This window comes from Onychomys torridus, chromosome 6 (assembly GCF_903995425.1).
Source record: "Onychomys torridus chromosome 6, mOncTor1.1, whole genome shotgun sequence".
NCBI lineage: Eukaryota > Metazoa > Chordata > Mammalia > Rodentia > Cricetidae > Onychomys > Onychomys torridus.
Genome location: NC_050448.1, coordinates 66,964,527 through 67,086,052, shown reverse-complemented (window position 1 = coordinate 67,086,052; position 121,526 = coordinate 66,964,527). Strand labels below are relative to the sequence as shown.

The 121,526-nt window shown below is 43.5% G+C and overlaps 5 protein-coding genes across 64 annotated transcripts; 2 read left to right on the top strand and 3 right to left on the bottom strand.

Annotated features, from left to right (window-relative positions):
- Nucleotides 1–2,936: 2,936 nt before the first annotated feature.
- Nucleotides 2,937–31,276, bottom strand: Tpm3 (tropomyosin 3). Of its 15 annotated transcripts, none has more exons than XM_036189807.1 (10): nt 31,078–31,191; nt 30,024–30,149; nt 17,221–17,354; nt 16,208–16,325; nt 16,039–16,109; nt 14,680–14,755; nt 13,946–14,008; nt 13,742–13,811; nt 12,702–12,780; nt 5,407–5,486 (listed from the first exon to the last, which is right to left on the bottom strand). In XM_036189807.1, the coding sequence occupies exons 1-10, from the start codon at nt 31,189–31,191 to the stop codon at nt 5,465–5,467; spliced, it is 873 nt and encodes a 290-aa protein (XP_036045700.1). In that variant the 3' UTR covers nt 5,407–5,464. The 15 variants fall into 15 exon arrangements, with proteins under 15 accessions (XP_036045703.1, XP_036045701.1, XP_036045711.1 ...); XM_036189809.1 differs by lacking the exon at nt 5,407–5,486 and adding an exon at nt 9,809–11,732 and having other exon boundaries at nt 31,078–31,276; XM_036189810.1 differs by lacking the exons at nt 5,407–5,486; nt 12,702–12,780; nt 14,680–14,755 and adding exons at nt 2,937–4,310; nt 15,330–15,405 and having other exon boundaries at nt 31,078–31,194.
- Nucleotides 31,277–37,636: 6,360 nt separating this feature from the next.
- C6H1orf189 (chromosome 6 C1orf189 homolog) lies at nt 37,637–41,275 on the bottom strand. Its single transcript, XM_036191266.1, has 4 exons — nt 41,205–41,275; nt 40,779–40,819; nt 38,867–38,996; nt 37,637–37,996 (listed from the first exon to the last, which is right to left on the bottom strand). Exons 1-4 carry the CDS (start codon nt 41,247–41,249, stop codon nt 37,895–37,897), a joined length of 318 nt encoding a protein of 105 aa, XP_036047159.1. The 5' UTR covers nt 41,250–41,275; the 3' UTR covers nt 37,637–37,894.
- A 504-nt stretch (nt 41,276–41,779) lies between these two features.
- On the bottom strand, nt 41,780–53,940 carry C6H1orf43 (chromosome 6 C1orf43 homolog). Of its 4 annotated transcripts, none has more exons than XM_036191413.1 (7): nt 53,610–53,940; nt 53,147–53,248; nt 49,200–49,317; nt 48,933–48,989; nt 46,720–46,814; nt 46,577–46,635; nt 41,780–42,624 (listed from the first exon to the last, which is right to left on the bottom strand). In XM_036191413.1, the coding sequence occupies exons 1-7, from the start codon at nt 53,673–53,675 to the stop codon at nt 42,429–42,431; spliced, it is 693 nt and encodes a 230-aa protein (XP_036047306.1). In that variant the 5' UTR covers nt 53,676–53,940; the 3' UTR covers nt 41,780–42,428. The 4 variants fall into 4 exon arrangements, with proteins under 4 accessions (XP_036047306.1, XP_036047307.1, XP_036047304.1 ...); XM_036191414.1 differs by having other exon boundaries at nt 48,933–48,986; XM_036191411.1 differs by having other exon boundaries at nt 46,720–46,886; nt 53,610–53,939.
- A 219-nt stretch (nt 53,941–54,159) lies between these two features.
- On the top strand, nt 54,160–108,149 carry Ubap2l (ubiquitin associated protein 2 like). 42 transcript variants are annotated; one of them, XM_036189537.1, is made up of 29 exons: nt 54,224–54,287; nt 58,826–58,955; nt 60,955–61,032; nt 62,044–62,154; nt 65,298–65,499; nt 65,862–65,957; nt 68,065–68,110; nt 68,576–68,688; nt 70,944–71,003; nt 73,654–73,706; nt 75,395–75,480; nt 78,817–78,988; nt 84,112–84,322; nt 85,761–86,038; nt 86,203–86,375; nt 87,833–88,022; nt 88,671–88,725; nt 90,387–90,561; nt 90,873–90,948; nt 92,280–92,475; nt 92,559–92,647; nt 95,579–95,632; nt 97,892–97,973; nt 98,403–98,620; nt 99,373–99,478; nt 104,448–104,515; nt 105,671–105,868; nt 106,281–106,331; nt 107,140–107,781. In XM_036189537.1, exons 2-29 carry the CDS (start codon nt 58,866–58,868, stop codon nt 107,233–107,235), a joined length of 3,423 nt encoding a protein of 1,140 aa, XP_036045430.1. In that variant the 5' UTR covers nt 54,224–54,287; nt 58,826–58,865; the 3' UTR covers nt 107,236–107,781. The 42 variants fall into 42 exon arrangements, with proteins under 42 accessions (XP_036045463.1, XP_036045462.1, XP_036045430.1 ...); XM_036189546.1 differs by lacking the exon at nt 107,140–107,781 and adding an exon at nt 107,827–107,955 and having other exon boundaries at nt 54,260–54,355; XM_036189552.1 differs by lacking the exon at nt 107,140–107,781 and adding an exon at nt 107,827–107,952 and having other exon boundaries at nt 54,260–54,355; nt 65,298–65,466; nt 84,112–84,310.
- Nucleotides 108,150–109,322: 1,173 nt separating this feature from the next.
- On the top strand, nt 109,323–112,855 carry Hax1 (HCLS1 associated protein X-1). 2 transcript variants are annotated; one of them, XM_036190395.1, is made up of 8 exons: nt 109,323–109,521; nt 109,666–109,779; nt 110,045–110,301; nt 110,461–110,648; nt 111,996–112,047; nt 112,166–112,272; nt 112,392–112,482; nt 112,589–112,855. In XM_036190395.1, exons 1-8 carry the CDS (start codon nt 109,469–109,471, stop codon nt 112,672–112,674), a joined length of 948 nt encoding a protein of 315 aa, XP_036046288.1. In that variant the 5' UTR covers nt 109,323–109,468; the 3' UTR covers nt 112,675–112,855. The 2 variants fall into 2 exon arrangements, with proteins under 2 accessions (XP_036046288.1, XP_036046289.1); XM_036190396.1 differs by lacking the exon at nt 109,666–109,779 and having other exon boundaries at nt 109,326–109,521.
- Nucleotides 112,856–121,526: the final 8,671 nt, after the last annotated feature.

The window sequence follows — 121,526 nt, the reverse complement described above, 5'->3', positions numbered from 1 at the left end:
GACAGAAAGGTCCAAAAATCCAAGCAGTGCCTCCCATGTCAACTCTTCATGTTGTATTGTTAGGCTCGATTGTAATATTTTATTTATTTACTTATTTATTTGTCCTATTGTTAGGCTCGATTTTAATATTTTATTTACTTATTTGTTTATTTATTTATTTATTATGTATACAGAAGAGGGTGCCAGATCTCTTTACAGATGGTTGTGAGCTACCATGTGGTTGCTGGGAATTGAACTCAGGACCTCTGGAAGAACAGTCAGTACTCTTAACCTCTAAGCCATTTCTCCAGCCCCGATTTTAATATTTATTGAAAAATTAGGGCAGAAAGACTGAGGTGAAACTCCTGACTCACATATACAAGGGCCTGGGCTCACCCACCAATACAAAATACAAGAAACAAGTTACTTTAAAAAATTCAAGTAATTTCCAGTCAGCATTAGTCTAGGGCTATAAATGGAAAAAATTCGTGTCTTAGTCAAGGTTTATGTTATTTTTACTAGGGATGGGGTTTATGCCCTGCTTCAAGACCACGAAGCAGGAAATAACAGACACTGGCCTCAGAAGTAACCCGGAAAGCCATTATCTCACACAACCTGATTCAGCAAAACACTCCCTGGGTGCACTTCCTTTCACTGGGGTGTAGTGGCACACATGCATGATCTCAGTAATCAGTAGGTAGGAGGTTCAAGAAGCCTCGTCTAAGTGGGGGTGGTGGCGCACGCCTTTAATCCCAGCACTTGGGAGGCAGAGCCAGGTGGATCTCTGTGAGTTCGAGGCCAGCCTGGGCTACAGAGCGAGTTCCAGGAAAGGCGCAAAGCTATACAGAGAACCCCTGTCTCGAAAAACCCTCTCAAATCGGGACACATCGGGGTGGGGTGGGGGTGTAGAGACAGAGGGGCTTGAGTGCCAGCCAGTCTAGCTGGATCTGTGAACACGAGTTTCAGTGACTCTGCCTCAAATAATAGTGACTAGTGATTGGGGAAGACATCTAGTGTCAGCCCCACCCCCATGAAACCCCCTCACACACAGATCGAAAAGAAAACAAATCTGGCTGGGTGGTGGCGGCGGTGGCCCAGGCCTTTAGTCCCAGCACTTTAGGGAGGCAGAGACAGGTGGATCTCTTGAATTCGAGGCCAGCCTGGTCTACAGAGTTCCTAGACAGCCAGGAAGACACAGAGGAGAGAAACCCTGTCTTGAAAAACAAACAAACAAACAAGAATTAAAAAAGAAAAGGGGAATGGGGAGAATACTTGGCCCTCCCAGAGGACCAGATCTGATTTCCAGCACCCACATGGCAGCTCACAACTGTCTGTGACTCAGTTCCAGGGGATCCAACACCCTCACACAGACATGCATGAAGGCAAAACACCAATACTCATAATTTAAAAAGATTAATCTATTTGCATGTGTCCCTGCAGGCCAGAAGAGGGCGCCAGATCTCATTACAGATGGTTGTGAGCCACCATGTGGTTGCTGGGAATTGAACTCAGGACCTCTTGACCACTGAGCCATCTCTCCAGCACTATCCCCCGCCCTTTTTTTTTTCATAACTTAAAAAAAAAAAAGAAAGTAGAAAAGAGCTGGGCATGGTTTAGTTCCCGCATTTGGGAGGCAGACTGGTGGATTTCTGAGTGGGAGGCCAGCCTGGTTTACATATTAAGTATCAAGGCAGCCAGGGCTAGATAGTGAGACCACCTCACAAAACAAAAGCTAATATATATATTGGTTTTTCTGAGACAGGGTTTCTCTGTGTAGCTTTGCGCCTTTCCTGGAACTCACTCTGTAGCCCAGGCTGGCCTCGAACTCACAGAGATCCACCTGCCTCTGCCTCCCGAGTGCTGGGATTAAAGGCGTGTGCCACCACTGCCTGGCAAAGACTAAAATATTAATGTGTGTGAATGTATAGAAGTCAAAGGCCAACCTTGGTGGTCTTCCTGAAATACTACCTTAATGTTAAATTTTAAAAAAATTTTTAATCTACTTTTAATCTTAGCACTGGGGAATCAGCAGACCTTTAAGTCTGTGGCCAGAGTGAGTTTCAGGATAACTGGGCCTATGTATAAACTCTGTTTCATGAAACAGAAGAAAAAAAAATTTTTTTTTTTTTTTGTTTTTTTTACAGGGTTTCTCTGTGTAGCCCTGACTATCCTGAAACTTGCTCTGTAGACGAGGCTGGCCTCGAACTCAGACATTCGCCTGCCTCTGCCTCCTGAGTGCTAGGATTAAAGGTGTGCACCACCATTGCCCAGCCTGTTTTAATTTTTCTTTTTTAAATGTGTCTGTGTGTGAGCTTTCAAGGTTTAAGTGGAACACACGTGCAGAAGCCCTCAGATACCCTGGAACTGGAGTGAGGGTTGAGTGGCCACTTGTGCTAGGAAACCCCGCCCCCACCCCCCACCCCCGCTCCTCTACAGAAGCAAACCACCTCTCCCACATTGTATTTCTGGAGACAAGTCTTTTTGTTTTTCAAGACAGGGTCTCTCTGTATAGTGCTGGCTGTCCAGGAACTCGCTCTGTAGCCCAGGCTGGCCTCAAACTCGGAGATCTGCCTGCCTCTGGAGTGCTGGGGTTAAAGGCACATGACACCATGTCCCACCATTTGAGACAGTGTCTAAACTGAACTTGAAGCTTAGTGATTTGGCTAACTGGTTGGCCAGTAAGTCCCAGGGATGTTCCTGGCTGCCTGGCTGACGGGCCAGGGCTCAGCTTCTTACATGGGTGCTGGAGGCCAAACTCAAGTCACCATGCTGGGTAAGTGCTCTACCATAAGTGCCACCTCCCAAACCCCCCAGTCACATTTGGAACCCATCTTTATTTTATGTCTGCTTCCAATGTGTTAAAGCCTGCAGCTTTCAACCACAAAGACCTGATTTTCGACCCAGTCTGTATAGCCCTGTGGAGAAAGCGCATTCGATGTAATAAAGTCAAGTCGGTCTGAGGGTGGAGGGACTGGTTCTTTATTTCAAAATGTCACTTGTTGATATTCAGTATCAAAACAGTTGCACTATGGGGTTCTTTCTCCCGACAGAGGAGAGTACAGATAAGCCAGTAAGCTGCAGGGTGTCCACCGCAGGGGCCTCGAAGAGACCACCTGAACATGGCAACCGGGTAGGACACTCGAGATCAGCATACCACCAGCCCACAGACTGCAAACAATTCTCACGGCCAATGGGTTGACCAAGACAACCCAACCCCCAAAAGCAAAATTTCAAAATAATATAAAATTTAAAAAGTTTTTACAGAAGCTATTCAAGATTTCTCCAGCACGGACTCATACAAAGCACAATGAGATGGCACTTTAGAGAGCAGCCTCAGGAAAGGACACCGAGATGACGGAGTTCGTGCAGCTTAACTCAGTGGCACAGGCATCGTTTCCTTTGCTTTCTCCCGGGGGGCAGGTGAACACTAGGTGGTCACCTCAACACTAAGGGGCAACATGATCCATTTTGTGAGCAGTCAGGAAAGGGGTGGCAGCGAGAGACAAGTTTGGTCTCAGGGCGGGGTCTGCACAAGAGCACGCTTGCCTAACCTGCACAAGGCCCTGGGAGGTGGGGGTGCCTCAGACATCTCACCGTCTTATTTGGTCACATCTGATGGAAAAAGTAAAAAATAAAAACAAGACTAAAGTTGTTCAAAGACATCAAAGCTGAAAACCTTCACAGCCCGGAAGAAGTTTTTGTTTTTTGGCTAACTTCCTAGAATCCCCTGTCGTTTGGCTAGAACTGGGTACAGAGAACTGAGGTTTTTCCCCACAGTGGAGCCTGCCTGGGCTCTGCGGGCTGTCAGCAAGGCAGGCCCAGTCCTGTGTTCCTCCTCAATGGAGAGAGCAGGATCCATTAGGCTGAAATGTCACCTTCCAACAGTGAAAAGGAACTGGTCGCTGCTCCAAGCTGTGGAATGTTACAAATGGTTGCCAAGACAAAGAGTAATCACAATGTGCATATCACAAGTGCACTGAAGACACTTTGCATTGTGCTCACATTCCCTTAAATATGGTTTCCAAAGGTGCTCAGCCCCTCCAGCTGGAACTCTGGGAAGAGGCTGACACAGTTTTATGAAAAAGACATTGGGGGGTGGCTGGGGGGGTTGGTGGCAGGAGGGAAAAGCAGCCTTCAGTTAAAAAGATCAGCCCTCAGTTTCAAGGTCAGCTTCAGGCAGGCTGGCCTCGGGCGGAGTCAGGGTCAGAGGGAGGAGCGGCCGCAGGACAGGGCAGGACTGGGGGTGCTCTACATCTCATTCAGGTCCAGCAGGGTCTGGTCCAGCATCCTTTGTGTACAGAGGTGTTCCTCTTTGGTGCACTTCAGCTTATCTAGGGGGGGACAGAGAGGAATTACAGAAAGTCAGTTCCAAGTTCTCCCCATTCTGAGACTTGCTCCAGTCACAAGGAAGCTATAGAAGTCAGCTATTGCATCCCTGGGTTCTGCGGGGAATCGAAGGTCGTCTACTGCCTGGGGGAGGGAACTGGGGCTGACCAGCCATTTCCTCTCCCTCCCACAGGTAACTGAGAGGTACTAAGCTTTCAGTCCTAAAAGGATCAGGTTGAAAGCACCAGACTCTCTCCTCTGCCCACAGGTCAGTATCTACTGGAAATGTCACACTGGAGTGTGACCACAGCAGATAAGGACAAACATCAATACCTCAAGGAAGGAGCTACAGGAAGAGCCTCCTGCAGCAGGTACTTTCTCCACAGTGTGTGCATGAGTGTGGGGTGGGGGTGGAGGCAGGAGTCCTCAGGTTTAAGTCAAGAAGGATACTACCCAGACAGAGTCTTGGAAGCAAAGCCCCAGTGAGATTTCAGCAGAGGTATCAACAGAGCTGGCCCCGACAGTGACTTTCAACTAAATACAAACGAAGCAAGGAGGAAAAGGATCAGGAAGGAAGGAAGCCAGTGGTAGGACCCCAAGCACTTAAGTCTGCTTAGCAAGTAACCGTGGAGCTTCAGGGGCGGGAGGGAAATTCTACACCAGCGATGGCAAAGCAGGCCCGTTTTCACACCCCACCCACCTCTTTCCCATCCCTCGTAACCCAGTCAAAGGAGCCCATCTCTGGGCCTGAAGATGAAGCAGCTACGGACGACATCTTATCAAGTCAGTCTTTTTATTAGAAAATATCCATGCAAAAGTGCAAACCCTACAGTTGGTGCCCAGGTGAGAAGGCTGCAGCTAACATTCCCCAAGCCCCCCATTCAATCTCCCAGACCCTTTCTTCATTACCCACAATCTCTCCTACAACAGAAATAGCCACTGCCACTTCATGGGGGCTGTCGGGAAACCAACAGTCCTCTAACTGCCCTCATGGAAAAGCAACTTGCTTAGGGCAAAACAGTAACATCTGAAAAGATAATCAGCTTTTTGCTGGGGTCCAGGTCAGTGGTGTGGGTTACTGGGCTCAGGGAGCCCTGCCCATCAGTCACACAGATCATGCAGCGTTAGCTTCAGCTCATTAGAAAGCAGGCGGTTTCGCTCAAGTTGGCTGTAGAGACGCTCTGCAGCAGCAACAGAGAAGAGGGGAAGAGGAAAGGAGAAACAGGAGGAGAGAGAGAAAAGGGGAGGTTAGTAGAAGGCAGAGGCACGCGTGTCTTTCAACTAGCCGGTCTATGTAACATGCACCGTGCTGCAGGAGAGTACCAGGACCCAGGGCAGGAAGTCAGCCGGTTGGTGGAAAGACCAGCAGAGGGATACTGTGAGAGCATCGTTGCAGGGCTGTTCTGAAGGTGGAAAACACTTCCTTCACAGTGGTTGTACCCTGGGCTAAGACCATCACAAGGTAGATTCAGTGGGCTTAAAAGAGCCATTCAGCCATGAGGAAAAACCAAAGAGAGCAGCTCAACTCCACCCCCTTCACCTCCATTAAAGGACTCAATAGGACGCCATGCATAACTGTTTCACTCAATCTCTTACTTGCAAATGCTTCTTTCTGTGGTGTTATCTAACAGACACACCCCAAAGTTCTCCCCAACTCACATTCAGGTTTTACAGAAGACAATCCACCTATCAGGGTCAGCAGTATATCCAGCAGTCAAAAGGATGTAAGCCAATTATATAATTATTATGGGGGGTAGAAAGATGGCTCAGAGGTTTAGAGCACTGGTTGCTCTTCCAAAGGACCTGGGTTCAATTCCTGGCACCCACATGGCAGCTCATAATCCAACGCCCTCTTCTGGCCTCTGCAGGCACCAGGCAAACGTGTGGTGCACACATATACAGGGAGGCAAGACACCCACACAAAATAATCACACAATTAATTTAAAGAATAATTATATGGGGCTGGAGAGATGCCTCAGAGGTTAAGAGCACCGACTGTTCTTCCAGAGGTCCTGAGTTCAATTCCCAGCAACCACATGGTGGCCCACAACCATCTATAATGTGATCTGGCGCCCTCTTCTATATACATAATAAACAAATAAATCTTTTAAGAATAATTATTTTATTTCCTTGCCAAGGGTGGTCACAGATTCTAATTCAGGCCAGTGAGAAGAAGGGGAAGTGTAGGCTCGGAAGAAAATCTTAGCTTTTTCTCTGGCTTTGAATAGGAACGGGATGTCCTGTGCTAGACATTTCAATCTTAAGACAATCAAAGAAACTCTAGTTTTCACAGGCTACACTATTCGTCAGTGGCAAGACTCCTTAGGCATAAAAAGAATCTCATGTTGATTTTTTATCTTATAACCTAAAACACTACTTAGGTCACAAAGACCTGCCTGCCTCTGCCTCCTGAGTGTTGGGACTAAAGGTGTGCACCACCGTGCCCGGCTCAGAAGTTCAACTTCCTGTTTCAATATGAGACAAGGTCTTATTTTAGATGCAGGCCTTGCTGTCTTGCTGGGACTGGTTAGAGGGACCAACTACCCAGCTAAGGCAGTGATTCTTAGAAAGCTGCACTGTCCCCCCTCTCCCAGGAAACGTGGGAGTCTGCACAGGTGTGTTGGGGGGGGGGGGTCTGTTTTTCTAAGACTATACATCTTAGGCTGGCTTCAAACTGGTGCAACCCTCCTCCCTCTGCCTTCCAAGTGCTCTAATTATAGACGTGTGCCTCTATGCCTAGCTACAGATAGGTTTTGACTGTCACAGTGATCAGACAAGTATTAGCCAGAGGGCAGCAACATGCTAACTAACGTGCAGAAACATTGTGTGTACAATTACCCTTACATGAAGTGGTGAGTAAGCTCCAAGAGGCTTCGTGTTGGGCCTGTCTTATGCAGGAGACATGCCTGACAAATAGCAGGCCCTCCAATTCGTCAGCTCTCACCTCTCAAGCTGTTTTTCTAGGGATATTTCCCATCCATAGCCAACTTAATCTGATACCCACACCAGTTTTGGGAAAGAAAGGTAGTCCTACAAGTTGCCCTCTGACCTCCATATGCACATAGGTCATGTCAGGCATGTCACACTCACACAACAGATATAATTCACCGCCTAAGGGGCCAAGTTCTTGCTTGGCCACGTACAGTGAGTACACACAAGAACGAGGCTGGCTGCCATAGGAAGCAACCGACCCAGCACCACACAGTGTTTCACACCGCACGAGGACACCCTCACCCTACCGATGGGGGAAAGCAGAAGGCCCCAGAAGATGAAAAAGAGAAGTTATTGTCTCAATCTTCCACTCTTCTTAGTTCATTCTCTATTTTCAAATGATGTTAGGGGTTGATTCTAGGACCCTGCACATACACTAGGCAAACAATATACCATTCAGCTATACATAGCCCCAGCCTGTGTTTAACTTATTTTGAGGCAGGGTCTCACTAAATTCTCAGCCTAGTCTTCCAACTCCTACCCAATACTAAATGTCTATAACTGTCCTGAGCAGCAGTCTTGTGGGATTACTTAAATTTAAATGAATTTTATTGTTAAAAATAAATAAAACCACCAAATGTTACTGGTGCACGCCTTTAATCCCAGCACTAGGGAGGCAGAGGCAGGTGGATCTCTGTGAGTTCAAGGTCCCCCCCACACCCCCTCTACAGAGCTTCAGGACAGGCACCAAAGAAAGCTACACAGGGAAACTTCGTCTCAAAAAAACAAACAACCAAAACTGGAATTCTAGCCTCACCACAAGACATGTTTAATAGTCACAGAAGCAAGTGACTATTATACTGGAGATCAGTGTCCAGATTCTACTGGGTACAACCACTTTAAAGTGTATTTACTACTTTTCTTCTTTACTGATGCGCTCTCCTGTCTTAAATGTTACCTCCCTCCCCTTGACCGTAATGCTCAAAACATACCCTCAAATTACTAAAGCAGTGAATGCCCGTGTAGTTCCTGTCCTTCTCAGTCTATCTGCTGAAGCTGACAGCCACCAGCCCTAAGCCACCGCTCCCCTTGCGCCTAGCCTCCAAAGAAGTCCATTTAGCTTCCTACCCAACTAAGCTTCTCTCTCCCTCTCCACCCCCTCCTTCTGTGTGTGTGGGGGTGTGGGGGAGGGTGTTGAGACAGGGTTTCTTTGTGTAGCCCTGACTGTCCTGGAACTTGCTCTATAGACTGGCCAAGACTTTTCCTTTATTTAACCCTTTTCACATATGGAGCTGTTGATTTTGTTGTTTTCTGTTTTTGTGAAACAGGGTCTCTCCATGTAGCCTTGGCTGACCTTGAACTCACAGAGATTGGCCTGCCTCTGCACCAGCGCTGGCACTAAAGGTGTGCGTGCGCCACCATGACTGGTACCTGTAGATGTTCTTTATGGTTCTGAGGTGTTTGTGTTCAACTGCTTGCAATCCCTGATTCCAGAATCTCTTCTATCAACTCCTCCCCTTCCAGCCTCTTGTTCTTACCGGCACACCCGTTTCTCAGACACACGCTTCTCTCGCTCCCCAAATCCCTCTCTACAGCTTTAACACTATCTCTTTTTCTATGTCAAACCCAGTAACTGAACTTGACTTCCACACACTTAGTTGTCAGGCCCTTGTGTCCTCCAGGCACAGCTGTGCGCGCCTGTAACCCAGCACTCTGGAGGCTGAGGTGAGAGGACTGTAGAATCTTGGGTTAGCCTGGGCTACAAAGTGAGACTCTAGCTCAGAAAACTAACTCAAACAGTTGAATAAAAGGTCCGCTTTCAGTGCGGCCTTCCCACTACTCCCCTAGCACAAGCCCCAGTCACTCTCCAGAAGTCTGCAACCTAACCCAGTATTTCCCAAAGCATGGCATATTCATGGCCAGTGGTGTGTGCACTTATAGGACACCTTTGTGAACTTTAAAGCATTTGGGAAGTGGAGTGAATTTGGAAAACAAAGGTAACAACAGGACAACATGACAGCTAGCATAGAAAATGGTATGCATATGTCTGTAACTTGGGGTCAGCATATTCTGCTAAGTGTTCTTATTTCAATATACACGCACACAAACATACTATTTTTTAATTGGAAAAAAGTTATTGTTTTTAAAGACAGAATCTCATTATACTGGCTAACCCAGAACTCGATATGTCGACTGGCCTGGCCTTAAGAGATCCATCTGCTGGGATTAAAGGTATATACCACCACACCCCACCTTGCTTATTTTTGATTGGGGTCTTGTTATATGTGGCCTTGAAGTTTTTCTTTTTTTAATTAAAATTTATTTTATTTTATTTTATGTGCGCTGGTGTTTTGCCTGTATCCATGTCTGTGTGAGAATGTCAGATCTTGGAGTTGCAGACAGTTGTGAGCTGCCATGCAGGTCCTCTGGAAGAGCAGTCAGATGACTCAGCCATGTCTCTAGCCCCTCTAATAGATTTGGTCTTTTTTGTTTTTCAGAGGTATGGTTTCTAGGGGTTCTCTGTATAGCCTTGGTTGTCCTGGAACTCATTCTGTAGACCAGGTTGGCCTTGAATTCACAGTGACCTGCCTCCTAGGTGCTGGGATTACAGGCTTGCCCATCATGCCCAGATGCAACAATCTTTTCTTAGCTGTCAGATGAACTTGTCTTAGGAGGGAGGTGCTCACATTATAGCGCACACTTAGATACGACAGTGGCATTTCCATCACTAATCATCAAACACACAATGAAGCTTCCCAGCAGGACGTTTAGCAACTGTCTGTCTCCCAAATTTACCTTTAGCTGTGGGTTTTTTAACCCTGTTTTTGCTCATTAGAAGTCAATCCTGACTGAGGCTGGTGATGTATTTCAGTGGTAAAGGCTCTGTGTTCAGAATTCTCTCTCACCAAAAGAAAATGAACAAAATCTCACCTAAACCCGGTACAGTGGTGGTACATGTCTTGGGATGGCAGAGGCAGGACTGGCATGATCTCAGAACAGCTTGGGTACATACTGAGTTCTAGGACAGCCTGGGCTAGTACAAAACTCTCAAAACAACAAAGAGCTCAAAAATGCCAATTCATGGAACCAGTGCCCTCCACTTAGCTCCCCAAAGTTTACTATCTGGAGCTTACCCAGTAGCTTTTGACTTTGGGCTTGTCCTTTCTTCTTACAAGATTCAGAGCAACCTGAGCATGTAGGCGGTTCCTCACCTCTATCTATCCATCCATCCATCCATCCATCCATCCATCCATCCATCCATCAGAACAGGATATCTATCTAGACATCATCTGCTAAATAAGCCCACCTCTACCTCAGTCTCAAAGGCTATGTGGCAGGAAGAGATAGTCCAGGAAAAGGAGTCTGACCTACATTAGGGAACACTTCTCTACCTAGCTATAGCCTCTCTCTCTCTCCCTTCCCTTCTTTCTTTCTCTGTGGTTCTGGGGTTTAAACAGAGTCTTGCGCACATTAGGTGAGTGTTCTCCAACTGTGCCACATCCATAGCCCTAGACACCGAGAAGAAAAAGCAAGTTTCAAATACACACTCGGATAAGAAACTGAAATACTATGCAGCATTTAGCTGTAATATCAAATTCATCTGCTGTATAAACTGGAGCACTTCTGAAATGCTGGTATTCAATTCTGTAATATATACACAGAAGACTTTCACTAGGAGAAAGTTAATAGTAAGTCATCACCCTCATGTGCACATGACTGGTTGTTTTCATTTGTTCCAATCATCTACCATGTGTCTCAATGACATCCCATTAGAAAACAAAGTTGAACAAACGGTGGCAGCCTCCACTAAGTGAGAAAGGTTTAAAGACGAAAGCACATCTCCTGAGAAGTCAAGCCATTCTGTTACATGTTCTTCTGTCACTTAGGATGATGGTTATTTAACTGTAAGGATGTGCCCTGAGGATGTAATGTCTGACTCTCCGGCAAAAGGGTAGCATATTAGGAAATGATCTGATGTCTGTTGACCTTACTATGTGGGAAAGGGCCAAATGGAACGAAAATGCTCCAGGTAGACTATTTAAGAACTTGGCAGTAAAAGACTTGGGAGGGTCTTAAGGAGTAACACCAGACTTCCGACCACAAGGAGCCTTAACTTGTTCACCACTCTGACAAGACTCCAATCAGCAAGTTTAAATGTCAAGAAAACACACACACACACAAGTAGCTTTGATTACACATAAATCAGAAGGGGACAGCCTTACACGGCTGTCCCTACTTCACACCGGCAAGGCTCCTTCTTAACAGCTTTGTCAATAACAAATGCGGGAGGACATGAGGCTTCTGGCAGCTTAACATTTTAATCTGGGACGAGGGTGAAAGCAAATATGTAAATTGCTTTGTGTCCCCCAAGCCCCAGCCCTAAGGCTTTGGGAACTAGCCAGGCTGACCCAAATGGAATCCAGAGCGAGTGGGGTGTTGGGTTCCCCAAGGAAAGGGGGTGGATCCAGAACAGAGCAGAAACGGTGACAGTTTATCTGTATGGAAAAGGACACTCCAGGTGAGAAGGGCTGGCTCAACTGAGGCAGCAGCTTGGGAGAAGGGAAAGGGCAGGAGAGCCAGACACTTCAGGTACAATACTCAGCCATCTCTGGGTTAGTGGGCAGAAGACACAGATTAGCATTAGGAATCAATTAAGTCCCCAAAACTTTTGGTGCTGTTCACTGGTTGGCTTGCTTAGGGACTCAACTCAGTTCTTTTTTGTGGAGCTGAGGAACAAACCCCTGGGCCTTGCCCTTGCTAGGCAAACGCTCTACCACTGAGCTAAATCCCCAACCCCTCAGCTCAGTTCTTAAACTGGCTGCTTCTCATCATGGAAATGTCCTATTAGCTTTCATTTCAGGGCACAAATAGGGATTTGTGTTCACGTGTCCTTGTTTTTTGAGATAGGGTCTCTCTATGTAACCTTGGCTGTCTTGGAACTCACTATGTAGACCAGGTTGTCCTGGAACTCAAGAGATCCACCTATGCCAGGATTAAGGTGCACACCACCACGTCCATTTTGTGTTTTGCTTTTGAGACCCTGTCTTGCCATGTAGCATTAGCTGCTGGCCTTGAACCTGCATCAATCCTTCTGCCTTAGCATCTAGATTGCAGGGATTACAGCTGTGTGTCACCACAACTCGTGAAAACTCGGTGTAAAGGAGAGCTGGGCACAATGGTGCAGGGCTGTAATCTTAGTGGTTGATGGTAAGTCAGAAGGATTTTAAGTTTGAGGTCAACATGGCTTACAGAATTAGACCCTGATAGAACTAGATGGGAGAATAAGAGAAAACACAAAATTATATCCAAGATTTACCATCTCCCCAGGTTCTGCCAAACAAATAACCAGCACCAACGTTGGGTGAAGGCTGCGAGTCAAGGACAAAACCCAAGCGCACTCCACGCAGGCTGCACCCTCACCCACAAGCCAGGAACCCAACCCCACACTGCTGCCTGATAGTTACATAGAGGTCATGTCATTGAGGGCGTGGTCCAGCTCGTCGCTAATGGCCTTGTACTTCAGTTTCTGGGCATAGAGCTCGTCTGGACAGGCACAGGAACCACAGGGATGATGGAGGGGATAAAGTGAAAGGTATCAGAAGCCGATGAAGAGAGGGAATCATTAGAAAATAGGAAAAATGTGATTGTGGGTCTAAAACCAGGAAGGAAAAGACAAAACAAAACTGTTCTGGCAGTGGTGACTGGCTCTTTTCAATCGACTTTCCCCCAATGGCCAACAGACCTTCCTGATGTCTCTAAGCCAATGCAGCAAGAACCGAGAACCTGAGCATCTGCCAGCTACCTCAGGCACCCAAGGACACTGCTCCCACCCAATTCCGAACCAGTGGTAACGCTTAAGGAAGACAGAAAAGGGAGAATGCTCATATGCATAGGGACACTTCTCTGCTTACTCAATATGATCATTAACTCATGGAACCTTTGCTCTCCAGGCTGCCTCCCCAAGGCCTTCCAAAGAACAGCCAGTTACCAAGAACATATCCAAGGAGTTCTCAAAGACTTGTCTCCTTGTTAAAGTGGATGGACACAGCTGCCGAGCACCCCAAGAAGCAGCAGCCCTGACCTGTGCAGCTCTGAGATTGTTTATCAGCTTCTGGAGAAGTCTCATACATCTTGAGTGATAAAAAGAACTACCTAGAGTGGCCACAGGGTCACACACAAGACTTCACTATCTTCTAAAAAAAAAAAAAAAAATCACAACTTCCATTTCAACTCAGACTCAAGATTTAAGATTACTAAACTGGAGATAAATAGAGTCCTTACATCTTTTCAAAGGAAAGATGGCAGATTTCAGAATTAAGTAGAGGAAAAGATTAAAAATCCAACTCTAGGGTATGACATACCTAGAGCCAAGGCCTAGCCACTATAGCATAGGACAGGACACATCATATATTTCAAGTCACTACTGAATCCCTCGATGAACAGAGAAAAGGCTCAAGATTAACGGGCTAGGCCTTCCTCTCTCAATGCCCCCCATGCTCCATACCTTCCAAGTCATCGATGGTCTTTTCCAGTTTGGCTACCGATCTTTCAGCAAACTCGGCACGGGTCTCTGCCTGAGGAAACAGAAATCCAATCAGAATGAAACATGGTCATTTCTTCCCTCATAACTTGCAGGCCATTGGGAACCAAGGCCAGCAAGGCTAATTATTATTAAAATATTAACGGTTTCTGTCTTTCCTCAGCTCACCTCCTTAAGTTTATCAGTAAGAATCTTTATTTCCTCTTCATACTTGTCTTCTTTTTGAGAGTACTGTGAAGAGAAGCAGATACAAATGTCAGAGCAGAAAGGGTCGCACAGCAAACAGCCACGTTAGTCTTACATGGTTCATAGACATTCTCCTAGATTTGATATACTAAATGGTCCAGGACTAAAATCAAGGACCAGTTTTGACAATGGGTCTCAAGACCCAACCATTTCCACACATAAAACATGCAGAGTAATCTCTGCCAGGACCTTTTTTGTTTTTGTTAACAGACCTAAACTTTGATCTTATTCCTATCTATCATCCCAAAGTGTTTTGCCTTTCTCCAGCTTACCCAGCAGGAATCCAGTTAAAACTTTTCCTCTTGGTGGTACATGGTAATCATCTGTCTTGACTGCTACTAGGTAGGTCCTGAGAGCTGGTGCTCTGCTGACCCCATCTGACTGCTTGGAAGTCCACACAGCACTATCTAGCCAACTGCCCTCTGGCACAGCACTATCAGCTGGAGGAGCACATGACCCCAGGCACTGGAGAGCACCGAGTTATCTGAACCTAAGCACTGGAGGTAGATAGGAATTAGCACTAACCCTACAATCTGGATGGACAGAGGCGGGGAGAAGAGGACGCTTCACTGGGTTATAAGGAATGGGTGTGTCTAGTCTTTCATTAAGAGCAGGGCTGGGCCCGGGGCCTGCCATCTTCACAAACCAGCCCCTACCTTCTCCGCCTGAGCCTCAAGAGACTTGAGGTTGTTGGTGACATTCTTCAGCTCCTCCTCCAGCTCAGAACACTTACTGTGAATATGTTAAATACCGCAGAAAGGAAAGGAGAAGAAGAAGAAACATAAAAAAAAAAAAAAAAAAAAAAAAGGAGAGAGACACACAGATGTGAATTGAACCTATGTGTAGAGAGAGTCGGACTGCACATCAGGGAAGAAAAGTTTCTGGGTAACCTGAGCAAGCATCAACCCTCCTCCCTCTACCGTGAAGATGGATGCCAGGAGCTGGACCTCCTGTGCTCAGGATGTTTGGCTCTAATAAAGAAAGAACACTTGAGAGAAATCACTCACTACCAGGAACAAGTTACAACTGCTACTTGGGTGTGGCAGTGGGGACGGGATGCCCAACCCAAACGACCCCCCCCCCGCAAATCACCCAAGGGAGGCAGAGACCCTTCGGGAGAGGCAGTGAAGCAACTAGGAAAGAAGAGATGAGAGATGCCAAGTGGAAAGGAATGGAGCATTCCATGGAGAGATGAGAGCACTCAACACATCAACTGGTGGAGGGAGGCAGCTGCAAAACAAAACCGAACTCAAAAACCAGGGCACACGCACGCACGGAACCTCTCCGCGGGCTTAATGGTTAGTACCTTTTCTTCAGCAGCACTCAGACACTTCAGATTCTGGTCCATCAGTCTGATCTGCTCATCCATCTCTCGGCAACGGCTGTTAGTGACAGTCACGGGAATGGCACAAGCCAGGTTGTGGGGAAAAGGTTAAAAAAGGAACAGCAAGAAAACAAGCCGCAAAATGGGGTGGGGGGGGGGGAGGTAAAAATAACCAAACAAATGGGAAGAACACATCACCATGGTCATGATATGTCATGTCTGGAGCGCGGGGATGCAAGGCAAGCACAAACAGACTCATCCATGCTGACTTTGTTACACAAGGCCAAGCCAGTACCAATGGGCAGCAGGTGATTTCTCTAAAGCCTTTGCTCTCAAGTTCCCAGGCAGATTGGCAACGTGGGAATAACAGAGACCAGGTCTGAAGTCAGTACGGCCCAAGGAGGAAGAGATTCCAGGCGGAAGGACCCAATAGGATCTTCCGACTAGCTGGATTATGCCATATTAGTCTCGCCCTTCCCTTAATCTGAGAATCTTCCCAAGAATAAGCAAGCCTTGTTACCTGTTACTAGTCAAGATAAGAGAAAGCCCAAAGCCATTCTTGGAGGCTAAAAGCACTAGCTGACTACCACCTCCCAGGCCTGTTTAACAAGGTCGAAGGAATGCTAGTGTACTCGAATTAGTGCCCAAGCAGGCAGGACGGTCTGGCAAGATCTGGAGACAAAATACTCACGACTCTGCCAGCTCTGCTCGTTCCTCGGTGCGTTCCAAGTCTCCCTCGATAATCACCAGCTTACGAGCCACCTGCAAGACAAGGCCCCGGTACAGCTCAAGCAACCAAGGGCAAGCCGCTTCCAGGACTGTCTTTGCAGGGCCTGCAGGTCACTGCAGACATGACCTACCTCTTCATACTTCCTGTCTGCCTCTTCTGCAATGTGCTTCGCCTCCTTGAGCTGGATTTCCTGGAGTTCCATCTTTTCTTCATCTTTTAGAGCTCGGTTTTCAATCACCTTCATACCTCTGCCAGAAACAAGATGAGCATAGCAATCACTCTGAGATGTGCAGCCAGCTCCACTTCAAGGACTCAGAATCACATCCTTTAGGGCCCACCCTGTCTGCCACCCCAACGGAAATTCAATAGCACTTGAGCACCTGTGCCATTTAATTTAAAACATTTTCTTTTTCAGTTTCTCTGTGTAGCCCTGGCTATCCTTGAACTCAGAGACCCGCCTGCCTCTGCCTCCTGAGTACTGAGATAAAAGGCGTGTGTCGTCACCGCCGCCACCACCCGGCTAAAACTTTTTCTTATAGAATGAACACTTTGGGGACCATTTAAAAAGGAGATCTGAGGCTGGAGAGGTGGCTCAGAGGTTAAGAACACTGGCTGTTCTTCCAGAGGTCCTGAGTTCAATTCCCAGCAACCACATGATGGCTCACAACCATCTGTAATAAGATCTGGCGCCCTCTTCTGGCTTACAGGGACACATGCAAACAGAACACTGTATACATGATAAATAAATAAATCCTTAAAAAAAAAAAAAAAGGTAGACCTGGGGGCTGGGAATGTAATTTGGTGGTAGAGGATGTGCACAGCATATAATGTAGATGCTGGGTTCAATCCGCAAAAGCAAAAACAAGTCTAGAACAGGGTGTGGTGGCACAGGTCTGTAATCCCAGCACTTGGAAAGAGGTGTTGAGAGTTCAAAGCCAGCGTGGGCTACCTGAGACCATGTCTCCAACAACACAAAGAACAGGTCTAGAGGGAACTCTAGGTCAGAAGCACTATCAACTATTTGGCTTGGACCCAGGACCCCTGAGGCGCAGTAGGTGGGTGCTCTACCATTCCTCTACCCCCTCCACTGGCAGATGCTTGTAGGACTCACACCCACACACACACCCCCGTTCCCCCACACACCTCTCGCTCTCGTCAGCAGCTTTTTCTGCTTCCTCTAGCTTCTGCAGGGCGGTAGCAAGGCGCTCCTGAGCACGGTCCAGCTCCTCCTCAACCAGCTGGATCCTACGGTTCAAGGAGGCCACCTCAGCTTCGGCCTTAAGTCAATGGGAAACGGAAACAGGTTTGGTGAAAAGAACCAACATGACAGAAGGCTAGAATTCACCACTGTGAAGAAGCCGGAGTCAAGTAAGATGGAACCTGTTCGGGTTCACGTGCTTAAAAGATCTAACATATAGGAGTATAAGTCAATTTCTTCCTTTTCATCTAAGAACTCCCATTTGTTCTACGTAAAACGTTTTGTTTGTGTGATCCAATCTAACGTGTCCAAAGCTGGCCTTGAACCTGCCATATAGTACCTCCCAAGTGCTGGGATTATAGGTATGTACCGCAATGTCCAGTTTATGCTTTGCTAGGGATGCAAGCCAGGCCTCATGTATGCTAGACAGGTACTCAACAACTGAGACATACCCTCAACCCTGAAGAGCGTTTTAAAATTCAGTTCCGGGGTTGGGGATTTAGCTCAGTGATAGAGCGCCTGCTTAGCAAGCGCAAGGCCCTGGGTTCGATCCTCAGCTCAAAAAAAAAAAATCAGTTCCTTGTCCACACAGTTATTATCCCCTCTCTTCTGGATTCAGTTCAAATTCCAGAACCTATAAGAGTCAACACAGCCAGGTATGCTGACACACACCTTCAAGCCCAGCATGCAGGAGGCAGAGGCAGGTGGGTCTCTGGGAGTCTGAGGCCAGCCTGGTTTACACGGTAAGATTCTGTCTCATGAAGGCAGCCAGAAGACACTTCTGCCTCATGCTCAATAAACTGATACCTGTTTCCAGATTTCAACTCCTGATCCTCCTGTCTTTACTTCCTAAATGCTGGGATTACAGGCACACCAGGATGCCAAACAGCAGTATTTCTTATATTTCTAGTGAGTGCTTGTATTCTTTTACAACATTTATATATATATTAATTTAGTCTGTAAACCCTCTGATCACCTTACCCTAACACATCAGGACGATGACCAACTAATGCTTTCTGGAACAGCTTTCCTGAGAGGAAAGCACAGACTGCAAGATTGGGGTATCTGTGGCCAGAAAGATGGTTCAACAGATGAAGGCACCAGATGCCAAGCCTGAGGATCCAAGTTCAATCCCCAGGACCCAATTGGTAGAGAGAACCAGTTCCCATAAATTGTCCTCTGACACACACACACACACATACACACACACACACACACACACACACACACACACACACACACTGTTGTATATGCACACTCAATATTCGCTCACTTAAAAAAAAAAAAAGGATTGGGGTACCTTTCCCCCACCTTATCCCTTCAATATGCTCCCTTATTCCCTTAAGAAAGAATAGTATAATCTGATAACATTATAAAAACAAACAAACAAACAAACTAGTCTCCACCCACTGCCACTCCTCTGGATGTCTGAAATGCCTTTCCATTCCTCTAACAACCCCCTAAGCCTCACCAGACTTCAGTACAATTCCTAACAGTAATTTCCCTGGCTTTCACACACAGTAAGCAAGTCACGGACTGGCTACAAACGAGAAACAAAGAAAAAGATGAAGCTTGTCCATAGTCCACAGAAAGTGTGCTCACAGGTGAGATGATAGTACATGGCCCTAATCCTAACACTTTGGAGACCGACACATAAAGACCACTAGTTCAAGGCTAACTTGGGCTACACGGGGAGACCCTGTTTCAATGAGCTAACAGACCAAACCACCCAAACGTAAGATCTTTGCTGCACGTGACAGTTCAGATGCTTATATCCTGGGGAACTCTAGCTCTCCTCTCCAGCCCAGACTGGGCCTGAATTCTATTACCCTGCTTTCCTCTTAACAGGCAAGTGTGCTGGCAGCTGAGGAATCTGGGCCATTAGCCCTATGGGGAGGGGTATAAGCAGACAAGATTCTTGCTAACAATCAGGATCGGGACAAAACTTTCCACATACAAACACAGGAGATCCAGGAGACTGGGAAAGGAGGCAGGAGGCCGGGCTACAGGAACAGAAGACTGAGAAGTAGGTCTACATAAATCGACGTTCTAAGAAGCCATTTGTACTCCTAAACGCACCATTCAGAACACTACAAAGACACGCATTCTCTAGTTCCTTCTCTTCTAGGAAAACAGATGTCCTGCAGGACAGCAGTTTTCCCCTCACAAACCCAACAAGGCCAACCAGTCAAGGGCAAGCCAGGCTATCAGGACGGGGTTCTGAAATACTCAGTAATATACAGTACTTACCCCTTTCAGATGCCCAAAATGAAAACGTGAAAAAAATGCAGCTCAAGGGTTGGAAAGAAGGTTCAGCAGTTAAGAGCACCTGTTTCTGTTGCAGAGAAGCCGGGTTTGAGCCCCAGCACCGACATGGTGGTTCACAACCATTCATAATTACAGGGCCCGTGGCTCCAAAACTCTCTTCTGACTTCCATGGGTACCAGCACACTCATGGTACACATACATACACATAGGTAAAACATTCACATATATAAAATACATCTAAAAAAATTAAAGAAAAAAAGAAAAATGCAGCTGGATCTGTAGGAAGCACATGAAATGTAAGTCACCATCCAGCTCCTAGTTACTCAAACTGGAAAAAGATAACAGGCTATGGGGGCAGGGTATAGTTACCATGGCAACAAGCTGGCTCTGGCACTTTCTCCTACAAAACAGCATTTACAATTGAATTCTTCACAAGGGTAAAAAAGGAGGAAAAGAAAATACATCTTGGTGCTGTTGCAGGAGCAAGCCTGTGTTAAAACCAGAAAGACTAAGGAATCCCTGCAAGCTTCAGACAGGCCAGTGGGTGGTGGGTCCAGGACAGGGTGTTCTTCCCCTACAGCAGATCAGTTCTCTTTAGAAGGAAACAAAAGCCTGAAAATTCAAGATCTGATACTCCCTCCACTTAGAGGAGTAAGGAAGACAACTTGACTTTTCCTTTAAGCCAGAGCTTACACATACTACTCAGGTCAATGTCAAGTTTCTGGGCAGACTAGCCTGATCCTGAGAAATACTATGTTTTTTCAATTAATCCTAGGTTTTACCTGAATGCCCAGCAGAGACTGCCTACCTCTCAGCACCTTGGAGGATACAGTGTGAGGTCTTCCATTGTTCAGGAGGCAAACCCCTGGTGGTGGAAAGTGCAGCCATTTGGTCATATTAAAGACGGCTGATGCCAGGCGGTGATGGCGCACGCCTTTAATCCCAGCACTTGGGAGGCAGAGACAGGCCGAGTTTGAGGCCAGCCTGATGTACATAGTGAGTTCCAAGACAGCCAAGACTACACAGAGAAACCAAACCAAACTAAAACAAACAAACAAACAAATAAATAAATAAAATGGCTGACGGCTTTGGCTATGACATAAGCTTAGTTTAAATGCTACACTGGGCTGTCCATATGGCTCAGTGGGTAAAGGTGACTGCTTCCCGTCTCTACAAGCCTGCCAATCTGGTTTTGATCCTCTGAACCCATGTGATGGTGAGAGAACAGATTCCACACAGTTGTACTCTGAGCTCCACACACATGATGGAATGCATGCTGACACACATAGATTATATGCATACTCAATAATAATAAGGTAATTTTTTAAAAAATGTAGGAAGAGGCCCAAAGCATATCACATCCCTTAAAGTAAGAAACAGATGGGGAGTTGGGAGGCAGAGCAGGGCCAAGGACAGAGGGGATAAGTCTAAATCTGGCACTCTGCCACACTGGGGTTTCTCTTTTAGATAAAAGTCACAGGTGTAATTCAAAGTGGAGACAGTACTAGATGAGAGGCCTCAGCTGAAGAAGGGACTGCTGGACACACTGTCCACAGACACCTACACCAGCGAGCGCTACACCCTGTTCTCCAGAAATTTCAGGTTTTACCAAGGGAGAGGAAAGCTAGGAATTGGAGTTATCTGCCCGCTCCAGAGTCAACAAAGGTGGAGTCTAGGCAGAGGCACTCAGAGCAAAGGGCTGTTTGCCTCTCCTGTAGGAGTGTGCTCTGAAATGGGGGGGGGGGGGGGGACAGAGAAAAGCAAGTGGCAGCCAAACCAATCCAAACTTCTAAGCCAGAGAGGTCATAATGCTCGTTATGTGTCCACCAAACACATGGACATACTGAACATACTGCCAAACGCCCTAACCCCCTTCAGAGACCAAGAATCTGGGCTTAAGGCCAGAACCACTGTTCAAAGCCCACTCTCCTTCCCTTAACAGTGCTTTCAATGTAACAAAGTGAAAACTAGCCCGGGACACTGGGAGAGAAGTATTTTTTAAAGAGTAAATGAACCATACACTTAAAAATGATTACAGTGGGGCTAGAGATGCTCGGTATGTAGAGCACTGGCTGCTCTTGCAGACTTTGGTCCCCAGTCCCGACATAGTGTGGGTTGGGGAAGTGAGTTCACAATTGCCTGTAATTCCAACTCCAGGGGTCAGGCACGCATACATGCACATAAATAAAAACAGTAATAAAAAAGAAAGGTTAAAATGGAGATCCCGGCATGTCAGTGAACACCAGAGAATATCCCAGAGGCTGAATGAAGCAGAAGGATCACTTGGGTCCAGCAATTCAAGGCCAGCCTTGTCAGGCAAAATTTTATGTTATATATGCATTTTTATCACTTACAATAAACATACGTAAGTTTTATGCTGTTTTAGATAGGACAGAGTCAAGGGTGTAGCTCAGTGGTAGAAAGTCTGTCTAGCACAAGGCCTAGATCTGATCCCTGCACCACTTAAAAAAAAACAAACAAACAAACAAAAAACCCTCTTACTAAATACAAAGGAAATACAAAACTGAGGGTAAGATTTAGCAAGGAGCTATACTATGAAAGCCTGTCTCCAGGCCAAGAATGGTAAAGACTGACTTCAGAACTTGCCCCTCAGCTCTGGACTCATCCAGTTTAACAAGGGCTGGGTAAGTGCCCATACAAAGTAACCAGAAAAAGACCAGATAGCCTACTAATATAACAGCATAGGATAGCACCAAGCAGTGCTGGCAGGAGCCTAAAAACCCCACACTCCACAGCAGCCCCAAGAACAGGCAACCCAAGCACCCCTCTTCACACTATGACTCCTTAGTAGGGGCTCAAAGTTCACAGGCGCAGAAAGTCAAAAGCTCACAAAGAAGATACTGGTCTCATCAATATTTAACTACCACCCTACTTCCTCATTCGGGGGACTTCCTCAGGAGACTTCCGTGAAAGAAGCACATTTGGTAAGCTCTGAAACATGCGAAAACACACTCTGCTTACCACCCCACAGTCATCTCAAATACGGAAGGGAAGCCAAATTTTCCTACAAGGAAAATGACCAAATTCTGAGATAGACACACCCTACCTACCCTAAAACCACTCCCAGAATACCCATACTTAAACTGCAGCACATGGTCAATTCCTTCTACTAGACTCTCCATTTTCCCTTTTTAAGACTTTCTCATCTCTAAACAATCTCAGTAGATAAGAAGCTGTAGGCATGCCAGAAGTGGCCAAGCGAGCCTGTAATTCCAGCACTTGGGAGGTTTAGGCAGGAGGATTGCTGGGGATCCAAAGGGGCAGCTGATCTCAAAACCATCATACTGGATGGTCTAGGAAAAGGTGATGGTGAAGGCAAGCTCTGCCATCTCCATGCCCACTAATAAAAGAATTTTAATAATGTTTAAACATCAACTTGAAGGGAGCTATGCTCTACTTTTCCACACTCACCCCTTTTGGCCCTCAAAAATATTCTGCTACTCCCCAAACGAATAGCCAAGGGGAAGAAAGACACCAAAAAGAAGAATAAAGACCACCAATAAGCTACCGAGTTATTTTCATTAGGTCTCCCACAAGAATCCATTCATCCCACCAACAGTTGATCAAAAACCACACTGTACAGAGTAACTGAGAAAGCACCACCCCCCAATCACCATTGCCACTCATTAACCTGTTTCCATCCTCCACAGTGTTCATTCAGATCAATCAGGAACCTTGAGATTGGCCTGGCATTTGACTCTCTGCTATACACTCCCTTATCAGCCCTGCCTAGGAGAAATGTTCTCTGCACGTCTAACTTGCACTGCTCACACTTCAGACCCGAATCTGGCAGAAGCTCCTGCCTTCCAGGTCATGATGGGTAGGGGCCTAAGTACATTTACTGGCTCCGACATTTGCTAACGTCGGGAGGAGTAGCATCTCTCCCACTTCACAACGACTGAGGGGCGGGAGTACCAGTGAGTTACAAAAGGTCCCCAAGCTCGAGGACGGGAGGTGGTGGTGTGGCCTTAAGCTCCGCCAGTGAGGGAGGGAACCGCGCTTCCTCTCAGCCAACTGCTGGCTCATTTCCTGAGCAGGAGGAGGGAGCGGAAAAGCTGCCAGCAGGCCAAGTCGGGGGCTTTCCGGCGGTCCCCACCTCCTTTCACAGGTTATGCTCGGCCCCTCCCGGGCCAGAGGAGCACGCACTTACTTCTACCCCTCTGGCCGGAAACCTCAAGCGAGAGCCAAGGGTCCCCACCCTTCGCGGAGAAGTGGGGGGAGGGAAAGGCCGCTGAGCCCCTCCCCTGGCCGCGCCCGGCTCCGAGGGACCGAATGAATGAGCTGGGGAAGAAAAGAAGGGAAAGGCAGGGCAGCCCGCGCCGCGCGGGGCTCGATTCTGTCCAGGGTGCAGCCTGCACGCGCGAGCACCTAGTTTCCTCCACGCTCGCTCACCTGGCCATCGTCATCGAGTCCCACCCAACCTCGGGGATCGGCGTCTAGCCCGGGCCTCCAGGACGCCGTGGAGCCGAGCTCCCCAGCAGAGGGGCTCGGGTCCCCTCCCTGCCGCGCCTCCTCGCCCTCCGCGCGTACCTGCTCCCGGGCCCGCCTTTCTCCCTCCACTTCCCGCTGGAGGCGCTCGGCCCTCTCCTCCGCATCATCCGCCTGCTGCTGCAGAACCTGGATCTTGCGCTTCACCGCCTCGATGGTGGTGATCCCGGCCATGGTGCCCACCCAGCTGCTTCTGGAATTCGGGTTCCTACCTCCTCCGCTCGGCGTTGTAGCCGCCTCTCACCCTACTTCCGCCTGCTCCGCCCTGAAATACCGGAACTCACCCCCCCGCCCGGATGTGACGCCACTGCCACCGCGCGTTCCCCACCTCCCCTGCCAAGCAGGCGGGAACGCAGTCCGCTCGAGGGGCGGCGGGCAGAAAGTGAAGGGTGGGGCCTCCCAGTCGCCCTAGGTGACCGCTCAGGGCGGTCTTTCCTCCGACCAGTAAAGGGGGGTGGGGTTGGGGAAGGCTACCATAGTAACTGAGAGGCGCTTCGTGCGTGGTCTAGCCTCACCCACCAGGTTGCCTCCCAACAATGGTTGGCCCATTTACAAGTAAGGGGCTGCATGAACACTAACGCGGTTGACCCCTCTCTTTATCCAGTGCCTCCCCACCGCTGTGTCCTCTCCACTCTGCAATATAAAATATCCTACATGCTTTCAGTTCTACTCAGTCTACGGCAGACTCCAAAACCAGGTTCTGAGAAAAGCCTCAAAGACTCTCGACTTCATCTTGCAAAGAGTTCCAGTGAACTCCCTTGAAAGTCTATTCAGAGGGGCTGTGGATATTGCTCAGCTTGTAGAGCACTAGCCTAGCACGCACGAAGCCCTGGACTCGATCTCCAGAAGCATGTAAACTGGCATAGTGGCAAGTATCTGTAATCTCAGTACTGGGGGTTGGGGGGGAGCGGGGAGACAGAAAGATAAGAGATTCAAGGTCATCCTTAGCTACAGGGTGAATTCGAGGATAGTCTGAGCTACATAAAACCTCGTTTCAAAAAAAAAAAAAACAAAACAAAACAAACAAACAAACAAACAAAAAACTGTTCAGATAGATTCTCTCCCATCTCCTGCAAGTCCGGCACTCCATAAGGTCAGGTGTGAATTTAGCGTTCTGTTTAGAATACAGCCGTGTCTCCTGCTGCTTTGAAAGTCAGAATGAACCCACCATCAGTTAACCTGCCAGCCCCTTTGGCCCTTAGAATGGTTTAGGACTTGGTAATTTAATCTTCATGTACAACCCCTTTTCTAGACAAGATACTTAATGTCTCTATCATAAAAATTCCCTTATTAAGGTTCCCCTATTATCATATCCTTGGTGCAACAGCAAAATATCTGGAAAACTATTGTGGAATTTAACCCCTAAGCTGTAATAGCTGTCATCAGTTTTACCACCACTGCCGCCTTCAATTACTCCAAGGACTCCCCCACTTGCCCCCAACAGGGTTTCTCCGTGTAGTTTTGGTGCCTGTCCTGGATCTCTGTAGACCAGGCTGGCCTCTGAACTCACAGAGATCTACCTGCCTCTGCTGGGATTAAAGACATACGCCACCACTGCCTGGCTCCATTATTATATGAGCTAAAACTGCATCTCCAGGCCGACCTACAGGATTTCTGGAAGCACAACTGTAAAGCAGTTTGTTTTCTCTTCGCATTTCTAGTTTTTGTTTGCTTGCTTTGTTTATTTTTTGAGACGGTATCTTGGGTAGTCCTGGTTGACGTCATCTCTTTTGAGGCCCTGGTTTGTCTTAAGCTCTGGACACTCTTTAACCAGCTTCCTAAGTACTGAAATTTCAGGTGTGAACTGTCACATCCTACCTTTATTTCTCTGTATTTCTCCCCGCTCCTCGGAAAGTAATAACGATCAATTCCTCCTTTGATACAACTCTTCTCTTCCCTTGAGAAATGGGCTATGGAGTAGGACTTAGAACTGAAAATATTAACCTGGGGTTGGGGATTTAGCTCTGTGGAGGCTCTGGGTTCAGCCAGACACTTACTGCTTTTCATGTCTGGTTCTGGTTCTCAAGAAGCTCCCTTCTTGGGGGAAAAAAAAAGAGACTACAACAGTTAAACTATTCAGAAGAAACAGCTTGGACAAACAATTTTCTCGGTAGAGTATCTTGTACGCCTTGACTCCCACCCACCTCCCCAAAATCTAAGACAGAACAGCAAGGTTCTGACACCGAGTAACAACTGGCTTGATGGCCTAAGTAGTTCTCAAGCTTGTGTTAAGTCTCTTCAGAGGAGTTGCTGGTGAAAATTGTGTTATCTGAGTGCTGACCAGCAGGCGGCACTGTTCTAACCTTGTACCCTTAGACCCCATCTTAGGCAAACCAAAGTTGAGCCAACACTGCATTGCATTCCTGAGGCTGGTGCCTTTGTACAGATAATCTCTTGATCCGGGGAAGCAGATGGGTAGACTCCTGGTAGCTTTTAGAGGCATGATGGCTTGGCAGCAGGGAGGCCAGCCAGCGTATTGTTTTCCTGGTGACAGACAACACAAGACGCCAACAGGTGTCTCTGTCCATCCTTCTGTCCTCATCCCTCCCAACACACGTCCCTAAAAAAAGAGTGTTGGGACTCTCATGCCCTGAGCCCCACCCATTGCAATCCTCATTCCTCCTGTTTCTCCCTGAACAGCTTCTGATTTCATCTTGGATTAAGAGGATCTTATGGGTTGGACATGCTGTTCAAGCACAAGGAACTGAATTCAGTTCCCCAACACCCACATAAGAGCCAGGTGTGGCTCTGTGCATCTGCAGTCCCAGTGCTGAGGTGGTGGTGGTAGAAACAGGTAGATCCCAGGGCTTGCTGGCCAGCTAGTCTAGCTAATTAGTGAGCTCTGGGTTCAGTGGGAGCCCCTGTTTCACACTCTGCCTCCACACTCTCACAGGCAAGCACATACATATCCATACACACACAAAAGAATATTACACATGGTTATGCAAAAATGTAAATATATACTTGCTGCCACCAAACTGTAGCCTCAAGATGGTTAAAACTGTATATTTTGTATGTGAAAGTACACACACACACACACACACACACACACACACACACAATTTTTTGAGACAAGGTTTCTCTGTGTAGCCCTGGCTGTCCTAGAACTCTATCTGTAGACCAGGCTGGCCTTGAACTCACAGAGATTCACCTGTTTCTGCTTCCCAAGTGCTGGGATTAAAGGCCTGTGCCACCACCGCCTAACATTGTGTCTGTACATTTTGCTACAATTATAAACTATAATAGTAACTGAACTCTGGGAAGAAAAAAACCCATAAGATAGGGCTGACCTTGCCACATCCTTGCCTTTTCTTTGTTGAAGCCGCTCTAGAAAATCCACCACATTCAGAAAGGCTTCTGTAGTGTAAACACATAGTTATTGGCTCTCTCCTCCCTCTCTTCCCTATACAGTTCCATCAAGACAATATGCAGCTTGCTTACTTATTAATCTTTAGGTCAGGAGCTGAGCTGTGACCCTTTTCTGTGTTAGACAAAGATGCATACATTGTGATCTTCACTTACTCTTTAAATCCCAGTGCCTTTCTCCGTCAGCGTTTTCCCCGGTTCCTATAGACACCCTCCCCTCAGTCTTGTATGTGGAGTGGAGGGTCAGCAAGCTTTCAGGAAAGGGCCAGAGAGAAAGTCTGGCTTTACAGACTCTGCAGCAGTTATTTTATTGGAGGGAGAGAACCACTAGACAATATGGAAATGAAAGAGCATGGGTGTGCTCTAATAAAAGTTTACTTACAGAACCAGGCTGTGACAGGGCTTAACCCACAGATGGTACTTGGGGAAAAGATATCTTTCTTCCTCCTTCTGTCTCAACAAATCCACCACCCATCCCCGCTTATGTTTTGTTTTGTTTGAAATAGGGTTTTTCTACATAGCCCTGGCTGTCCCAGAACTTATCATGTAGACTAGGCTAGCTTCAAACTCATAGAGATCCACCTGCCTCTGTCTTTCAACTACTGAGACTAAAGGCATGTGCCACCATGCCCAGCCTATTTCTTGTTCTTGTACGATCTATGAGAGGTACTCACTGACTCTGTGAGAAAGGTAACAGAGGGGACAGACCGGGTTAAGTTGAGGATTTAAAATTTTAAGACAACATTTTACATATTTAAATTTTTTAGCCAGGAAGTGGTGGTACAAGACTTTAATCCTAGTACTCAGGAGGCAAAGGCAGGTAGGTTTATGAGTTTGAGGGTCCTCTGGTCTACAGAGTGAGTTCCAGGACATCCAGAGCTACACAGAGAAAACCTGTCTCAACAAATAAATATTTTGTGGATTTCTATATAAATATGAAGAAGCTTCTTTCAACATAGTAGTAAGACAGTGTTTGTATAGAGTATATGTGTTCATGTGAGTATGTTCTGTACTCCTGTGTGTAAAAGATCCTAAAGAGGCAAAGTTCACCTCTAGGGAATTCCATTATTTTTCTGAAATATATTGGCATACTTTCTAGGACTCTTTCCCTCTCCTTCTCCCAAGATTTGCATCACACCTAGTTCTTGTCCTGGTTCGCAGCGTTTCTGGCTAAGGACCTTCCCAGGGAGGTGTTACTTAACATCTCACAATATTGTTACTAGCCTGACATAGTGCTAGTTTGTGGAAACCCCTGTCCTTCTGCCTCCAGATTGAGGACCAGAGCCATCTATCCATCTGTGCCTGTAAGCTAGGCTAAGCAGGTCAAGCAGGCCTTCAAGTACTTGCTCAATCCTGGAGACAACATATTGTTGTTTTTTCAGTTTTCCAAAAACAGAGACATAGCAGTGTAACGAACAAGACTTCTAGAAACTGTGAGTGTGTATAGTGCACACTGCCCTGTTTACATCACTGATCTCTGGTGTCCTGTACTCTAACACCCATTATGTCTGAGCCTTTGAAAGTGAAGAACCAAGAGAAGAGCGCTTGCCTCGTGACAGGGCCTGCATGTGAGGATCTAAACTCATTTGTAAGTGATCCACTCTGTCCTTTAAGCTGTTTTCCAAAACCAAATGTGATTTAAAATAACATCGGCTTCTACTTTGCTCCTCACACAGATGCGGAGAAATGCCCGTGTAACTGATATATCCTTTTGTTACTGTTAAGATCCCAATAAGCTAAGTCAATGTGGGGGCGGGGGTCTGGATCTAATCCCCACACCCCAAATAAAAAATAATAAGTAACAATCCTCTGATACTTTTCTTCAAAACAGATGTCCTATATAGTCTTTTCCTTCTCTTTGCAGAAAACATCAAGGTTGATGATGAAGGAAAGCAGGTGCCAAAGTATAATAGGTAGTGGGTAAAGGTAATTAACTTCAATTTTAATCTCTTCAGGGCCATAGAGTAAGGTCTGGGGCAATACCTTTGCCTGCTTCCCAGTTTCTGTTATCGTCCACCCTCGATCCCTCACTGCTCTGCTATGATCAGGGTTCCCTGTAGCATCTCTGTGGCATAAGGGCAGATGCCCACTTTGACCAGGACAAATAAACCCAGATAGGGTCAGGGTCAATGTGACCTCCATTTCCTATTGTGAAATCTAAGCTGGCTTTGTTGGGTAATTGAGAGATGAGAGGTTCCCTATTAATACACACATGCACATGCCAAGCCTTGTACACAAAAGCTAAGAATGTGACATGGGGGAGGAAGTGGACACCGGATAGCATACATCTGGACTTGGAAGCCCCTCCCTTTGTCCAGGTCCCAGGAAAGGTCATTAGATTACTGGGAAGGAGGTTGAGTAGTCTAGAGATGAGACTTCCATGCATGTCTCTCTCTTTTTCAGTGCTTAGTGTAGAACCCAGGGATCCATGCACATTAGGGAAGCAATACTATCATTGAACTATGCTCTCAGCTTCAACATGTCTTTGAGTAAGAAAGTATTCCAATGTAAGAGCATGCCAGCATGTATTACATGCAAAAGCATTATGTTGGCTGTGTACCCATAGCCTGTGAACCCACAAGCAAGCCGTCTCCCTAATACTTACATCAGCTGCCTTCTTCTCTGCCAGCTCCAGCTTCTCCTGGGCATCTTTTAAAGCCTCAGAATACTTGTCCAGCTCATCTTCTGTTCCTTTCAGCTTCTTCTGCATGGTTGCTAATTCATCCTCTAGCTGTAGGAGCCCAAAGAGCAACCAGAGACATAAACACAACCATGCCTGCTTGAACACTAAAGACCTCTGAGCTCTGCCTCCACGTTATCATCCCCCGAGAGAAAACACTTTCTCAGCCACTCTTCCAAGTGTTATCCTATGGATTGACATCAGACTCCATCATTTCTGGCCCTAAGATGACCAGGTCTGGAGTTTTCGTGCAAGACTGTCGGATGGTAGACATCTAGTGGGTCTGTGATGCTTTTGAAGAGGGAGAAAAATGGACCATGTTCTTACCTTCTTTGCTAGAAGTGAAGCGTTCTTCAAAAACTTGGTCTACTTCTACTTAAGTCCAACAGGCACTCTGTGGCAACAAGAGGCTACTGGCTTTCTCAAGGTCATATGGACAGTCTAGGGTGGGTACCCCAGAGCAGAGGTTCTCAACCTTCCTAATGCTGTGACCTTTACTACAGTTCTTCCTCCCATGGTGACATCCAACCATAAAAGTATTTTGTGGCTGCTTTATAACTATTAATTTGCTGCTACTGTTGTGAATGCTAATGTGTTTTCTGATGGTCTTAGGCAACCCCTGTGGTACCCAACAGGGTCTTGACCCCCAAGTTGAGAACCACTGTTCTGGATGTTCTCTGCTCCTTCATTTTCCCATGAAAACCAACCACTTTTCCTCTCTCTCTCTCCCTCTCTCCCTCTCTCCCTCTCTTCTTCTCTCCCTCTCTCCCTCTCTTCTTCTCTCCCTCTCTCCCTCTCTTCTTCTCTCCCTCTCTCCCTCTCTCCCTCTGTTTTCTAAGACAGGGTTTCTCTGTGTATCTCTGACCGTCCTGGAACTCGCTGTGTAGACCAGGATAGCCTCTGCTTCCCGAGCGCTGGGATTAAAGTCCCACCTCTGTTTTGTAACCAGCAAGTGAGAAAGGCCAATGCCAGTGCCTACCTGTTTGCTTCTTTCTTCTGCCTGCTTCTGCTCAGCTTCAGCTTGCTCAGCCCGGTCCAGAACATTCTCCTTGTCTAGCTTCAGCATCTGCATCTTTTTCTTGATGGCCTCCATCATGAGCTGTGACTGTTGGTGGGCTTACCTGAGAACACTGGAGAATGGGAGACAAGGACAAGAAAGGAAGGGCTGCCCCCTGAGTGACTAGAGGCTCCCCAGGTTTGAGCCTTTATCTGTGGTCACGGCTCCACCTCTTATTCCTAACATGGTCTTTCTAGCTCCCTCCTGCCCATCACTGTCCCCCTGGGGGACACAGGGTCACACGCATTGATAGACTGACATCATCAGCAAGAAAAAAATATTGAGGGACAGCTGAGGCTGATTTTAGACAATGGAAAGTGGGGGTGGTGGGAGGCTGACCTTGAAACTTTCCACTCGTTCTTGGCAGCTCTGTGGATCTTTCAAAAGTGGAGGGACAGAGAGAACACTGAAATAGGGAAATCTTTGGCAGTTGTAGCCACCAGAGGATCCCAGTTGCCTTTAGCTCTCTCATTTTTCCCTGGCCTGTATTGGCTATGGACCTAACTCTACTAGTTGTTAGATCTTTTGATTCCTGGTATTTAGGGAGCATGAGCAACAGTGGGGGGGGGGGGGTCACTCATGATCCTTGACAATTCCCCCAGATTGCCAGTTGGAATTGCTGTGCTATTTTGGGATTCTCTAATTGGCAGAGCGCAGGAGGGTTAGGATGGGAAAGGCTATCCTAAGGTTTCAGGTGGGATGAGAAATAGGGGGATCACAGTACAAGGTCATAACTCCTCTTTTCTCATAGTGTTCTTAAAATAGAACTTTCATGCCCATATGTATCCAAGTCTGTGCTGCTCCCTACCCCTCTTCAACGGCTCCCTGTGAACCCTGCCCAGCCTGCTGTCCACCGAACCAAAAAAATCATCACCGTCTCTGTGTTCCCCAGTCTAGTGCCAGCCTCCTTTCTAATTCCCTCTGGAATCTTGTTATTGACAGGTGGCAATTGAGCCCATACACAGTTGCCATATACCCAAGTATGCCAGAGAAGTGGACACTGTTCAAGGTGACCAGAGCTATGGGGGTGGGGGAGTGAGGTGAAGTGGGGGGCGGGGGAGAACAGAAATGGTTCTAATTAGTTCTTAATGTCAAGTTAGTGTCAAGGCTAAACCGCAGCACTGTGGTGACTGAGTCAAGCACAGGGTGGGGGCAGGGCAGAACTGCCTCACTCCTGAGAGCCTCCCTATCAGGAGCAGACTGCTAGATGGACCACCTGCTGACTATTGGGGGAAAGCAGGGAAGGCAAGCCTTTCAGAGGCCAATCAAGGAAAGGGCAAAGGAGAACTGGGGGGGAGGAGGAGGAAGAAGAAGAAGAAGAAGAAGAAGAAGAAGAAGAAGAAGAAGAAGAAGAAGAAGAAGAAGAAAGAAGAAAGAAGAAGAAAAAGATGGGCAAGATATATAGAGCTGATCCCCAAATTTCAGCTTTCTCCCACTTCTATGTGAACCTTCCAGTTTAACATGGGCACCAGATACTTTCAGGGGAATTGTGGAGAGAAATTAGTAAAACACAAAACAAAACAGACAAACAAGCTGTGGCTTAGTGGTGGAGCCCTTGCCTGGCATCTGAGCCTTGGGCTCAATTGCCAACATTATACACACACACACACACACACACACACACACACACACACACAAGACAACAGGCACAGGGCATGGTGGCACACGCCTTTAATACCTGGAGGCAGAGGCAGTAGGATCTCTGTGAGTTCAAGGCCATCCTGGTCTACATAGTAAGTTCCAGGACCACCAGGGCAACATAGAGAGACCCTGTCTCAAAAAGCAGAAAAGACAGGCAAGAGTCTCAGAGCCCCAGGGACTGAAGTAGCGGAGAGGTGATGCCAATTCTCCTCACTGCTGTGAGAATATGTCTGACATTTAGTTGGTTCCTAATTTAACAACCCAATATCAAACATATCACACAGAAGCCGGCAGGCGAGCTTGGTAGCGATCTGCCCTTCTCCCCGCTGTGAAGAAAGGTCAGGGAAGACAAACCAGAGCCTAGTCATGGACAGATGGAAACCCATCTTCTTCAAGGGCACTGACCCTTGCTCTTCCCCTCCCAAAACATGTTCTTGCTCATCTGCCCTTCATGCCATCCCTGCCACAGCCCCTCTTCTGCTGTGTCCAGTGTCCGCTGGATCATGTTTGCTTAAAGCAAGAACACCCAGGCAGGACTTCACATCCGGGACATTTCCCAGAGCTCCCATATGAAGCTTCACTCTGTGTGTGACAGCACCAGCTTCCAGAGGCTCACCAGGGTCAACAGCTCCTCTACAGCTTTGCCACCTGCCTTTCGATGCCATCTGAGCTGCCCAGGGCTTCCCAGGGGGTAGGGTTAGGGATTTGCATATCGTCTGCTTTTCATTTCCAAGCAAACTCCTAACCTCCCCAGATTTCTCCCATGAGACTGCTCAGTCTTCTCAGTGGCCTCCAACTTCACAGCTTCTAGTACTGGACACAGTAATCATGGGGAACTTCTGAAATGCTGGGTTGCTGCTTCTCGCCATCTCTTACCTTGTCTCCTCCTCAGGTCAACCTCCTTCAAGTTACCATTGGATGTCCAGAACAGAAAAGCAGTTTCACTCACAGGCTTCAGTCTGGGCTCCAGACAAGAAGACTCAGAGCTTCTCTTGCCTGCTTAAAATGAAGACCGAGAGGGAACTGCTTCTGCCAGAAAGTGGCCACAGACCTCAGGACTCGCCTTCTTTTCCGTAGCTTTCTTATCACCAGAGCTCCTGGGCCGGCTTCTCTAAGGCTCTAACTTCACAAGGATTCAACCTGGTTCTCTCTCTCTTTTTTTCTCCTTTTGGAGAGAATTTGGGTCGGTGGCGCATCATTTGGCAGGCAAATGTTTCATTCACTGTGGCAGAAAGGAGCCCAAGTTATAGCTGCATGGAGGGTGGGAGGGCACGTTCTATCAGTCCCCAGGCATGTTCCTTGTGTCCTTGCCTCCATCAATCCTGACGTCTCCTTCCCCCCCACTGCACACACCCACTCCACAGTGACTTTGATCTCAATCAATAGCCTGTCCCCACACCCAGTCAATTCCTATTGCATGTCACTTGCCTTCCAGGGAAAGACTAACAAATGGGCCTAGGTCCCAAGACAGGCATTTGTGGCAGTGTCTTTTCTCTTTTGTAGTTCCCAGAGTTTGTGGGTGTATATGGAATATCTACACGCTTGCCCTCCATTTACTCTTGAAGTATGACATGATGATTCTCTGGATCTTCATTTACTCTTAACTCTCACCTTTCAAGCTTTTGTCCCTGAAGCCTTGACTACAATGGGAACACAGAGGAGGGAGAAAAGGGCAGGACAGGTACTAGCGAGACCGGAAGACTTGCCTGGAAGTGGCGGCGCACGCCTTTAATCCCAGCACTCGGGAGGCAGAGCCAGGCAGGTCTCTGTGAGTTCGAGGCCAGCCTGGTCTACATAGTGAGCTCCAGGACAGCAGGACTACATAGAGACCCTGTCTCAAAAACAAACAAACAAACAAACAAAAAACAGGATGAAAAACATTAGTGTTTAGGGTACTAGAAGAACAAAGGAAGACTGGGAATATTGATGTGTGGAGGTGTAGCTCTCTAGGGAGACTTTGGATGCACAATTAGAAACATCAAGCCTGATAATAACACTTTAGCATTCCCCACTTTTTTTTTCTTACTACACTTTTATATTTCTGTGTGTGGTTGTGACCTTGTGCCTCTGTGAAGCTCAGAGGACAACTTCCAGGAGTCTATTATCTCTGTTAACTATGCGGGCGGGTTCTTCAAACTCAGGTCACCAGGCCTGGCCGCAAGTCCCTTTACCCACTGAGCCAGCTCACTGAGCTGGCTTGTGTTTTTCAGCTATTTCAGATAGGTCTAAATCCTTCTAAGCCACAAGAGCAGGGTCCAACATCAGCTGGAGCAACGACAGGGGCTGGAGGGGTGCTATCGAGTGGGGTGATGAGAGCACACAGAATTGGCAGTGAGGTCAGGGAAGATGGGAGTTAGAGTGGGCTAAGCTGCCAATAATGGAGCCAGCCTGGCACTGATAAGCCCCGAGGGAATAGGCCAAGGACGGAGATCAGACAGAGGGGATGGGGCATCCAGCGAGTCCAGATGAACAGACAAATCAGAGGTTGGTTAGAGAGAATAATGGGAGAGGAGATAGAGGGAGAAAGTACCATGGAGAAGCAAGACAGCATTCTGGTTTCCTGTTTATATGATCTATTAAGTGTGACTTCTTCTATGTACCTTATTTAATTCCCACAGCAACCCACTAAGGTAGAAATTGTTTCCATGTCATAAATAAGCAACAAAAACTCAGACCTAAAATTATTTCTCAAAAAACATTTTATGTGCATGGGCATTTATTTTATCTGCATATTTGTCTGTGTACCACATGCATGCCTGGTATCTGCAGAGGCCAGAAAAGGGCACTGGATCCTTGTCTATAACTCCAGTTCCAGACAATTGTGAGCTGCCATATGGATGCTAGGACTCCCATCTGGGTCCTCCGCAAGAGCAGCCAGTGTTCTTAACCACTGAGCCACCTCTCCAGCAAACTGCCCCACCTCAGCCCCCAATATTAAAATGTGCACCAGACCAAACACCCACTAAGTGGCAGGGCAAAGACTGAGAACCAGATCTATCCACTATTCTCTTGACTCTAGGCCATGCTACCTGTGAAGAAGCAGGTGACCTGGGAGACAGTAAGAAAGAAGCTAAAAGAGAGGTAAGGATGGTATGGACCAGACTAACACAGGCCGGGAACAGACAGAAGGACTGGAAATTCAGTCCTGTTTGGTGTCAAATCCAGTGAGGTGTTTGTGGCTTCATCTCCTACAAAGCTCACACTACACCTGTAATTACTGTTCACGGCCTGTTTTCTCCACCAGCCTGGGAGTGCCATTTCATTTGATGTGAGTATTCGTAGCTGGTTACTGATGGTGAGGGATTAGGAAGCAGTGGTGAAGACAGAGGGCAGAGTATGTGATAAACAGTGACATTGAACTGGAGGTGGCTTAGTCACAGGACCAAGGCAGGGCCTAGGTTCCAGGGAAATAGGAGGCTATTGGAGGTCAATTTCTAGGTTTGTGTTCTCTACCTACTCACCTGCTTAATCCTAAAGACAATCCCAGCTGGGTCTGTCCTCTGTAGAAGAGGGTCCAATACCATGTCCCTCTACCTGACCCTGAAGCCTGTGCTGTTCTTTGTACCTGATGCCTCTCCATGGTCTGCACAAGTGGAAGTGGAGGGCAGGAAGTAGTAGCTTCTGACAGCTAAATGAAAAATGCAGGCTTTGATGAGAGACTAAGGATAGAGATGGACCGGAGAGGTTAAGAAGGAGAGGGATGTGCAGTGGATACAGCCACACTGAAGCTGAGGGTAAGAAAAGATCCTATGGTACAGATGAGTGACCAGTGACAGTACTGATGACAGGCGAGTTTAGGGGGAAGCATCAGAAATTACATCAGAGGACAGATTCTCACAGCAGCCCCTGACTGTGAAATGGGGGGTCTCTGGATGTCCTTTGTTTCCCCGTGGACGTGTTAATGCTTTCCAGGATTTTCAGTGTCAAATACCTTGAGAATGGACATGCTTTTTCCAGCCCAAGCCCATTACTTGATACTTAACACCGCTACATTGCATACCCAGTGTAACCGGAGGGGTTAGTTTGGAATCCTCTCAGTTTTGTAGAGTAAGAATTTAGGCCTAGAAGAGGCTAATGCATGTTTTCACAATAATGAGATACCCTCCAAACATAAAATTCAGCCCCCTGACTCTCAAGCACCACATTTGCCTATAGATTAATAACCATGTTTAAAGCTATTTGTCCACAAATTCAGAAAAGATCAGTGAAACCAAGGTCTGAGGCTTAGTGTTTTTAACTAATGACCACCATGAAACATCATGACCGAAAAGCAAGTTGGAGAGGAAAGGGTTTTATTCAGCTTACACTTCCACATTGCTGCTCATCAACAAAGGAAGTCAGCACAGGAACTCAAACAGGGCAGAAACCTGGAGGCAGGAGTTGATCTAGAGGCCATGAGGGGTGCTGCTTACTGGCTTGTTACATATGGCTTTTTCAACCTGCTTTCTCATAGAACCCAGGACCACCAACCCAGGGATGGCACTGCCCACCATGGACTGGGCCCTCTCCCACTGATCACTAAATGAGAAAATGCCTAAGCTGGATCTTTTTTTGTTTGTTTGTTTGTTTTTGTTTTTGTGGAGCTGAGGGTCGAACCCAGGGCCTTGTGCTTGCTAGGCAAGCGCTCTACCACTGAGCTAAATCCCCAACCCTACAGCTGGATCTTATGGAGGCATTTCCTCCACTGAGGCTCCTTCCTCTCTGATGACTCTGGCTTGTTGTGAGTTGACACACAAACCAGCCAGTATAGAAGCAGTAATCAGAATCTAGGAAGTAAAACTATGGCAGCCAAGAATAAAACCAAGACTCAGGGCTGATAATAAACCCCACGACCTAAATCTAAATTTTTAAGAGTTAGCTTTATTTTGTTAAACCAAATCACAACCTTTTTAAACCAGACATCCTCTCCCCTTAGGACACTGCATATCCCACGCTAACCACAAGGCGTCACTCTTGTTTTCCGAGGCAACATTTGAGTTGACTTGACAGTGGAAAAGGGGTGGTCTGAAGTCCCAGGTCCAGGTTTGTTTTGGGAAGCTCACATGGAGACTAGAGGCTGGGCTAGCAGGCATGAGGGAAGAGCAGTGTTGGGGCAGCGTCAGAGTCTCTCCTCATAGAAAGCCTTGCCCATCCGGCCGAGTTCCTGCTGGTACTGCTGATGTTCCTCCTCAAACAGCTGGTGTAAGGCAGCTTGACGGACCTGGTAGGGAAGTACAGTGTGTGGGGCTGGCTCTTTAGTGCTCCGCAGGCTCTGGATGCCTCCCCACCCCTGAGTTCCCATGGACCCCGCTTTAGCAGGGACGTAAGAGGAGGTGGGAGAAGAGGTAAATCAGTGGAGGGAAGCCTATTTAATTTCCCCACCCTTGGGTGAAGACTCATTATTCAACAAATATTTTGCTGAGACTGTACCATGAACTACAAAATCTGCCAGGTACTCAAGACACTAAGAGGTGACATAGCAATTGGCACCTCAAGTGGAGAAGAGCAGCTGAGGGTCTCACCTGGATGAAAAGAGCAAAATAATGCATTGAGAATTGGAAAGGTGCCACCTGCAGCTGGGTGATGGGACATGCTTATAATTTCAGCATATGGGAGGCTAAGACAGGATGTCTGCAAGTTCCAGGCCATCCTGGGATTCGAGGAAGACCTCGTCTCAAAAATAAATACGTAAAATAAACCCCGACAGGGTGTGGTGGTGCATTTTAACCCAGCATGCAGGGGAGCAGAGGCAGGAGGCCAGCCTGGTCTACATAGCAAGTTCCAGGTCAGCTAGGGGTATATAGCGAGACTGTCTCAAACAAGCCCCAACCCAATCCAACCCAACTCAAAGAACCCAAGAAAACAAAGCTTCATTAAGCCCAAAACTAAGCAAGGAATGCCAGCTGCAAACATTAAAAAACCTCACTGAAAAAAAGCTTTGATATTTGATGTTAATGTTCTGATAAAAATCATGGGAAATCTCAGAGCAAACAATATGGTTAAGTCATGACAGAAAGAGCTTGATATGCCGGCTGGCAGAGACATAGAGCAGGGAAGGAGGAAGACTCCAGGCGGCCCTGCTAGAACTCACCACCAGCAGCTGTCTGTTGGACAGTGCTAATTCCTGTTCCATAGCATCCTGCATCCTTAGGGTAGCATACAGGTCTCTCCGTTGGCTCAATGTCATCTGCCACATACAGTGAGTATGTGAATCCCGCCATCTGTTCCAGGTTCAGGGTGGGGATTAAGAGGATGAGAGCAGTAGAGACAAATCCTTACTAATGTGGTTCCTTTGTGACCAGAACCTCTGCCACTGTCAGAAGACTGCAAAGCTCTTGAAAGGGTAGCCAGAACTGACTTAGAATCTAGTGTGTAAGTGCTGTTACTGAATCATACCATGAAGAGGCAGAGCTGCCAGCTGTTACAGTACACACAAAAGTTGTCTCACCTACATCATTTAGAACTGGGTCCCAGTCCATTGTTCCTAACCATTACCTTTTTTGTTTTGTTTTTTAGACTTGCTTGCAGGCCAGAAGAGGGCACCAGATCTCATTACAGATGGTTGTGAGCCACCATGTGGTTGCTGGGAATTGAACTCAGGACCTCTGGAAGAACAGCCAGTGCTCTTAACCGCTGAGCCATCTCTCCAGCCCTTGTTTTGTTTTTTCAAGACATGGTTTCTGTGTAGTTCTGCCTGCCTCTGCCTTCTGAGTGCTGGGATTAAAGGTGTGTGTCACCACCCAGCTATTTGTTTTTTAATTTTATTTATTATGTATACAGTGTTTTACCCTCATGTGTACCTGTATGCCAGAAGAGGGCACCAGATCTCATTACAGATGGTTGAGAGCCACCATGTGTTCGCTGGGAATTGAACTCAGGACCCCTGGAAGAGCAGTCAGTGCTCTTAACTTGTGATCTTAACCTCTGAGCCATCTCTCTAGCCCCGTCCCCAGCTATTTTTTAAAAAGACAGTTTCATGTAGTTGGCTGGCTCCAACTCACTATGTACCTAATCCTGAACTTCTGATGCTCCTGTATCTCCTGAATGCTGGGGAATAAACCCAAGGCTCTGTGCATACAAGGCAAGCAGTCTACCAGTGAGCTATCTGTACCAACTCCCCTTCCCTGTAATGTCTCACCATATAACCCTAATTCCCTGGCATTATGTAGACTAGTCTGGGCTAAAACTCAAGAGACCCACCTGTCTCTGCTCGCTCTATTGTTGAGATTAAAAGCATATAGCACCATATTGGGCCCCACTTTGTTTTTTGTTTTATTTTTTAAATTTTTACAGATAAAGTTTCTCAGTAGCTTTGGAGCCTGTCCTGGAACTTAGTCTGTAGACCAGGCTGGCCTGGAACTCACAGAGATCCATCTATCTCTGCCTTCCAAGTGCTGGGATTAAAGGTGTGTGCCACCACTGCATGGCCCCCTTTGGGGTTTAGGAGTGTGTCAATCACACTGTAACCTTGGCTGGCCTTAGACTTATGCTCATCCAAGTACTGCGATTATAGGTGTGAGCCCCCATGCCCTGCTTCTGCCAGCATTTCTTTTAAAACCTCAGGATTGGAGGTACAGCTGGTGGTAGAGCACTTCCCATGCACAAAAATCAAAACCTTAGCAGGTAGAGTGCGCAGTTCAGTCTTCTGGGTATTGTGTCACTCATTCAACAACTGTATCATTAGTATCAGCTGTATCATCAGTACAAAGCCAGGCAAGAAACACGTGAGATTAAAAAACAAGACAAAAAACAAAAGAAGAGAATGGCAAAACAAACACTCGTGCCTTTCCCGCAGAGATTGGGAAGCAGGCACAGAAAAAACCAGGCTTATCTACTAGGCATTAACATGCTCATCTCCGATTGCTGAGAACAAGGTTGCTTGCTCCCTGTCTGCTCCATGTTTTCTTTCTTGAGGAGTCCCCAAGGAGAGCTGATTTAGGTGATGGCTCAGGAATGGGAGAGTGGAAAAGAAACTGATGGGAGGAGACGGAAACATAGATTACCCATTGACCAGCTTCTTAAGTGCCACGGCTCTTTGCAAATTCTGAAAGAGAAGGGTTCTGTTGATCTGCCTTGCTTACTAGAATCTGACCACCAGTCCCCACTTTGGAGAAATGAAGTAGTCAGCATCCTAGTGGGAAGTGGGAAAGCTCTACATTTCTCAGAATGGACTGAAGAGAAAATACAGGGCCAGAGTGGAACATATGTGAACAGCCCATTTCAGAAGCAGCTTCCCATTTTTGCTGACTCTCCTGCACCTTTTCCAAGGGCCTTTCTCAGGAATGCTGTACTTCGGGCAAGCCCACCCAGAAACTACAGCAAGGGAAACTACCCCAACGTCCGCCTCCCCCCAAGTCCACCTCCCCCCATGTCCGCCTTCCCCCAAGTCCGCCTCCCTGAAACGTCCACCTCCCTCCAGCTCTGCCCACCTCTTCCACTTTCATCATTTTTTCCGAAGACATATCTACAGACATGGCTGGTGTTTCTGAGGCCACTGGGAAGGCCCTCCTTTCTGTTTAGCTTGGTCACTAAGGTTTCAGTAGTCATAGCAACAGTTAGGCGTCCAACAATGACCCTGGTCCTGGGAGTTGACTGATTACTTGGCCTGTTGCCCTAGTGACCTAAAGGGAATCCTGGTTCTCCAGCTTTCTATTAGTGACAAGGCCAGGCTATCGTGAGCAAGAGCCACAGAGTCCCTATTTCAGGATTTCAGACTACCCGCAAAGTCTAGATCCAGACACACAGTCCAACCAGTTTCTGGCAGCAAAGCTTCACACCCTATGTCCTGTAAGGGAAATGCAGACCCAGATCAAATGACCGTTGTTCTAAAACCCACTTTAGATGATTCATGACCGGGAAGTGGTGGCGCACCTCTAATCCCAGCACTGGAGGCAGAGGCAGGTGGATCTCCATGAGTTCAAGGCCAGCCTGGTCTACAGAGCAAGTTCCAAGACAGACAGGGCTACATACAGAAATCCTGTCTCCAAAAGAAAAAAAATCATGGTTTTTCAGTAGTTAACTTTATTAAATAATTTGTAAACTGAGACTAACACACTGACATTAGAGGAAATCACTTCATGTTGTCTCATCACCTTGGCATAGGTGATGCCAAGTGCCAGAACATTCCTTTTACTTGTCATAACAGTATTGGGTGAAGGTGGGACAAATCTTTCCACTTGAGGAAAGTCATGTTCATACACCTGGTTTAAAGGGAGCACCAAATTCCCAGAGGACATTATACCCACTTCTTCACTCCCTTTTCCTCATGAGGCTCTGCCAGACTTTTCCACCAATCAATCTGAGATGCCCTAAACCCAAATATGTCTATTCAACTGAGTGCAATAGGGTAGACATAGCAGACATCAACCTCAACGTACACCTTTGGGACTAAACAGCATTGAACAGGGTAAGTGAATTACAGCCAAAAACAAGTGAAGATACTCAATGAAGCTTTGACAGAAACATTAATGACACTTGAATTCAAATCCAGAACAAGTGCTACTGGGAGACAATGAGTTCCTAGCCAAAACTTGAAAATGCCTCCTAAGAAAGGGCTGGGGAGCGACCTTCAGACCCAGCTCTGTAGGAACTCTGGGAGTCTGGGTCTGCTGACCAGAGATCCTGGAGCTGCACAGGTGGCATCTGCAGCTCCATCACAGAGTACTCTCCAGGGTATTGTAGTTGTCCTTAAAACTCTTCAGTTCCAGGAAGTGCTTAGGACGTTTGCTCTTCTGACTGGAGGGGAGGTATGTGACCTGGATGGTTGTTGGTGACATGTCAGGTGACTGAGTTAGGTCTTTGGCTGCTGATTGGTGTTGTCTCTGAGAGCTCCCAATTCGTGCTTTGACCCTGAAGAATACACAGAAGACATGGACAGAATGAGAACTAGCAGAAAAGGGGCTGGAGAGATGGCTCAGTGGTTAAGAGCATATTGTGCTCTACCAGAGGATCAGAGTTCAATTCCTGGCAACCATGTCAGGTGTCTGTAATTCTAGCTCCAGGCCAGAACCTCTGCTTATACTTACACAGAACTAAAACCAATAAAAAAATAAATCTTCAAAAAAAAAAAAATCTTAAAAACCAAAAACAGAAGAATACAATTCAGAAATTATTACACTCCATAAATGCAGCTAAAATAGTCTCTGATGTATTTTACCAGTGGCTAAGCAAGGCACAGTGACCCACACCTGTAATTCCCGGAGACAGAAAGAGCATCACAAATTCAAGGCCAGTCTGTCTATATAACAAGTCTGTCTGACTGACACAATCACACATACCGAACCCTCCCCCTGCCCCCCAGAAACAAATAAAAAACCCAAACTACTCTAATCCTTTTTGGGTGTGGAGAGGGAGAGGGGACAGAAAGGGTCTTGCTATGCAGGCTAGGCTGGCCTTACAGGAAGGGGGCCATCACACCCGGCTCCAGCAACACCATATTTAATGAAATACACAGGAAACCTGTTTCCCAGACAGGGTTTCTCTGTGTAACTCTGGCTGACCTGGAACTTACTCTGTAGATCAGGCTGGCCTTGAACTCACAGATCTGCCTGCCTCTGCCTCCTGAGAGCTGGGAAAATATATGCTTCAATTTTGCTCAGTACAATCTCAATGTTGTACAGCCAACTTTCAAAATACTTTCCACTTTACAAAACTATGTTTATGTTGACTAAATAATACTGTCTTATCTTCCCAAGTCTAAGCAACTACCATTCTATATCCTGTCTGAGTCTGACTACTTAAATCATGTAAGTAAATCAGCATTTATCTTTCAAATAACTTTTCTTTTCTTTCCTTTTTTCTTTTTGGTTTTGGTTTTTTGAGACAGAGTTTCTCTGTGCAGTTTTGGTGCCTGTCCTGGATCTGGCTCTGTAGACCAGGCTGGCCTTAGACTTAGAGATCTGCCTGGCTCTGCCTCCCAAGTGCTGGGATTAAAGGTGTGTGCCACTGATGCCTGGCTCCTTTTTTTTTTTTTTTTTTTTGTTTGTTTGTTTGTTTGTTTGTTTTTGAGATGGGGTTTCTCTGTGTAGCTTTGACTGTCCCAGAATTTACTCTGTAGACCAGGCTGGCCTCAAACTCAGAGATAAACCTGCCTCTGCCTCCTGATGCTGGGAATAAAGGCATGCACCACCACACCCAGCTCAAGTGAATTTTTAACAGGTTTCCTGCGTAACTTCAAGATTTTTTGTGTATATGTGCTTACAAGTTTATGTTCACTGCACATGTAAAGGAGCCCAAAGATGTCAGAAGTTGGTGTCACATACCCTGGACTGGTCACTGTGAGCCACCCAATAATAAGAAAAAACCCAGATACTCCAAAAGAGAAGTACTTTTCACAGCTAAGCTTCTATCCAGCTCCTAAAAGTTTATTTTTAATTTTTGCTTTTTATGATATGTCTGTGTGAATGTAGGCTACCTGTGTGTGTGGGTGCCCTTGGAGGCCAGGAGAGGTGATAGATCCCTTGGAGCTTAAGTTACAGGCAGTTATGATCTGTCTGACACAGTTGCTGGGAACTAAACTCTGGGACTCTAGAAGAGTCGTAAGTAACAATCATTCTTATAAATGCTGAGCCATCAGTGATAGAGTGCTTGCCTAGCAAGTGCAAGGCCCTAGGTTCGGTCCTCAGCTCCGACAACAAACAAATAAAAAAATAAATAAAAAATGCTCAGCCATATCTCCAGACCCCTTGTCTAACCCTTAAACCAAATTTTCTTTTTTAGCTTTGTATGTTATTTTGGTTTGAATGAGAATGGCCCCCAAGGGCTCCTATGTTTAAATACTTGGGTCCCCTCGTTGATGGAACTGCTTTTGGGGGATTAGAAAGTGTGGCCTTGTTAGATGTGGTATGACACATTTCAAATGATTTACGATTTACAGCATTCCCAGTCTCTCTCTGCCTTGTACTTGGGCATCAGGATGTGAGGTCTAAAGTGCTCCAGTGCCCTGCTGGCCTGTCTGCTGTCATGTTAACCCCCATGATAGTCATGGACTCCGAACCTTTGGTCCCAGTGAATTATCACAGCAACAGAAAAATATCTAAGTCATATGTGGTTGTTTTCATTACTGCTCTACACAAAAAAGACAGTAGAAACCATGTATTATTTTTATGGCTGTTAGCTTAAATTTTAAAAAATGGTTTTATGTGTATGAATTTTTTTCTTGTATGTATGTATGTGTACCATGTGCATGCCCAGTGCACAAGTAGGTCAGAAGGCATCAGATCCCCTGGAACTTGAGTTTATGGATGGCTGTGAGCCATCCTGTGGGTGCTGGATTTTCAACAGCAACAAGTGTTCTGAACAGCAGAGCCATCTCTCCAGTCCTGTTATTATTACTGTCCTTTGATGTTGACACAAAGTCTCATCTCACTAGCCAGGGAGGCTGTGAGTTCCTTATGTAACGAAGGATTACCATGAACGTCCAGTCCTCTCATCTCTACCTTCAGTGCTGTTTTCAAGAGTGCAGCACTGTGGCCAGCTTTCTGCAACACTGGGGACTGAAGCCAGGGATTGGGCCTGTTTGGCAAGCACTCTGCCAACTGAATTCTATCTCTAGCCCCTGGTAACTAACTCTAGATCGACTTTCCTTTTTCTTTTTTCTTTTTTTTTTTGTTTTCGAGACAGGGTTTCTCTGTGTAGCTTTACGCCTTTCCTGGAACTCGCTTTAGAGACCAGACTGGCCTCGAACTCACAGAGATCCGCCTGGCTCTGCCTCCCAAGTGCTGGGAATAAAGGTGTGCGCCACCACCACCCGGCAACTTTCCTTTTTCAATATGCATGCTCATTCACAACTTGCCTAAGTGGCACAATGAGGCTGTTTTAAAACATTCACCAGTCAGATTCTTTTAAAAACACCTCAAAAGCAGACTCTTCCTTGATGTTCTTTCTTTAAAGACAGGGTTACACTGCTTTATATGGTTAAAAAAAAGTTGGGTAGAATTTAATTCTCATTTATTGGACCAAGGCACAAAAAGAGGACCCTAGAATAGGAGGAATCCTTAAGTGCTAAAACTTCATACCTTTGCTAGCTATACCATTTTTTTGGAGCTGAGGATCGAACCCAGGGCCTTAGTGCCCTACCACTGAGCTAAACCCCCAACCCCTAGCTACAGCATTTTTGACATTAAAAAAAGATGGTTATTTACTGTGTATGGTTTTTTTGACTGCATGTATGTCTGTGCACTACATACATGCCAGGTTTCTGTGGAGGCCAGAAGAGGGCATCAGATCCCGCTGTAACAGGAGTTACCAATGGTTATGAGATACATGTGGATGGTGGGTATCGAACCCTGGTCATCTGTAGGGCAGCTAGTATTCTTAACCTCTGAGCCATCTCTCCAGACCTTTTGCTTTGGTTTTATTTTTTGAGACAGAGTTTCTCTATGCAGCCCCAGATGTCAAATAATTAGCTAAGTAGACTAGGTTGCTCTCCAACTTACAGAGATTTTCCTGGCTTTCCCTACTAAGTGCTGGTATTAAAGGCCTGCACCACTACATTCAGACCACTTGACATTTTAGTGGGTCAGACAAAAGCAGAAACAAAAAACCCACAAAATAAAAATAGCAACCAAAATATGCATACAGAGAAGAAGTTTTTCTTACTAGCCTGTAGCACAAAATATCTGCTTGTTAATTCTGATAAGTTTTGTGTGAACAGTCTAGCACTTCTGTATTCTTTTATACTTACTTTGTTTAGAGACAGGGTCTTGTTATGTAGCCTGGGCTGGCCTAGACCTTGAGATCCTTCTCCTTACTGTACTTCTATGTCTAAGTAGCCCTCTATGACATGCCCCACCGTACTTACACAGTGGCCAGCTCACTTAAGGCCTCCTGATACCGCAGATATTCACTCTGGCCGAAGACCTTAGAGAAGAAAAAGGAGAATAAGTCTCTTTGTCTGGAGCTTCCATCCCTTTAGTTCTCTGAGGGAAAGACTGTCCAACTTACCCCTGTCCCATAGCGGGCCGTCTCATATCCGTCCAGGAGGGTATCAATAAGCGCCTTACGTACACCCTTGAATGGAGTGCTAGTGCTTCGCAGATCTAGCAAGTAGGAGCGGAAATTCTTACCCATTAGAGAACAGGGATGTCGGCCTTCAGCATGAAATGGGATCTCTGAGAAGACAACAGCATAAGGGTACCTCTTTTCCTTGTCTTTTTTTCTAGTTAACTTCCAAACTTAGAAATAGCTCTGCCGGCAGTGGTGGCACATGCCTTTAATCCCAGCACCTGGGAGGCAGAGCCAGGCGGATCTCTGTGAGTTCAAGGCCAGCCTGGTCTACAGAGTGAGATCTAGGACAGGCACCAAAGCTACACTGAGAAACCCTGTCTCTAAAAAAAAGCCGAAAAAAGAAATAGCTCTAATTAAGCTGGGCAGTGGTGGCACACAACTTTAAACCTAGTACTCTGGTGGCAAGGGCAGACAGATCTTTGTGAGTTCGAGGTCCTGATCTACAGAGCAAGTCCCAGGACAGCCAGGGCTATACAGAAACCCTGTTTCTCAAAACAAAAAACAAACAAATATATCTTCAATTATCATCATGAAAACCTCTATTTTGCAAAGTTAATATACACTAATAAAAAGACTACATCTAACAACAGTTGAAAACAGTTTCTAATAGAATTAAGATCTGAAGTGGTCATTTGGATGGTGGCTACACAATTCTAAGCTCTATGCATTAACATCCTTTTTATACTGTTTCACTTGGCCATCTTGGCTTTAAGATATAAGATATAAACTTAAAGATAAGAACATGTAAGTAGTCATATAACATGAAAAAAATCTATTAATGATCTCTTGTGGACTTAGTGAAAAAGCATGTTCTATCATTCTTTTGTGGGAAAACAATTTCAGCACTCAGTCCATCAAACTAAAGGTCTCAGTAGAAAAACTTAAAAAAAAAAAAAAATCAAATGCGAGGTGTAGTGTATTGACATACACTTATAATCCCAGCATTTGGAAGGCTAGGGCAGGAGGATGCTGAGTTCAAGGCCAATGTGAGCTATAACCTATCTCAAAGAAAACAAAATAACAACAACAATATTCCCAAACCTACAACTGTAAGATGGGGGCTGAAGAGCTAGCCCAGCAGTTGGGCTGTACTGTGCTTGTGGTAGAGATGGGTTTAGAGGCTCACAACCACCCAGAATTCCAGTTCCAGGGAGCTGATACCCTCTTTTGTCCTCCTGCACACACACAGTACATACAAACTCATGCAGGCACACAATACATACAACATAAAAACAGTAATTAAGGACAGAGTGTGGTGGTGTATGCCTTTAATTCCAGTGCTGGGGAGGCAGTGGAGTTGTGAGTTGGAGACCTGCCAGGGCTAACATTGAGATCCTGTCTTAAAAATCAAAACAAACCAACGGTTTCCTGAAACAAACAAAAACCAAAACAAAAGAAACCATGAACTGAGCTGGGAATGTAGTAGTTCAATTGTTTGTTTGCTTATTTAGCATACCAGAAGCTCTGGGTTTGGTAACTAGCACCAAATAACCTGGGTGTGGTGGCAAAGTGCCCACAACTCAGCACTGGGAGGTAGAAGCAGGCGGCTTCCTCAAGTTACAGTTCAAGGTCATCCTTGGAAACACAATGAGTTTACAACTATCTCCAAATTAAAAAAGTAACCAAAAACCCAGACCAAAGTAAGTCAGACTCTTGGAAGAAGAAATAATTTACCACTGGGCTGTGGTAGTACACCACTTTCATCCCAGCATCTGAGAGACAGGCAGGTGGATCTCTGAGTTTGAGGCCAGCCTGATCTATAGAATGAGTTCCAGGACAGCCAGGGCTATTAAGAGAGAAACCCTGTCTCAAAAAACCAATAATTAGTTAGTAATTAATTATTCAAGGTGATTTATTTCTTTTTTTGGGACAGCATCTCTCTATGTAGCTATCCCTGGATGTCCTGGGACTCCGTATGGTAGATCAGGCTAGCCTCAGAGATCTGCTTGCCTCTGTCTCTTGAGTTGTGTGATTAAAGGTGTGCACCACCACACCTGGCTATCCAAACTGATTTCATTTAATCTAGTACTTTCAAAACTCTAGTAAATTCCTTCTAGCCATGATGTTCAAAAGGATAAATCTTCACAAGGCGCTCACCATTCTGTTCCCTAGGTTTAGATTCTAGAGTACACCTTTATCAGCTCACTTACCCGAGGCACGGATGGCATCTAGAGCTTTCATCCTGTACAGATAGTTGTAGCAACCTGCTGGAAAAAAGACCAGTGTCAGGTATTACTCTCAAAACACCCCAAGATTACAGTAAGTTAACAAACTGCCTTCTTGTAGCTGCCATATACTCAAAAACTGAGGACTATGGGTGGTTGTTGCAGGTTTTGAAAATTCTAAGAGTAGAGGAGTTCTAAAACTGTGGGACTCCTCACTGTCACTGAAACATCCACCAAGAGCTTGTTACATACTTTGAGTCCCCTGGGTTTCCAGCTGCAGTAGTCTCGTATCATCATCTGCAAGGAGCTGGGGTTCATACTTGATATCCTGAACCCTGGAGAGTCGAATATCAATCTCCTCTTTTAAGTCCTGTACATTCAGAGGAAACAAAACAGCATCATTACTTTGTTTTCTGCTCCCTAACAATCTGTAACGGGTCCAGAGCATGTAAACTAAGATGAAACAGGGAAATCTAAGAATGGGCTTGGGATTCTCTAACATATACCTCCAAGCCAAATCTCAATCTCTCTTTCTGAAACACGGTCTGTGTAGCTTGGATGTCCTGAAACCCACTATGTAGACCAGGTTGACCTCAAATTCATAGAGAACTACTTGCCTCTGGAGTGTGGGGATTAAAGGAGTATGCCACCTCACCTAGCTTTTCTCTTTTGAGAACTTACGTGTGTGTTTGTATATGTGTCTGAGTTGTACATGCACCTGAAAGGTTGTGCATGCACTGTGTCCTCCTCTATCTCTCTCCCCAACCCAAGGGCTTGGGTTTTCCCATGGAGGCTGGAAGCCAGCAAGCCCCAGCAATCCTTTAGTCTCTGCCACCTTCAGAGCTGAGGTTACAAGGGTACAGGGGACCTCTGGTTTGTAACATGGCTGGATCAGAACTCCAGTACTAATGATTGGACAGCAAGAGCTCTTAACCATTGAGCCATCTCATCAGCTCCTAAGCTAGATTTTTTTTTAACTTGCCAGAATTTCTTTAGTCTTAACACCAACATTATTTCTGGTTTTAAGACTAAGAAGAATCTTGGTAGGATGTTCTAAAGAACTTCCTGAGTTGAGAAAAAAAATGAACCATGAGAAGTTATAATCCATTCTAAAAGTGCATAAAGAAACTTGTATGTATATGATCTATAATAGTTCGGAGACTATTCCACATGGTGTGCCACAACGACTCTGAAAGCTAAAGCAGGAGTCCAAGTTCAAGGTCAGGGTGGGCTAAATCGAGTTCCAATCCAGCCAGGGTTGCAGAGTAAGCCCTTGTCATGAAAAGAGAAAAGGTATTAAAAATCACTTCATGTGTCAGTCCTCACACATTCAGAATCAACTACCATTACCAGTTTTGAATCTGTCCAACCTCAGGGGATACCAGAGCCCAAGGAAATAAATTTGTTCTATTCTAGGAGAGAATCTTGGGCCAAGGATTAGACAGCTACATGTACATTCTTACTACATAATGTTCAACCATTTCCCCAAGTGGTTTTGTTAATTTATACTTTTAATACCAATGGGTAAAGATTTAGATTTTTCTCTCTGTGTGTATGTTTAAATTAAAGGAACTTTGGCATCATGTAGTCTAGAAGACACAAATAGCTAAGCTTTAACTTGTCATCGTGTCCTTTCATACGGCCCAGTGGAAAGAGCACTGCTGACACTCCAGTCCCCTGCGTCTCCTGTCGGCCTGGCCACTACGCCTCAACAAGCACACAGGAGCCAAGACTGCTTAAGGAAAGAACACACACGCGTCAGCATCAGCTCTACCATTACCTGCTTCTCCCTGAACAGTGATTTATTGGCTCCCTCCTACGTTTAGGACTAGTGTGAGTGATCACTGAAATACAGCTCCAAAGTGTCAGAAACCTTGAGATGTCTAGTCGATCAACAAAGGAAGCACGTTTTAACCAACATAAAAGACAAACTGTGGCAGTGGTGTGAGAAATTCAAGGCACCACAAAAATACAGAGAACGTTGCATTAAAATATGTAAGGTGTGTTGGGTGTGGTGTTTCAGGCCTTTAAAACCCAGTACTTTTGGGAGGCAGAGGCAGGTGGATCTCTTCAAGTTCATGGCCCACATGGTCTATAAAGTGAGTTCCAGGATTGCCAGGGCTGTTACACAGAGAAACCTCATCTTGGAAAAAAAATTTTAAAGAAAAAGTAATATGCATTCTTCTCTTGAGGAAATAACTTTTAAACTAAGATCTAAACTAAGAGGCTAGGTATTTCTATGCATGCTTGTAATTCTCAGGAATTCAAGGCCAACTTGGACTACATAGTGAGTTCTAGAGGTTAGCCTGGGCTACAAGAGACCCTAGTCTCAAAAAAACCACGAAGGAATGAATGAGGCAGCCAAGTGAAGACCGTTTCAGGTCAGTGACAGAGCGTGCAGTTATGAAATTCAGTAAGTAGAGCTTGATGCTGGTAATGGGAAGTTGGTAAAGTCAGTTGTCTTCGACTAAAAAGCGGGAGACTGAGAAAGTAAAAGTATGATGAGGATGGCAATGGGACATCAGGGGTTCTGGTTTAGAATTGGGGATGTTATCTCAGTTGGCAGAGGGAGCTTGGCTAGCATGCACCAGGTCCTGGGTTTAATCTCCGGCACCACATAAACCAGGAGTGGTGGTGTACACCTATAACATCTGTACTTGGGAGCTGGAAGGAGGAGGGTCAGGAGTTCGACGTCATGTTTACCTACATATCCAACTCTAGACCAAGACACAGGAGATCCACCAACCACCAGCAAAAAGACTTCAAAGGAAATGGGGACAGGCCAGCCAGTCTATCCAAAGTGTCTCCAAAATTAAGGTAGAGAGCAACTGAAGAAGACAGAGGATACCACACCTAGGCCTCCACACAAGCACACAAAAGACTTATGATTTACCTTATATTAGGTTTGAGATGTCTATTTGAAACCCAAGTTTTAATGTCAGGTGACAGTTATATATCCTAACAAGTTTCTCAGAGAGACCAAGTTCATTAGAAGACTTTCCTTGGAAGGAAGAGGCAGGCAGATCTCAGTGAGTTCGAGGCCAGCCTGGACTACAAAGAGAGTTCCAGGACAGCTAGGATTGTTACACAGAGAAACCCCATCTTGAAAAAACCCAAAAAACCCCAAAAAGACACTTTCTTGAAAGCCACAAAATGAAGGAAAGTCCTTAAGGAGAAAGTTAAGATACTACTAGATTACCTTTTTTAAAAAAAATTTATTTATTATGTATACAGCATGTATGCCTGCAGGGCAGAAGAGGGCACCAGATCTCATTACAAATGGTTGTGAGCCATCATGTGGTTGCTGGGGATTGAACTCAGGACCTCTGGAAGAGCAGTCGGTGCTCTTAACCGCTGAGCCATCTCTCCAGCCCTACTTTTTAATTTTGTCTTTCAGACAGGGTTTATCTGTGTAGCCCCAGCTGTCCTGGAACTTGCTCTATAGACCAGGCTGGGCTTGAACTCACAGAGATCCACCTGCCTCTCTCTGCTTCTGGAGTGCTGGGATTAAAGGTATGCACCACCATGCCCAGCATGATTGTTCACTTTTTAAATAGTCCAACGTGGCATATGATTTTAGTAATCTCAGCACTTGTACGGATCAGGCAGGAGGAATGCTTTGCCTGGGTTACACAGTGAGTTAGTTCAAGGCCAGCCTTCATACATGTATGTCTCAAAATACAAAACAAAGAACAAAATTAAAAAGTTAGTAATTTGCTTCCTTCCTTAAGCTTGACGAGAAAGGCGGAACTAGGTGATTAATGTTTTCCCCTCTTCCTTCTTGTAGCGTCGGGGATAAAACCCAGAGTCTTATGCATTCAAGGCAAGCACAATGGGCATCTTCAAAATTCTGCAAAGGCAACTATTCTTACAGCTCTAGACTGAATTGTAACCATTCCCAACATCATGCTAAAATGAAGCAACATGAAACACTTGGTAATTTAGAATGAATATGAGAAACATTTTACAGCTGAATTGGTTTAGTTCTTAAAGTACATGTTGTGCAGCAGCAGCAGCAGTATCAGCAGCGATCAAGGGAGCCAAGTCCACAGGCAGTTACTGCTTAGACAGCTTAGTTTGTGAAGAGGAAAATGAAAGCAATTGGACATAAAAACATATGAATAAAGTTATCTTTTAAAGTCAGAGAGAATCTCCTTGTGCCTAAAGAATCAGGTTTACCTTGCACCCTAAGGACCTACCTTGGGAGCATTGTGTCCCACAGGGACATGAGGTCCTCTTCTAGATTTCATTGCAAATCGCATGATTTGTCTCTTCACAAAAATAAACAGCAGTACAAATACCTGCCCCAAAAGATTAGAACCACCTTTAATAATAAAATAAAAATATTAAAAAAAAAACATTCAAAATCCCTGGGTTTAGGCTCTCAGGGCAAGATGCTGTGGGATAAAACCTGAGGATAGGGGTGGGTCCAGGGCTAGCTAGCAGCAGGGAGGCGTGATCCCTGGGCCCTAGAATTTAAGAGGGAGGGATCTCAGCCAGGGGCGGGCAGCTTTGACTTAGCGTTCTCAGGCAGGCTACCGATACAAGTCAAAAGCCAGGGCACAGAGCAAGTGGCTGGAGAATGGAGTCAGGGACAGCTCAGGAGGAGGGTCTCGACTGGGACAGACGCCACAGAAGGAATGGAGTGGGGGATCTCCTCACCAGGCTCCCGTATGCCATCACAAGCACAACATTCACTCCGGACAGCCAGTTACTGCTGGACGCCATGGCCTCTGTCCACGAAGACCCGCTAGGCTGTTCCCACCGCGCTTGCGCGTCAGCCCAGGCTCAGCCCAGGCTCAGGGCCCCTAGGTTCCTCGGAGCTCTCCGGCCATTTCCATTTGGTCTTGAGGCAAAACCAAACTAGAAGTGGTCAGAAAACATGGTGGATGGGGGTGGGGGTGCGGGGGAGGCGCTAGTCAAGCCCAGCGCCTTTCCGCTCCACCCCCTGCCACGTGACTCACGTCTGCAAAGGAACCTGGGAGTGCCGGGCGTAGAGACGCGGAATTACGCCGGTAAGAGGAAGTCCGGGAGTCACGTGGTGGGGGCGGGGCCGTACGGGGCCGGGGCGGGGCCGGGGGCGGGGCCGGGGGTTGGGGTGGGGGGGGGGACGGGCGCGCGGAACGCCGGAGCAGTGTTTCGTGGCGGGGCGGCGCGCGCACGCTGACGTGCGCGGCCCCTGCGCGTCACGTGCTGAGGGACGCAGGAAGGCAAGTGGGAGGGGGAAGGCGCGAGAGCGAGCGCGAGAGGGAAAAGGAGGGAGGGGGTGGGGGAGGAGGGCATCTGATATCACGTGACAGGGGCGGCGCGGCCCGGGGTGTCAGTGTGGAGGAGACTGAGGTAAAGTTGGGAGCGCAGCGGCGTTGGCGGCGGCGGCGGCGGCAGCGGCGGCAACGCGGCGGGGCCGGGTATTGTCCGCGGCCCCTTTAAATCCGCGATCCCCCTTTTTACCCTCCCTCCTTTCCCTCTGTCCCCTCTGTACCCCCCTCCCGCGGCAGGCCCCCCCCACGCTGTGTGTTTTCCCGCTGTACACCCTTCTAGTTTTGCGAACCCGGGCGTCCAACCTCCCCCCCCCAACCCCCCACCCCCGTGTTGGCCGCCGGAGGTTTTGTTTATAGTTGGGTTCGCGGCCTACTGGGCCGCGCCAGAGCCGGGGCCTCGATTTGGGAGCGTGGCCGGGGCGGGGCTTGGGGCAGCCGGAGGGGGGGGTCATGCGGCTAGAGCCTGAAGGGGGAGAGCGAGAAAGAGCGCGGGCGAGCGAGGTCCGGGCCCAGCCTGAGGTAGGGTTCTCTCCTAGGGCCAGTGGGGCCCACGTCTATGGAGAAGGCCTCCTCCCTTCCCAGCCCTCTGTGGGCCTCTGATCCGGGTCCGGCCTGGTCTGGGGGCGAAGTGGGGGGGGCGATGGGGTGGAGCTGCCCCGAACTCCCCCATGTGGCCCTCAGTTTGGAGTGTGGAGGCTTCATTTGTTCCGGGTGGGAGGTAGAGAGGCGAATGGCCCCATGGGCTCTTGATGTGGCGCGGAGGGGGGTGAGTCTCCCATCCTCCGCGCGTGGGCTTCTGTCCTCTGTTCGTTTCCAGCCTCTTTGTCAGCTCCTCTTATTACCCTGCCTTCGTTCTTACCGACCCTGATCGTGGAATATATTTTTGCTGCTGTCTTTGGCTTCCTGTTGTCTATACTGCAGTTTTGGGTACCCAAGCCATTATATTATTTGGGAAGCTGGATGTGGAGGCCCCCATGGGCTGTATTACGCCTAAGGGACGTCACTATATCACTAGGCATTTGTTCATTTTTCTCATAATGGGAATGGAATTCCAAATTTCTTGAGACCCTTCACCGGGTGGACAGCCCCAAAATTGCTGTGCAACGTGATGTCACAAACAAGAGACTGTTTTTCCACGATTCTTAAAATTTAGCCCCCTCTGGTGTAGGTTGTTGTGGAAAGAAAAACACCACAGTAAAAGGCCATTTTGTTGTTAACGGTTTTTTTTTTTTTTTTTTTTTGCCTTTGACTCAACTGTGATTATTAAATGGAGAAATCCTTTTTTGTCTCCACCTCCCATTTTCTGCGTTGGGGATATCTGATGTGATTTGCTGGGAGGGGATTTGGATCATTTTGACAACCAACATCACTAGAGATTAAAACATTTTGGATGTGTATCTGTTGATAAAACCTGTGTTGTGGTCCTACACCATTGTCTTTACTTATTAGATTACCCCAATGATTATTCCTGTTGTGAATGAGAGATACTGCTGTCGTGTAAAATAGTGATGAAGGGCTAAATGTACTGGTCCCCACCCCCAAGTGTTTCTAACTGGGAAAGCTCCTTATTCGAGTGAAGGTGGTTGGGGAATGGGACACAGGTCTGCAACTAAGCTTCCAGGGATTAGTTTCTCTGTTAGAGGTGATAAGCCTAACCCATCCCAGTTCAACTTTAGAATGTCTGAATTGTTTCTCAAATTAGATTGTAAGCTCCCCGAGAGCAGCAACTAAGTCACAATGCTTTTGTATTTCCTGAAGTATTGGACACGTAGTAGATACTCAATAAATACTTATTGTTTATTTTTTTCAGTAAAATTTCTCTGGCTATTTTTTGAAGTAGCTGGCTTTCAAAATGCAGTCAAGGGCGCTTCTTTGTGGAAACCTGTACTTGTTCCTGTGGCATTCTCTTGGTTTCCAACACTTCCTTCTCATCCTATTTCCCTTAAGTACTTTTTTAAAGGAGTTAACAAACGTGGTCACTCACTCCCACTGTATAACTCTGGGTATTTATCTTTGTTTGCTATTAAAAAGCTATTAATTCTGTGCCCTTAAGTGGTTTGCCCAGATTATTTACTTTTGACCTGTTGCTCATTATTAACTGATAAGGAGGTAAAATATTCTTAGTTTCACATTTCAAAGTATTACCGAAGAGGGAAATGGAAATTAAAAGTAAGAATTGTCACCCCCCCTTAGTTATGTATCTTTCGATATGACTTTGTAATATATTTACATCTCACTTGTGAGATAATGTACAGTGATTTATACAGCTAGTCTTAACAGCTTATGTTTATGGTATAATTTTAAAAAATTGGTATTATACATGGAATAGAAACCATTCAGCATCTTTTTTATTATCTTATTCAATTTTAAAACAATAATTGAAAAGCCCTTTATTGGTGATAAGGAATGTAGTAATTCTTTGTTCTTCATAACCACATCCAAAAAGAAAGATCCTGTGCAACCTATTGACACTACTTGGTGAAGGATTTATCTGCAGGAAAGTCTGCTTTCTCTGTGTTATCGAAGAAATAGGTGAAGTTCATGTTCTTAAGAGTTAATTCTTGCATATTCTTTAGAACTTTAATGACCTCAAAATCCAGTGTCTTCTGGCCAGTATAGAATTACCCTGTATAGTGTTTCGTTAGTGAAAGAAAAAAATGTAGAGCAGGAAAGTATAAATTTGTCTTCTTTTAAAAGGAATAAAACAATGAAAAGTAACCTGATTTTGAGCACTCTATCATGATGATGAATGTTTTCTTTGTTTACTCAAAGCAGTAGCTGAGATTACATTTTAAAACAATATGAAGAAAGGGCACTGGATTTAGTAGAACACTTACTTGGTAGAAAGGACAGAAACTCTGTTCTAGTTTTGGAAAGATTCTTGTGTTCTATGTTTCTTAAAAGTGAAATCATCCTGCAAACAATGTCTCAAATTTAAAGTCATTTTTTAGAAGTCTTTCAAAATAAAACTTGGTGATAGGTGTTTTTGATTGGGGGCAGATTTGGGATTCCCTTTTTATTAAGGTGAGTGGTGGGAAGTAATTGCCATTCTGTTGACTTGAAAGTGTGTACAAGACCAATGAAGCAGAGGCAGTGTGCTGGGATTAACTAGGAGATGGATTCTGGGTAGTCCCTAGGACTGACTAACGGATGCCCTCTTAGAGTCACGAAGAGCTGAAACTGGAAAGGAAAGGCTAGTTATGAACTTGGCTTTTCCCAAGTAGTAGAAGTCACACACAACTTATGTCAAACAGTTGTAGGGCAGGTAAGGCTATGACTTTTAATGTATGCTGGGTATAATTTTTTTTTTCCTATCTCCTGTTATGGTTATGAACCTAGGTCCTTAGCTGAGCCATGCCCACAGCTCCTAAATATTTTAAATTGTAATTTCTTTCACTTACAGACTAACCTAGAAGGCTTCCCGTCTTCCTCCCTCCCTCCCTCCCTTCCTCCCTCCCTCTCTCCCTCCCTCTCTCCCTCCCTCCCTCCCTTTCCTCCCTTTCCTCCTTTCCTTGCCCCCTTCCTCCCTCTCTTCTTTCTTTCATGTCTGTCTGTCTTTTGTGACAGGATCTTACTGTGTTGCCCAGGCTGGCCTCAAATTTGCAATCCTCTCTGGTCAGCTTTCCAAGTGCTGGGATTACAGGTATGTGCTGTGCCCAACTCCTGGAAGGCATTTATTTTCTAGGGTTTGTTAATTATCTTTTTTGTCAAAGATACTTCAGATACTTTCACATGTATGGAAACTTTTCTTTCTTTCTTTTTCTTTTTCTTTTTTTTTTTTTAAAGATTTATTATTTATTTATTATGTATACAGAAGAGGGCACCAGATCTCATTGCAGGTGGTTGTGAGCCACCATGTGGTTGCTGGGAATTGAACTCAGGACCTCTGGAAGAGCAGTCGGTGCTCTTAACCTCTAAGCCATCACTCCAGCCTGGAAACTTTTCTAATATTGATAATGTTTTAGTTTATTTGCAAGATAGCAGTAATTAAATATTATGTTCTTAAATCTTTTAAAAATAGTCACATAGGCCAGCACTTGGGAGGCAGATGCAGGAGGATTGCCTTGAGTTTCTGGCCAGCCAAGGCTACATAGCAAGACTGTCTTCAAATACCACACATGCTTTATGTACATTTTTGGATGCAGGGTTTGTTGATCTGGCCTAGGACCTTATGTATGCAAAGCATATGTTTTATCACTGAGGCACATGAACAAAAAATGGGTTTACTGCCATATTTAAACAACACAAAATGTCTCAGTGGCACACACCTGTAGTTACAACACTTGGGAAATAGAGGAAAGATAAGATTTTCAAGGACAGCCTTCTACATTATGTTTGAGGCCAGATCAAACTAAAACCCAAAATAGATCTCAAGAAGCTGAATCTTGGGTAGAAAATGTAGCTCAGTGGTAGACAGCTTGCCTAACATATAAAAAGGCCTGAGTTTGATCCCCAGTACCACTAGAAAGAAAAGAACTGGTTTAAAAAAAAAAAAAAAAAGATGAATTTCCTTAGTTTGTAACTTTGAGAAAAGTAAAGTGATTGGTGGTAAAGTTTTGATAAAACAGAATTAAAAACGTTTTACCTACGTTTAACCATCTCTTTTTTCCTCTTCAGTATTCTTCCTTGTAAATACTGTTATTTGTATATACTGTAAATGATGACGTCGGTGGGCACTAACCGAGCCCGGGGAAACTGGGAACAACCTCAAAACCAAAACCAGACACAGCACAAGCAGCGGCCACAGGTAATGCACTCAAGAATGTGAATCCATGAATACCAGTTGGCTCATAGTGATTTTCATGCAATGTGCCATCATTCTGTGCTTTGACTCTTAGTTCCTTATTCTTCTTATCTATTCCTTGGATCTTCTAGTTTCAGGCCTGATAACTGTCAGAGGCATACTGTGATATAACAAGTTTACTTTTTGTTGCTTAATATTGTAAGGCTTAGGGCTTCATTTTGAGTTCTGTGCTAGGTATGTCTAACAGTGTTTTCCTTCTGGTATCTGAGCTGATTAAGTAGTACGTTATTTACACTGTGATTTCTTTAGCCAGTATTTGTCAAAATACCTTTTTCCTGAAAGATTTTGACTTCTGCTCTTACTTTCCCCTCAGGTCTTGAGGCCTTACATGAGTTTTCCTTTCCCAAGAGAAGCTAGGGTTTTCACTATAAATAATCCTTTTAAATTAACAAATGAGCAGTGGTTCTGAACTTACCTAATGTTGTGACCCTTTAATACAGTTCCTTGTGTTGTGATGACCTCCAACCATAAAATTATTTTCATTGCTACTTCATAACTAATTTTGCTACTGTTATGAATTGTAATGTAAATATCTTATATGCAGGATATCTGGTATTCGACTACTGTGAGTCATCCCACCTCCAAAGGGTCATGATCCACTGGTTGAGAACCACTGCCTTAGAGCATAGTTAAGTTTTAGAGAAATAAATTAACCTTGAGTATTGTTTGATTTTGGTGTGCTGTAGTCACAGAATCCATAACTAGTGTTATGGGTGTTGTACCAATGTGACTTAATTACTTAAATTGAGCTATTGTCCAAATATATTGAATACGTAAGACTAGACTAAAGGTTTCCCCCTATGTTTCTTGACTTTCTCTTTCCCCTTTCCCTTATGTCTTTCCTGGCTTTCCTCCAGTCTTGCTATGTATCCCTGGCTGTCCTGGTTGGTACTCACTAAGTATTCCAGGCTGACCTCAAACTTGGATATCCTGTGTCTCAGCTTTTGTGTAGTAGGCTTAGACATGTGCTGTCATCATGATCTGCTCCCTTACAGATTTCCCTCTTGTCTCTAAATAAACAAATTCCTTTTCTTCTTCTTTTTTTTTTCTTTTTTGAAGACATGATTTTTCTGTCCTGCCCTGCCTGGTATTGAACTCAGAGATCCTCCTGCTTCTGCCTCAGTGCTGGGGTTAAAGGTGTGCACCAGCACAGACAGGCTTCTTTTTCTTGAGACAAGATTTCACTTAAATTGTTCAGACTGGCCTTGACTTAAGATATTCATGCCTCAACCTCTTGAATTTGTGGGATTACAGGTCTCTACCACCACGTCTGCTCTCCTTAAACTGCCCCCCTCCCCTTTCAGTTTTCTGAGGCAGGTTTTCTCTGTGTAGCTCTGACTGTCCTGGAACTTGCTCTGTAGACCAGTAGACCACGCTGGCCTCAGAATCAGAGATCCACCTGCTTCTGCTTCCTGAGTGCTGGGATCAAAGGTGTGTGCCACCACAGATCTTTGTTTAGTTTTTTGTGTTTGTTTCTTGAGACAGGGTTTCTCAGTGTAACAGCCCTGGCTGTCCTGGAACTCTTTTGTAGACCAGGCTGGTCCTGAACTTACAGAGATCCACCTGCTTCTGCTTCTAGAGCTACACACATGCTAGGCAAGTGCTTTACTTCTGAGCTTGATCTGCATCCTACTGGTTTGGCTTTTTTAGTTCTTTTGTTTGTTTTTTTGAGACAAGGTTTCTCTGTGTAACAGTCCTAGCTGTCCTAGAACTTGATCTGTAGACCAGGTTGGCTTCAACCTCAGAGATCCTGTTGCCTCTGCCTCTGCCTCTGTAATTAATGGCATATGCCACCAGTGCCCAGGTCTTTTTTTTTTTTTAAATTTAAATTACAACAGAAAAGAAACTGGTGTGGTAGAGTGTAAAGATGTACTATGTAGGTCCCTCTTAGTTAATTTCTTACCTTTTGATTAAGGTTTCTTGAACCTGTCTCAATTCCTAGGCTACTGCAGAGCAAATTCGACTTGCACAGATGATTTCGGACCATAATGATGCTGACTTTGAGGAGAAGGTGAAACAAGTGAGTGTCCCACTACTTTCCTGTAAGCTAAGAAGATACCAGAATGAAAGTGGCATTAAATGTCTTTGATGCTTACATCGAATAACTGCATATACATTGAATATAATTATCCTGGGGAGGGAGATGGCTCTGTGGGGAAAGTGCTTGAGGACCTGACTTTGAATCCCATGAAGCCTGGCAAACCATGCATAGGAGCACACATTTGTAAATCTCAGTGCTCTTACTGTACGATGGGAAGTAGAGACAAAATCTGAGCTTCTGTGTATAGTGGTGAACAAAGAGAGACTGTCTCAAGGTGAAAATGTAGGACTGACACCAAGATTGTCCTCTAACCTCCATTTCTGCTACACACATAGATATTTGAGTATACATCATACATACACAAGGAAGAATAGATTCATTGATAGTTTAGACCATTAAATAATTGTTTCCAATGCTTATATATTGCATTCCTTTGAATAGCTACCTTGTCCAAAAAGTTCTATCTTAATTCTAACTCTGTGTGTATTCTGATTATCCCCAGAATCTTGTGTATACTAATTTCATACCTCACCACTGGATCTAGGAAGTGTGGAAAATGATATGTAGAACAGAAACTTGTGTATTTCAACTTGATTCTCCATTTGATGCTTAATTACTTTGTGAATATTTTTTACCTCATCTCTAAGCTACAGACGTTAAAATTTTGCTTTTGTTAACATTTAGATGTATTTGTATGCATGTATGCTGTGGTACTTGATGTGGAGGCAACATGATAATTTGTGGGAGTTGGTTTTCTCCTATCTGTAGGTTGTAGGGATTGAACTCAAGTTGTCTGGCTTGGCAAGTGCCCTTAATCTGCCAAGTCATCTTTTCAACCTTAAAGTTTTGCTTTTTGAAAGTACAATTATGTTTTACATATCTTGCTTTTTAAGCTTGTTTCTTTCGATTATAGCTGGTATCTCCTCCCTTCATCTAGTTTCTTTTTTGGAGTATAAACTTTGCTTATGGTTACTGATTTTTCTCTTTCAGTTGATTGATATCACAGGCAAAAACCAGGATGAATGTGTGATTGCTTTACATGACTGCAATGGAGATGTCAACAGAGCCATCAATGTTCTCCTGGAAGGAAATCCAGACACGGTAGAGTGCTAATAGTGTTTTAATAATTCTAAGAACAGTCTTAAAGCAATGTTCTCTAAATAGGATAAGAAACATCCATGGAGATTCTGGCAGATTCCAAATACTATCCTTTTATGTACATATCTATCCTTTTATGTACATATCCTTCATTAGACTCATAAGCAAAAGCAAGTGAAGTCAGTCTCTTCTGATTGGTCTGGAATAAAGTGTTCATTCTACAAGACTGATTTCAAGGCTTAGAAGGCTTGGGTTGCTTTGAATTAAAGGTATTTAGTAATCATGGAAGATTTCTGTTCATTTCAGTTGCTGATAAGTAGTCACAAATTGATAGATTTTAAATAGAGGACTTTCCTCTAATATTTATTAGCTTTATATTAACATATTCTTTCATTACTTGAATTTAGTTTTGTTCTGGTAGTAAAAAACAAGCTGTACAGTTTATTGACATTCCTGGATCTGATAGAGAATATCTTGGAGGATTGCTTGACTTGGAATTTAGACAAATTGCTCTCATTTCTCCTTCCCACCTAATGAGAATTCTTTTTTATTTGTCTTATTTTTAACAACAACACTGCCTTACTACATTTTTTATATTGCTATAGCACTTACTAGAGGACTTTAGTTTTATGTGAAAAGATTATTTTGAAACATTTTCACAATACTGGTCTTACACTGAGGATTTTTGGTTGAGATAGAGTTCATCCTTTAATATACCACTTAAAGATGTTCATTTGTTTTTCTGAGACAGGGTTTCTCTGTGTAGCTCCAGCTGTCCTAGAACTAAATCTGTAGACCAAGCTGGCCTTGAATTCAGAGACCTGCCTGCCTCTGCTTCCAGAATACTGGACTAAAGGCATGTGCCACCACTACTCACCCCAACTGAAGATATTTAAAAATACCAACTGTCAGTACACTACTAGAGTATCAGTTTCCTAGGATAGTAGCAAATAGTGCGAAATGAGTTTATTTTTATTTTTAATTTTTACTTATTGTTTTGTGATTTCATGCATGTATAATAAATATACTTTGATCATATTTTCTCCATTAGCTTTTTTTTGTCCCCGTCTTCCTCCTACCAAACTCCTTTTCAACATGTCTCACGCCTACTTTACTGCCTATATGTGTACCTTTAATTAGGCTTGCATGCATGAAAATGGGTTAGGAGTTGATTCCTTAGCAGGGGTAATTTTTCAGTGGCTACACCACTGAATAATATGATTTCCCCCTCCTCCAGCAGCCATCAACTGCCTTTATCTCCTTAGGCAGAGGTGGGGCCTTGTGAGCCCTTTCCCCTTCCATGATGGAATGTTGATGGACCCAATCTTGTGCCAAGTCACCACTGCTGATAGGAGTTCATGGTGTACTTGCCATTGCCATGTCATAGCCATCAGATGCTTTTCACAGCACTCCTTTCTGTCCTCTGGCTGTCACATTCTTTTAGCCATGTTCTGTCATATTCTCTCAGCCTTGGAAGGGGTGCTGTAGATAGATATCCTACTTAGAGCTGAGTAGTCAGCAGTTACTTATTCTCAACACTTTGACCAATTCATGAGTTTGTCTACTTGTTTTTTGCTCACAACAAAAAGAAAAAAAAGAGAGAAAGAAGTTATGTGTTTAGAGCTATGTGGTGCATGCTTTAATCCCAGTACTCAGGAGACAGAGGCAGACAGATACCTGTAGGTTCTAGGCCAGCTTGGTCTTCATAGTTCTAAGATAGCAAGGGCTACAGAGAGCCTGTCACAAAAAACCAAAAAGTAAATATTTAGATGTCAATTTACTACCCTGTTCATTCAGCTGTTTAGCTGTTTTCTTTCTTTCTTCCATCCTTCCATCCTTCCTTTCTTTTTTCTTTTTTTTCCCAAATAGTGTCTTAACTCTAGCCTAGGCTGGCTTCAACTCACAACATTCTTCTGCCTTAGTTTCCTGAGTATTAGTGTATTTATGTTTTCAGTGTGTCTTCATATGTGTGGTGGGTGGATGCAAGTGTGTGAGGTCAGAGGATAACCTCCAGTGGTGTTCCTCAGACATTTATTTTGTTATTTTTTGAGACGGGCTCTCTCAGGATACCTGGGACTCAATTAGGCAAGGCTGGACCTGGAATTGAATTAGGCAAGCCCCAGGGATCTTCCTGTCTCCACCTTATCAGTACTAGGATTACAACTATATGCTAACATGTTGGGCTTTTCATTGTGCATGCTGGGGATCAAACTCAGGTCCTCATACTTGTGTGGCAAGCACTTCACCTACTTTGTATCTCTCCAGTCCTATATATTTACAAGAGTAAAATGTAAGCTTCAAACTTGTTACTCTCTTGCTTCAAACGTCCCCACCCCCCAAGTGCTGGGATTACAGGTGTATGCCACCATGCACCATGTCTGGCTTAAAATACTTATTTTTTTGTTTATGGGGTGGTCTTGTTTTTTACTATTATTTTGTGTTTTTAAAAAACTTACTGGTCTTTATTGTGTGTGATGTGTGTAAGGGTGGATATGTGCATGTGGAAGTCAAAGGCTAGATAGAGGTCAGGAGTTGGTTTTCAAGACAAGTGCCCTTACCTGGGGAACTATTTCACTTCATGCCTTTTAACAGTTTTTATATTTTCTTTATAGAAGTTATATCTTGTTTATCTTATCTGACCTGCTTGTGGCTTCTGTCTAGTGCTATAAATCTGATCAACTATATCAAAAAGGGAAAACAAGCTATAGAATATAGGCTTAGGCTACATTTAAATCCGCTACAATAGTAAAACCAATGGGGATTCAGTACTAGTGGCACTGAATATTTTTTAGTGGATGAGGTCATTAAAAAAAAACTAAGTTTCTAAAGATGATCATAGTAATAATTCTTTTTCCTTACAGAACTCATCTGGTTCCAGCAGTTAATGTACACACAGATTCCCCCTACCCCTACCCCACTCCTCCCCACACAGACAGGGTTTCTCTTTTATAGTCCTGGTTGTCCTAGAACTCAGAGATCTGCCTTCATCTGCATCCTGAATGCTGGGATTAAAGGTGTGGGCCACTACTGCCCAGCTCAAAATTTCTTAAATTGTGGGTCCTGAGAAAATTACTGTGTCAGCTTTCACCTGTAGTGTACTAATTATAGTCCAGTTGATCAGTCATGAGTGCTCTGCCTTTCTTTAGCATTCCTGGGAGATGGTCGGAAAGAAGAAAGGAGTCTCAGGACAGAAGGATGGTGGACAAACTGAATCTAATGAAGAAGGAAAAGAAAATCGAGACCGGGACAGAGACTATAGTCGGCGACGTGGTGGGCCACCAAGACGGGGGAGAGGTGCCAGCCGTGGACGAGAGTGTATGCATGGGGCTTTATCAAAACCAGCTGTGGGTCAGTAATGTCTAGACTCCAGGGATGTGTCAGGCCCCTGCTAGACAACACCCTGGAGCTGTTATATCATCTATTTGCTTTTTTTGCCACCTATCTCTTAAGGTCTTGACATCTTTTGCATGTAGCCTTGCCTATCACAGTCATTAATACAGCATTAAACAACCATGTAATCATTTGTAAAGTTACTTGACTCAACTCTGTTGTGTCTCATCACGATTCCTTGAGTAACTTTCATGTTCCATCCTACCAGGTCATGTTCTTTTAGTTTTGTCTCCTTAGTACTGTATTCAATAGAATGTATATATCATCAATATATGTATCTTTATTGACCTTGTTCTGGTTGTATATATTTTCTATTTCAGTTCGGGGCCAGGAAAATGGACTGGATAGCACCAAGAGTGGAGGGCCTTCTGGAAGAGGCACAGACAGAGGCAGAAGAGGCCGTGGCCGAGGAAGAGGTGACAGTTTGGTGGGGAGGTGATAAATACCTTAGTAAGGTTAACAGGCAAATATATATTAGAGTATATATTTGTGCTGGGTAGAATGGGAAAGAAAGTAGATGACAACTCTAGTCTAATGTAGTATACTTGATCAAAGATCAGCAGTGTGTGAGCGTGCGTGCGCGTGCGTGCGTGCGTGTGTGTGCGCGCGCCCGCCAAAGTTAACCTCAGGTGACACTAGTTATTTTCTGGGTTTTCATTTTTAAACTTACATCTTTATTAAACCTTTTAAAAAAATTTTTCCCCCTAAGAAAGATTGTGTTTGTATGGTGATAGACAATGGGTTCAAGGATTCTAAGTTTCTTTGTTTTCCCTCCATTTCTCCCTCCTACCCATTTCCTTGACTGTTCAAAGTTTTAGAGATGACAAAAGTATTTCTGTTTTTCTGTTTTTTTTCATTTTGCTTGTACATGCTGGGCAAGAAACTCTGCCATTTAGTTATAACACCATAAGCCAGTAGAGGGCATCAGATCTAGATTTAGAATTACAGACTGCTGTTAGTTTCTGGGAACCTAGATCTTCTACAAGAAGCAGAAAGCACTCCTAAACACTGAACCATTTCCATTTAATGTTAAAAGTAATATTGTTTTTTATCTTTATTTTATTTTATTTACTTATTTATTTTGTTTTTTTGAGGCAGGGTTTCTGTGTGTAGCCTTGGCTGTCTTGGAACTCATTTTGTAGACAAAGTTGGCCTCCAACTCACAGAGATCTGCCTGCCTACAGTGCACATGATTTTAAGACCTGTTTTTCTTGTGCCAGTAGCTAGGGAATGCTAGGTGAATGTTTGTCACTGCGTTAACTTCCAGCTCAAGGTCCATCCCCCCACAAGGCCCTGGGTTTGATAACCTGCACAGGGTGGGGGTGGGGAGTGGAGTTTGCAGTATTTCTCCAAAACAAAAAGTTATAAGAGAAAAAGTATCAAATGTTCAAAAATTTCATTTGACTAAATTCACATCCATAGATAAGCATGGCAGTCTCCTTATTTTATCAGATTTTGGGGAAAAAAAAAAAACACAACAAAAACAATCCCAAATGCTTTGTACAGAACAATGAGAATGCCGAGGACAAGAGTAGTCTGTACTGAGAGGCCTTTCTCTCTGGCCAGATCAGGTGGGGTTTCAAAAGTGCTTCTCTAAGGTCTTCAATGCTGTTGTCATGGCCATTTTTTTCTGAATAACATCAAGTATGTTATCTATCAACGAGACATTGTAGGAGAAATTTTGAGGAAAAAAAAACACGAAACAAAAATTTTGTGTTTAAGGTTAGTTTCAAAACTTGTAAGATGACATACTTTTGTCACATATTTCTTTGCTCTGAGTTTTGGCTCTAGTAGTCTTTGGTGGAATGGTCTATTAATTGGTCTTTTCCTCTCTTTTCTGTTTTTCTTCACTTACTGTTACTTGATCGTAGACAGTTCTACTTTGTATTTTGGGTGAATTTTCTACTTTGAGTTTGCAAACTTACTTGGGAAATTGTTCTCTACCTACATTTAGCAACATCAGGCATATATTTATTCTCAGTACTTCATTGGTAATAGACAGAGTCCACAACGGAGGACTTGAAGTGGTGGGTATTTATCATCTAACTTGACACTGTCCCTCTCTTTCCTGTACATTCAGCCGCACTGGTTTCAGAATTGTCAGTAGCAATTTAATAAATTCTTAATAAATTCAGGTAAAAGAACATCTCCTTTTAAGCCAAAGTGGACCTTGCTGGACCAGTCCAAGAATCCATCTGCCCCCTTTTTTTGAGATAGGGTCTCTTTGTCTTGGGGTCACTTGTAGGCTGTTTGACTGGTCAGTGAGTCCCAGGGATCCATCACGTCGAGGTTCCTAAGCTTGGATGTCAAGCACTTTGCCTGAGCTATCTCTCTAGCCTAAGACTCAACAGTTTAAGCAGCAAATAAATAGCTGTTAACGATAATCATCCTGTATTGGATTAACTGGTATGTTCCGTAGGACTGAATGAAAGGAAATTTGGTAGTAACCACTTGTCCTTCATAAGTGTCTGGGCTGGCAAGTTGTTTAATACCAACTTCTAAAATATGTCTATTTTTCTGCAGGTAGCTCTGGTAGGCGAGGGGGAAGGTTTTCTGCTCAAGGAATGGGGTAAGTTTCATCGATTTTTAATTTTTCACCCTGAGAATCAACAGAAGCATCCTTAGCCAAAATGAGATCAGAATCATTTACAGACCTGCTTTTTAAAGTGAGCTCTGCTTTCTTCCTAACCTGAGCTGGCTTTAAGCTCACAGTTCTTTTGCCTCAGCCTCCCAAATGGTGGTTATAGGTGCACTATGATACCTGGCTGATTTGTAGATGAATAAAAAGTATGTAGATTTGTGCTCATTTCTCAGATACAGGTATTTACCATCTGGATCATTTGTGGATAGCTTATGCTGTGCCATTTTGCATTGGCTGATAAGAAAAACAAGCATGTGAGATTATAGAATGGGGAGTGACTCATCTCTGTTAGAAAGGAAATAGTCAATATTCTGATTGTTTTACTTACGTTAACATTTGCTAAATCTGCTAGTGAAGTTAGAAATTCAAAAGCTTTCTTTTTTTCCCCCCCAGAACCTTTAACCCAGCTGATTATGCAGAGCCAGCCAATACTGATGATAACTATGGCAATAGTAGTGGCAATACATGGAACAACACTGGCCACTTTGAACCAGATGATGGAACGAGTGAGTGATTTTCCTGTCTTTGGGATTCTGAGAATTTCTTTTTTTGGCATGATGCTGTGAATTGAAAATCAGGGTCTGTGTATAATAGGTAAATGTTCTACTATTGTGATATACTCAGTCCTGGAAATAACTTTGCTTGAAGCATTTCTGTTATCTTATTTTAAGGTTATATTTAGCTTTAAAAATTGGAAAACCAGCCAGGCAGTGGTGGCACACACCTTTAATCCAAGCACTCTGGAGGTAGGGGTAGGTGGATCTCTGTGAGTTCCAGGATAACCAGGGTTGTTGTTTTTGTTTTTCGAGACAGCGTTTCTCTGTGTAGCTTTGCGCCTTTCCTGGAACTCACCTAGACCAGGCTAGCCTCGAACTCACGAAGATCTGCCTGCCTCTGCCTCCCAAGTGCTGGGATTACAGGCGTGCTCCAGGCTACTTGATCACTATTTTATGAAGTAGCCAGTGTGTTGCACTTCCCCTACCTTGTTACTGTTTTGTTTTTAACATACTTGCAAGCCAGCTTGGAACTCAGTCTTTTTTGGCTTAGCTTCCCAAGTGCTGGAGTGATAGATTTGTGTCATTTCACCTAACCTGAAATCAATCCTCTTTTAAGGAAATTCTGTACATTTAGTTGTTGATGAGGCTAGGTCTCATATGCCTTAAACTAACTATGTAACTGAGGAGGACTTTGAATGAACTCCTGGTCTTCCTGCCTTCACCTGTCCAGGAGTTAGTTATATATGTAGGTGCATATACTGTACCTGGCTTTAAAATAATATCATCACCATCTTAATGATAAAGCTTAAGATTGAAAAAGAGATTATGAATTTACTTGTATTTGAATTCAGAACTATTTAATCTAAACTTTTTGCTCTTTGCATTATCCCATATGGCTCTTTTTAGCTCTGGGTGTATTTCCTTTAGTGTTCTATGTTAGTATGAGTATAATTTACTCAAAAGATGAAACTATCATCTCAAACCGATAAGATACTAATTGTCAAGATCAGCAGGGCCCAGAGTCAGAGTCAGCACTATTGCTTTGTTGCCCCTGCCTCCTGAGTGCTGAGATTGAAATCATACCAGAGTGTCCAGTTGGGAATGTCCTTTTTTTTTTTTTTTTTTTGTATTTTATCAAGAAGAGTCTCACTGGACTTCTAGTTTTTCATTAGGTAGTCTTATTAGTATTTGCCACTTGGTAGAGTGTTCATAGGATTTGAAAAAAACCAACATTTTTTTGGCTGACTTTTGTACCTGAACAGAGGTATCCTATAAATGTGTAAGGATATGTTTAGGCTTATGGGATACACCAAGTTATGTTCAGTGGTAAACTATAATATGCTGTTTTAATGAGAGCAGCCCCAGAATCTTAAGAGTGTTTTGGTCCTGAGGATTGAACCGAGGCCGTGTGCATGCTAAGCAAGAGCTTAAAGTGCTTTCTTTTTTGTGATACCATCTAACTTCCTGTCTGAGCTGGCACATTAGAGCTTGTGGGTTTTCCTCTTATGAAGAGGTCTGGCCCTGTGATGGTGGCACATGCCATTAGACCCAGCACTTGGGAGGGGAGCAGAGGCAGGTGGAGTTTGAGGCCAGCCTCCTTTACAAAGGGTGTTCCATGCAGACAGGGCTATACAGAGAACCCTATCTCAAAAAGAAAAGCAAAATAGGTCTGGGTTTAACAGAGGATTGAATTTTAGGCTTGTTGACATGTTATCATTCTGATTTTACTCTGTGTGTTTGTGTGTGTGTGTGTGTGTGTGTGTGTGTGTGTGTGTGTGTGTCTCTCTCTCTCTCTCTATGTGTCGGGGTCAAGGGGAGGTGATTTCCAGTCTTTAACCAGAGGTAGGGAGAGGTGATTCCCAATCTTTATCCGTAGCTGTCTTAAAATAAGAAGCTGGTTGGAAAATAAGGACTGTTGTAATGATTAGAAAAGAGCACATTTTCGAAGTCTGGAGTCACAAATCAATTATGCGGGCTAGAATGAAATGATAGATAATGCCACTGTCATCTTGGTGTGAAAGGATTGGTGGTAGCTTTGTAAGCTCCTGTTGTCAACTTCATGATGTAACATACCTTTATGCATGATTTCTTTTATGTTTTCATAGAGCAAACTTCAAATTCCTTTTTTTAATTTAAGAAATAATTCAAACCTACCCTTAAAATATCCACAGGTACAATGGGGATTGTGTATTGGGGGCAGATGTTCTCATTCACAAGCAAAATTTCACTGGTTGTTTTTTCTTTTCTTTTCTTTTTTGTTTCAGGACTTGATTTCATTGGGGTTGAGGGGTCAAATTATCCCCGAAAATTTGAGACTGCTCCTGGTATGATACATCCAGGCGCCTAATTGCCCCGGATATTTTTAAGATTTTTATGAACTGAAATATCTGTGGATATGTCATTTTTCTGTCTTTTCTATTTTTTTCTTCCTGCCTTTGCCTTTCATCTTTTGTGCCCACTTTTCCCTCTCCAAAATATATTCATTTACATTGACCAAGCTTTGTGCTGTGGGTATGCTAGCCCTAATCTTTGTAGAACATTTCCATCTTACTGTTCCTGGCTTCCTTATCCATGACCATCCTTCCAGTACAGGAAGCATCAAGCCCAAGTATTCATACACTTTCCTATCACAGTTCAAGTCACCAAAGTGCAGAAAGAAAACTCTTACACAAAGAGACCAAGTTAGGTAACTTTATGGTTAGTTCTAACTCCAAGATTATATTAAGTGCTAACTCATTTGGGTTTCCATTTAGCCAGGATGATCAATGTGGGGAAAGAAAAGAACCATAAGAGTGAGAAGATAAGATTTGTGATTTGTATTTCCCTATAAAAGACAGTTTCCATTATTAAATGTTTTCATATTTTTAGATTTTTTTTGTAGATATTAGAATATTTCTTTTTACCTTTTTTCCCTTTAATGAGGTAGGACTTTACTGTGTAGACTAGATTGGTCTCAAACTCGTGTGTGTGTGTGTGTGTGTGTGTGTGTGTGTGTGTGTGTGTGTACACAAGATCATGTCTATCTGCATGTGTATATGCATGCACATGAAACGTGGAGGTCAGTGTTGCGTATTTTCTTCATTCTGTTGCCGTCTTGTTCTCTGACTGCACCTGAAGCTCCCCAATTCAGATAGACTAGATGGTCCAACAAGCTCTAGTGAGTCTCCTCTTCCTGCCTTCCTGGTGCTGGCATTAGTCTCATGTCATTGTGCTTGGTTTTGTTTTTGTGCTGCTAAGCAGCCATGCTCCCATTGAACCAAATGCCAACCCTGTACCCAATTTCTATGTGGATGCTGGGAATTGAACTCAGGCTATTACGCTTCCATCGAAAGACTGTCTTCTGAGCCATCTTTCCTTGCCCCACATACTCAAGTTTTGAATATTTTTGCCTCACCTTGAAAGTACTAGGAGTAGATAGACTCAGCCATTTGTTAATTCTTTCATTTTCACTTGTAAATTTTTATCTTATTGAGATAAGGTCTCACTATGCAACCTGGGCTGGCCTGGAATTTGCTATGTAGAATAGGCCACCCTGGAACTTAAAAAGATTCTCAGCCTCCTGAGTTCTGGGATTGAAGGAATATGCTACCATGCCCAGCAATCACTTGTTAATTCTTATAGAGGCTTTTTTTAGATAGGCTTCAAGACTTCATGTATTCTGGGTTCTAGAATTTAAAAAAAAAAAAAAAATTAGGACAGGTTCTAGTTTCTGTTATAGATAAATTCTTACACTAGTCTTATGATACATTCTTTTTCAGATTATATGTATGTATGAGACAAAAATTGTGAGGATTGTGTTAGAATGGATAAAGCTCTTGCTGTCCAAGCATGCTAAATGGAGTTTGGATTCCTAGCACCTACTTAAAAGTCAGGTTGATGTAGAGGCCTGCATATAACTCAGAACTTGGGAGGAACATATGGGATCCCCAGTGCAAATTGGCAGCCCAACTAAACGAGATCAGCTTCAGGTTAAGCCAGAAACCTTGCCTCAGTAAAACAAAGTGATAGAGGAAGATATCTGAAATCAACTTCTAGCTTCCACATTGATCTGAAAACCTACCAGCACCCGTGATCATGCATGCCTCACACACACACATACGCAAAGGTGCCAGGTAAAAGAGTTGTTTGATGGTGCATAGAAATTTTCTGTGTAAATTGTTCCAGCTTAAAAGAAAAGGAAAATGTACAATGAGCTTGGCAGGACAAATTCTATCTTCTCTATAAGTAGGATTAGGAAAATAGCTGTTGTACATATTTGGTTTTAATTTTGTCTTGTATCTCCAAAAGGAGCAAGTCTACACAGAGTTACCTATAGTTACCTTTTTTAAACCAGTAAGACTTAAGAACCCAACTTGTCCTGATTATGTTGTTTTTGTTCATTTCTAGTAGCAAATAAGTATTTTTTGTCTGTCTTCTGTTCATCTTGCAAACCTACTCATTCCCCTTTCACTATACATATGCAGCTTTTTATAGTTCTCTACCACTAGGTTCATTTCTTTTCAGAATACCTTGAGGTTTTTGTTGTTGTTGTTTTTATACAAATAAATAGATGTAGCTTGCATGTTATGCTTTGAATTAGTTGCAACCATCTCATTAAGTAACCGTTAAGACAAATCCGAGGTCCTTAAAGATACTGCATGGCATTTGAATCTTGGTGGGAAGGAGGTAGGAAAGGGTTTTAGATGTGTGTGTGTATGTTTATATTATGTCCTTTTATCTGTCTCTTCCATTCCTATTACAGCTCTGTAACCCAACTGAAAGGGGCTATGAAATCATAATCTTATTAAAGCCTTTTTACTTTGGTGTTTGTAAATAGTCTTTCCCTACCTCTAAAGTCAACAAATTCTTTCTGATTGCTAATTCTAATCATACTATTGCTTGTCAAAATGTTAATATAGGAGTGTTATCTGAACATGTTTTATAATGACAATTTTATTTTGCCTTTTTTTTTTTTTTTTTTTTTTAAATTCCTAGGTGCATGGAGAACTGCAACAGAAGAGTGGGGAACTGAAGATTGGAATGAAGATGTAGGTATTCCTGGTCTGTTCCTTATCTAATGTATTCTATCCCTAAGTTATGTTTAGGGATAGAAAATGGATATATTTCTACCTTTCAAAATGCACTGCTAAGATTCTGACCTAAAACTTTTACATCCAAAATAGTGTTCTGAGCCAGAACATTTCTCATATGTTATATGAAGGAGACTGGGCATGGACAGGACTCTGGAACCACACTATGGAAAGGGCAAGTTCAGGTGTGTAAGTCCAATACCTGATTCTCAGATTGACCCAGAAAGATAGAGTGGTTGGGTAAGGCTATACACAATGGAATTAGGACTGGGAACAAGCTAAGAAGTAGAATGCTTGCATAGTATGTGTGAGATCTTGCATTCAAATCCCATCACTGCAAAAAAATTATTTTTAGTTAGACAGAAAGTAGGTACTACATTGAGTAACAGCTGTTAATGGCATAGAACTCTACTTGGAGCCGGTGTATTATTTGGTATTAAGTCCTATAATGAATTGGTAGTGGATTCAGAGAAAGTTATGGTACCTAAGCTTCAAGCATATAATCCAGTTGGCTATGAAGCTTTTATTTACCTGATGCTTAATTCTGCAATTGAAATGACTATCCAGTTGGCTATCTGCCATCTTGACTCACCTTGGAAAATTCATAGATGAGTGGTTTGTAAAGAATTTTCCTCAGTTTTGCCTAAGCAAAAAAATTTTACTTTTCCTGGTCACAAACTGAATTGTGGTTTTCAATGATTATAGATAAACTTACTTTAATATTTTAAATCTGCTTTCCTTTATATAGGTAGGTAAAATAGCTTTGTCAAATTGTTTTGATTTTCAGTCTTAGGTTTCTAAAATTCCAGTGTTAACAGCATCAAAGGGTAATGATTTTCTTTTTTTGATTTTTCGAGACAAGGTTTCTCTGTGTAGCCATAGCTGTCCAGGAACTCGCTCTGTAAACCAGGCTTGCTTGAATTCACAGAGATCTGCCTGCCTTTATAGCTGAGCTAAACTGCTCTGTGAATATGAACAAGTTCTACTTTCTGAAATTTGGTTTATGTTAGTAAGAATTATATTTGGGAAACTGGGTTTTCTCTTAATTAGAGAAGAGATTTTAAATAATTAAAAGAAACCTAAGTCAACTCTTATTTAAGAGGAGGAGTTATCCCTGTAATTGATGACCTCATAAGATGCCTTAGAAGTGTAATGTAGTCAATATTAATGCAAAAGTTGACTATAGTTAAAATTCCTGAAAACACATTACTTGACCAATATTTGGACCTGAACTTCTTAATAGCCAGGAATTAAAGTTATTTCTTTCTTCATCTTGCTCATGCTTTTCCTTTCATTGAGAGAGAAAAATGGTGGAAGATAAATGTAATTTGGGTAGAGGTAGGATTTGGGATTTGTAATGTGAAAATATTTCCTTAATACATATGACTAGCACAGAGATATCCCTCCTGTGAATTAAGTGTGTATATGATATGACTCTATTATGTTATTGCATTCCTTCCTTCTATTATTTGCTTGTATAAAACTGTCAAGCACTCTTGATATCAACCCATTCAGGATTCATCAGGGTAGATAGTTTGTTTCATAGTGTTTTTCCCTTTTTCTTGGTATTGAATTTACCTTACCTGTGGCGAATTTCTCTCTTTAACCTCTCTAACACCAGAAGTAACCGATTCCTCCCTTTGCAGCTTTCTGAGACCAAGATCTTTACTGCCTCTAATGTGTCTTCGGTGCCTCTGCCTGCGGAGAATGTGACAATCACTGCTGGTCAGAGGCAAGTGTGTAATAAAATTAAGTACCTTTTAAAAACACATAGGTTCCTTTTGATTGAGGGATTTAAAACAGTTTTTAGTGTACTAAATAGAAGTTCATATGCAGTAGTATCAAATTTTGTTCATCCCTAAAATAGTTAATTTTATCTTTATGCGCGTATGCCACATGTATAGGTGCTTGTAGATGCCAGAAGTGGGTATCAGATCTATAGGGGAGCCTATAGCTGGAGCTATAAGTGGTTTTGAGCTGCAAGATATGGGTGCAGTAACATGAACTTGAGTCCTCTGTAAGAGCATCAGTTGCTCTTACTTAACTACTGAGCCATCTCTTTTTTGTTTGTTTGTTTGTTTTTTGGTTTTGTTTTGTTTTGTTTTTTGGGTTTTTTTTGAGACAGGGTTTCTCTGTGTAGCTTTGCACCTTTCCTGGATCTCGATAGGTAGACCAGGCTGGCCTTGAACTCACAGATCCGCCTGGCTCTGCCTCCCGAGTGCTGGGATTACAGGCGTGCCTCACGAACGCCCGGCGTAAGCCATCTTTATAGCCTCTACCCTAAAATAGTTTTTTTTTTTTTTTAATTTTTATTTATTTATCTATATTTTATGTATGAGTGCTCTACATGTATGCCTGCATGACTGAAGAAGGCATCAAATCCTCTTACAGAGGATGGTTGTGAGCCACCATGTGGTTGCTGGGTATTGAACTCAGGTCCTCGAGTCCTCTGGAAAAGCAGCCAGTGCTCTTAACCATTGAGCCCTCTCTCGAGCCCCCCTAAAATAGTTTTTTAATTACATAGGTCAGTCTTGTAACCAGCATTGAATATGTAACTTGTTTTGACCTAAGCTAGGGAAATAAGAGCTAAGGAAATTTGTTTTTAAATGTGCTTTTGAATTTTGCAACTCTGTTTATAATAATGATCTTTATCTCTCAGTTCATTAAGAACAATCCAACCTCTGTATTTGTGGGTTCTGCATCCATGTACTCAACCACCCATAGTTTGAAAATACTAAGATGTCTAGGCATGGTGGTGCATGCCTTCAATCCTAGTACTTGGGAGGCAGAGGTAGGCAGAGGTCTGAGTTTAAAACCATCCTGGTCCACAGAGGGAGTTCTAGGACAGTTAGGACTACATAGAGAAACCCTGTCTCCAAAACTGCAACAACAACAAAACAGTATAACAGGGCTGGAGAGAGAGATGGCTCATTGGTTACAAGCACTTGAGGGCCTGGATTCAATTCCCAGCACCCACATGAAAATTCTAGTTCCAGGGGATCTGAAGCCCTCTCTGGCTTCTGTGGGCACCAGGTCTATGGTGTAAAGACATACTTGCGACAAAATGTCAATACATGTAAGTGAAATGAATTAATTAAAAAAGAGAGAAGTATAAGAGGAATAGGATGTTAGGAATGTCTTCTGAATCGGGATTCTTATTAGTCTTAACAATAAAAACCCAGAGTTTTAGGGGGCTGGAGAGATGGCTCACAGGTTAAGAGCACTGACTGCTCTTCCAGAGGTCCTGAGTTCAATTCCCAGCAACCACATGGTGGCTCCCAACCATCTGTAATGAGATCTGGTGCCCTCTTCTGGCCTGCAGGCATACATGCTGTATACATAATAAACAAATCTTTTAAAAAACAAAACAACAACAACAAAAAAAACAACCCAGAGTTAAATATCGAGGGTGGGAACTGAAAGATCAGAGAAGCAGAGCAACAGACACTAGAAACTTTTTACCTCTGTGAATCCTCAGACCAAATGAGGGTCAAGGTCCTGTCTCCACTTCCCTAGTGTTTATTTGTCAGAACAAAAACAAAATACCACATGACTGTCATCACCAGAAGTAATACTGTATTTTTTTCTGTAACCAAATGTATGTATTCATGTTATTATTCCTAACAATTGTGCAAGTCTATGTTCAGTGCTCAGCAGTTTCAGTTTGTATCTAGCCAGAGTTGATAATAGACCAAAAAACTGAGATGAACTCCCTTTAAGACTGCCCTACCTCTGAGTCTCAGTAGTCTACCTGCCAATTACAAACTCAGAGGTTCCCATGGTCTTCCTCAGGTTTGATAATTCACTGTAATGAGTCAACTCACTAAAACTCAGTAAAAAAATTTTTTTTTTTTTTTTTTTTTTTTTACTTATTACTGAGTTGTTATAATCTCAGAAATAGCCAAATGCAGAAATACTACACAGGGCAGTGAAAGAGAGAATGAGTGTGTATACTTACTTGTGTGTGTCTGTGTGTCTAGTGGGGCAAATAAGCATTTCATATTTTCTTCAGGCTTCTAGAAGCTCTCTTCATTTTTGACGGTTTTTTAAAAATTTTTTTCAAGACAAGGTTTCTCTGTGTAGCTTTGGTGCCGGTCCTGGATCGCTCTGTAGACCAGGCTGGCCTTGAACTCAAAGAGATCCACCTGTCTCTTCCTCCCAAGTGCTGGGATTAAAGGTGTTTAGGTAATGTAAGCAGAATTTGCTAAACCAGTTGCCATTGGTATTTTACTTAATGGCTCATTCTCCTCCCTTGGACATGGGTAGAACTGGGAGAAGCTGAATAGTTTGTTTTTCAGTTTTGTTTTCTAGTGATCACACCTATCCTTACACTACGCCCTATCCTGAGTCACTACTTTAGAAAGAAGCTTCTTATATCCAAGGATAGAATCTTGATTTTTTTTTTTTTTCTTCTTTCTTTTTTTTGAGCCAAGGTTTCTCTGTGTAGCTTTGACTGTCCTGGAACTTGCTCTGTAGACCAGGCAACTGGGAGTGCAATTACGTTGTTTATACACTTAGGCGTACAGCACTGAGGCTGGTCTACCACAGGGACTTCCTTTAATTTGTCACCTTTGGTTAATTGAAAATGCTGAGTGAAGTGAAGCACTGGAGTTCGGAGTTCGAGGCCAGCTAGAGCTACATAATGAGACCTAATCTAAACAAAACAACAACAATAAAAACTCAGCTAACTATATCATGGTCCATACTTATAATCCCAGAATTTGGGATATTGAGGCAGGAGAATCATAAATACGAGACAAGCCTTGGCTACATAGTGACCCTGTTTCAAAAGGAGAAAAAAAAACCCCAAATTTGCTATTTCATTAAGTTAAATTAATGCTATCATCAAATTAAATATTTAACTATTGTTATTGGAAGCATCAGTAGGATTTCCCTGAATGCTGTAGTGGCTCTTATACCTCAGTTATTTTGGTTAACATAACATATTATGAGACTGTAGCATCAAAAAATACCCTTCATGTTGATGTAACCATGGTCCAAGTTACGTGCAAGGAATGTTAGAACAATCAGTCCTTATTCATAAAGATCACTTTCTCTCCCAAACTAGAATTGACCTTGCTGTTCTGTTGGGGAAGACACCATCTTCAATGGAGAATGATTCATCTAATCTGGATCCATCTCAGGCTCCTTCCCTGGCCCAGCCTCTGGTGTTCAGTAATTCGAAGCAGAATGCCATATCACAGCCTGCTTCAGGGAATACATTTTCTCATCATAGTATGGTAAGTAGGGAGTAAACCATCATACTAACCTTAGCAAATACATACACATAGTCATTCCTTTGTCAAGTACTTTAATATACAGTCTCATTTTGTAGGCCAAGCAGAGATCTGTCAGGGCATTACAAACATGAGCACCATTCACAGTTGCTTGGCTTATTTTCAGTTCTCAGATCATACAGTACTTCATTTCCTAAAATGGAATAAACATTTCGAGCAGAAGTTTCTGGGTTCGTTTGGCTTTTTGAGACAGTCTGAGTAGGCAGGCTGCCCTTAGATTCAGCAGTAGAACTCAGTCATGCTTTCAGTTTATGGTGCTCCTCTTCTCCACAGGTATATCATGTTTCCTTGAGAAAGGGTGCTTTTATAGACAGAAAGGGGCTGGTCAAAATCGAAATAGGCTGGGTGGTGGTGGTGCACACCTTTAATCAGCACTTGGGAGGCAGAGGCAGGTGGATCTCTGAGTTCAAGGCCAACCTGGTGTATATATACATCCAGTTCCAGGACAACCACAACTATATAGAGAAACAATGTCATAGAACCTCACTCTCTCAATAGAGAAGTAAAACAAAAAAAAATACATTGGTTCTTTTGAAGTTATTTTCCTTATGAGATGAGTTGACAGAAGAATAGAAAAGTAACTTAACATGTTCTTTTTCCCCAGAAGGGTTGAGGATAAGGAAGTTGATTATTGTACTACTCAAAATCACCCTACTTAGGAAACTTTGATTCTTTTGATTTTTTTAGGTTGAAGGACAATATAGTTTCAGTTTGAAAATTGGAATTTAGAATAAATTTTTATTTTTGCTGTGATCTGTTTGTATGCATTTTGGATTTGTCCCCAAACAGTGAGCTTTTATAACATTTTCAAAGGTAGCCATCATTTATAGCAGGAAAAAGCCTCTTTGTCTCCTATAAAAAACAGCCTCACAGATAGAGATGATATTGAGTAGTAAGTGTCTAGCTCTAGGAGAACTTGGCTGCACTGTGTTATGGAATGAGATAATATCATTCATTAGATATTTATAGTGCTGAACGCTGTCGTCCTCTTACTCCCTCAAAAGAAAGTCAGTGGTGTTAAACCTCTCAACAACTTTGTATCCTTTTTGCAATCCTCACTAAACAGATAACATTGTAGCCATTTCCAATTTCTAGAAAATCCCCTCATATCTTTACTTACATTATACATTTGTAGACTAGACTTCCAAAAACCTAAGGTCTTTCCAGATCTGACCCTTAGTATATGTATAGTCTCTACTTTGCCTTTAACTGGAAATGTTAGTGTTTGCTTGTCCTATCTTGTTAGACCTTAGAAAAATGAGTAAGGTAATAGATACGTTGATTGTTCTTTGTTTTTGAACCAGCTTCTCTTTATGTAGCTCTGACTGGCCTAAAACTCACTGCCTAGCCCAGATGGATTCGAACTTTGAACTTGAAACAGTTCTGCTTCCTGAAGGCTAGGATTAGAGGCGTGTTCACCATGCCTTCCCTGATTTCTTTTCTTTCATTGTTGCTGTTAAATTTTTACTTACTTACTGTTGCATGGTTGTTTGTTTTGTTTTGTTTTTTGAGACAGAGTTTCTCTGTGTAGCTTTGCGCCTTTCCTGGAACTCACTCTGTAGCCCAGGCTGGCCTCGAAATCACAGAGATCTGCCTGGCTCTGCCTCCGGAGTGCTGGGATTACAGGTGTGCGCCACCACCACCCGGCTTGGCATGGTTTTTAATGACTGACCTCAGACTCAATTGTATAGTGGACGGTGGTCTTTTGTCTGTACCTCCTGGGGAATGGGATTACAGGCACATGCCTGTTTTATATGATGCTGAGGATAAAATCCAGTGCTTGTACATGCTTGGCAAGCAATCTAGCCTCATTATTTTTCATTGAGAATAAATGTTAAAGGATCAATTTTCCTTAAAATTTAATCTTAACTAGGCAGTAGTAGTGCACGCCTTTAGTGTGGGAGGCAGAGGCAGGTGGATCTCTTGAGTTTGAAACCAGCCTGCTATACAGAGTGAGTTCCAGAACTGTCAAGACTATACAGAGAGACCCTATCTTAAAATATAAAACAAAAACAAAACAAAAAATTAATAGATCTTGTATCATAGGCGTTTATTTTCTGTATGTGCTGGTATCTGAAGAGGGCAGAAAATGGAGTGTTAAAAGTACTTAAAACTGGAATTTTTGTTTTTGTTTTTTTTTAAAGGTCTACATACACATACTTCGTTTTTAATTCATTTTTCTTAGACAGTTACCATCTTACAACACACACACAATTTTTATATATATATATATATATATATATATACATACGTACATATACATACACCCCAGGATGATCCTGAACCTCATTTTAAATCCTACTGCCTCTGCTATGAGAGTGCTGTAATTACAGATGTGACACTTGCCAGGCATTCTTCTGTGTTTTTGATGCTTTGTACTTGAATGTTTGATAGAAGGCTGGAGCCATGATTTAGTAGGCAAAGTGCTTGCTACTCTTTCTCAGGATTCAGAGTTCAGTTCATAGCACCTACAATGGGCAACTGACAAGTTCCTGTAACTCCAGCTCCAAGAGTTCAGATGCTCTTTCTTAGCTTCTGTGGACTCCCACAGAGACGGCATTCACTTATGTACAAACGCTTGTAACTAAAATTAAAATAATTATTTTTTTCGGAAGATTTTGATAATTGGTTGTGTGGAGCTATCTCTTTCCCACAGTTTCTTATTTTCAAATACATTTCTGAAGGTTTTTCTAATTAAAAACTGCATTCATTTATTGTGAGTTTGCATGTGCACACATGCCATTGTATCTGTGCGAGCACATGTGGAAATAAGAGAACAACTGTGGCGTCCATGAGAGTCCTGGGGATCAAACTCAAGTCATTAGGCTTGCCACAGTAAGCGCTTACCAGTGGAGCCATCTCAGCAGCCCAACTTCTGACATTTTGCTTGCATAATCTTGAGATAAAGTTGGAAAAAAGTCTTTCCTTGTATGTTAATCATTCATTTAAGCTTTGACAAAACACCTGACTAAATTAACTTAATGGAGGACAATTTTATTTTTTCTTGTCATCTCAGAGGGTTCTGTCAGTGGTTGGTTGGCTTTGCTGTGTGGTTTAGAGAGAATTGTTCAGAATAAATTGTATGAGAACGGGAGAACTGGCTTAGTGGTTAAGAGCACTGACTTCTCTTCCAGAGGACCCAGTTCAATTCCCAGCACCCGAATGGCAGCTCACACCTGTCTGTAACTCCAGTTCTAAGAGATCTGACATACATGCAGGCAAAACAGCAATCAATACACATGGAATAAAAATAGAGTTTAAGAAAAAAAAGGAGCACTATATTATGCATTCATTATACATACAGAAAACAGTCTAAGTCATATGGACTTGTTGATTGTCTACTGTAAAATTTGAGATGGTCCTGTAACTTCCCTTTTTCTTTGCTAGTTAATAACATTCAAATGAGGTTCCAGTTGGTTAGTTTTGTTTTGATTGAGTTTTTCAATGAAAATTGATTTTGTTTTTAAATGTGTTACTAGTATATATCAGTTTACATAGTAGACTTTGACATTTTCATACATATAATTAGTTTTGGTCATATTTGTTTCCTTCCTTGTTCTTGCCCCCTCTTCCTTACCTTCTTCCTTTTTTCTTTGAGGCATGATCTGGCCATACTGGAACTCCCTATGTAGACCTGACAGTCCTGAAACTCACTGAGTTCCTCCTGCTAAGATTAAAGGTGTACCCACCATGCCCAGCCCCCCCTTCTTTGAGACAGGCTCGTTCTCTTTAGCCTGGCTGTGTTGGCACTCACTGTGCTGGTTCTTGATGCCTACTCTGAGTGCCGAGGTCAAAGGCGCGCACCCCCCCCCCCTCGCTTGTCTGGCTCCGTTTCCTTTAACTAGCCCTCTTCTACTCTCGTGTCTTTCCGACCACCCCATTGCAGGGGACTTCTCTGACTAAAACTGACAGCGTGCATGCAGTTCTCCAGAGAACAATTTGATAGGCACATTATATCCTATATTATTACCAAAACGACTGTTCTCCCTCTTTTGCCTTCCTGGGCCACTGGCTCTTGACTAGGTTTATAGTTCCCTTTCTTTTTTTTGAATCCATGTCTCATAGCCCAAGCTGGCCTGAACTCACTGTTATAGCTGAGGTTGACCTTGGACATTTTTGTTTTGTTTTTGAGACGGTCTCATTGTATAGACCTGGCTGGCCTGAAACTCAAGAGATCCTCTTGCCTCTGTTTCCCAAGTGCTGGGATTAAAGCGGCATGTGTCATCATGCCTGAGCACCTTGAACTTCTCATCTTCTGCTTCTTAGCTTGCAAGTGTTAGTATTCCAGGCATGTGCTTGGTTTATGCAGTGCTAGGGTCCAGTTCCAGGTTTTGTGCACTATTCCACCTGACATATATACTTAGGTCACTTACATATTATCTGTTACTTATTGGAGGATTTAGTAAGACAACTCCACGCACTGGTTGATCTGAAAATGTGGAAGTTTGGAATATTCTCCACTTACCAGGTTTATCTCTGCTGATAGAATGGTGGTAATCCTTTTCAGTGGCCTTTATCCATTCATTGTCTAGCTCAAATTGGCTACAAGCCCATTTCCTCTTTCCTCCCAAGTGCTTAATTTTACTGTTTGTATTCTATGAGATGGAGTCTTGCCATGATTTTGAGTACTATGATTTTAGACATGTACCATTATGCTTATCCTTAGATTTATTTTGTAACTGATATATGAACTACTACAATTTTACATAGTGAGGAATAACATGATGTTTGTTTTTTAGTGCTTACAGTGTATCATGAGAGTAATTTTTCCAAAAAGACAAACTCAGAATTTGAATATAAGTATTGTGACAAGAATGTGTGCTCATAACAATGCAGCATATTTGGTCTAGTAGTTTGTTTTTTTTTTTTTTTTTTTTTAGGCAGTGTCTTACTGTTTTGTACAAGGCTGGTCTTAAACTCCTCTTTAGTAGCTGGGACTATAGTTATTTCCTGTCCTTCTTTGCTTGGTAGCCTTCTTTATTTGAACTATGGGCTTTTGGTCTGTCTGTGTGTAAGCTGAGCAAGGACACTCCTGTGAACTCCTCTAATGTCTTGCTGATGTGCAGGTGAGCATGTTGGGCAAAGGATTTGGTGATGTCGGGGAAGCCAAAGGTGGCAGCACAACAGGCTCCCAGTTCTTAGAGCAGTTCAAAACCGCACAGGCCCTGGCCCAGCTGGCAGCTCAACACTCCCAGTCTGGGAGCACCACCACCTCCTCTTGGGATATGGGCTCAACAACACAGTCGCCGTCACTGGTGCAGTACGGTAAGATGATGAGTGAGTGACTTCAGTCTTTTACCCATAAATTTATTATCCAGAAGGTAGCAGGGGACTGGATAATAAATTCTTGGTTTGGGAGTTACATGGAAATAAAAGTTTGAAGCTATATATCATTGAATTTAGCTTTAGTTCTGTGTTTATTGATCTAAGATTTTGAGAGTATTCTCTTTAGATTTTGTGTATTTGTGTGATGACCCTGGCTGGTCTGGAATAGCCTGTGTAGACCAGGCTGGTTGCCAATTCACTGAGATGTCTCTTTCTCTTCTGAGTGTTGGAATTAAAAGCTAGCACCAACAGACCCTCTGTTTTGTTCAGAGGGTTGCCTACCTAACTTGAATCTTACCTCAGCTAAAGGGACCTGATTATATGCAATTTGGGTGGGTAGCTACTGTGGTTTTTATGTGCCATGGTACATGTCTTCGTTTGCTTCTGTTGCTGTGATAAAGAAATGACCAAAAGTAAATTGAGGAAGAGTTTACTTGGTTTACATGTCCTGGTCTTAGTCCATTACTGAGGAATCCAAGGCAGGTACTTGGAAGTTGGAACTAAAACAGAGACCATGGAGAAACACTGCTTACTGGCTTGCTCACCATAGCTTGTTTTGTTTTGTTTTCTTTTCTTTTTTGGTTTTTCTCTTTTCTTTTTTGGTTTTTTGAGACTGTTTCTCTATGAAGTAGTCCTGGCTGTTGTGGAGCTAATTCTGTAGACCAGGCTGGCCTCAAACTGCCTCCTGAGTGCTGGGATTAAAGGTATGCACCACCACCACCACCACCACCACTACCACCACCCGGCTTAGCCTCCTTTTTATATAGCCCTCTCACATCAGTCATTAATCAAGAAAACGTTGGCCAGGTGTGGTGCATGCCTTTAATCTCAGCATCTAGACACAAAGCTGCGTGGATCTTTTTAAGTTCAAAGATAGGCCAGCAAGGTCTACACTGAAAGTTTTTAGGACAGTAAATGCTACAAAGAGACCCAGTCTCGGAAAAAGAGAAGGAAAAAAAAAGAGAGAGAGAAAATGCTGCGGCTGGAGATGTGGCTCAGCAGTTGAGAACAGTGGCTGTTTTTCCAAATGACCTAGGTTTAATTCTAGCACCCACATACTGGCTCACAACAATGGGTTATTGGAGCCCCAGGGTCTCACAGACATACATGCAGACAGAACATCTCATAAAGTAAGTGAAGCCTTTTTGTTTTTAAGAAAATGCCCTTCTGACTTGCCAACAGTCAGTCTAATGGAGCTATTTTCTAAAACTGAGGCTCTTCCCATATAACTCTAGCTTGTGTCAAGAGGCAAGACTCTCTTTGATCTGAGCCATTTTGCTAGCTGGATTCTTGAAACTTGCAGGTCTTCTTCCTGGTACTAGTACACGACAGTAATGTTTCTCTGGGACTTTCATCCCTGGGCTCATGCCTGTTGTGTCTCTTCTTGCAGATTTGAAGAGTGCAAATGATTCCGCAGTGCACAGTCCTTTTACAAAGCGCCAGGCGTTCACCCCGTCCTCAGCCATGATGGAGGTATTCCTTCAGGAAAAGCCACCTGCAGTGGCTACCTCGACAGCTGCACCTCCCCCACCCTCTTCTCCTCTGCCAAGCAAATCCACCTCGGCTCCACAGATGTCTCCGGGGTCTTCAGACAACCAATCCTCCAGCCCTCAGCCGGCTCAGCAGAAACTGAAACAGCAAAAGAAAAAAACCTCCTTGACATCTAAGGTACTTGAGCTTTTCACAGAGATACTGTTTTAAGACAGGGAGGTTATGGGATGTTAGGGTATATACTCTAAGGGTGTGTTTGGAAATTTAAAGTTGAAAAGAATTTTTTATTCTACAAAAAGATTGTATTAAACAGTTACTTTCCCTCCCCCTCTTCTTTGTAGATTCCTGCTCTGGCTGTGGAGATGCCTGGCTCAGCAGATATCTCAGGGCTAAATCTGCAGTTTGGGGCATTGCAGTTTGGGTCAGAGCCTGTCCTTTCTGATTATGAGTCCACCCCCACCACGAGCGCCTCATCAAGCCAGGCTCCTAGTAGCCTGTATACCAGCACGGCCAGGTAGAGGAATCATCACCCAGAAGACCTCTTTTGGTAGCTTAGTTTTGTGCTTATTTCTTCACCTCTGGAGAGACCGACCACATCTCTTTGACTGGATAAAAGTAGTCAATCATAGCATTCTGTTGTGCGCTTCTGAAGAAATACACTGCTACTAGGATTATCTATGACTTTAAACATTTAGATAAATGCTATTTGGATACTTCTAGAATTTACAAACTCAGGTTTTTTTATGGGCGCACACATGTACACACACACCTGGAGGCTAGACATCAGGTCTCTTTCTCAGTCATTCCCCACTTCATTTTCTGAATCAAATCTCTCACTGAACCTGGAGTTCAATAGACCAATTTGGCAGGCCTATAAGCTCCAGGAAATTGCCTGTATCTATTTCCCCAGTGTCCTGAGATTAGAGATGTCTCTTCCCATCTTTTGTGTGGGTGTTCAAGATCAGATCAGCCTTGGTTGTTGCACACCTAATGTCGTACTAACTGAGCCATCACCCTAGCGCTTCCAGCTTTGTTGCTTTTGAATGATATGATAACAGAACCTCTAACATAGAACCTTGGCATATGCCACAGTGAAAAGTGCTTCATTTCAGGCCTTTGCTATGGGACTGTGTCTGTGAAAAGTAAAAATATGAACTCAGGAAGCATTAATTTCAAATTGTAAATAATCATAAAACCTTTTCTATCTCCTCTAGCAGTAATCAAGGAAAGCCATCTTACACACAAATAATCTTAGAGGAATTTGAGAGGAACAAACAATTTTTCCTTAATCCTTGGAATTTAAAAACACAAATATCTGGCTTTAGTCTAGATTAGTTCAATTGAGTCATAATTGTCACTGATTCATGTGAAGATTTTATTTAAAAACTTTCTCTGGGGCCAGGCAGTGGTGGCACTTTTAATCCTAGCACTCGGGAGGCAGAGCCAAGAGGACCTTTGTGAGTTCAAGGCCAGCCTGGTCTACAGAGTGAGATCCAGGAAAGGCGCAAAGCTATGCAGAGAAACCCTATCTCGAAAAACCAAAAAAACCTATCAGGGCTACCTAGTGACATCCTACCCCCAAAAGGGGTCTGGAGAAATAGTCTAGTGGTTAAGCTCACTTGTTGATCATATAGAGGACCTGGGTTTAATTTTCAACATCCACATGTTAGTTTATAATCAAAACCCCAGTTCCAGGATGCACATGACATGCATATGAGCAAAACACTGATAAACATAAAATGATTGTTTTTCCCCCCTCTGAAAAATTCTACCAGTAATCTTTGATAAAGTTTCAGGAGATCCTAGAACTCAAAATTTCCTAAAATGAGATTGATCCAAAGATGGAGTGCCTGAGTTTGGAAATTAATTTACTTATTCTCTGTCTCTTTCTAGTTTCCTCTTAATTGAAATAATTTTATTCCAATAGAAGATTTTTACCATTTCCTAAGGTTTTTCTTTTCATTCCCACAGTGAGTCTTCATCTACAGTTTCATCTAACCAGAGTCAGGAGTCTGGCTATCAGAGTGGCCCAATTCAGTCAACAACTTATACCTCCCAAAATAATGCTCAGGGCCCTCTATATGAACAGAGATCCACACAGACGCGGCGGTATCCCAGCTCCATCTCTTCATCACCCCAAAAGGACCTGACTCAGGCTAAGGTAGTAGCTTAATGATTCCCTGGGCCTTGGTTAGCAAAGTAGTGGGTAAAAGTCCCTTGAATATTGTTTCACTTTTCTGGAAATGGTGCTACAAAATCTTGGAGGTGCTGACTGAGATGCTGACAAAAGCACATTTCTGTGATTGGTAAACTAGAAGTTCCTTTCAGCAAGAGTGGAGGAGACTCAAGAGCCAGAACATTTCTCTTTGCAATAAAGATTTGTTGGTTATAGCAAAAACTGTCTCAAATACCTGTCCTTTTCTCATAGAAGATCTGATTGCTAGACTTCAGGTTGCATATATATTAGTAAATCTACCTTACTCTGGTGAAAAGGATAGCATATACCAAAGGTGGTGTGGCGTACCTGTCCAGCAGGATAGGTCTTTAGGATTGTTGGATTTTAAATATTGAGTAGGGGGAGTGGCTGTGTGCATATGAGTGCTGGTGCCCTAGGAAGCCAAAGGTATTGGAACCCCTGGATCTCGAGTTACAGGTGGTTGTAAGCTGTCCATCTTGTGCGCTGGGAACTGAGCTCAGGTACTCAGTTATCTTTCCAGTTTCCCCAATATATATTTGACCAAAATTAAACTAAGTGACAGATAACATCTCTTTTACAAGTTTGTCTGTTCTTGCTCATTTCTTGCTCCAGAATGGTTTCAGTTCTGTGCAGGCCACGCAGTTGCAGACCACGCAATCTGTTGAAGGTGAGTGTTTTCCAGGCTTTTTAGTGATTTTCCTCAATGCTGATATGGGTGCGGTTTTTCTTTGTTTTTTTGTTTTCTTCTGTTTTGTTTTTTTTGGAAGACGGGACCCTGCTGTGTAGACCATGCTGGCCTTTTAACACTTCTCCTAAGTGCTAGGATTAAAGATGTGTGCCACTGCACCCAGTATTGTTTTGTTTTTGTGTGTGTGTGTGTGTGTGTGTGTGTGTGTGTGTTGCTGGCATGTGTATATGTGCACCATGTATGTTCCTGGTGCCATAAGATGCCAGAAGAGAACATCGGATGCCCTGGACCTGATAGTGCAGAAAGTTGTAAGCTGCCATGTGGCTGTTAGCAGTTGAACCTGGGTACTCAGGATGAGTAGCCCTTGTTAACCTCTGAGCCATTCATTTCTTGAGTCCCTTATTTAATTTATGAAGAATCTTGCTGTAACACAAACTGTTCTTGAATACTTCTGCTTCAGCCTTGTAAGTGCTGGTATCATAGCTTTCAATTTCTCTGAATTTTTTAGTGTTATTTTATGTGTATGGGTGTTTGCCTGTATGACTGTGCACCAGGTATGTGCCTGGTGCCTGTGAAGGTCAGAAGAGGTTGTCAGATTCCCTGGAACTGGTTGCAGATACCATGTGGTTTTTGGAAATAGAACCTTGGATCAGCTGCAAGAATTTAGTGCTCTTAACTGCTGAACCATCTCTCTAGCCCCATATCTTTGTTTCTTTTCCTTTTTTGCTGGCCTCAAACTCACAGAAATCCATCTGCCTCTGTCTCCCAAGTGCTGGGATTGAAGGCGTGCACCACCACCACCACTTGGCTTAATATTTACTTTATGTGCATTGGTGTTTTGCCTGCATTTACGTCTGTGTGAAGATGCTAGATTCCCCGGTACTGGAGTTACATACATGCCATGTGGGTGCTGGGAATTGAGCCCATATCCTCTGGAAGAGTAGCCTTTGCTTTTAACTGCTGATCCATCTCTCCACCCTGCCATCTTTGGGTTTTTGAAACATATTTTTCACTCTGTAGCCTTAGCTAGCTTCAAAATCATAGTGATTGTTCTGTGTTGGCCTGCCATGAGCTAGATTATACGCATGAGCCACCATACACAGTGAGTTCTGTGGGGTTTTTTGTTTTTGTTTTTGTATTTTTAATCTAGGTTTAATTTTATTAACTTCTGAGTGTGTTGTGTGTACAAGCATGCACATGCCATTGCACTCTTAGATTCCAGGGAACAACTTTTAGGAATCTTCTTTTTCTCAAGTTCCACTGGGATCCCGGAATCAAACTCAGGCCATCAGATGGTTTATGTGTTGCTAGGAATAGTACCCAGTGCCTGATTTGATTTATGATAAGCAAGCACTCTACTACTGAGCTCTCTCTCCACCCCAGAGATTTTGGTTAGTTTTTTTGTTTTGTTTTGGCTTTTGTTTTTTTCCTTCCTTCCTTCCTTAAAAATGGTAATTGATTTCCTTCACTGGGCAAATGAAGTTTGTGTTGTTAAATGCCTGAAATTAAAAAGAGTTGTCCTTACTGAATAACCTCCCCTCCCTCTTCTTTTTTCTCCCGAGTAGTTGAGAACTGTAGTTTTTCTATACTCATAGACAGTTCCTGTTTTTTGATGAAGGGAAATCTTTTCTTATTTCTAGGTGCTACAGGCTCTGCTGTGAAATCTGACTCACCTTCCACTTCTAGTATACCCTCTCTCAATGAAACAGTACCTGCAGCTTCCTTACTGACGACAGCCAATCAGCATTCATCCTCCTTAAGTGGCTTGAGCCACAGTGAGGAAATTCCAAATACCACCACCACACAACACAGCAGGTGATTTGGAGTGAGAATCGAGGTTGGGTTGTGAGTTTCAGTAACCGAGCTTGCTATTGTGTTTTGTTAAGTGGTATCTTAACCACTACTTGTCAGAGACCACATTAGCCCTACTTGTGGGAAGTAAAGACAAATGAGACTTACTTTCTCCTTTTAGCATCTGCTCTTGTTGTGATTGTTCACAGCCCTGGAAACTGGCCATTGTACATGTCAATATGGTTTCAGTCTTTTTGGGGTGTGGGTAATGATTCTTAATTGGAGCTCTAGGCCAACCATACCATTGTGTTAATGGAACCTTTCCCCCATTATAGTGCGTTATCTACACAGCAGAATACCCTTTCTTCATCATCAACATCTTCTGGGCGTACTTCGACATCGACTCTTTTAGTAAGTATGATGCTTGAGAAAAAGTGTAGTTCGTGGACTTAAATTTCTAACCCTGAGATTGTCACTAGAGGAAGATACGTATTTTTTTGTTTTTTGTTTGTTTTCCCTCTCTTGAGTCAGGTGTTGCTATGTAGCCTAAATTCATAGGTAGTTGGTCTTGCCTCTGCCTCCCTAGTGTTGAGATTACAGGCTTGCATTTAACACACCTGGCTCACCGAGTAGGGAGTGCTAGAAATTTTCTTCATGATTTAACTGAGGTTGTAGAAAAAGGTGTAAAAGAATATTGAAGCTAAAAGAGTCGGAAAGTTTTGCACTTATGGAACATGACTAAAAGTCTCAGCTTTTTCCTTTTCACTGAAGATAGGTAGGGGCTTTGTGTTGTCTCAAGTGCAGAAGAACATACATGTCTTTAAAAATGGAGGTATACTCACAGCCAGTGGTGACATACGCCTTTAATTCCAGCACTCCGGTGGCAGAGGCAGGCAGATCTCTGCATTCAAGGCCAGCCTGGTCTGCAGAGAGAGTTTCAGGATAGCCAGGGCTACATAGAGAATCCCCACCCCACCCAACCCCACTCCACCCTTTTTTTTTTTTTTAAAGTGTGGAATTTTTAAGGTGTGGATGTGTAGTTTAGTGTTAAGAATACATCATTAACACATAAGGCCCCATGTTAAATTCCTAGAACTATAATGGGAAAAAGAGAAAAAAAGCCAGCAACAGAATAACATATCTTTTCACTGGTAGAACAGTGCTTAACCTGGGAAATACTAAATATAAGTCTTTGAAGCAGGACATCTTTATCAAAGTGGTATACAGATGAGAACTCATGGTTAAGGACTTACTTTATGGTTGTAATTCTCTTTTGTGTGGAATTAAGCTAGAGTTACTTTGGGAATGGTATTTAGGAAAGGTATGAGGGCTAAAGCTTTCTTAGGAGTCTCCCAAATTACACAATCCCAGTATTAAGTAAGAGCCAGTACTTTCTTCTAGCAAATGAGTTAGTCTTGTAAGTTGAACTAGTGAAACAAAGTGTGGAAAGAAGGCTGTGATAGGCTTTAGTTCTAAGCCTTATCCCCTTACTAGCTGATGTTGTTGGCCCCTATGGAGTTCATGTCCCCACCTTTGCTGTTTTTCTGAACAGGATGATGGTCGTTGGGCAATTGCAGGGAACAAGTAGCTAGAGATTTTTCGTCTAGTCTTGACAGAGGGAATCCTGGTACCCTACGTTGGCTTTTTTAATTGCAAATTTGATTATAAGATCATAGATTGCTTGTCTTTCCTACCTGTTGCTAATGTTGTTTTCTTCTATCTTCTACTGCTCCCCTTTGAAGCACACAAGTGTGGAGAGTGAAGCGAATCTCCATTCTTCCTCCAGCACTTTCTCTACCACAGCCAGCACTGTCTCTGCACCTGCCCCAGTGGTCAGTGTCTCCTCCAGTCTGAACAGTGGCAGTAGTCTAGGACTTAGCCTGGGCAGCAACTCTACTGCCACAGCCTCAACTCGAAGCTCAGTTGCTACAACTTCAGGTAGCTTTACATAGGTGGGTGGCATTTCCTCTGGGATGGAGGAGGTAATCAATTGTGTGACAACAAAAAATGTTCTCTTTCAGGAAAAGCTCCGCCCAACCTTCCTCCTGGAGTCCCGCCATTGTTGCCTAATCCGTATATTATGGCTCCAGGGCTGTTACATGCCTACCCGGTAAGTGGGACTGAAGGATCTTCTCTACAAAGCAAGAATGCTGTGACTATTCTTTGTAGCTCTGGCTTCAGATAGAAGACAATAATTAAAGCAGAATAAATGAATGGTACCCACATATAGGCAAACAGGTTTTTAGTGTGTGTGTATGTGTGTGTACACCTGTGTGTGTATACCTGCTGTGTGTGTGCTAAGATCACAGGAAGTTGGAATCTGTTCCCTCCTTTTCACCTGTATGCAGGTTCAAGTTAAGCTTGCATGGTTGAATTGCAAGCACCTTAACTTGCTAAGCTATATCACTAGCCAAAAAAAATTAATAGGGTTTGTGTGTTTGTTTTCTTTTATGTATCTGGGGGTTTTGTTTACATGTACATCTATACACCACAACATGCCTGGTGTCTGTGGAGGCCAGTATTAGATCCCCTGGAACTCGAGTTACAGACAGCTATAAGTACCCCTATAAGAGTAAAACCTGTGGCCAGGCAGTGGTGACACACACCTTTAGTCCCAGCACTCAGGAGGCAGAGCCAGGTGGATATCTGTGAGTTCAAGGCTAGCCTGGTTTACAGAGCGAGATCCAGGACAGGCACCAAAACTACATGGAGAAATTCTGTCTCAAACAAAACAAAACAAAACAAAAAAACCCACAAAAACCAGCCAGGCAGTGTTGGCACATGACTTTAATCCCAGCACTTGGGAGGCAGAGGCAGGCGGATCTCTGAGTTTGAGGCCAACCTGAACTACAGAGTGAGTTCCAGGAAAGGCGCAAAGCTACACAGAGAAACCCTGTCTCGAACCCCCTGCCCCCCCCCAAAAAAAAGAAAAAGAATAAAACCTGGGTCCTTTGGATGAGCCGTCAGTACCCTTAATTTCTGAGCTACCTCTCCTTCAAATATAATAATTTTTATAGAGGAAGGACTAAACTTAGACAAGTTACTTTGCCAAGTATTTGTTTTGTGTGAATATGATTTCTGGATTTTGAGCATCAACAGCCAGAATGTGTAGTATATATTATTTCATATAATGCTATTGTTTCTCTACCTCTGTAGTTCTTTGCTTTCTTTGACCTATTTAGAACTCAAATCTAGAACTACCTGAAAATAAGTGACAATAGTAATATTTTATTTGGTATGTCTTCTATCACCTTTAAATATTCAATAACCAATAAGATGGGAAATATTTATAAAAATTCTGTTTAAAAACACCTGTTTTTGCTGGGTATGTTTACGCACGCCTTTAATCCTAGCACTTGGGAGTCAGAGGCAGGTGGATCTCTGAGTTCAAGGCCAGCCTGGTCTACAGAGCTAATTCTAGGACAGCCAGAGCTACATAGTGAGACCCTATCTCAAAATAAATAAAATTAAAAAAAAAAAAAACAAAACCCACCTATTCTTGGGCCAGGTGTGGTGTCATGTGCGTTTATTCCCAGCACTACAGAGACAGAGGCAAGTGGATCTCTGAGTTCTAGGCCAGCCAGCACTAAACAATTATCTCAAAACAACAAACAAAGCCACCTACCTATTCCTATCTTAGTGATGAAGTTTAGATAATAGATTATATACCCAAGTAGCACTCTTAAACTTTTTTTCTTTTGAGTTAGTGTCTCACTATGTAGTTGTCCTGGAATTCCTGTAGATCTGTCTCTGTTTCCTGAGCGTTGGGTTTAAAGGCATGGACCTCCAGGCTTGACTGCATTTTTGTTTTATCATTTGTTTTAGTAACATTAATTGGAAATTTCATACATTAATATAATGTAATTTGATCATACCACCCTTCCGTTCTATATCTCTCCATTTTATAATTTTCATGCCTTCTTAAACTCCCCTTTTCCCAACACTTCCCCCTTCCTTCTTAAATGTCTTTTTTCACATTGTATACATTTTTTAAAAGATTTATTTATTCACGTATTTTTATGTACATGAATGCTCTATTTTGATGTATGCTTACATGACAGAAGAGGGCGTCAGATGTCATTATCAATGGTTGTGAGCTACCATGTTGTTGCTGGGATTTGAACTCATAACCTCTAGAAGGGCAGCCAGTGCTCCTGACTGCTGAGCCATCTCTCCTGTCTGTACATTGCATACTTTTTAAAACCTTTTTTAGGGTGTATGAATGTTTTGCTTGCATTTATGTATGTGCACCATGCAGAGATAGATACCTATGGAGGTCAGAAGAGAGCATGGGGTCCCTTATAACTAGAGTTACTCATAGAAAGGTGCTGTGATCTGAACTCAGATCCTCTGCAATAAGTGCTCTTATTTACTGAACCATCTGTGCAGTCCCACATTGCATACTTTAAATATATATATACTAAAAATATATATAAGTAATTTTATTGTATGTGAATGAGTGTTTTGCCTAGGTGTATGTATGTGAACTGTGTGTGTACTTGGTTCTTCTGGAGCCCCAAAAAAGGGTATTGGATTCCCTGGAACTGGAGTTACACACCTTGTGGGTGCTGGGACTCAAATCTGGGTCCTCTGGAAGGGTAGCCAATGCTCTTAACTGTTGATCCATTCCTCTATTCCCCGTATTGCATACTTTTTTTTTTTTAAACAGATCCTAGACATGGGGAAATAACAATAAAATGTGAGTCCTTTAAGGAAACACAGATTTCAATCCAGGTTTTAAGGTCTACACAAGACAGTGACTGCTCAGTAGAAATTAAAGCCTGCTGTACTTGAATCTACCCATTCTCCCTTACTGGTCCACTAATGTCTGCTTAGTCATTATATATAGTATGTAGTTTAAGGGATACTTCAAGACCTTTCATTGAGTCATTTAATCTCTTTGTTCTTTATTACTTTCCACTGAAGGGAATAAATAATCTGTCATGTTCTAACACTGAGGATCTATGTTATTTGAATTATGTTGCCTTTTGCTACCATCATGACTAGCTCCTATTAATGTTGTTAAATGTCTGTCTTACAGCCACAAGTATATGGTTATGATGATTTACAGATGCTCCAAACAAGATTTCCATTGGTGAGTATGTGGAATTGAAATTTGGAAAACAATTGTAAATTTTTTTTTTTTTTTTTTTTTTTTTTTTTTCGGTTTTTTAGATTGGGTTTCACTGTGTAGCCTTGCCTGTCCTGGAACTTGCTCTGTAGACCAGGCTGGCCTCAGACTCACCCTTTCCCTCCTGAGTGTTGGGATTAAAGGTATGTGCCATCGCAGCCCGGTGAAATCACTACAATTAATGTTAAGATCAGTGTGGCTCTTGCCTGTAACCCAGCACGTGAGAAGTGGTGGCAGGACAGCTAGGAGTTCAAAACTTGCCTTTCGCTCGGCAGTGGTGGCGCTCGCCTTTAACCCTAGCACTCAGGAGGCAGAGGCAGGCAGATCTCTGTGAGTTCGAGGCCAGCCTGGGCTACAGAGTGAGTTCCAGGACAGGCCAAAGTTACACAGAGAAACCCTGTCTCAAAAACAAACAAACAAACAAAAAGTGCCTTTCCTATATAATGAGTTCGAGGCCAGATTGGGCTATATTAGCTCCTTTCTTTCAGAAAGACAAAAGCCAAACAAAATTGATGAACGGATTCTCAGGTGTTCCATCACTGTCATCTATCTAGCTTCTTCTCAGTCTGTCTTTTTTCCCCCATATACTTTATTATATACGTGTGTGTGTGTGTGTGTGTGTGTGTGTGTGTGTGTGTGTGTGTATATATATACATATATATATATATATATGACTCAAAACCCATGCTACAGAGCTGCAGCTCAAAAGGACTAATAAAACTGTTGACATACTTTCTATCAACATCGATTTTCTGTTCTGCTTTTTTAAAAAATTGTTTGAGGCCCTTATGATTGAAACGAGGACTGTATGCATGCTGGGTAGGTACTTTATTGCTGAACTGTATTCCTACTTTTTCATTTGAATATTGGGAGTGTATCTCACTATGTTTTTCAGGCCCCAGACTGCTGGACCTCATATTCTCCTGCCTCAATTTCCTAAGTATCTAGGACTACTGTTATATATCACTACCCCTGACTGGTTTGTTTGTTCATTTGTTGTTGTTTTTTGTGTTTTTGAGTCAAGGTCTTTCTATGTAGTTCTAGCTGGTATTCTGAGTACTAGAACCAAAGTTACTTACCACCACACCCTGGCTTTTTTCCATTTTTTTTGTTTCTCTGTTTCACCTTTTCTTTTTCCCAGAATTCCCAGAATGGTGTACTTTAAGCCTTTACTGTCTTAGGCAGGCAGTTTACAAGAGTAATTGGAATTAATGGGAGCTCTAGTCATCTTATTCCGATGGTTACAATATTTTTAATGTCTTAAGTCTTTTGTTAATGCCAGTGGATCTTGCATTTAGGCAAATACTGTATTTCAGAGCCTTTAGTTTCACTAAATTGCTTGGGCTGGTGTTGAAGACTTGACTTGTGCCTCCAAGTAGTTAGATTACAGTCCTGTATCAACAGGCCCAGCTTTTGTTGTTATTTTGAGACAGAATCTCACTGTGTAGGCTGTGTAGTCCAGTCTGGCCTTGGTGATTGTCCTGCTTCAAATGCTGGAATTACAGGGAGCACCACCACATTCAGTTTTTGTTCTTATTCTGAGACAGTAGGCTGAGTGTGCTAGCACATACCTTCAATCCCAACATTCAGTCTACATAGCCAGGACTATGTAACGTTGCTGGCATAGAACTTGATATGTAGACTAGGCTGGCCTCAAACTCTAGAGAGCCATCTGCCTCTGCTTCCCATGCACCACCTGTTAAGAGTGTATGTGCATCAGGTGCCAGAGGAGGACATTTAGTGTATCTTGTTTCTGTTCCCACCCACCCACACACCCTCTGTGCTAGTGTTCTGGGTGTGTCCGTAACCACACCCATGGCTGTTCACAAGAATGCTGGAAGCCAAAGCAGCATGCACCATTGACCACTGGGCCAATCTCTTCGGCCCCACACTCAGTTAGCACTTCGGCAAGAAGAAGAACCTGTTTTCTCAGAATTAACTAGGAGCATCTGTATAAGATTAGACCTGCTAGACCTGTATAAGATTATTCCTGCTAGACCTTGATGTGCACTCCAACAAGTGACTCTACTGTGACTCTACTCATGGCCAGGCAGGGGGGACAGTATATGCAAGATTAATTGGTATTCGTGTGAGTGCTAACCTGTTTAATCAGTAACTGGGTAAGTTGCAGTATTCAAATATTCTCTTGCTTCCTCTCATCTTGTGATTTTCATGCTGGGGAATGAGTGGAATTTAATCTCTGCTCTTTTATTTTGGTTCTAGGATTACTACAGTATCCCGTTTCCCACACCCACCACTCCACTTACGGGGAGGGATGGTAGCCTGGCCAGCAACCCTTATTCTGGTAGGATTGGGATAGAGCTGAATACAGGGAGATGTGTTGGGATTGGAGGTAGAAATGTGATTAGTCGCAGGAAGGGTTCCATAATTACTATTTTTAGCAGTGTCATTTTTTGTGCTTTTGGCTAGTCTCTACCATTTTCCAGGAAGTGTGATTGAAATGCCCTTCTGTACTCCCTTGTACCTCTTTATCCTGTGTACAGTGGAGTCTCATTGCCTTACTAGTCCTTTAGGTTTTTGTTTATGCATAACTGATCATTGTCTTCTCATCTTCCCTTAATTCTTGTTGTCCTCCAAGCCCTTGGAGAAGCAAGATGTAAGAAAAGGGTGGGATGGAGATTAAAGAAAACAAGTTGGCAGAGGAACAAGGGGAGGTTTCATTTCGGGAGCCTTTGCACCTTATAGAGTATACAGCTAGCCCTTCTTTTCATAGGTGACCTCACCAAGTTTGGTCGTGGGGATGCCTCCTCCCCAGCCCCAGCCACAACCTTGGCCCAACCCCAACAGAACCAGACGCAGACTCACCACACCACGCAGCAGACATTCCTGAACCCGGCGCTGCCTCCTGGCTACAGTTACACCAGCCTGCCATACTACACAGGGGTCCCGGGCCTCCCCAGCACCTTCCAGTATGGGCCTGCTGTGTTCCCTGTGAGTAACTGACTGGCTGGTCTCCTTTGGAAGGATCCCAATTCTGGGCACCATCCTAGCTGTTTTCAAGGCTAAATGACTCCTTAGTAATAAATGGGGAACAACTTGTACCTTTGGCCCATTTCTGGCCTGAGAAGGGGTATGGGATTTTAATTGGAACAAGGATTACCTGATCTTAGAATTAGCCAAAGGAGGAATGTGATACATACATCTTTGCCGTCTTCTCCTTTCTCTGCTACCATTGTCTCTTTTAATCTACAAACTATCACTTGACTGCTCAGGTCAGTTCTGAAAACGTGGGTATATTAGTTACTTTTTTGTTGTTATTTTAAAATACCATGACCAAAAGCAACTCACAGAAGAAAAAGTTAATTTTTGGCTTACATTTTGAAAGGGAGAGTCCATAATGGTGAGGTGCCCAGAGTAGGAAGTAGAGCAGGAAGATGGGATAGGGCTACAAACCCTCAAATTCTGTCCCACTGATTCTTCCTCCAGTATGGCTTCACCTCCTAATGGTTCTAGAACCTCCTCAAGCAGTGAGGAACTAAGTACTCAGATATCAAATACATGAGCATTTGGGGACTATTTCTCATTCAACCACAATCAGTAAGGATCCCATTTCACTGTTCAGTCTGTAGCCAGCCTACATTAGGATGGATATCTGCCTAAATGTCCAGTCTTTGGAGTAGAACAAGTGAGACAGATGCTATCTGTTGCCATTTCATTCCATTTCTGTCCTTTTTGTTCTTCAGGTGGCTCCTACCTCTTCCAAGCAGCATGGTGTGAATGTCAGTGTGAATGCCTCGGCCACCCCTTTCCAACAGCCAAGTGGATATGGGTCTCATGGATACAACACTGGTAAGTTCCCTTTGGCCCTTGCTCAGTGGTCTGTGAGGGATATTACTAGATGGGAGAAAGACTTGGTATTTGGAAGTGGGTCAGTGAGGGTAAGCTAACTCTCCACATATGATTGTCATTGTTTGACTGGCTTAGGGGTCTAAGAACAGTACCAACAAAGAGTTTTTACTAGGGCATGTATCCACTATTCACAGTGGGAATGCTCAAAGGGCATGTGTTGGCTAGTCTGTGTTTGGGTGAGAAACAGGGCAGGGGCCCCAAGATTTCAGTGGAATGTTATTGAGGGAGAATGGTAGTGTACATGGCACTGAGTGAAATCAGTACTCGAGAGATTTTGATGCTTTCCTAGCTAACAGACTGTACCATAGGTTTCGCATGAGTGAGTTTGTAGCAGTAATTTTGTTATATGGCTTCCCTTTCTTAATTCTCTAGCTAGAAGACCTACAATGTGGAGGGAAATGAGTGAAACGTGAACCCTCGGGTTTCTTCTTCATTTGTATAGCTAGTCTTCTTGCAAAGGCCTGTTGCACATCTGATGGCAGGGAAGGAAGTGTAGGGATTTTAGGAACACATGTAGCCTAGCCCTTGCTTCTCTAACTGACATTGATGCTTTACTTTTGGAGGATGGAGATGAAAATTTTGCTTTTGCAGGTTTTTTTTTTTTTTTTTTTTTTTTTAATCTTTTTTTACTTTATAGGTTTATGTTGTTTTTTAAAATTTGGTTTGTTTTTTGAAACAGGGTCTCTCTATGTAGCCCTATCTGTCCTGGAATTCAAAATGTAGACCAGATTGACCTGGAATCCACAGAAATTTATCTGCCTCTGCCTTCAGAGTGCTGGGACTAAAGGCGTGCACCACCACATCTGTCTTGTTTTCTTGTTTTGTTTTGGAGACAAAAATCTCTGTATAGCCCAGGCTTGCCTCTAATTTGTATCAGTCTTTGCCACTGTCCTGAGTACTGGGGTAATAGGCATATACTGTACCTGGCTCCAGGAGAGGACTGACAACAATTCCATGTCATTTTTTTTAATGACTTTTAGGTGAATCTGGGGAGGTGACTGCTACAGTTGCTAATAGGTTGGACTTCAGAGTTATATTTAAAAGCTTGCATCCTGGTTGCAATTTGAGGGGATTTAGAGGAACTAACAAGTGCTCTTCGGTCTTCTCTGGGCTTTTCCATAACTGGAGAACTGAGCACAGAAGACAGTAAATAGGTTGAGGTGTTAATAGACAGGTTGGGGTTTGAACTGTGATCGTTAAGACTAGGCCATGGTACATGTTTTAAAAATCTTGAGGAACCTCTGAGATTTAATACCCATGTTCCTTAAGGCCTAGCCTAATCTTTGGTGGGTAGAGATACAAGCTTTTTGACTTTGAGTGGCTCCATCCCCCAAACTTACCATTAGGTTTAAGTACTAAGAGGTCCAGTTACAAATATTTTAAAGGGTATGTGATTGGCGAGAGTTGGAATCTGACTCTGAAACTCTTAGCTTCTTTTCTGCCTTAAGATTTCAGAGATCTGCTATAGCAGCTTTTTGAGAACCCCTAGTTCCCAACCCCCAACAGAGGGCTCTTGTCATTTTGTTCCTCATCAACCTCTAAATTCATTTATTTTTATGTATTTGATTCCTTTTAGGAAGAAAATATCCACCCCCTTACAAGCATTTCTGGACGGCTGAGAGCTAATTTGGCCCAAGCCTGGGGGCTGTGTTTTGTGTGTGTGTATAAATTTGCACTGAAGTCTTGTTTCAGAAACCAGACCACTGAGGAGAGCCTGCTGAACTGAGGCCATGGCCTACGTGGCTTGGGGAAATGAGTTGGTGGATACCTTCTGGGCTTTTGAACTTGCCCCTCCCCATTTCCCTCTCCCCCATGTGTCTGACCCTGTCTTACCCATTTCGAGTTCGAGCGGTGCAGCACCTCCGAAGCATCAATGCACACACCTGCTGTTGCTTTTGATTTCTGGAAGGCATGTAGTTCCAACTTGTAACAAAAATATTTGTAGTCTTCAATAAACTGTGGTATTTCTTTAGCTAACTCTGCGTTCTTTCCGTGCATGTCTTTCTGGACACCAGGAGCCAATGCTGTATTGTGGATAAAGGGTGGAGGGTGGCCTTTTCAGTCAATTCCCAGTATAGCCAAAGAGCTGTTAGTGTTTCAGTATAGTCATTTTTAAGTTGGGGGAGGGAAACAGCCTGTTTCCAGCCTATTGATTGGTTGGTAAAGCTATTATAAATAAAAACAACAAAACTGATTTCCCATGCTTTTATGTCTTTACTTTTTCATGTAGATTATCCCCTTGCCTCTGACATGGGCTGAGGGGAAAGGACAAGAAGTTAGTGTCAAGTCATAGTGAAAGGCAAAAAGAGATGGTGTTCAAAGCTGTTGTTAGGGAAGTATTGTCCAAGGCTTAATTTCTACATCTGTTTCTCAAAGGCTAACTGGCTGATTGATATCTGATCAGGTCATTAATGATCACTCAGTTGATGACTTGGGCTTTGTGGAAACTGTGCTAACCTGGAGCACTGTTCATGGTCCTTTGGCTTTTCAGAGATTGTGAATTATTAGTCATTTTTTACTTGTGGATGTAGCCAAAGATATGTGAGAGATGTTTGGTCAGACATCTGGAAAACTTGCACTCACTAACAAGTACACCCATCAGCCATTGGTTTATAGCATAAATTTGAACAATGAGACCACTACCTTTGGTTAATTGGAAACCAGATCTTCAGCTTTCCTTGTGTAGTTCCTATCCCCTCCGGTCCTATGGAATGTAACCTATTTTTCAAGTTAAGTAAGAGAAGTGGGTTCTTGTTTCTTCTGCCTACCACCTACATTGTCTTGTAATGATTTTTTATCACAGTTGGGAAGTTGGGGTAGGCAGGACATGTGGGGTGGGAAGAAGAACAAAACTTTTAGTCTGAGAATCTCTGGAATAACTAGTGAAAATAGGGAAATCAATGCCTGCTATTTTTTTTTTAGGTTTTCTAATACATAGAGGTTTATTATAGCTACTATACAGGATTCTCTCTTTTTTCCCTTGCATTTATAGTTCTTTATATGTTCTGTACAATTTAAAATCTGGACTAAACTGTTTTTATGTAAAACTCTAACAAGGTAGGAGCTTGCTAGAACTGTTTCTCTGTGCCACCCAGCTTGGATCCAGTCAGTAATTTCTCCTACCCTGTGTAAGCACCCTAGCTTCTCTTTGCAGAGGGTAACCAAGTCAGCTACATGCACTGATCTGTTAGAGATAACTCATTATCTCTTGGTTTTGTCTTGAAAATATTCTGTATCCTGGCTCATCTCCCCCCTCAAACCTCACTAGCTTTAGTCCTTCTCATAACTGAACGTAAAGTTATGCCTGCTACCCACTGTTCTGTCAGATGGGCATCTGGAGTCTGAGGAGAAGAACAATCTGCTACCTCTGGAAGAGTTTGATATCTTGTTCCCTTTGTTTACTCTGTGCCCTCCAGGTATGCAGTTGCAGTTAAGGCTCTGGAGATGGGGAAGTACTTTTTTTCTTGCTTTATTTCTGGGTTCTGCTTTTTCTTCCTCTAGAATTGTATTTGTTCCTTTTGAAGGGCACTATCTGGACTTAGGATGTGGTAGAGTTTAACAGTTAAATGTTTTTCCCTTGGTACTAGAGATCAAACCCTGGTCTTGGTGGTTGCTAGAAAAGCACTTAACCACTAACTCTTTAACACTTAAAACCAATTCTATTGGAGGATTCTAAAGCGATTTTAAATTTAACTCCTAAAGGCTGCCTTTGTTTTTAGGCATTGGCTAGGAGAATTTGAGTTCTGGAATTTGTGTGGAGACTGCTGTTGAATTGTGAGTGAATGGAAGATTCCTTGTGATTTTATCATTAATACATAGCTTCTTTAAAAAAAAAAAAAAAGGCAAAACAAAGCTCAATCAGTGCTCTTCAAATAAAAGGATAATGTACCTCTGGAGGCAAGAATCTAAAAGCACAGGAATGTAGTTTTTTGGTTTCCTTTTTATCTTTACAGGAACTAATAATGTCTTTTCTTTTTTAATTGTGAATTAAATTCCTAGTTATTTTTCACATTTTTGTTTCAAATGTCTCTAGTGAAACGCTAGATTATCCCATGGCTTTTCCCGTCTGCTTGATTCATTGACCCTCAGGAAGGAAGAGTGTAGTAGTATGTTTATTTCAGCTTGAGAGCAAATTAAAATGGATTATACTACTACAGGCTTCTTTAAACTCTGGTCATAGGGAATTTTTCAACAGGAAACGTAAGTTAGGTGTGGATTAAAGCTGTTGTTTTGTGGACGAGCAGAAGTAGTGAAAACGACACTGCTTGTATGTTTCATATAGGCTGAAAGACTACCCCTCACTACATCTCCCCATTCCCTACACCACTAAAATTATAGAACCAGAAATTCCTCTTAGGACAGCCCTTTAAGTCACAAGGACAGAAGCCCTATATAATATAAGTCCTATGGTCAGAGAAGCGAGGCTAAGTGAACGGAAGCTCTGAGAAGAAGCACTCTGGGGACTGCACTGGACTGTTCCTAATATTTAACAGTGTGGTGTTATGGATTCTGAGCCCCAAAGTATCTTATAGAACAGAAAGAGCCTGTCTTAAAAGTCTTAAAAAGCAGAACTGAGTGGAGTTTGGTTAGACAGCTTCGCTATGGACATTATAATATCCTTTTGCTTTGGAAGCATATGCTACTGAGGTTTTGCTCATATCCCCTTGCACCCCTCAGAAGGAAGTTCACACATGCATTCCACACATAATATCTAAAAAGGGCAGAAGAACTTTTAGGCATCATTTGGTTCATGAATTCTGACATCTCAGAACTGATGTAAAGGTGGAAAAAAACATACCAGAATTCCTTTGCAGTGTCCTAGCTAGAAAGGCTGCAGACACCATGCTATCCTAGAAACAGAGATGAGGCTGATAACAGAGCTAATCCTCTGTGTTTCCTCCTCCCCTAGGTGTATCAGTCACCTCCAGCAACACGGGCGTGCCAGATATCTCGGGTTCTGTGTACTCCAAAACCCAGGTAGGTGCCTGGTCTGGATGAAAGTAGAAAGAGATGGACATAGAGGTGAAGTTGCAGTTCAAACAACCCTCAGGGGAGCAGTGTCAGAAACCCATCCTACCTTTTCTAAATGAATTGTCTCTAGGCTTCAGTTTCTCTAGAACTTTAAATTTAGCACTCTGAGGGGGGAAAAAAAAGAAATGTCATAGGAAGGTCAAGTGTGGCAAACTGTAATGTGATGTATTTACTGTGCAATGGTCTTGGCCCCTTGACCTTACGACCATTTTCGTAACTCGGAAAAAAAAATGGAAATGAAGGAAAACTAGTTAATTTCATTCTTTGTAAGTCCATAAACAAGAGCGGTAATAAAGTGAGGTATTTGTTATTGAGTTATCTATAGGTATGTCTTGTCATTTTTATGTCCCAGCACCTTCCATACTCCAGATATCTATCTCAGTGTTTAATCATTTCTTCAGAAATATCTAAGGAGTTTTAATTTATGCTAAACCACAGAGGCAGGAATGCCCAGACTAGTGAGCAAATTTCCCCTGTATTCACATGAAATGTACAATTTTATTTTTATTTATTTTGAGGAAGGGTTTAATTCAGTAGTCCTGGCTGACCTGGAACTCACTGTGTAGACCAGGCTAGTCTTGACCTCCAGAGATCCACCTGCTTCCCAAGTGATTGGGATTAATGGTGTGCACCATCATGCCTGACCAATAAAGATTTCATGGGGTGCTTTGATAGTCATCTTTCTGCTTGGTCCTTATGACAAAAGGTCAGCAATATCTTTTTTGTTTTTTCAGACAGGGATTCTCTTAAGGTAGCCTTAGTTGTTCTTGACTGTCCTGGAACTCCCTTTGTAGACCAGGCTGGTCTTGAACTCACAGAGATCACCTGCCTCTACCTCTGCCTCCTGAATGCTGGGATTAAAGGCCACCGCCTAACTTACCTCTTATTTATGAGGAAACTGAGGCCAAGTGGTTCATTTGCCTAGGGTCATGGAGCTATGAAAAGGCAGAGCTAGGACTAAGACCTTTGAGTGTTTTGACTTGAGGTGTAGTGTTGTTTCTGACCTTGCTGCTTTCTGAGGATAGGAGTATTTGGGCTCAGAAAGTCCTAGGATTCTTCTGATGTTCCCTTTACTCTTCTTCCTCCTGTGTTCCCGGGTAGCAGTCCTTTGAGAAACAAGGGTTTCATTCCGGTACTCCTGCTGCCTCCTTCAACTTGCCTTCAGCCCTAGGAAGTGGAGGGCCCATCAATCCAGCCACGGCTGCTGCCTACCCACCTGCCCCCTTTATGCATATTCTGACCCCCCATCAGCAGCCACATTCTCAGATCCTTCATCATCATCTGCAGCAGGATGGCCAGGTAATAGCCCTTCCCCCTCTCTCCTTTCCCTTCCTCTTCCTTCCTATCCCTTAAACTGCCTCCCTTTCCTTTTCTTAACCTTCCTTACCACCACCTTCACCCAGTCCTCACCAGTGCCAGCCAGGGGCACACAGCACATACAGACACGAGCGCACATAACATGAGCAGTTGGCAAAGGAAACATGAGAGGATGGGCCAGATTGAAACCCTTGTGCCCGGTTCCTTTGGTACCTTTCTCCTCCACCTCCCGTGGCACAGTTCTCCTCTTCCTGTCAGACCTGGGTCACACCTTCCCTCTTCACCTCTCCCGGCCTTCTCCCTTCCCTGACATTATAGCTTTCCCTTCTAACGGTGGAGTTCTATTGTCAAAAGTTTGTCCCTTTATTTTCCATATATCCTGGTTCTGCCTCAGCTACCATATTTGCAGATGATTCTCTGTTGCCAGCGCCAGCAGGAGGAGCAGGTAATGAAACTGAATGATAATATGCTTGAACCAACTTCTTTTTAGTCCCCATTTCACTTCCACGGCCTCAGATAACTTGAAAAGCCTACCCAATCACAAATCGGGATACACAAACAGAAACACTATGCTAAGCTCTCTGGCCTCCCCGTCCTCTCTCTTCCTTCCCCCTTCAACACCCTCTTTATCTTTCTACCCTTCCCCAACTCTGGAAACACTTGGTTACCAAAATGGAAAAGATTCTTGGGGCAGCATCTGGAACCTGATGCCTCAAGTCTTTCCTGCTTTGTTTGAATCGGTGTCACATTAATTAATGTATGGTGGTGGGTGGATCTAAAGGGTGGGAAAAAAGACCACTTAAGAGTTCCAACATAGGGGGCTGGGCAGCTTCCTTGCTCTCAAAGATAGCTTTCCATATTGAGTCATTCACAGAGATGAGTGAGAATGGAATCATCTTGTGATCACTCACTTCAAAAAGGCCAGAATTCTCAACGTTGCCTTGTTTAGGCCAGAGCATGGATAATGGGGAAGTCAACCGAACAGGAATAGAACCAACTCACCAGAATCTTATCTCTGAAGTTTTCTTGTCCACTTTTCATTTTTCCTCTGTTTTTAAGGTTAAAAATGATGTTGCCTTGTAAAAGAGGCTATGTAGACTGAATTTTCTGTGCTTGAAAAGTAAATTCATAGTAGGTTCTAAGGAAATGAGAGAGTATAACTATTTTACACATTTCCACTTGAAGATGTTACAGATTGGTCCCACTAACTAGACACCTTTTTCCTCCCCCATAACCCTCCCATTCCCCTGCAGACGGGCAGCGGGCAACGTAGCCAGACCAGCTCCATCCCGCAGAAGCCCCAGACCAACAAGTCTGCCTACAACAGCTACAGCTGGGGGGCCAACTGAGGCCCTGACCCTCTTCTCCCGGTCCCATCTTCTGAGAGGGCTTCTCAGCCTGGAAACTATGGAAACAGCATCAAAGAGAAAAGAATGTGGGGCGATTCCGCTGCTCCACACCCCCAGCGGCCCATCCCACACCTCAGCTTCATGTCTGCCCCATTCCTACACCATCCCACTCTGTTGTATGTGTTATAGGATTTGTATTTTCTCCCTCCCCTTCCTCCTTCCTCTTTGCATTCAAGATTATGAAACTTTGCTGTGGGCCCTGCCTTCCCTTCACTTCTTCCTGTTCACCCTGGTGGTGTATAGGTGAAGTGGGGAGGTGACCCCCCCAAATATATATCAGCCCAACAGCCCTAAGTCTCCTCCTTTATTATTAGGAAAACCAAACAACACACACAAAAAAAAATGGCGTCATAAATATGAACAGCATTGTCATATGAATTAGTTGAAGTGGTTTTTTTTTTTGTACTGTGTCCTCAAACTTAATGGATTAATGTGTCTTGTATATATATACATATATATATATAAAAAAAAAAAGGAGAAAAAAAAAACAAACCTCTACCTTCAGCCTCTGCCCATTCTTGCTCCGTCTAGGATATCCTCACTCTCGTCGATGACCAGCTTGGTGAATAAGTATTACCGTACCAACTGGGCCTCTTCTAGCAGGCTCGAAGGCTGTGGAATAAAGTGAAGTCTTTGCCCTTTAAGAACTCTCACTTAATGTGCTAATATTTTGCCCTTAAGGGGATTCCCTTTCATACCCTGTGACTGGGAAGAACCACTAGAAGTCTTCATTTCTTCTAGAAACTGCCTCATCTATAGCAAGGTTTAGGAAGTGGAAGGGAAGGATTAAGAACATTTAAAAGAAAGGGGACTACGGGAACCTAAGCATGATTTTAAAGGATTCTGAAGTCTGAAGCCAACATTAGCTACTGGCTGGCAGAACCAAAGCTTAGTAGACTAAAGTAATTCTTGTCTGAGTTTTGTTTTTGAGACAGTCTTACTGTGTAACCCTGACTGGTCCGCCTGCTCTGCCTCTTGGGTGCTGAGGTTAAAGATTCTCAACACCACACCCTGCTTGTCTATTTTATGTCGCTTAGAAATGCCCAATTTCTGGGAAAGGGTAGGTGATGTAGAGCAAGACATGGGGTGGGGGCATGGTATGCTAAAAGGTTTTGGTCTTCATTACATGGGAAGGGGAGTTTTGTTTGTAAGAGCCGGAGACTCACCATATTGCCAAGGATTCAAGAGATTGTGCTTCAGACTTCCCAAACTGCAAGTATCCTTCTGGCTTGGGTGGGGAGGATGCATGTTTGAGTCAGGATCTCACTATGTGTAGTTCAGGCTGGCCTCATACAGAGATCCTCCTTGTCTCTTACTCTGGAGTGCTGGGATTAAAGGCGTGCACCACCGAATCTCATAATTACATGTTCTTTGTTCCTTTCCAGGATGCTTCAGTGTTTCTCTTCCCTGCCTAGTATAAATCTTATCTTATTGGTTGCAGTCTGTTTTAAAACAGCCAGGCCTGGTGGCAACTGTCCTTAATCCCAGCATTTGGGAGGCAGAGGCAGGCAGATCTCTGAGTTAGAGGCTAGCCTGGGCTACATAAGTTCCAGGGCAGCCAGGGCTACACACAGAAACCGTGTGTCAAATAAACAAATGTTTAAAAGAATTCATTATGGCCAGAACTAACTCCCTACGAGGTGAGGCGATTCCTAGCATCCCCATGTCTTTATTCAGCAGTAGGAAAGAGCTTGGTAAAACACTTTGCCTAACCTATACTGTTGGACGTCACTTACATCAGTCTAGAAACAAACACAAAGTGGGAGTGTTTTCTGAGCCTGGGGCGAGGCAGGGCTCGGGACAGGCCGCTCCCTCTGACGGCTTTCTTGGAACCATCCAGAGAGTAACGGAAACACCACTTGGGCCCTGGCGGATGGGCAGGAAGGAGAATCATCTAGAAGGGATGTGATCTTGGACGGCGGGAATGCCGCATGCCCATCCTCACTCTACTCTGAAAGGTAGTGTAATAGGCTTCGCGTCTGAGGAGCACCGTCAATCCCGCCTCTTCCTCCTCCGGGTTACAGCCTTTTTACGACAATGCCGCGTCGCTGACTTGGTTTCCGGCAGCGAGTGCTGAGCCCTGGCTAATTCTGACAGGGTAGCGCAAGCTGGCGGACGGTCTGGTAGTGCTCATGTCCTGCACAAGTTTAAAGTTTGTAGTGCCCCTACGGGAATGAACTTCTTTGACCTTTTCCGGGGCTTTTTCGGCTTTCGTGGACCTCGGAGGTGAGCGTAGTTCTGGGCTGGACATGAGGCAGGGGTGTTCTTTGGGGACGCTTGACCCCTTCACCGTATTTTTGGAAAGCTTCCTTCCCCGCCCCCTTCAACTGCTGAGAGAAGTCTCAACTTTGAGTACTCACCCCGCCACAGTAACCAAAGCGGTCGTGAAGAGGAGAGAAACAGTACCTTTCTCCGGAGTGGGGTGATGCCACAGCGACCTGGGCGTAGAAGACAATGGGGGTCTGGGGAGAGGACAGTGAGCAAGTGAGCGGGGCCTGGGGCCAATAGGAGTGGGCAGTGAGACGCTGGGGGAGGCGTTGGGAGCTGTCGGGAGGTTGGGATAGGCTCTATTTAGAAACAATATAAAACCCTAAGAGATCTTTCAGTGTTGTTTTGACTTGAAGCCAGCTCTCCAGTGTTTTCTTCAGCTGCCCAGACCCCTGCCCTTGTCCTATTTTACTGGCCTTGGGTTGATTTTATTGCTTAGACAGTGCTTAAATCTTCGTGGCTTATCTGACTCCACTCTCAGCCACAGAGATCCCTTTTTTGGAGGGATGACTCGAGATGATGACGATGATGATGACGAAGAAGAGGAAGACAGAGGCACGTGGGGTCGAGGGAGCTATAGGTTTGATGGTTCTCAGCCTCCGGAGGAATTCGGTTTCAGCTTCACGCCAGGAGGAGGCATGCGATTCCACGACAGCTTTGGTTTTGATGATCTAGTACGAGATTTCAATAGCATCTTCAGCGAGATGGGGGCTTGGACCTTGCCTTCCCACTCTCCTGGTGTGTAGATTTCCCTGAGGGAGAACTTATGGGTTAGTGGGTGAAATATGGACCTTGCAGAGTAGTTGGGGATGGATAGTTTGCAAAAGCTGATTTCAGAAAAATTTCATGTGTCTTAAGTCCTTTCCTATCCCAGTATCATTTACCGACTTTCTACAGAGCTTCCAGGTCCTGAGTCAGAAACACCTGGCGAGAGACTTCGGGAAGGGCAGACGCTGCGGGACTCAATGCTTAAGTACCCAGATAGCCACCAACCCAAGATCTTTGAGGGGGTCTTGGAGAGTCATGCTAGACCTGAATCCCCCAAACCAGCTCCAGATTGGGGGCCTCAGGGACCGTTTCATAGGGTGAGTACTCTGCACCTGAAGTTCAGTGACTAGAGCTTACTGGGATCTCTGGGGATCCTAGCTCCTCTAATTAGTGCATTTATCTGGATTTTCTTCTTTGTTGGTTTGGAATTCAACTGTGTAGACCAGACTGGCCTCAAATGTAGAGATCTGCGTGCCTCTGGGTTAAAATGTGTGCCAGCACAGCTACCCTAAGGTTTATTTATTTTATTCTATTTGTATGAATGTTTTGCCACTTGCCTGTCTCTGCACCACATATGCCTGGTGCTCACAGAAGTCAGAATAGGGCATTGAATACCTGGAACTCTCGGTATGGTTGTGAGCCATCCTGCTCTACTGGGAGCTAGAAACTACAGTTTTCTGCAAGAGTGCCCCACCCTCTATTCTATTTTATTTTATTTTATTGTGTATTTTGAGACAGAGTCTCTGTATCCTTTAGCTGTCCAGGAACTTGCTATGTAGATCATGCTGGCCTCAAGCTCAGGGATCTGCCTGCCTTTTACTCTGAGTTTATTACTTTAGCTTTTTGTTGCTGTTAAGACTTATTTATGTGTGTGTGTGTGTGTGTGCCTGTGTGAGTTTTTTGTGTACCATGTGGGTGCAGGTGCCCATAGTGATGTGGTGTTGAATCCCCTGGAGCTCTGAGCTGCCTGATATCCTGAAGAGCATCAGGTGTCCTTACCCTGAGGGTCATCTTTCAAGCCCTGTTGCTTCTGTTTTCTTTTTGCAGTACAGGAGAATAGAATACAAAGGGGAAGTGGGAATTTTTTTTTTTTTAACCACTAGTTTCAGTTTGTGGTTAAGAAAGGGTCTTGAGGCTGGGCATGGTGTTGCACACCTTTAATCCCAGCACTCCTGAGGCAGGGGCAAGCTGAGTTCTGTGAAGTTCAAGGCCAGCCTGGTCTACACAGAAAATCCCTGCCTCAAATACATACACACACACACAAAGAAAGAAAGAAAAAGGAAAGGAAGGAAGGAAGGAAGGATCTTGAGTCAGGTATGGTGGTGCACACCTTTGATTGCAGCACTAGGGAGGTAGAGGCAAGCAGATCTCTGTCAGTTCAGGGCTAGCCTGGTCTATACAGTGAGTTCCAGGATGAGAAACCCTATCTTGAAAAACCAAAACAACAACAACAAAAAAAAGATCTTGAAGATGCAGGAAAGTATTTCAGAAAGTCTATTTGGTAGAAGTTCATACACAACTACAGAAGAAGGTATGTGAACATAAGCTGCCCAAATGGAAGTATTTCTGGGGTTTGGTAACTTAGGAGGAGTCTGGGGTCTCTGCCCCTTCAAGCTTCAGATGGAAGGTGTCTTCTCACCAACTATGTGTGGCTTCTTCTACAGTTGGATGACATATGGCCTGTGACTCCCCATTCTAGAGCCAGAGAGGACAATGGTGAGTTTAGAGGGAGGACACATTTACCATGGTGTTGTCTTAGAAGTTTCTTCCTCACACACTTGTCCTGTTTTCTTTTTTCCACTCTCTCCTGGCTTTTGTCCCTCTGCCATTCCAGATCTTGACTCCCAGGTTTCCCAGGAAGGTCTCGGTCCACTTCTTCAGCCCCAACCCAAATCCTATTTCAAGAGCATCTCTGTGACCAAGATCACCAAGCCAGATGGGGTGAGCTGAGAGAGAAGAGTTAAAAAACTGGCCAGAGAATGCTCTGGAAAGAGGGAACTATATAAGAAAACACTAACCTCAACATAGTAGTATTAGAAATATGTTGGAACTTCTTGCAGGTAGTGGAGGAGCACCGCACTGTGGTGGACAGTGAGGGACGGAGAGAGACCACGGTGACCCATCAAGAAGCACGTGACAGTTCCACAGGTGGTGAGTTAAGAGTGACTCTTAACTCCTGGGGGAAAGGATGTGCCTACTCTTGATACTTTTCCTCTGTCTCGTTTAGTATGTCAGTATGTACGACTTGGTTCCTTAGATCCAGTCTCTGAAGGATCTTCAGCTCTGGAGGACCCCTTTTCCCTCCTGGATTTGCTCCTAGGACGTTGGTTCCGGTCTCGGTAGCTTTGGTAACCTTCAGAAGCCTTCAGGTCCTTTCCACTCCCTTCCCATTGCCCGTTGCCCATCAGCTTAGCTTTCTGTGTCACCCTAAGGTTCTGGAGTGTGTGAAACAATTCATTGCGCTTATGCCAGTCTGTCATTCATCCAAACTGACCAATAAAGCCTTTATTTATGCTAAAGGTCTGGGTCTTGGTTTTGTCAAGGTTCTTTAGCTTTTCAGAACCATCCAGGGTTTCCAAAAGTATCTTGGCTTACAACTTTATATTGTATGTGTACACCAGGAATGTGGGAGTCACATGTGGGAGTCAGTTCTTTCCACAGTGTGAGTTCCAACTCAAAATTTCAGGCTTGATAACAGGTATTTTTACCCACTGAGGTGTCTCTCCAGCCCTTCATTATTATTATTTTTTAAATAATTTTTTTCCATTTCCAAAACAAGATTTAATAAATGAGAGTTAGACACAAGAAGAAAAAGATTTTATTACTAAGGAAATAACTAGAGATAATTCCAGTAATATTTCTAGAAAAGAATATCTCAGATTGCCAAAAGATATTTGAAGGAAAGTAAGATAACTGCTTCCCTAAGTACAAGACCACTAACTGAATAATTCATGAGATATTTTATTTTTAATTTGCTATTTCTTTATTTATTTTCTAAGTAATTATTTATTTATTGGTTTTAATTAATGTTAGAAAAAATATAATTAGCAAAAATAGATTTTTTTAATTAAATTTTTTTAGCTAAGCTGAAGTTTTTCTTTTTAAGTATTTTTTTGAATCAAGGGCTGACCATGGACTAGCCCGGCTGTCCTAGAACTTGTTACATCATTCCAGGAGCCAGGGCTACATAGAGAAACCCTGTCTCAAAAAACATAACAAAGCAAAAAGTGTAACAATCAAACACAGAGATAGTAGTTAGAAAACAACAACAATCCTATTGGGGGCTGGGAGAGAAGTGGTGCCCACCTGTAGTCCCAGCACTTGGTAGGCAGATCTCTGAAGCCAGTCTGGTCTCTGAATTCCAGGACTGCCATGGCTATACAGAGAAACCCTAGCACAAACAACTAAATCTGTTATTTTGTTCTCATACATTTTTTGGTTGGTGAAGCTTTTGTTTTTCTTTTTGTTTGTTTGTTTTTCAAGACAGGGTTTCTCTGTGTAACAGTCCTGACTGACCTGTATCTCACTTTGTAAACCAGGCCGGTCTCCAACTCACTGAGATCCGCCTGGCTCTGCCTCCCAAGTACTGAGATTAAAGTCGTGCACCACCACCACCCAGCTGCTTTTTATTTTTCTCACTATAGCCAAAGTTATCTTTGGGTGTTAAACTCTTTGGTTAGTGTGCATTGTTTTCGTTTTTTTTTTTTAAATCTCTTCTAACCCAAGATTAAATAGTACTCTTCTGTGTTAACTGATCAGTTTTGTGGTTTTGAATATGTCACATGAGCTGGGCATGCTGCCATAGGCCTGTGAGGCATGAACCTTGAACCTGAACCATATTTCTAGACCTGATATAATTTTCATACTTGTACTTTTTAGTTTTTTAAATTCTGGGTTTGATCTTTATATATGGCATAAATCTGGAAAAAGATTCATTTTTATTTGCTGTATTCAGATTTTTTGCCTACATGCATGTATGTACACCATGTGCATGCATATCTGGTACCTGTGGAGGTCAGAAGGGGGCATGGGATTCCCTGGAACTGGAGTTACAGACAATTGTGAGCTACCATGTGGGTGCTAAGAAGTGAACCCGGGTCCTCTGAAAGAGCAGCCAGTGCTCTAAGCTGATGAACCATCTCTCCAGCCCCCGCTTTATCACACTTTTAAGTATGATAGGGCCAGGTGTGATAGTGCCACCTGTTGCCCCAGGCAGAGAGAAGAGTATTATTGCAAGTTTGAGATCAGCCTGGTCTACATACTGAGACCCTATCTCAAAAATGTAAATGCTGCCGGGTGGTGGTGGCGCACACCTTTAATCCCAGCACTCGGAGGCAGAGCCAGGATCTTTGTGAGTTCGAGGCCAGCCTGGTTTACAGAGTGAAATCCAGGAAAGGCACAAAGCTACACAGAAACCCTGTCTGGAAAAACATTATATATAAATTGCTATCCTTATCTTTAGTAGATGATTCTTCCCATTTTCTTAGTATACTCATAAATTTATATAAGGATACAGTTGATTTTTTTCAATGAGTTTTTCAGTGTTTAATCATAAATATTAGGCCAAAGATCACCGGATATGTGAGGAAATCTTCTCACACGAGTAATAGAGATTCATACAGACAAAAGTGACTTGGAATAAACTCAATATACACAGAGAAGAAAACTTGACAAGTAAACAAGTCTCTTATGGTTTTAGAAATATGAGATAATAATGTCTGAAAATGTCATAACTGAGCTGCCAAATTGTCTCAGTAGGTAAAGGCACTTGCTGCCACACCTGACCACCTTGGTTCCATCCTCAGGACCCAGAAAAGAAAACTGTTTTCTGACAAAGAAGTTGTTTTCTGACTTTTCACAATGACACACACATGTGCCTACACACATAAATATAATAAAAAAAGTAATATCATAATGATCCAACAAGATGGTTCAGGAAAAACAAAACAAACAAACCACTTGCCATTGAGGCTGAAAACCTGAATTTAATCTCCAGGACTCACATGGTAGAGGAGAACCAACTCTCACAAGTTATCTTATGACCTCCACACAGGCATATACACCATGTAAAATTCATGAAACTAATTGTTCACTTAAAAAAGTGAACAAGAAAAAATAATAAACTGGGTTGGGATGTTTCAGTAGGTTAAGTGCTTGTGCAAACATGAGGCCTGAGTTTTTCACCCACATCAAAAGCTGGTCATGATGGCACACACTTGTAACCCCAAAGGCTAGGGAAGCAGGAGGGAAGAACCGTGGGCTTGCTTGCCAGCCAATAATTCTAGTAGAATTAGCCCAAGGTTCATTTTATTCTGTTTGAAAAAGTGAGGAAAAGCATAAAAGCAATTGAGGAAAATGCCCATTGTCAACTTCTGGCCTCCATACACATGCATGCACACTTCTTACCACTCACTCAAAAAGATTATTTTTAATGATTTTCATTATTTGCCAATGGTATTAGGTCTCCAGGGACTGGAGTTACAGACAACTGTGAGATGTTGTGTGGTTGCTGGGAATTGAATCCGGGTCCTCTGGAAGAGGAGTCCATGCTCTTAACCAAAATAAAAAATATTGCATGGATGCCGGGTGGTGGTGGTTGTGCACGCCTTTAATCCCAGCACTCGGGAGGCAGAGCCAGGCAGATCTCTGTGAGTTAAAGGCCAGCCTGGTCTACAGAGCAAGATCCAGGAAAGGTGCAAAGCTACACAGAGAAACCCTGTCTCAAAAAGCAAAACAAACAAACAAAACAGTGCATGGGCTAGAGAGCATTATAGAGGGCTAAGTTTAGATTCAATCCTCAACACCCATGTCACACAGCTTACAGCCACCTGTAACTACAGCTCCAGATGATGCATACACATATAAATACATCTGGAAGCCAGAGTATGTATGACCTTGAATGTCTTCCTCAATGGCTCTGTTATTACCTTGAAACAGAGTCACTCACATGCTCACACCTGAAAAACAAACAGCAAGAGAATGGGGAGGTAGCTCAGTTAGTAGTTCTTGCCTAGCATTCATGAAGCCAAAGCCCTGGGTTTCAACCTCAGCACTACATAAAACTGGGCATTGGCTGGGCATGGAAGAGCACACCTTCAACCTAGTACTCAGGAGGCAGAGGCAGGTGGATCTCTTAATTCCAGGCTAGCCTGGTCTGCAAAGAGAGTCCAGGACAGTCAGGGCTACATAGTGAGACTGTGTCAGGAAAAAAAAAAAAAGAGGTGAGCAGAAACAAGCCAACTATAAGATTTTGAAGAGCTAGTGACATGGCTCAGCAGGTAAGGCTGCTTGCCACCAAGCCTGGAAACCTGAGTTCAGTCCCCATGACCTACAGAGTTTAAGGAGCAAACTGGCTCCTGCAAGTTGTCCTATAACCTCTGTGTGGTTACTGTGACACATACCCCTCCCCCAAAAAATATGAAAGAAGAAAAAAGATTTTGAAGACAAAGATGTGGAAATAATCTCCCCAAAGTAGATATTTTTAAGACTTACTACAGGGGGCTGGAGAGATGGCTCAGCAGTTAAGAGCATTTATTGCTTTTGCAGAGAACCTGGGTTTGGTTTTCTGCACCCACACAGTGGTTCTTAGCTATGTGCAATTCCAGTTCCAGGTGATCTAAGGCCCCCCTTTGACTTCTGCAGGCACCAGTCACAAATGTGGTGCACACAGATACATGCCAACAAAAGACTCCTATAGGAGCTCAGCACCGATGGCGCACACCTTTAATCCCAGAGGCAGAGGCAGGCAGATCTCTGAGTTTCAAGCCAGCCTCATCTTCAGAGCAAGTTCCAGGACATCTAGGGCTACTGAGAGAGAAACCCTGTCTCAAACAAACAAAAACAGAAAACACTCCTATACACAAATATACTTTTTTTTTAATTTAAATCCTCAGTGGAAATCATTGAATTTTTTAAAAGTTATCTTAAGTGTATGAGTGTTTTGCCTGTGTGTATGTCTCTACACTTTCATGGTGCAGTGCCCTCAGAAACCAGAAGAGAGAAAGCATCAGATCCCCTGGAACTGTAGTGTAGGAGTGATTGTGCTTTATTACCCTGAAGCACCTCCCCTGGTGAGGCAGCAGGTAGCTGCTAGGTACCTGCCCCCCTGGGGCATGACCCAGGCAGGAATCCCTTAAGACCTGGGATGACATTCGTGCTCTTTCTTTGATTTACTACCTTGTGGTCTTAGATGCTGGTGCAGGTCAGGGCAGACTGTAGTGCTAGGCTTAAAGGCATACAACACTACAGCTGTGTTGTGGAATAATCTTTTTGTACACTGTGAAGATAAGTCTTTACCAAGGCACCTTCTGGTTGGTTTAATAAAGAGCTAAATGAGGGGCTGGAGAGATGGCTCAGCAGTTAAGAGCACTGGTTGTTCTTCCAGAGGTCCTGAGTTCAATTCCCACAACCACATGGTGGCTCACAACCATCTGTAATGAGATCTGGCACCCTCTTCTGGCCTGCAAGCATGCATGTAGGCAGAACACTGTATAGATAATAAATAAATAAATCTTTTTTTTTAAAAAAAGAGCTAAATGAGCAATAGCTAGGCAGTAAGAGGTTTGGCTGGACTTCTGGGCACAGAGAGAGAGAAAGAGATGAATGTAGGCATGAAAGAGACATCAGAGGACATGGAGAGGAAATTTCATTATTGTGTTAATGCAGATATATATGTTACCTTTGAAAGTTTGTGTGTTTTCAGAGCAAGGGGACCACACACCAATGAAAACAGGAGGCCCAGGTGATCCAGCCTCTCAGACTACTTTAGCCAGGACTGCAGATAAGGCTTGTGCTTTCCCATTGCACAGAGACTGGACAGCAAATGTTACAGCTAACTCTCCCAGGACTTGACCATTATTCGAATCTTCTGAGGGTCCCCATAGATTTTATCACCCCTAGTGAAGCAGTCTTAAGAACATGACACTCATATTCCCAAGAGGTGGGGGGGGTTTGATCATTCGATGGGTTATGGATGTTTGTCATCATTTAGGGTGTTGGTTACAATTTGCTATGGTTACAAGTTGGTTCTGGTCAGTGAGAAAGGTAAACAAAGGAGATTAGATTCAAGGATCTCTTTCTGAAGGGAAAAGGATATAGTATAGAAATGTGGGATAAAAGGGTGGTTTGATGAGTCTACTTTTGAACAACCACTAGTCTCAAATATTTTACATTGGTATGGATTTTTATGTATTGATACAAATTTAAGGTTATTTTTGTTATACTGTGTATATGTTTCTACTCTTGTTTAAGATATTGTACCTATGCAGCTCATTTAACAATGTAATGTAAATTTCTAGTCCTTGAAAGCTATTTAGTATAATAAAGAAATACAGGTTAGTAGCTAGTCATCTACAATAATCAAACTTATAGCCATGTTAGGTGTGTTTTCAAAGTCAAACAGATATATTTGAAGCAGATAGATGGTCTTCTAACACTTCAGAGACCTACAGAATATGGCAATTTAATGTTTTAATATCATCGGGCTTTTCATGAAAGTGAGACACATATGTTTCTGGCAGCACCAATTTACTTCACAAACGTTCTTATTAATAAAATCAAACCTGAGGCAGGTTATTGGGGTGAATGCTGGAAGATCAGAGAAGCAGAACAAGCCACGGCTATCTCACCTTGCTAGTTCCTCAAGTGATCTTGTTTGGCTGGAGAGATGGCTCAGAGGTTAAGAGCACCAGCTGCTCTTCCAGAGGTCCTAAGTTCAAATCCCAGCAACCACATGGTGTCTCACAACCATCTATAATGAGATCTGGCGCCCAACATTTGTGGTACGAATTCATGACAAAGCCTCTTGCCTGTGGCCTTGTGGGCCCTAGCTCAGGCCCGAGCTACACTCGGCCGGCTGTGGTGGCACATGCCGGTAGGATTTACTGAAGAAGACAGAGGCAGGAGGATCCCGAGTTGAGGCCGGCCTAGGAGAAGCTTCGGCCGGGGCAGAGACACAAACAGTATTGGTGGGACCATGGAGGCAGTGGCTGCTGCTTCGAGTTGCAGGCTGCTTCTCATCGTGTTGGTGACTTCGATGATGCTGCTACCTGGAACAAAGAGTTTACTGCTGCTTGTTCAGAGAAGAATTGCCAGGACCAGCGTGTTACAAGAAAGCATCAGCAAAGGTCAGTTTGGAAAAGGTTGGCAAGAGAAATGCTGGGGAGAAATTGCTGTGAAGATTTTCTCTTCTAGGGAAGAAATTTCATGGTTCCGAAAGACAGACAGACATGAGATTGTGATTGCTCCAAACCACAGAGGAAGCACCAAAACAAAAACAAAACAAAACAAAACAAAACAAAAAAGTTTTCAGGGAACCATGATCATGCCTAACAGTGACTTTGAAATCTTCAAAAGGATGACAGGACCCAACAAAGATGAATTCATGTGGACTATGGTAAAGCCATTAGCACCACAGAAAGATTGACTTTGGACTACAAACTGCTCAGGACAATCTGAGATGACTGGCTGAGATGATCCAGCCTGACAGACTACTTGAACAAGGACTTGAAACAAGCCCTGCACTTTCTCATTATGCAGCGGCTGGACAAATGATACAGGACTTGACAATTAACCCAAAAATAGAGTTGAGATTTAAAAAAAAGAAAGAAAGAAAGAAAGAAAGAAAGAAAGAAAGAAAGAAAGAAAGAAAAAGGAGAATATAGATATGAGGTAGATCACTGAATCTACTCTGAGAAAGAAGATAAAGAAATAATAGGATAAATGGGTAGACCATTGAATCTACTCTAAAAAGAAAAAGGGAAAAATATAAAAATGACAAAAGGTAGATATTTGAAACTTTTATGAAAACAAAAAAGAGAATATGAATATGATAAGAAAAAAGATTGGGCTGGAGAGATGGCTCAGAGGTTAAGAGCCCTAGCTGTCCTGGGACTTGAATTGTAGATGGGGCTGGCCTTGAACTCACAGGGACACACCTTCCAGTTTGGGGATTAAAGGTGCCTAGGAATCAAACTTCTGTCCTTTGCAAGAGCATCCAGTGCTCTCAATAGCTGGGCCATCTGTCCAGTGCCCCGACCCATTCTTCATCATGTCTGAGACTCCAGCTCCTTCACCCAGTAGTGTTATCCTAGCCTGCACACATCCTACTTTTCTTGCTTTTTTCTCTTTCTTTTTTGTTCTTTTCTACATACCATGGTGGACATGAGGAAGTCAGAGTTCAGAGCACTTGTTGCTCTTGAGGACCTGAGTTCACTTCCCAGTACACACATGGTTGTAGCTCACAGCCACCCATAACTCCAGTTACAGGGGACCTTACACCTTCTTCTGACTTCTTTGGGTATTAGGCACACATGTGGTACACATACATACATGCAGGTAAAACACCTATACACATAAATAAGTCTAAATATTAACAAGGTCTTTTTAAATCCTGCAAAAGTCCCCTGCAACATCTCATACTAGAAGGTGCAGAGACCTAATAAGTAATGAAGGTTAGTATAGACCATTTACTACAATAAGGAAGCTGTGGTTCCCATCTACCCTACACTCGGGAGTCAGAAATTGAGATAAAGACCTGATAAATCAAAGGACAGCAGACAGCCGATTGGCTGACCCTCTCTCCACATTTTTCCCCGAACTACCTGCCCTGGAAATCCCTTAGAATTCCTTTTCTCTTGTTGTCTTCTCTAGCAGACCTCTTCTGTCCTCTGAGACCTCTATGACTAATCCTGGTCAGCCAGTTCTTCTCTAGCAGACCTCTTCTGTCCTCTGAGACCTCTATGACTAACTCTGGTCAGCCAGTTCTTCTCTAGCAGACCTCTTCTGTCCTCTAAGACCTCTATGACTAATCCTGGTCAGCCAGTTCTTTCTAGCAGACCTCCTCTGTTCTCTAAACACTCTGTAGCTAATCTTGGTCAGCCAGTTACTGAATTCGTCCTTGATTTATGGTGGTTTTGTTCACACAACGGAATGGCTGTATGAACAATTTTCCTGCAAATTTTTCCTTTTTGTCTAAACAAAAAGTAAAGGTTTTAACTCTAACATGGCAGAACTAAATATAATAAGAACAATTGTCAAGTAAGAAATATATTACAGCCAGGTGGTGGTGGCACACGCCTTTAATGCCAGCACTCGGGAGGCAGAGCCAGGCAGATCTCTGTGAGCTTGAGGCCAGCCTGGGCTACAGAGTGAGTTCCAGGAAAGATTCAAAGCTACACAATGAAACTCTGTCTCGG

Excerpts from the sequence above, each read along its gene's own strand:
- Ubap2l (XM_036189537.1), top strand. The coding sequence starts at position 58,866 with ATGATGACGTCGGTGGGCACTAACCGAGCCCGGGGAAACTGGGAACAA. Across the intron at positions 65,958-68,064 it reads AGGCCGTGGCCGAGGAAGAG|GTAGCTCTGGTAGGCGAGGG; the intron begins GTGACAGTTTGG and ends ATTTTTCTGCAG. Across the intron at positions 97,974-98,402 it reads GGCCAGCAACCCTTATTCTG|GTGACCTCACCAAGTTTGGT; the intron begins GTAGGATTGGGA and ends TTCTTTTCATAG.
- Hax1 (XM_036190395.1), top strand. The coding sequence starts at position 109,469 with ATGAACTTCTTTGACCTTTTCCGGGGCTTTTTCGGCTTTCGTGGACCT. Across the intron at positions 112,273-112,391 it reads AGATCACCAAGCCAGATGGG|GTAGTGGAGGAGCACCGCAC; the intron begins GTGAGCTGAGAG and ends AACTTCTTGCAG. Across the intron at positions 112,483-112,588 it reads ACGTGACAGTTCCACAGGTG|ATCCAGTCTCTGAAGGATCT; the intron begins GTGAGTTAAGAG and ends TTGGTTCCTTAG.
- Tpm3 (XM_036189807.1), bottom strand. The coding sequence starts at position 31,191 with ATGGAGGCCATCAAGAAAAAGATGCAGATGCTGAAGCTAGACAAGGAG. Across the intron at positions 16,110-16,207 it reads CAGACAGGAAGTATGAAGAG|GTGGCTCGTAAGCTGGTGAT; the intron begins GTAGGTCATGTC and ends CTTGTCTTGCAG. Across the intron at positions 5,487-12,701 it reads CTCAATGACATGACCTCTAT|AGCGTCTCTACAGCCAACTT; the intron begins GTAACTATCAGG and ends TTGCTGCTGCAG.
- C6H1orf189 (XM_036191266.1), bottom strand. The coding sequence starts at position 41,249 with ATGTCTGTAGATATGTCTTCGGAAAAAATGATGAAAGTGGAAGAG. Across the intron at positions 40,820-41,204 it reads AAATGATGAAAGTGGAAGAG|AATTTGCAAAGAGCCGTGGC; the intron begins GTGGGCAGAGCT and ends CTTCTCTTTCAG. Across the intron at positions 37,997-38,866 it reads CCAACAGACAGCTGCTGGTG|GTCCGTCAAGCTGCCTTACA; the intron begins GTGAGTTCTAGC and ends CTTCCCTACCAG.
- C6H1orf43 (XM_036191411.1), bottom strand. The coding sequence starts at position 53,675 with ATGGCGTCCAGCAGTAACTGGCTGTCCGGAGTGAATGTTGTGCTTGTG. Across the intron at positions 49,318-53,146 it reads TGGGACACAATGCTCCCAAG|GACTTAAAAGAGGAGATTGA; the intron begins GTAGGTCCTTAG and ends CTGAATGTACAG. Across the intron at positions 46,636-46,719 it reads CGGCCCGCTATGGGACAGGG|GTCTTCGGCCAGAGTGAATA; the intron begins GTAAGTTGGACA and ends TTCTTCTCTAAG.